At 41.7% G+C, this 121,896-nt stretch overlaps 4 protein-coding genes, 2 long non-coding RNA genes and 19 other non-coding genes across 25 annotated transcripts; 13 read left to right on the plus strand and 12 right to left on the minus strand.

Annotated features, from left to right (window-relative positions):
- Nucleotides 1-1,396: 1,396 nt before the first annotated feature.
- ankfy1 (ankyrin repeat and FYVE domain containing 1) lies at nt 1,397-20,271 on the minus strand. The gene is made up of 25 exons (XM_049593201.1): nt 20,223-20,271; nt 17,962-18,169; nt 16,505-16,623; nt 15,954-16,089; nt 15,699-15,822; nt 12,926-13,075; nt 12,659-12,824; nt 12,181-12,385; nt 12,032-12,100; nt 11,624-11,826; nt 11,435-11,532; nt 10,967-11,168; nt 10,748-10,846; nt 10,496-10,649; nt 9,785-9,953; nt 8,937-9,055; nt 8,568-8,724; nt 8,092-8,292; nt 7,790-7,966; nt 7,524-7,671; nt 5,759-5,849; nt 5,472-5,596; nt 5,218-5,364; nt 4,232-4,322; nt 1,397-4,135 (listed from the first exon to the last, which is right to left on the minus strand). The coding sequence occupies exons 1-25, from the start codon at nt 20,230-20,232 to the stop codon at nt 4,003-4,005; spliced, it is 3,501 nt and encodes a 1,166-aa protein (XP_049449158.1). The 5' UTR covers nt 20,233-20,271; the 3' UTR covers nt 1,397-4,002.
- Nucleotides 20,272-23,019: 2,748 nt separating this feature from the next.
- On the minus strand, nt 23,020-30,963 carry ube2g1a (ubiquitin-conjugating enzyme E2G 1a (UBC7 homolog, yeast)). The gene is made up of 6 exons (XM_049592599.1): nt 30,771-30,963; nt 28,361-28,463; nt 28,102-28,199; nt 26,885-27,063; nt 26,439-26,558; nt 23,020-24,371 (listed from the first exon to the last, which is right to left on the minus strand). Exons 1-5 carry the CDS (start codon nt 30,814-30,816, stop codon nt 26,472-26,474), a joined length of 513 nt encoding a protein of 170 aa, XP_049448556.1. The 5' UTR covers nt 30,817-30,963; the 3' UTR covers nt 23,020-24,371; nt 26,439-26,471.
- Nucleotides 30,964-31,621: 658 nt separating this feature from the next.
- Nucleotides 31,622-31,694, plus strand: trnav-aac (transfer RNA valine (anticodon AAC)). The gene has a single exon. It is a non-coding gene; the product is annotated as a tRNA-Val (tRNA).
- Nucleotides 31,695-32,062: 368 nt separating this feature from the next.
- On the plus strand, nt 32,063-32,135 carry trnav-cac (transfer RNA valine (anticodon CAC)). Its single transcript has one exon. It is a non-coding gene; the product is annotated as a tRNA-Val (tRNA).
- A 1,799-nt stretch (nt 32,136-33,934) lies between these two features.
- trnad-guc (transfer RNA aspartic acid (anticodon GUC)) lies at nt 33,935-34,006 on the plus strand. Its single transcript has one exon. It is a non-coding gene; the product is annotated as a tRNA-Asp (tRNA).
- Nucleotides 34,007-38,616: 4,610 nt separating this feature from the next.
- Nucleotides 38,617-38,688, plus strand: trnad-guc (transfer RNA aspartic acid (anticodon GUC)). Its single transcript has one exon. It is a non-coding gene; the product is annotated as a tRNA-Asp (tRNA).
- An 822-nt stretch (nt 38,689-39,510) lies between these two features.
- trnav-cac (transfer RNA valine (anticodon CAC)) lies at nt 39,511-39,583 on the plus strand. The gene has a single exon. It is a non-coding gene; the product is annotated as a tRNA-Val (tRNA).
- A 1,057-nt stretch (nt 39,584-40,640) lies between these two features.
- trnav-aac (transfer RNA valine (anticodon AAC)) lies at nt 40,641-40,713 on the plus strand. Its single transcript has one exon. It is a non-coding gene; the product is annotated as a tRNA-Val (tRNA).
- A 7,839-nt stretch (nt 40,714-48,552) lies between these two features.
- On the minus strand, nt 48,553-48,625 carry trnav-aac (transfer RNA valine (anticodon AAC)). Its single transcript has one exon. It is a non-coding gene; the product is annotated as a tRNA-Val (tRNA).
- A 1,301-nt stretch (nt 48,626-49,926) lies between these two features.
- Nucleotides 49,927-49,999, minus strand: trnav-cac (transfer RNA valine (anticodon CAC)). The gene has a single exon. It is a non-coding gene; the product is annotated as a tRNA-Val (tRNA).
- A 633-nt stretch (nt 50,000-50,632) lies between these two features.
- On the plus strand, nt 50,633-50,704 carry trnad-guc (transfer RNA aspartic acid (anticodon GUC)). Its single transcript has one exon. It is a non-coding gene; the product is annotated as a tRNA-Asp (tRNA).
- A 3,878-nt stretch (nt 50,705-54,582) lies between these two features.
- Nucleotides 54,583-54,655, minus strand: trnav-aac (transfer RNA valine (anticodon AAC)). Its single transcript has one exon. It is a non-coding gene; the product is annotated as a tRNA-Val (tRNA).
- Nucleotides 54,656-56,060: 1,405 nt separating this feature from the next.
- Nucleotides 56,061-56,133, minus strand: trnav-cac (transfer RNA valine (anticodon CAC)). Its single transcript has one exon. It is a non-coding gene; the product is annotated as a tRNA-Val (tRNA).
- Nucleotides 56,134-56,176: 43 nt separating this feature from the next.
- Nucleotides 56,177-58,126, minus strand: LOC125898477 (uncharacterized). Its single transcript, XR_007450632.1, has 3 exons — nt 57,989-58,126; nt 56,629-57,179; nt 56,177-56,530 (listed from the first exon to the last, which is right to left on the minus strand). It is a non-coding gene; the product is annotated as an uncharacterized LOC125898477 (long non-coding RNA).
- trnad-guc (transfer RNA aspartic acid (anticodon GUC)) lies at nt 57,615-57,686 on the minus strand. The gene has a single exon. It is a non-coding gene; the product is annotated as a tRNA-Asp (tRNA).
- Nucleotides 58,127-61,816: 3,690 nt separating the features above from the next.
- Nucleotides 61,817-66,569, minus strand: LOC125898612 (uncharacterized). The gene is made up of 8 exons (XM_049592458.1): nt 65,924-66,569; nt 65,702-65,773; nt 64,972-65,043; nt 64,798-64,887; nt 64,579-64,650; nt 64,415-64,474; nt 62,945-64,060; nt 61,817-62,668 (listed from the first exon to the last, which is right to left on the minus strand). The coding sequence occupies exons 1-7, from the start codon at nt 66,567-66,569 to the stop codon at nt 63,156-63,158; spliced, it is 1,917 nt and encodes a 638-aa protein (XP_049448415.1). The 3' UTR covers nt 61,817-62,668; nt 62,945-63,155.
- Nucleotides 66,570-75,841: 9,272 nt separating this feature from the next.
- trnav-cac (transfer RNA valine (anticodon CAC)) lies at nt 75,842-75,914 on the plus strand. Its single transcript has one exon. It is a non-coding gene; the product is annotated as a tRNA-Val (tRNA).
- A 13,702-nt stretch (nt 75,915-89,616) lies between these two features.
- Nucleotides 89,617-89,689, minus strand: trnav-aac (transfer RNA valine (anticodon AAC)). The gene has a single exon. It is a non-coding gene; the product is annotated as a tRNA-Val (tRNA).
- A 1,042-nt stretch (nt 89,690-90,731) lies between these two features.
- On the minus strand, nt 90,732-90,804 carry trnav-cac (transfer RNA valine (anticodon CAC)). The gene has a single exon. It is a non-coding gene; the product is annotated as a tRNA-Val (tRNA).
- Nucleotides 90,805-91,258: 454 nt separating this feature from the next.
- LOC125898478 (uncharacterized) lies at nt 91,259-93,132 on the plus strand. Its single transcript, XR_007450633.1, has 3 exons — nt 91,259-91,409; nt 92,434-92,646; nt 92,745-93,132. It is a non-coding gene; the product is annotated as an uncharacterized LOC125898478 (long non-coding RNA).
- Nucleotides 91,712-91,783, plus strand: trnad-guc (transfer RNA aspartic acid (anticodon GUC)). The gene has a single exon. It is a non-coding gene; the product is annotated as a tRNA-Asp (tRNA).
- A 450-nt stretch (nt 93,133-93,582) lies between the features above and the next one.
- On the plus strand, nt 93,583-93,655 carry trnav-aac (transfer RNA valine (anticodon AAC)). The gene has a single exon. It is a non-coding gene; the product is annotated as a tRNA-Val (tRNA).
- A 938-nt stretch (nt 93,656-94,593) lies between these two features.
- trnad-guc (transfer RNA aspartic acid (anticodon GUC)) lies at nt 94,594-94,665 on the minus strand. Its single transcript has one exon. It is a non-coding gene; the product is annotated as a tRNA-Asp (tRNA).
- Nucleotides 94,666-95,220: 555 nt separating this feature from the next.
- Nucleotides 95,221-95,292, plus strand: trnad-guc (transfer RNA aspartic acid (anticodon GUC)). The gene has a single exon. It is a non-coding gene; the product is annotated as a tRNA-Asp (tRNA).
- Nucleotides 95,293-96,169: 877 nt separating this feature from the next.
- LOC125898818 (forkhead box protein O1-A-like) lies at nt 96,170-120,680 on the plus strand. Its single transcript, XM_049592763.1, has 4 exons — nt 96,170-97,180; nt 113,561-113,752; nt 115,202-116,394; nt 116,488-120,680. Exons 1-3 carry the CDS (start codon nt 96,617-96,619, stop codon nt 116,369-116,371), a joined length of 1,926 nt encoding a protein of 641 aa, XP_049448720.1. The 5' UTR covers nt 96,170-96,616; the 3' UTR covers nt 116,372-116,394; nt 116,488-120,680.
- Nucleotides 120,681-121,896: the final 1,216 nt, after the last annotated feature.

Genomic DNA, 121,896 nt, shown 5'->3' on the forward strand with positions numbered 1-121,896 from the left:
TTAGTATCTCAAAATAAAGAGAAATGTCATTAAAATAACGATTTCGCTGGAAAAAAAAAAAGACTTGAAAATCTCAAAATATTTACCTAGTATTGCAAAATAATGACAAACTTTCTCAAAATAATGACATATCTAAAGATAATGATAATGATTTAAATACTCAAAATAATGACATAGTGTTGCAAAAAAAGAAAAATGTTTCACCTGGTGCATACAACTTTGTGATGGTAGGCCTAAGTCATAATATTGAGAAAGCTCCTCATTATTTTGAGTCATTTCAATGACTTACAGGATCTTTTTTTGCATTACATTGACAGAAATGTGCTTCCATACTTCTAACTTATTCACAATAAAGAGCAAGAATGAAGAAGAAGTCAATGCATTAGTTTTTGATGACCTTTATGTAAAGTTGTCCTCCCTTTCTCTAAAAGGATACACCAGGAAGAGACAGGCTAGATATCTGAGCATACAGATACAATATAATGTGCATAAAAGATTAAACAATGTGCATAAAAGATTAACAGAGGCAAGATTTAGGTTTGTCACAATGACAAGCACAAACTGCATTTAAGTACAAAACAGTTGTAGTGGTCAAAAATATCACACATTTATCTGTACAATTTAACAATACTTAAAGAGGCCCCACTACTTGGCCGTCCCTCTGCTCCACATTCTCCCCAATGATCGGAAATGTCGTGATCTTGATAAAGTGCACCTGTTAGGCTTAGAAATCAAGAAGCGTTAAATGTGATGGGGTCAAGACAACGACTTGACTTGAGGCAACATTGTGGGGATCAAGACTTCCAACGAGGACCTCATGGCAGATAATAAAAATGGAATGTAATCATTTGGTGACTGGTTTTGAAATATGATTTATGATTATGACGATGGCGTGTAAGGACTACAAATTAAATGACATGCATAGGCATAATAGGCATTTCTGTAACTGAGGAGGATTGTTGAGAGAATTTTGTTTTGTGGTCCACATTTATATTCCTCTTGTGATAAAATAGGCTGTCTCAGGTCACATTTTCCCAACCTGTTAAAAAGTTCCATTTAATTTGACTGATGCCTACACATGATAGACGATGTGCCAATCATAGAGACAAACTACAGACGCCCCAAACAGCCATGGATTCAGACATTTTATTTCCTTCATCTTCCCTTGGTAACAAATTAATATTGTTTTCTCAAGATTGCAAGTCATACATGTCATTATCTCAAAATACCAAATGTTTTCCTGAGACCGTTTCTCAACAAAGACAACACTTTGTGAACTCGAGATAAAGTAGCCTCATCTATTTAAAGCCTGTATCATTGCAGGAACCATTGCACTAAACAGTTCTGGGGACTACCAGAAAGGACTACCCACTAGGGAGCTCCCCTGAGAACAACAGTTTGCAATCGCACCGCCAATAGGAACTCTGACGTGACGTCGGCCAGTCTACCACTCAATAGCTATGATGAGTCAAAATCACACTGTATTTCCCACGTCACACTTATGCTCAGTAAAGCCTGGATTTGCCCATTTGTCGTGTTTGCTTCCATTTTTTCTTCTGGAGCTGTTGTTTACATGGCTAATGGCTGATCATTTTTTTAAAATCAGGAGTTGCCGGTGCTCCATTGGCTGTGTTTGACCAATCACCTTACACTTAACATCACTCATGATTCAGTTGTTTTGGGAGGGTACCTACTGTCTAGTAGGAGATAAAAAATGTCCCTAAAAATGTCATTAAAAGAATTATGATTGTTCCTAGTTATTGTGGTGCAGAGAAAACAAACGGGGCTTTTTAGAACTATTAAAAAGTTCCTTCTGTCCAAAAACAGCTGTTGTCAGATGAACAAGAGCGTATAAATCATCACATTACATTTCTTTTCAATTTTGGCCTAACACAGGCTGAACTTACTTTATGTCTTGCTGTTATAGATGAAATACACATTAGCGTGTGTCATCCATACACCAGGAATAGCGCTGGGCTTTGAAGCCAATTTTACACAGTGGCCATACAGTGAAGTTATAACTGAAGGGTTATGTCCGCCATGGGACTGAAAAAGACTTTCCTCACGGACTTACATATGGATTGAGATGTCTGTAAATGGGTGGATACATTTATCTGAGCTCAAACCCGTACTGATGACTCATTTCACCATCAGGATTTGATCAGTTTGGTCTGTTAACATTTTGAAAGTCTAGAAAAGCTGCACAATTAAATAATTTCATCCCCGTTTCAAGTCAGTGGAGGGCTAAATCGGAAGTTAGCTGCTCAGCCAGGGAAAGTCTCTCTTGCGCCTGCTCTTTGGGCCCAATGATGCAGAAGATCCGGGTAATTTTATACCTGGGAAGTCGAACTTTTAAGGCTTCATGCACCACCCTGTCTCCAAGGCTGTATCCAGTTCTCTTTATACATCTATGGCATCATCTAAGAATGTGTTAAGAAACTCTATGTTTCTTTATGTTTCAACAACGCTATGGTTAAAGTGTGGTTATGTTTAAGCACAAAAACCAATTGGTTAAGGGAAGGGATCATGTTTTGACTTAAAATTCCAGGTTTTAGTGGCACAATCACGCCTAGAAATACCACAGATGTTCGCAGATGTTTTGTTTGCACAAACATTGGTCCGCAGTTTGGCAGGTGTCTTGCCTAAGCGTCACATCGTCCACTGTCTCCTCCATCTTGTCTTAGAAAATCAGCTCATATTATCAGGACTGCTTCACTTTAGAAACTTTGATGGGACACATACAAAATGTACAACTGTAACATATCTGTGGTTTGTAGAAACATACAATGCCAAAATTTTATTCTAGTGCCAAGGCATGAAATAGCAGTGTTGGGTCAAACGTTTTAGGCTTCATACGCCACTTTTACAGAAATGAGCGAGGCCCTGAGCGAGGCCCCGTCTCCACAGCTGTATCCAGTTCTCTTTATACATCTATGGCATCATCCAAGAATACGTTAAGCAAGACTCAGCCTTATCGGTGGTCCAATCAAAGCATGTCAGCTTGGCATGTCAAGTTTGGTTGAGATATCGAAACACAATGGCCTTTTGAGTTTAATTTATGAAACACTGCTTTGATGTGATCGTCAATGAATTATGTCATTATCTCGTGACAAAAAAAGGTTCTTTAACTTGACAAAATAATCTTGTTATCTCGAGAAAACAAGATGTTATTTCAAGATAAGGACCTCAATGACTCGTGATCTTTGAGAAAACAAAATAATAAAATGTTTGAATCTTTGCCGTTTCGGCTTCTGTGGAAAACAACTCAGTTTCATGAGTAATTCCATCCTCGTCCAGTTTTGCCATTTTTCACCTCCGACAGTAAAGTAAAACAGTTTCAATGTAATAATACTGGATCTAACTAGATTAGATTGATCATTTGATGATGCTCATTTATTTGAAACAAAAGCTGCTTTTCCTTTAAATCCTCCTCGTCTGTCCCACTTTATCCGGTCAACACAGAATTTGGGTGACAGAAGAGTGAAAGATGAAAGATTACAGAGAACATGCTGATAGTTCAGTCCTTGTAAGTGATCTAGGGCAATTGTACACATTTACTCTGCTCTTGGCTGACAACATTGTGTAGCATTGAACTTTTGTCTTTGGGCAGGTCACATAGCATAAAGGCTGCTGATGGTGAAATATCGCAACAGAGAAGAGGAACAGAAAAAACTCTAATTGTGATTTGATTTAAATGTTCATCATTGGATTGAAACGTCCTGCTTGTGACAAATAATTACAAACATTTTGGAAAACTGATTAACAAAGAGCCCAGCCGTCATGGAGCTGGAGCGCTTCTGTCTTATATCCACTTAAAGATCAAAACAGAAACAAAAAGACAATGTTTCACTTTCTATTTGAAACGTCCCTCTAGAACATTATGTTTTTTTTCATAGACTGAAATAGTATAAAGGTGATGGTCCATAACTGTCCTGCTACTGATGTCCCTTCTCCTGGTGTGCCTGAATAACTGAGAGGGTGGAGGATATCCAGGCCGCTGCATTACGACACCCCACCCAGAGTTAGTACATCAAAGCAGATGTCACACACCCTCACCGGCTTGTTCAAGTCAAACTTGATGATGGGGATCTCCTTTATAGAGCACTTGTGGCACAACAGGCGCCCACAGTGGCGGCTGGAGTTGAGGAGGAGACACAGGATTAGTCACACAGTCTGACACAAGATGAGGACGACGTGAGAAATAACGGAGAGAATAATAAAAAAGACTAACCAGTGATGTTTCCGTGTTGTAACACCAAACTTGGCAACACATTCATAGCAGTTGGATCCATCACACCAAGGGGGCTCTTTGGACAGCATATCTAAACAAATGATAAAAAAAAAAAAACATCATGTGGGTCAAAATTAGTCACCAGGAACATCCCTACTCCAAACAGATCATGTCTCCATCTAGCAGCTGCATCTCAAGCAACCCATAAGTTTGAATGCGTGTGTCAAAGAGATAGAGAGGGAGAGCCGTTGACAATCAGAGCCACTGGTCTTGCATGCCGATGTAAACTCCCCCCATTTTTCCTCTGGGTATTATCAGTTTATTCGACTAGTAATTCTGGCGCTGACTAGTGAGGGTAGCAAGGTTTAATTGACTAGTCGACTAAGACCAGCAACTCCTGCGGTCTGTGAGATAAAATTACTTTTTCTTTTTAAGATTTTTTTTTGGCTTTTTTTTGCCTTTTATTAGACAGGACAGACTTAGGTGTGAAAGCGGTAGAGAGAGGTGCTGAGCAAGACACACAGGAGACACAAAGCAAAGGGTCACAGGCCAGAGTCAGACCCATGGCCACTGCAGCAAGGACAATGCCTTGGTACATGGGACACCCCCTCTAACCACTGAGCTACTGGGTGCCCTAAAATGACTTTTTCTGTCAAAAGGAGTCTGGTGGCTTTGAAAAGAGCAATTTAACAGTTTCACTTCCCCGTCCCCTTCTCTAAACTGGGGGCATGCCGACCACCATCTAGTGTAGGTAATACACCGACTATGAATGACAATGACTGTAAAGTACCTGATACAGCCCCACTTCAAAAACTCTTTACTATCCCTTTTAGTTATAATTATTGTCAGTGCTCTAACTAAGGTCATAGCTTTTTGCTAACGGCTGAGTGAACACTTCCATTTAAAAAACACAGAGATGAAGGCAGATGGACTCGACCTTTAATATATAGTGAATGCCTGATAGGTAACTACATGAGAGAACCTACCTAGAAGGCGGAAGAGCAACTGTTTGGTTGCAACTTGGTAGTTGAAAATGTTGATGCCCTGATTATTATTAATGCCCAGTCGAGCCCCGGCTCTCACGATGGCACGGCACAGGTTAGCATTTCCTTTCATGTAGGCCAGGAGCAGAACTGCAATAAGACACAGGTCACAGTCATTTTATTACAAGTGTACCACTAATACCAGCCTGCTGTTTGTATACTGTAATCAACAACATAAAATAAGCTGTCTACAGTACCTGTGTTCCCTTCATTATCTGGTTTGTCCAGAGGGTATTCAGGCATACACTCCAGGAACAACTCAAAAATGGCAGCGGCGTTCTCTTTCCCATAATGGCCTAGTACGTGCATTGGTGACTGACCCCTGAGCAGATATAATAACATGTAAAGGAGACATTACAGTCAGAACAGAAGGTCATCTGTTATATTAAAAAGCTTCTGACTTCCATGGCGCTAATGTTGCTGCTGTAGTGACTTAGAAGTTTGATCTTGTTGGTAACTGTTTTGGTAAACAAACTAAACGCACCTGAGATTGAAGGCCTCAGCGTCGATGTTGGACTCTGTGAGAAGGGTTCTGACATTGTTAAGGCGGCCCTGCATCACAGCCAGATGTAGAGCTGAGGAGACAACAAGAAGAACAGACAAAAGGACAAAATGTTATTGATAAGGATCGTGGTATGTTGGGGGGGTGGAATAATAATGAATAATTAACTACACAACAGAGAACGAGGTGTCTGGGAGGCAACCCAAGGACTGATAATGCCACTGTTTAGTTTCAAAACGATACAGAGACTGAAATATGAGCTGCTGTTGAATAGTCTTTGTAGCTTAGGAAGGTTCCTTACTGAGAGAAATGACCCAGAAGTCTCTCAGTGGCAGCCATGATAAGAGCTGTCCCTAATAGTGTTGTCACGATACCAAAATCTTTGTTTCAGTACCCATACCAATATGAATTTCAATACTTTTCGATACTTTTTGGTACTTTTCCTAAGGAAAAGTCCTTTTGGATACAAACCTTTAGAACAATAAATAGTAGGGGTGTAACAGTACCAAAAAATCATGGTTCGTTAAGTACCTCGGTATGGACATACAGCAACATTAGCGCCATGGAGGTCAGAAGCTTTTTAATATAACAGATGACCTTCTGTTCTGACTGTAATGTCTCCTTTACATGTTATACCTGCTCAGGGGTCAGTCACCAATGCACGTACTAGGCCATTATGGGAAAGAGAATGGTATACGGTATACCAGTACTAAAATAGTACCGCGGTACTAGAGTATTCCAAACGGTACTATACTGCATTTGGAAAATATCGGTACTTTGAAATTTATTCAATTCATTAATTTAGTTAATTTATTTTACTCATTTATGCACACAAACACCTTTCTTGTTCCTATTGGAGCACAGATTGCACAAGTGGTGTGTATGACAACACCTGTATCAACATTCGCAGCTGGCGCACGTGAAAAAAGGCAAGAGAAAGTCTGAATTGCAAAGGGAGGCAACACGAAACAACACAAACTTAGTGGAACATTTGAGTTACCAAACCGTGACGTCCATACCGAGGTACTTACTGAACCATGATTTTTTTGGTACCATTACACCCCTACTATTTATTGTTCTAAAGGTTTGTATCCAAAAGGACTTTTCCTTAGGAAAAGTACTGAAGAGTATCGAAAAGTATCGAAATTCATATTGGTATTGGTACCAAAACAAAGATTTTTGTATCGTGACAACACTACTTCACTATAACTCACAGCATTCACAGACAAACACTTGTCTTTATCTGGACACATATTCCCCACAAATACAACATGCTAACGTTATTAGCACAAGTCTATGGCATTCTACACTGTAAAAATTGGCCTGGCAGCTAGCAATATTTTCCTCTTCTCATATAAAACCAGGAAAAACAGCAACATTTAACAAAGATAACGGTACATAATTCGGCTCCATTACAACTCACAAGGTTCACTAACAAAACAACTGTCTTATACTAAACACGTTTTCCAAACAAATACAACATGCTAATGTTATTAGCACAAGCCTATGGCATTTTACATTGTATAAATTAGCTTAGCGACAAGCGGAGATTTCCTCTGCTCATATGAAGCCAGGATAAATCACACACAAGTCTTAAAATGCTATTTTTGTGGAGGTTTTATTGTCTTCACAATTTATTGTTTCTTATCTGCAAAATGAAAGTAAATAAAAGCTTTGTTTCCACTGAGGGAAACGATCCCAGATCTTCAGAAGAAACTGAAGCATAATAATAAAGAATGCAAGGTACCGTTATTGCCATTCTCATCCTCAGCAGCAAAGTCTACTCCGTTCTCCAACAACACAGAACAAATAGTGGCCAGGTCCTGCTGGGCAGCCAGATGTAGCGCTGTCTGCCTGTGTTTGGTCAGCTCATTTACTTTGGCTCCAGCAAGCAGCTGGAAGCAGAAACATGAACAGTAAAAACAACATCAACAACCGCATCAGTCTTTCAACAACACTTAAATTGGCTTAAAAAGTAAACGCAGAGGGCTGAGAGATTCTTTCTGTTTATACCAGGTTGCGAACAATGATCTCAGATCCAGCCTGGACAGCCAGGTGCAGAGGGGTGAGTTTGGCTGCATCCTGAACTCTGGAGTTGACATTAGCTTGGACACTGATGAGGAACAGGACACTTTCGATATCTGAATTCTGCACAGCCACGTGGAGAAAATTACGTCCTTTGTTGTCCACCTGGGGAGAGAGAGGGGGAGAAAGAGAGAAAGAGAGAGAGAGAGAGAGAGCGCAAGAGATTAATACTGTAACTGTATGTAATGTTTATAAAGTGAGACAAACTGGTGGCGTTATATCAGCACTACCTGCTCAGCAGCACCTGGCTCCCTTTTGAGGATAGCCTCTGCTGCCTTGTTGTTTTTGTGCGTCATGGCACAGGCGAAGGGGGTCATTCCTTGACGGTCCCGAATGTTAAGACGGATGTCTGGATGGGAAATGAGGAGCTGTATAATGACATTGTGCTGGCTGCTAATGGCAGCGTGGATGGGAGCCCTGCCCTCTGCATCCTAAGAGAAATGGACGGTCACGTGATTAGAAAAAGAGCATGTTCAAGATCTTTCTTATCATCATTATATACACAACAATTACATAGAAACGGTAGTTGGTGATGAAAATTTTGAACCTCAGGCTTCCTCCTACAGTCCTTGTGTATAAAAAGAAAATGAAAAGAAAATCTAGAAAAGTATCAGTATCATGTTTACAACTACAACTAAGTAATCTCTTATTAGCTGTATGCTGTAATGGCAGAAAGAAGTGGATCCACTGATGTGACAGGACTGACCTGTGCATTAACATTAGCTCCAAACTCTAGAAGGCACTGCACCACCTCCTCCAAACCCCAGCTGCTCGCCAGGTGGAGGGGTGTTTGTCCATCTCTGGCTTCTTCGTCTCCTTCCCCATTAGGGCCTGGCCGTCTGCTGCTATTTACGTCACAACCGCTATTTACACACAGGAGGCAGACAGTACGTTAATACAGGGGGCTACAGATATCACAATAACACTGAGCATAAAAAAACCCAACAGGTTTCTAGTTTCAGACAGATTCTATTTTTATCTGTATAATAAATACTGAGTCACAGTTTAGACAAACGTGTGTATTTACGGCTGGGATTAGGTTTCCCAAACACTGTTGGTGAGGAGATTTGCATACCTGCGGATAAGGAAGCAAGCAGAGACCTCATTATTCTCATCAACAGCTCTGTGCAGGAGGGTCTGCTGGCAGCCAGAGGGCCCTGTGCTCCAAGATGTCGCATCACAGCCATGGCGGACCTTAGAGGAACAAACATGACTCAAAACAGTCACAACTCAAGGAAAAAAAATTATTATAAAACATACGTACAGCCTTTAATAAGGCTTAAACACAGACAAAGTGCTACAGATGTGAATACCAGTGGTTTATAAAATATCAGTGGTTTATAGTCATTTCGTTTTTTCTCTTTTTGGAACCAATCAGTGTTCACTTCAGAGGTTTTGGATAAGGCTGATATGAATCTGTGCACGACGCTTAGAGTCTCCTATTATTGTCAGGAGGTGGCACTACTCACCAAATTATTATGAATCCGGACCTTTATCACAAACTGGAACTTGTTAGATTAGACGTTTAAATGAATAAATGTCCACCACCTCCCTAGTTGGCACCAGAAATATTAGTCAGTTACTGCCAATTACTGTTTTCTTCATGTACAAGGCTGCTTAACTGTCATGCAGCCGCCCACCACTAGTGGATGCTACAGAGCCATCAGACAGCAGTCCCCCTCCCCGTAGTAATGCTCAACTAGACTGCTTTCTTCTTTCCTTCATTTATAGTTTCCTTAAGAAGACTGAGGATGTTTGCTGCCAACAAGACAACCACATGCATCCACAGCTAAGGCTAATTAAGCTTTCATTTCATTGCTTTCAATTTCATTTTACCTTAAATACTGTTTTGTAACATTTAATACCCAGCAGTGAGGAACTAAGAGGGTACTATCATCTCTAAATTGGTTGCATTTATCTCACCAGTGTGGACGCGATATCTTCCAGGCCATTCTCCAGAGCCAGCCACAATGGAGGGTCCCCTTTATCATCCACCACAGACATATCAGCTCCTCTTGTGCAAATGGCATCCACCACCAGTGGCAGCTGGTTACTGATGGCCAGCTGTAGTGCTGTTTGTCCCTCCTGGGTCCTGATAGTGGAGAATATATATATATATATGTAGAGAGCCATAAGATACAAAAATACAATTTAAAGTCTCCACTCAAAATTCCTAACTAGATACTGAGGGATTTCTTAAATAATATTTTTTTATCTGCGTATTAGTTTATGATTAAATTTAAAGTGGACAAAATTGTGAATAACTGTGTAGCAGGACGTTTTAAGGCATGCCCCTAAATTTTCTGTTTGTGCTCCTAAAATTTTCAGTTAGGCGCTACAGTGCTCCTACTCATAAAAGTTATTCTGGAGCCGTGCAGGTAACAAGAGAGAAATTATCAATAATCACTGGGAAATGGGTAAACAGAGAAAATGTATTCCTCAGTAAATAGCAGTCCCATACCTTGGTGGCCGAGGGGTTAAGTCAGGTAGCATAAACAGCAAAGACCCGTGTTTGAATCTCGCCAGGCATCTTAATTACATGTCGTATCCCCCCACCTCCTGTGTCATCTTCATCTCTCTACATTTTGGAAAATTAATAGAAAAGGCATTACGTGCTCAAAACCTGGGCATTACCTAACATTGATGTCTGCCTGATGCTCGAGAAGGAAGAGGGCGCTCTTGCTGTCCTGTCTTTGGATGGCCATGTGCAGCAGGGTTTGTCCAGTGGACATAGTGTCATTGATAGAAGCCCCTGAGCCCAGCAGCTGTGCTGCTATGGTGTGCATGCCTGACAGAGACACATTGTACATGTTATACATCACATACACAGATCACCATGCAGTCTTGTAAGGAGGTTATGTATGGTGGTGTGATGCTGCTGTGTACCTGTCCAGAGGGCCAAGCCCAGCACTGTCTGGTCCATGGAGTCTTTGAGACTGAAGTCTGGAATGATCTGGAAGTTGTTGGTGGCATGAAGAGCATTGGCTGCAACAGAGCAATTAAAGATGAGATAAGTTCATGTATAGTGAGATCAAGCAGAAATCACTTAACACACCTGCCATGGTTGCATTTCAAGTACAGGCATCCAAGTGTCTAAATGCTGACCTTTCTGCTCGAGGATGACAGAGACCACATCTGGGTGGTTGTGAGCGATGGCCATGTGCAGGGGGGTCTGCATAGCAACACCAACGGTGTCATCAGGCAGAGCCTTCTGGGTCTGCAGGTTGGGGTTGGCCCCCTGCTGCAGCAGCTCTGCTGTCAGGCTCGCCAGGCCACAGCGACACGCTGTATGAAGTGGGCTCTCACCCTAAAACAAGGTCAAAGGATTGATAATTTCTTTATTTGTAACACAGAAGAAAAACATCTAGATCTCATGATTTAAGTTATCAGAGTGCATTTAACTTATTGAGCCCCCTACAAGACAGCGAGTCTCAATCGATTGCCCGGTCAAGTGATCGAGGATAGAGGACGGAGGAGTCGAGGAGGCATATTGGGATGAACCACCTATTTTTTTTTAACTGTTTAAAGTAACCTGCACACAAGGTTGTATTCATTAACAATGTTGCTACACACCCATTTGTTGACATGGTTGACCTTTGCTCCGTGAGTTGCGAGGAAAAGTGCTGCTGCCTCATTGCCGGCCCGAGCTGCTCTCTGCATGAGACAGTTTTCTGCAAGGAAAAAAATGGAGAAAGATGAAGATGAAAATGTTTTTAAGGGATTAAAAGCATTGTGGCAGCAAAACAGGTTATTAAACAGTACCTGTGGCTGTGTCTGGTGCATCAGGGTTGCTTCCTCTCTGGATAAGCTGGGCTGCAAAACTATTCTCATCAAATGAGGTGCCGTTCACAACTGGTGCGTCATCCTCAAATGGGTTTACTGAGGGGTCTGAAGACACGGTGATGTACTGCAGGGCCAGCCACAGAGCTGTGCTGCCCTCGTGGTCCTTGAGCTCCAGGTCAAGCCTAACAGGATGGACAGATTACACCAGGTTACACACAGGATTATCTCCAGAGTCGAATGATGACTGGGGTCACACGATCTTGTAAATATCGGTGCCTTCAAACCGGGTCGTGAGAATATTTTTGAGAATAGTTTTAAATTCAAGAACTGTCATGTACAATGATAAACAAACTCACTAATTCAATTTAAAGGCAGAATGTGACTCACTGTTTGCACTGTAGCAGCTGGTTGAACACTGGCTCATTCCCTGATGCCACAGCTTCATGCATCGGAGTCCTAAAAATGACACAAGACAAAGCGGTTACACTTTGTAGTCCAATAACACTCATTAAACCAGAGCCCGGTCGGCGACCTACCTGCCCTTGCTGTTCTGCATGTTGGGGTTGGCTCCGGTCTTCAGCAGAGCCTCTGCGATTCGTGCCATACCGCTCATAACCTCCGCAGAGTGTTTCTTGGGGCTGAAAGAACAGACCAGGTGAAGCGGGGTTTCCACTGCCCCCACTGTAGCTGCATTCACCTGGGCCGAGTGTCGAATTAGGAAGATGGAGGCAAACTCATCACCTGGAGGAAGTGGAAGGAAGAATTTATGCTTTCATGTATCAACTTCAAAATCTAGTGTTTACACTGTAACCAAATCTGTACAATCAGTCAATCAGACTTTATTTGCATCACACCTCTCATACAGGTTAGTGTAGCTTCACGGATGACTGACATGGGTACCACTGCAGGTATATTAACAACTCAGCAGCGAAGCCAAACGTTTATTTTGGACACCACCTCTACAATAAAGCTATAGGGGTGCCACAGAGTGGAGTAATAGTGTCTCCTACACACCTCTCTGGATGGCCTTATGCAGGAGGCTCCAGCCACTCTGGTCCACCATGTCCACATCGGCTTTGTTGTTAACCAGAGTGGTGGCGATGCTTTCCAATTTACGAGCGAGCGCCAGGTCTAGTGCCAGGTCACCATTATTGTCCAGTTCATTCAGCTTTGCAGGAAGCTGAAAACAAAGGATAAACAAAACAAAATGTTAGTTTACTGTTATTCTACCGTGCTGGTTACACTGTAACAAGCGACAGTCAATAAAGGGTTAACGCTGACCTGCGAGTCCATCTCGATGAGATAGAGAAAGACCACATCTTCTCGCTCCACTTTGATGGCTTTGTGGAGAGGGTACTCTGTTTTCGATTTGATCATCTTGTAAAGCAGCTGGGCACTCATGGTGCTGAAATCTTCTTTCCTCAGATCATCCTGATGAAACACAGCAACGTCAACAAGTGTCACCCAGAACGTCCGGAAATAAGACGAACACTGAGTGGGTGCTACGGGAAGTTTACCAAAGTGAGGTCACCATTCACTGAATAAGTAAAGGAAATGACTGTCTGATATACCACGCCACCTGATTGATGTTTTTCATATTTAGCTTATGGTTATGCACTGAATCCTTTTATTTATTTCTTTAATTAACTTTTATGTCTATATTTTATTTATTTTCTCAGCTAATTCAATTCAGTTCTTCACTTTTTTTTCTCTCACCTAAATTTTATTGCTTGGTAATTTGCCTAAATTTTATTGTTCTGTTCTATCTTTGTGCTGGATCCAAACACAAAAGCCTAGCTATGACGTTTTGGCTTATGCATCGTAACTGATAAGACCCAATCAGGACGCAAACATTAGTGGCTGCGTCACCATTTTTAAAAGTCCCTCCAGACTAAAACACAGCTCTGAAGTTTTCAAACTAAAACAAGGTCAGCAGCGTTTTCAAAAGTCTCCGTTTTTGGGGGTTCCAGAGCGCCAAAGTAGTGTGGACACTAGGTGTAAACACAGCAATAGTTCTGTTTTAAAACTAAACAAACTAATGTGAATGTAGCCTTTGTGCAGGGAGGGATACAATGTATGTTAATGTCTGTACGAGTCCAGGATGTTTGTACATGTGTGTTTGTTTATATCAATGCAAAACTCCTTAAATAATGCTTTTACAAAGAGGATAAAATCCTAAAAATAATGCCGACATGCTCTTAAGATGGAGAATTCTTTGCTTTGGTGAAGTCAGCAGTTATCAGAGTTTGAGACTGAGGTGTCAGAAGCTGATGACGCTTGACAGACATTTACTACATTTAAGTCATAAAGACAACCTTGAAAACTGCCGAGCTGTGGCCTCTTTGGATTTATTGTATCATAAATGATGGGACACTTCACACTGATGAGAGGACATAACATTAATCTGTAAAAAAAAGAGAGCGTGAGAGGATTAACCCGCAGTAACACAGCAGGTTAAAAGTGATTCAGAAGTGGCACACACAAACAAAGGCCCGACCTGAGCATTTATAGATTCACACTATGATGGGTTTCTTTTATCCATCCTGTGCTACAGAGTGGAACAAAGTGCCTCGTGCAATAATGGAGCCTTTAAGAAAATGGTCAAACAGAGGCTGCTCCAAAATCTGGTTTTAAAAATAATGTCCATATTTGTATTGTTGTTTTTTATTGGCATGTTTATCTGTGGAGGGGCTGTCATGTTAGGATGTGGTGCATAGTGGTCGTGTGTCTCTTGCTTTGATCGTTGAATAGCTGTCTCCATCTTGTTGTGCAGTAAAAGGACTGATCAAGAACCATGATGGAAACAAGTCCCGGACTTTGTCGTGTTACCTCTTACAAAATCTGGATTTCTTTTAAAGCTGTATTTGAACATTTGTCAAATAAAGTAAACCAAAGGCAGATTTTGATGCGTCAGGACTACGGATGTCAGTTTCTCTTTTTTCTTGAGATCTTGTCTTTGAGTCCAGCACTCCATTAACTCAGTGAGCTTCAGCGCCACATTTTAAAGTGCTATCCATTTAGAGGTGGTGAAGTTTAAATGTTTTGTGATATAAATGTCTTGCTTTTTATTTTATTTTCTGTTGGCTGTGATGACAGATAGCCAGCTGGCTGCATTGACATGGAACAGAAAAATAGTGTCCATTGACCAACCGTCAGTCTCCACTGGTTAGCTAAAGCCCAGTTTCCATCAAACACTATCGGTATGGTACCTTTGGAACCAAAAGTAACCCTTCAGACAGGGTACCTAGACCCTAGTGTTTCCACTGCAAACAGTACTCTTAAATGTGGGCGGGGTTGTTGTCACTCACTGCTCCGTCCAGCACTCACTGTATTTCCTCATCAGCAGTGACACAGAGGAAAGTTTGTACCTTGTTTATCGTCCACAGAACGATTTTCAGGACAAAATAAAACAGGCTGCAGTGAGAGTCTCTCTCCATGGGATATTTAAAAATAGCGGGTTTGTGCATTTAGTCCTTCTCAGGCAAGCTCAGGGGTTTAGTGCTGCTGGAGCCCACAGGAACGACGCTCCACAATGCTTTATTTTTTTCTCCGAGTGAGAACTTGGGTGTATGCCGTTCACATGATCCAGTCAAAAAAAGTATTACCAGTTCACGTCAAAACCAGCCACAACTCAGCCCTGAGCAGATTGACGGTCCTTTATTGACCAATCAGACTGCAGGGTCTCTAGCTCCACCTTTTAGTACCAGGTCTGTGTGCTAGGTACCCCAGCAGAAGGGTGACCAAAAATACGGACAGTACAGAACAGTTCCATTGGTACCATCCACAACTTTTCACAGTGGAAATGGAAAAAAAAGGCGTACTAAACTGAAGTGAACTGAACCGTACCGCTCAGTGGAAACGGGGCTTAACATTGACCTTAGCCACTCTGCACTATTTATTTCTTTATTTTATTTGTAATTTGTCTGTGTTGTTTCAATTTTGTTGTGTGAAGGACGTTGGGCTGCATGTTTGAATAAAAGGGGTTTTATAAAAAGCAAAGCTGATGTTATGTTGTCTAGTTGGACATGTACAAACACTGTGTGAAGGTCCTCACCCAGTGACTGGCTATGATCTCCCCACAGTAGTTCATCAGGGTGGTGGCATTCAGCTCCTCAGCTGTTTGGTAGAAACGAATGCAATTCCTCACATTTACCGAAGACATCACACCTTTTTCACACCTGTCCCAGCACACAAATGGATTTTCAGAGCCGTTAAGCCATGTACATCAATAAAATATTATGCAAAAACAGTGACTCTGCCACTGCCACTAACTACAGATGAAGAGTCAGTGTATCTGACTCATGCTGACCTCTCTCTGAGCAGCTGCAGCTGGAAGCGGTTTGCCAGCTTCATCAAGTCAATAAGAAAGGCATCATCTTCAGTGAGCTCCAACTCATCCGTGTACGCCCAGCGCAACATCGCCATGGCAACTTCAGGTTTGCAATCTGGAAACCCAGCATGTCACAAAGTCAGAAATTCACACACAGTGATCAATGGCTAACCTGCTGTAATTCTCACCGATGGAAAACTGACACTTCGCACTTTGTAATCATTTTGGACAAATAGAAAACTTTTAAGATCACGTAAAATTTTCCTTTATTTTAAAAAAGTGGAATGCCCTCTGCAAAAACATTATTTGCTCATATTTATATAAATTCTACTGAGCTCTACTGATTATCTGAAAACAGGCACAAGGGCCAGATGTCTATCCGATACTGGACTTTGACATTCTGTGTGATGATCCACTCCAAAATAAATATTCGGTTAATCTATAAACATGTTGACTGACAGTGTGAGGAGGTAACAGCTGGATTTTCATGATAATTCAAGATACTTCTTTAACAACGTGACGTCACTCACCAGACAGGTCCAGTTCAGAGGTGGAGGCCAGGTTGGCCAGACTCCAGACATCACTGCGAGCAGCCAACACAAACTTATGGGCACTGAGACTCTCTCCTGCTACTTTCACTTTCAGATCACTGCAAAACCAACACACCCATCTCTCAGAAAACAAGCACATATATCAGAAATAATCTAGAGCCCATATGCACAGGACCAGTATTACCTGGGGACTTGGAATAATTTGTAATAACTGCAGAGATCTGTGATCTTAGTCACATGTGAATCTGCCATGTCTATAATTTGTCTCGTAAAAATTCCACCACAGATCACCTGCCATATTTTGCCGATAATATTTGGGGTGCAGGTGATTCATCTTACTACACAGCATGGAGACCCATTTGCAGAGGATGCAAGCTCAATCAATCAGAAGAGTAAAATTTCAAACGATGACGGTAAGGAACAGTCTTCTATCTCTCAACAGTTATTATGTAGTAGCCTATTATCATCATATCCAAAGGATAACTTATGGTTGCCATAGTGTCGCCGGCACGAGATTTGTTCACCAGAAAATGACGTAACCACCCCTTTTGTGTTGAACTTGAAGTCTCCAAAATTTGTCGTGGCCTTTGGTCATGCATCTCTGAACTTTTGTAACAAGGCGCTGACTCCACGCGCTCCGCTTTTCAGCTTCACATGGAAGCTTTTTAGGGAAGATTGGCAGAGCAAGTTCGCCTGTAAAGACATCTCTACAACTCCTCACTAAGAGACCACAGGAAGAGTCAAATGGCCTTAAATTGTTGTGTGTGGGGAAGAACAAAAGAGATGTGATAAAAAATGAAAAAAAGTTCTCATGGAAAAACCCGGGGGAAACAAAGTGCTATAAAATCATTTCAACATGGAGTGACAGTAATTCTTACAGTACACAAATGCAATGTTTGAAGGTACATTGGTGTTTATTTCATTTGCCAGGCAGCCTTTTTACAGTACCGCTCTTCTGGTAACAATCGTTGATTTTGTCCTTATCCAAAGAATACTTTGTTTGTATGCCTTACATAGCGAAGCATACTGCGAACAACGTGTTGAGCATTAATGCCTCTATGCATGCTCATAGCTCTAGTGCCACCATCTACTGAGGCTCGCACCATGGTGTCTTGGGCAAGTATAACAAAGCTTTAATGACAGCTAATTTGAATAAAATACAGGCTCTGCTTATCCCGTGCAAATGCAGTTCCATATGAAAAGGGCTTAGGTCTTAAATAATGCTTAAAGTAAAACACAATCAAAGCACTTAAAAACACCATTTACACTCACAGGCTTTCATGGTGTTGTGTGACAGGCCCATCAACTTCAACAATGTAGCAGCAAAGGCATGTTGTATCATGCAACACACACCACAGCAGTAATACAACTACATAATAACAGTTGCAGCACTGCAAACAAAACTCATACCCATCCACTCCCACTGTGATCCTCACCTGTACTGTTCCTGCTGATAGAGGTCGGCCACGATGTCCAGCAGGCGGCTGATGAAGGAGTCTGCAGCTGCAGGGCTGGGGGAGCCCTGGCCAGAGGCCTGAGCAGCGAGCACGGCACAGCGCCGCTCTGTGTCGGCCAGCTTCTGCTGCATCTTCACATACTCCTGCCTGAGCAGGGCCAGGTGCTTCTGCAGCTTGGCCACCTCCTCTGTTCCACACCAAGGTAAGGGAAACAGACAGAGGATAAAAACGAGATGCAGGGATAGAAGCAGGTGGTAAGAAAGATGAATTCCTGAACACAGGTCACAACTGGACCATTTGAAGCACCTTAGAGGTGGTCCATAGTACAGTGGCTCCAATAAACAGTAGCGAGTGTTTGGGATCTTACAAAACTATCTGTTGTTCAAATATTATTCTTATGACAAAGGAGAAACATGTAATGAAGGTTGTGAACTGGATTTGCACCTACAAAATGTGACTTGAGCCACTTTTACTTTTCATAATACTGGCCTATTTCTTGTGACATTTTCCCACGTCACCTGTGTTGCACAGAAAAAGAACTTTCCCCTGTGTAAGGCAAAACAGGATGCAAATTTTGTAATCTTAAAAACGGACACTGGCAGATTCTACAGAGCGTATTTTTGTTTGGACAAACCTTTCCCTCTTCCTCTAAATGAAAAACGCTTTCTACAGGGTTACAAAACAATTTCATGTCTCAGCCTTGATTCCACAGAGTTTCACTGAGGCCCATTTCCTTCCTTTAAACCAGTTAAGTTTTACTGAGCACAGAATGCTGAGACGGCACGTTACTTTGTCCTCCCTCATAAACCGTTACTGGCACAGAGACGTGTCATGAGGAACAGGGGGGGGTGTTTCTGTAAAAACCACCTGATCAGCTCAACACAGGAAGGGCAGTATGGAGGAGCAACAGCTTATGGCCAACTGACCAGCGGCCTCTGAACAAACTCTTATTCTATACTAAAAATCCACCTTCGTTTGCAGGATTTAGCAGGCATCACTAATGCATTTGCGTAATGCATTAAGTAGATTTCCCTTAAGGAGGAACACACAGCAGGCATTCCCTTATGTTCAGGCCAAATATAGGTGGTGCCCTTGGCCATGGCCAATTATCTCAATATAATGTGCACATTGTTTTAGTACTTCTTTGATATTTTTATTGCAGATTTCTTCTTTTTTAAGTCTCTTGATATTTGCAATACTTACTTTACTTGTTTGCTCCATTTTCTCTTAATATGTTTGCTGTGTACCAAGACACCAAAGCAAATTCATTATATGTAAAACCTACCATATTGTATATTTTACTCCACTGCATTCAATTGATAACTTTGCAGATTCTAATTAATAACATACAATATAATCAACACATTTATCATGATGTAATGTTTTGGATTAAACCTTTACTGTTCGTGAGGAGGAGGGTTCACAAACGACCCAGCAGAATATAAAGTAATTAAGCTTCCAGCTGCAACATTAAAGTGATTAACACATGAATGCATCAATAATTACAATCCAATATTATTCTGAAATGAGCTACGCTGCATGCTGAGGACTTCTGCTTTTGGTACTTTGAGAATATATGTGATGCAAGCACTTTTGCACTTTTAATTAACTGAACAATTGAATGCAAACTTGTATTTAAAGTCTTTATACACTGACATTGCTGCTTCTTCTTCAGAAATCAGAGTACTTATTGCATCAGAGGTGACGACTCCCCTGTTCTGTGCAGTCTCCTGTGCCACATTTAAAACAACTGATATTGAATTATGTTCTTAAAAATGTGCCGCCTTGGATAAAACAGCCACAGTGAACAGAACCGTTACTGATATTATAACGTTAACGCGATAATATAGACTGTTTGAAACGAACCATGACGTTGACATTTGCCAGAACCGTAATACCTATATTACCTGTATATTCTGTGAGTTAACATGAGGGTGTTTTCTTTTGTAGCAAACCAACAGTCTGTCTAGAAACAATAATTCGTCTCCCATCAACATATCTGGTCCGGTTCGGCTAACTCGTAACGTTAGCTGTAAAATTCAGCTAGCAACATCAACGGTAGCTAACGACAGACAGGCTGAGTGTGACAAGACAAGTGTCGCAGTGCTTCGTATTTCCACTCGCAGACAGCTCACTGTTTATTAAACTGCCGAGACACCGGTTGATTTGGTCCGACAGTCCAACGAGCACACAGTGATAAAAAGGGAGTGGACCAAATAGTCAAAAAAACAATCTCATACCTTCCGCCATGTTGCTCAGCGTTAGCTCCGTGGCCCGATGCTCTCTATCGCGATATGACAGAGAGTGAGAGGCAGTGGCGCTGCGTTCAGGGTGCTTCTCAAAAACACGGCCATGGATAGTTTATCACATGATGCTTCTTACACAGAATATTATCTTTTAAAAATTGTAATTTTACATACATGGTTTGATTTCAGTGGTGGGGGAAGTACTCAGAGATTTTATATAACTAAAAGTAGCAATACCACAGAGTATACACCGATCAGACAAAACATTAAAACCACTGACAAGTGAAGTAACATTGATCATCTTGTTACAATGCAATGTTTGGGCATCCTTGGGACATGCTGGTACCTCATCTCGCAACCAACAGGACTCAAAAGATCTGCTGTGAAGGCCCTGGTGCCAGACACAACCGGGCATCCCCAGACTGAGGCCCCACCATGGATGGGCGGTATGTCTGGGGTATTGGCATGTCCCACAGATGCTTGGTCAAATTGGGAACTGGGGAATTAGGAGGCCAGGTCAATGCCTTGGGCTCTTTGTGAAGATCCTTGGGCCATTCGTGAGCAGTTTTTGCAGTGTGGCATGGGGCATTGTCCTGCTGGGGGGGCCACTGCCATCTGGGAGTAGCATCCACATATATGCCAGTACCCAAGGTTTCCCAGCAGAACACTGCATTGTAACAAGGTTATGATCAAAGTTATGAATTTCACCTGTCAGTGCTTTAAATGCTTTGGCTGATCAGTGTACATACTCTGTTAGAAGAATTTTTACTTATAGGGATAGTGGGGTTTTATAGGCTAGTTATCCATAGACAGTATATTACATACAGCAGAAGTCAGTCCGCATGCCCTAAGTTTTGGAGAAGAAAGCTGTAGTCTGACATGGAAGTGAGGCAATGTACTGCTGTGGAAGGGTCAGCATGTTTTGTCACTAACCCCTCCAAAGCAGTTCATTGCTGAGCTTCTGTGTCAGACTCCAGCCTGCTTTTCAAAACCTGGGGCATGCTGACCGACACCTACTGACTATCAATAAATACCCAATACAACCCCACTTAAAAAGTCCAAGCTATCACTGTACAGAGTATCGTTATCAAAATATACCTAAAGTAGCCAAACATCTAATAGAGTGGCGTAGGAATGAGTCCTAAAATGCTGAAATGACATAGCATTTTAGCGCTCCTCGTCTTGAAGTCAATGGGTTTTCTAAATGGGCTTTTGGTTAGATACCTGAAAGAAGATCTGTGGTTAACACAAGCTTAAGAGACTCACATTTTGTGCAATGACATAAAATACATCAATTAATACTCCATTTGTGAATTTTGAAGCCTTTAGATGACTTAAAAAGGTGGTTGCCATCAAGTGAATTGAATTTAGGCTTCAAAAATCATAAAAGTGGTGTTTATTTGTGACGATTATCTCACTGAACATAACACATTAAGTATCATAAACTTTTGTTTGCCACAGATCTGACTTTCTGCGATAACCCAGGGTAGTAAATCCCACTGGCTTTTTGACAAGGGAACCAGGGTGATGCTAACATCCATGTTAGTCTTTCAACACTCTATTTAAAAGCCATACTAATGTGTCCGGCATACGTCCACAGTTAAAGCACATAGTGGATTCAAGTCCCTGTATCCATAATGCTACAATAATAAATGTAGTAGACCGTGAATGAAAACAAAAAAGAAAATATGGTATTCAGTTTGTGATCATTCAAACTCTAAAACTTTCCTTCAGTAGTTGACAGTGATGTGCTTGCGGAGACTGGACACCAATTACACACCTATAGGCATCTGTGAACTCCACTAAAAATGTATTTTGTACAAAGTTAATCTGCTGTAACGTTACAGTAGCTCTGATAATCTAAATATTTGGCTCCATGATTTGTATGGAAACCCATTTCGACTAATGTCATTAAAAACACACACGCAAAATGATGTCAAGTACAAGAGATCTTTTCTTTAAGTTAGATGCACCATTGACTCGGTGAGCTTTAGCACCACATTTCAAAGCACTGTTTGTTTAGAAAGGGTGACATTTTAGTGTTTTGTAGTTTAAATGTCTTGCTTTTTAAATTTTTGTTGCTTTTGTTGACAGACAGCTAGCTGTGTTAACATACTGTGGCCACCCTCGTCTCCTCCCAGGTCTCCACAGGGAGCAAGCAGCTTCATTTTTAGCTACAAACCCCCTTCAGCACTGTTACCAATGTTAGCACCTTTAGCTGCACTGACGCTGCTGACGGCACTAACAGAGCTATAAGTAGTTACAAATGCTGAAGGGGGTTTCCTGCTCAAAACCCAGGCAATGTGCTCTTAATTGCTGCGTGAGGGGATTGGAGAGTGGGTACAGTTTTTATGGTGACTCTGTTGGGTTGGGACAGCATTACAAGTAGTAACTGCTGAATGAATGGCGACGCTAGCTTATGTTAGCTCCTACCAGGCCCGGGTGGTGCCCAGTGCAGTAAATTGAAAAGTAGCAAAATGAACCAACATGTGTAACCAGTCAAAAATATTCCTGGCAGTTAACTGATCAACTGTTGATATCCCTACTTGCAAAAATTAATGACTTAAACATGAGAAACACAATATTTTGACCTGGGCTTATCATCACAAAGTTGTTTGCATGAGCTAAAAAACCAGACTTGTGCAAATGTAGACAATGTTTCTCATTATTTTGGGATACTAAGTCATTACTTTGAGAAAGTTTCTTATGACTGTTGATCTTTTTTTTCTATGTTTGTCATCATTTGTTTGAAATACTGAAAAATAAACCAGGTAAAAAAATGATTAGGCAATCTATAAATTAATATTTTTCCAATGAAAACACTTTGTGTAAAGGTTTCTGTTGTGTGTCATGAGCAATATGTAATTAATGCTGTGTCCAAAAAAAACGCACCTGAATTAAATACACAATTAATTATTGAAAAAAAGTCATATTTTAGAAGAACTCACTACAGGTGACAGGTTTCATAACATGAAAAATATACATCAGTATTTTGTCTTTGTACATTAGGCAAAACTGCAATAGTTCAGTGAGCAGAATAATCGTGAGATTGTGGATCGGGGGGGGGGGAGCGACAAAACAAAAGGGGCACACATACTGTACACACAAACACTCAAACATTTGCAAACAAAACCTCAGAAACATTCAGCAAAAAAAAAAAAAAACCAACAAAAAAAAAAAATTACAACAAAGCATGCATAACAATTCCTACCGAGGACAACACAGACGAGGAAAAGAGAGGCTGCTAAAAGAACAGAATACTGGAGAAGACGACCTCAAATTGTATCAGGATATCAAAAATTAACACTTCATACTAGGGGGAGTTATTGCTACACCAAATTGTTACCATTATACAGATTCCCTGTGTACTGGCTTTTAAATAAAGTCATACGTAAGTGGTACACAATTTCTCCATCTTTTTTTTCCCAACATTTTTTAACACTTGTTCAATGCAGGGTGAAGTGGCCAAGCATTTTATTAGGAGGCACTTTTGAAAAAAGATAAAGAAAATTTAGCATGCAAGAAAATGAAGTGAACTGAGAAGGATGGTAAGACTCTCGATGGATAAAGAAAAACCAAATCATTCGGGTACATGATGTTGTGTATTCTAATATGTCGGCGTTCCCTTCACCAGTCACGTCACTCATCTCCTGCTTGAATCAATCGAGCTCTCCGCAGGTGTATTTGTCCAACAGTGTCACAATTCTCTTTCTATTTAAGACTCAAACACTCTAAAGAGAACTAATGCATGCTGGAGCTGAGAGAGGGAAAATGAACAAAAATAAAACTATCTGGGCCAGAGCTATTCATTTGGTCTAAGTGTTTTGATGGATGGAGAGGGAGCTTATATATTATCCGGTTTAGTCTGTGCTATATACATGTCTTTACAATATCTTCCTGAATGTTGAAGCAGTTCATAGACTTGAAAAATGTTTTATCATCTTCTGGGTTGTTGTTTTTTTTTGTTGTTTTTTTTGAGTTGGCACTTGCTTGGCGGTTTTCTGTCAGCCTTGGTAGTCACTGTTATGTTCTATTGCAGCCTATAGTAGCCAGTCTGTTCCTGCCAAAATTAAGGAGGACGAGCCTGGCGACAGGGTGGAAGAGTGCAGGAAACAGTGCCATGTTGATTTTTCAATTGGAGACCTGTGGGGAGAGAAGCACACAAGAAACAACAAAAAAGAGATGTGTTAGGAAGCAGCGAGTTCTAAAGTCAACATGAGAAACAAATATTGAATGATAAAAAAATCAGTGGTATGTTACGCCAAGTAGATGTGTGTGCTAGTCAAAGTTAGGATGTTAAGTCTATAGGCAGCTCATTGATAGTTGTAGTGTAGACAGCTTGACACTTGTTGAGTTGCACAATGAGTCAGATGAAAAGGTGTAAGACGATTATTTCAACTGATACAAACCATTTCATCGAAACGGACAAAATGGCTTAAATGTCAATTAATAAATATGTGTATAAATAAATGAATTTAGGGATACATAAATTAATACAGAAATAAATAAAAGTATAAATAAATAAGGAAATAAATAAATGTCTGAATGAACATAGAAATTAATAAATAAATGTAAACAAAATTTATAAAATAAATACATAAATAAAAATATAAATATACAAATGTAAAAATAAAAAAAATAAATAGGTATGGGGATAAATAAATAATGTATAAATAAAAAATAAAATAGAAATAAATGCATGACTGATTGAAATCTAATAATAAAAGACATAAATGCATATTTTAATTTATTTCTACAATTTCGTACAACATTTATTTTTATCTGTATTTATTTCAGCATTTATTTGCACCTTTTTTTTTTTTTTACCATATTTATTTCTGAATTTTTCATACATTTAATCCTGTATTTATTTATTTATTTATTTATTTATTTATATCAGTCATTTTTCATCCTCCCTACTTATGCTCCAATCAAGTGAATTATCACCTAACTTACTCTTGCTAATTAGGGCCGTAACGGTACATGTATTTGTGTCGAACCGTTTGGTACGCGACTTTCGGTTCGGCACGACCCTGTATCGAATTATTGGGTGCAGGATATTATTTTATTTTATTTTAATTCCGTTTTTGCGAGCCAAACCATTTAAAATATCTAGTTCCCCGACGGGCATAATTGAGTGACGGACCGAGTCCAACCGTAAATCTCCGCTTTCACTTTGTGCAGCGCATTCTTGCATTTTGACAACATGGCAAGTGAGCCTGACGAACCTGAAGACCCACCCGCAAACCTTAAGTCCTCCATTTGGGAACACTTTGGTTTCAGGGTAAAATACGAAGATGGAAATAAACAAGTTGACAAGACAAAAGCAGTGTGCTGACACTGCAGAACAGTGGTCGGGTATGCACTTGGAAACACGTCTAACATGCTAATGCATCCAGTTTGAACGTTAACCGGCACGACTAGAAAGAGCCATCTGGTGCAAACTACGATATCGTCGTCGTTTTAAAAGAAAGAGCATTTCCCTGACCAAAGAAATAACCAACGCCATTGGAGCTGAGTAAAACTGTTTAAGCTGCACTTTAGATATAAGCATGTTTTGTTTACTGCACTTTAACAAAGTGGGAAAGCTAAGTAAGTTCCTAGTAAAACTGAATCTGAGCAGGCTTTAAAGCTGACCAGCTGCACGATACTTTTTATTTTAATTGAGTAAAACTGTTTAAGCTGAAATTTATATTTATATTTTTCATTCAAAAAATGTGTTAAAAAAACAGCAGGATTTTATTTTTCACTTTTATATTTCTATTTTCATTCAAACAATGTGAAAAAGCAGGATTTTATATATATATTTGTTTCATTCAAAAATTGTGTAAAAAGAGTTAACTGCTGTGGTGGTATGTTTTAATAAGGTTACCAATAAGTAAAAGATATTTAATAGTTATCTATTTTTTTCATTACTGTACTGGAGAAAAAAAACAAAAAAACGAACCGTGACTTGTGTACCGAGGTGCGTACCAAACCGTGATTTTTGTGTACCGTTACACCCCTATTACTAATGAAAGAAAAAAAATCAAACATCAAAGATTAGTATGTTATGCAGTTTTAGTTGAAATGTTCCAGTTAGTTCAAACCTGTACCTAATAAACTGGCAACTCAGTACAGATTACATTTTGTTACATGCAGGTATTTGTGAACAACTGAAATTAGTTGTGATTCAAAGATATTAAAAGGGTTAAAGTGAAGGATACTTGCCCTGAAAACATGAAGCTAGATCCTTGCTAAATATCACTCAAACGCAGTCTCTTGGCTTTTTCGTACACAACGTGCAACTTTCCTCTTAAATGCGCCGTGTCTGTCCTCCCTCCACTCTTTCTGCAGAGAGGAAATAAGATAAAGACAATTAATTTTCATATCTTTGTAATATACTGCATGTCTCTCTTTTCAGTTGGTCATATTATCTATACGTGTACAAAATTATAATTAATAATAAATTCATGTATTGGTCATAGATTTTGTCAGACATGTACTTTTTAATGCTGTCTAAAACATTAACCAGGTAATTCTTGCATTTCATAGACTGTTGTGGTCTGAGATGACCACTAGATATCTTGTTTAGAAAATAAAAGCACATTCATTTTATTCAGATACCATTTTTAATCTACTTTAAAAAAAAAAAAAAAAAAAAAAAGTAAACTTACTGCAGCATCCACATTGGCTGGTGAGTCACCATTTGGGTCTGCCAGCATAGAGATAACACTAATCATGATGGTTTCCACTGTGTGGATAGGCAGCCAACGCTCCTCTGGTTTCTCATAGCCATACTTGTCCTCTCCGGGCTCGTGCAAAATAGAAATACATACGTCTCCATTCTTGTCAACTGAAAGAAAAAACAAAAACATGTAGAATACAATTTATGAGGCAGAAAATGCTTTCACTATTCTTACAACCTTCAATGCTTCAATCCTGATTTAATTTGATGTTTTTTCTTTTTAATTTGAATTCGACATGTGAATTAACTTTAAAAAACTATATTAAAAATGTTTGAATGCATTTAACATGTTATGAGGAATAGTGATTAAATATATCAAATCCTATGTTCCTCAGTGTTTTTCCAAAGTGACCATGGTGCATTTCAGTTTATTTTTTGGACATCAATTGCAATTGTACTTAAAAATTAAAACCTTATTTATTAGCCTGTTATAACTGCACAGTGGACTCTTATTTATGGAGGACGGTCAATGCCAAAATAAAAACAAATTAATGACTCAATAAATAAATTAATTAACAAGCCATTATATTAGCCAAAACAATTTTAAAAATAATAGAAGCCTTTAATTAATTGATAAAATGTGAGATAAGTTTGGTATTAGATTGAATTTGCCTCTTTATTTATCTTTGTAATAATTTACCTATTTATTTACTTTTCTATTTATTTTTCCTTTTTATTTATTTTTTAAAATTATTTTTTTCCATTTTAATTTATTTTTTAAATGTATTTATTTATTCACTTACTGTTTCTATACTGTTTTCCGTTTGCATTGTCCCCTTACTTATTTCTGCATCACTTTTTATACCTTTCTTGTTTATTTCCCTTTTTTAAGTTTGTAAGCTTCCGTCCTCTGTTCTCACTGAGCGTGTTGTGAAAAAGTATTCCTCTGAATGATAATTTAAAAAAGGCAGTTTAAGACTATGAACTACTGCAGTCACTGCAGGATTGAGCTTTATGTTGAACTTATATTTAATGAATTTCTGTAAACATTCTTTGATATTTCCACACACCACAAAAAGGAAACTCCTCAACATTTCAAATATGGGACTCTAGGATATGCTTACATCTTTGAGAGAGAAACTCCTCCTAAAACGTCTTACTACAATAAAACAAATATTATACACAGTGTGCTGCACCTGTACTTACCATTAGGGTGCCAAATATCTGTGATAAATTTCATTTTAGGTGGCCTGAGTGGGTAGTCTTTGGGAAATGTCAGATGAGCTTTAAACACACCACCTTCACTGTGAATAAAACAGATCAAAGAGAACAAAAATAAATACAGCAGCTGAATTTTGTTTCAGAACATCTAAAGCAATAAATGCAAGGAGAGTTTTTTTTTAGACACAACATAAGAACACACCTCTCCGAATACATCTCATGTGTTAGACAGTGATAGACTTACTACAGTGTGTCTGGAGGGCCAATGATGAGGACTTCCCATCTGTAGAGATCATTATCCTCAATCAGGCCTGCTGAGAATCCTTCCACTGGGTTTTTGTTCATCTCTAAATATAAATACAGGAATACCAAAAAACAAAGTCAAATCACCATTGACACATATCATCATACCAAAAGTATGTTTACTAGACTGATGTTTTATTCTTAAGACTGCTGAGCACACACAATCCATGCCTTCAGGAGGCCTTGCTTGGGGGTTGAATCAGCGCCATGCTGCCAAACACACACACCATCATGTTTGATATGGACGTGGAAGTACCCCAATATGCCAATTGTTACATGAGCACACATTTCTCTGTGCCAGGCAGCAAGTGATTCTGCTCCTTTGCTCTTTTTTAATCACATGTCTGCTTGTGTGTATCTGCTCGTCTCTTTGTTAGACACAAACTGACAAATCTGTGGAATAAGTAAGCATAGGACTCATACTGTTTAATCTGTCAGAAACAGATCATGTATATTATATATATATCCTTTATACTGTTCATAATAGATTATCAGACCTATCCAGATTTGCTCGTGGCTCGTCCAAGCCCCAAAACTATCGCTGCAGATCACAAGCTGCCATGGCGCCACCTAGTGTGAACAGCCTAGTTGGTTAACATGGGCACTTAAAGGAAGGTGGCCGCGTGCTTTACGGCGCTTCTGTGTCCAGTGTGAATCATGTGCAATAGTTAAAAGGCATCCCATACTCACTCTCTGATTCACACATTCATTTTCAAAATATTTACTTCACTTTGCAACTCCTACCTTAACACATAAATTCATTCTAGGGAATAATAAGGGAATTCATTCTAGGCAAACTAATTGGTACTCTACATTTTTGCATGCTCATTTACTGCCAAGTTCCAGAAACAAGTGAAGTCTCACACTATGAATTTGATATCTTACAACAAGTATGTCAAAGCCTGGCCTGGGGGCCAACTGAGATTTAAATGGCCTTTGGCTTGTCCTTCGAAATATACTATACAATTAACACAATAGTGGTCGATCAAGCATGATTGCTTTGCATTTTTATCATTCACCACACAATGGCCAGACAGTCATACAGTTTGTAGACTTGCAGTAGGAACTACACAGGTGGAACTAATGTGCTTTTATAGACAGCTGGCAATAAAGCAAACATATGGTTACCTAACGGCACATATTTCGTGCTAGGTAGCGGACATTCCCAAAGCAAAGAATACTTGAGTACTTGTTCACATCAAGATTTAACAGTTGCACTTGTGTCATTTGTATTGTTTGTATTTGTTTTCAATAACCCATATGATGTGAGAAAGAGCTGACCCCCAGGTCTTTTCACATTATATAATCTGGCCCCTATTCAAAATAGTCTGGACACCCCTGTCTCATAAGTACCAGTGCGTTGGTTACAGACTTAACTTCAATGCCTTTTTAAACTTTAGATTTAATTATGATATATATGTCTGCAACAAAGAACATACATTTGTCCATTGAACAGCCCCAGCTATAAAAAACAGGATGTTTCAACTTAAGATATCTGACATAAAGTTATTCACCTAATGTCACCCAACTCCCACTCGAAAATATTCAGGTTCAGGTCAATAATCCATCACTATGAGGAGATAATCTGGAAACCTACAAATGATCTCAAAAATGTCCCTGAAATGATTTTTTTTTAAAAATTAAAACATATTGACCATAATCTGACTCAACTACTTTTGGAATAATGTTTACATAAAAATAGCCAAAATAAATAAATAAATAAATAAATAAATAACTCAGGACTGCCTCTTTCAAAACAGCTAATGCGAGATTAACATTAGCTTGTTAGCTTTTTGCGGTGACGCTAACAACAGTGACAGCAGCTAACTTTAGCATACAGATCTAACGTTAGCGAGTTGGCCGTTAACAATTCGATATTAACGTTAGTTAGCAAGGGAATCTGGGTCAACTAGAGGAACGTTACGTGGATTTATGCATGGATACAGCAACTAATATCATGTTGATGGCATAACTAGTCAACAAAATGTCAAAAAATGCAAAACACCGCTTGTTATGTCGGTGGTAATACATGTAAACACATCGAGTCAGCTAGAGGCTAACGTTAGCCCAACTGCTGTTAGCTTGCCCGACGCTAGAAAGTCGGTTGGGACTTCTGACAGCGGCTTTGAACTGAAATCATTATGCGACACTCAACACGCTGAAGGCGTTTCGATCATCTTAATCCACTGTTATAACCTCAACGCTGTTCCTTTACCATGGGACAGAAACGTTAGTGTGGAAGGTTCAAGAAAACTGTTAGCGCAACCACAATCGTTTGAATCACAGCTATCGGTAACGTTATCGTTACTGAAGGCAGGCAGCGTCTGGTAACACCAAGGTGGTTTAATTACCTGCAAGCTGTCTCCTGAGTAACAGCGCTGACTGAGGCTCTGTCATAGTTTAGCCAATGCAATGCAGCTAAGTTCAATGGTAATATTTTGAGGTAACGGCGTTAATTTAACGTTCACCGAGCAGTACTTCGTCTCCTTCTATTTTCCGTTTAGCATTCTCGTCATTCTTCTTCGTCGTCGCCTTCTCCTGCTACTGCCGATTCTTCTTCGTTGGAGTTTTAACGGCGGTTGTCATCCAGCGTATTCGCTGCAACACCGCCACCTTCTGCTTCGGCGGCGATCAGGTCCTGAGCATTAATCCTGTATCTCTACAGAAAAACTGCACTGTTTACAGTAAGAGTCACTTAAATTATATTTATTCCAGTGCGACTATCACATTCATAGCAGTACAAATTTTACGTACTTTTATTTTAATTACAATAATTACACTCATACCAGTGTAATAATTACATTTATTCTAGTGCAATAATTAAATTTATTTCAGGACAATAGTTACATTCATACTATAATCACATGTGTACTCGTGCAAAAAATATTCATACTGCTGTAATAATCATATTTATTCTAATGCAATAATGAATTTATTTTAGTACAATAGTAACATCCAATATTCACGTGTACTTGTGCAATTATTGCACAATTGTTGCATTGATTCTAATGCAATAACTCTTTTTATTCTAGTGCAATAATTACATGAAGAAACGACATTATGGGCACAGACCACAAACAGCTGCATTGAAAACCAGCATGATAGGTCCATTAATGATTAATTATTCTGAATTAATCACTACATGTGGCTCTAGCCATGAATGAATCTTCCTGTATGTCCTTGAAAGCAGCATTCATACAGAGTTTCCGTAGTGTAGTGGTTATCACGTTCGCCTAACACGCGAAAGGTCCCCGGTTCGAAACCGGGCGGAAACATATTTAGCTTTTTGCAAAGAATTACTGAATTGAACAAACCACCGTCTACATCCTCTCCATACGTACCTCCACCTCGTTTCCGCGTTTACGCAGAAGGTCCGTCACGTTAAACCAAAAAACCAGGGAGTGGAAGTGGGTTTTAAAACTTCAACAGCGAGCTTCCATTGATGCTGACTTGCTGACCATCGGCAGTGCAAAGTTCCGTAAGACTACCTTTTGCAAAAGCCAACTGCTAAAACTGAGACAGAAATGAGATGTTCACATGCAGATATTAACCTGAGAGAGGCTGTATTATATAAAGAAAAAACATACTCCTTACGACAAAAAATCAGTTTTCATATTGTCCGTGAACGCCCCGGTGATATATCGTTTCCGTAGTGTAGTGGTTATCACGTTCGCCTCACACGCGAAAGGTCCCCGGTTCGAAACCGGGCGGAAACAATGTTTTCGGGATCATTTCTGCGTACAAGTATGAATACACCATCCAAAAAGCTTCTCCACTAACTGATTGGTACAGAGTTACAGGCTTTAAACCTTATGTGGGTGTGAACCGTTACATATGGTCGTCACGTATCATTTGCTAGTTTCACGAGTCGTTGAGGTCACGAAAGACAAAAACAAGTATGTAACAAAACAACTGATCAGACCAGCAGGCTCTGTGTTCACTGTGAAGTGTTTGGTCAGTGGATCACAAGACTGACATTGTTGGTGGGTGATCAGCTTACTGGCTCACCTCTGTTAATTATGTTATTAACAATTAACCCACTCACGACTCTTTCAAACCATCTGGTAGTTTCTATTTCCGGCATCACGTGACATTCATTGTAGCCTTCCTCGTTAGTATAGTGTCCTTCTCCGCCTGATGTAGACGGAAGACCTGAGTCTTGACCTGTTGTGCCTTATTTATTTATTTATTTTGTTTCAAGATAACAACATAACATTCCTCAAAGATGAGAGGTGAAACGTCCACCCAGAAACAAATGCTTGCCTATGAGGAACAAATAGCTGTTGCGGTTCCATACAAGCCAAAATGGCTCTTAAAATAGGAAAGACTGCTGATCCCAGTTTGCTGTTTGTACAGAGTGCTGGCATCAAGGCTTTTCTGACCTGGTCCTCGTTAGTATAGTAATAACAAAACTTTGACTCCTTAAAATGTCAGGTTTCTCTATTTTACAGAACAACAAGGCTGACAAGGAGGATTTGACTACAGAGTTGGCCTCCATATTCAGCAGATATCCACTACGTTCCTGGACTTAATCAAATTGTTTAGGACCAGCACTGATGTAATGTTTGGAGGTGGACGTAAGGACATTCTGTCCAAATAAGGATCTAGGTAACAATTCAAAAACAACTGATCATATTAGAGCTGGTGTTCACTGTGCTAAAATTAGTGTTTGGTCAGTGGAGTCTGGTGGCTTTGACAAGCTCCCAGTGACAGCTTACTGGCTCTGAACCATAGTTGGGAACAGACTTAGTTATTAACAATTAACCCACCCTATTGTTAGCTAGGAGCTAGCTGGTAGTTTCTATTTCCGGCATCACGTGACATTCATTGTAGCCTTCCTCGTTAGTATAGTGGACAGTATCTCCGCCTGTCACGCGGAAGACGACTGATATATCTGGGATTGTCTTATTTATTTATTTGCATTGCTCAGTTACTCAATGAAAAACAGAATATCACATCTGCAGATAAAGATTTAAGATGTCGGAAAACCGTCCACCCACATACAAATGCTTGACATTCCATGAAGACTCTTGTCTCCTTGCCTCCAGGCATGGAAAACTCTATCCTGGGACTCCCTGCATACATGAGTAAAGGAAGCAGATGGGTGATGACATAGTTGAGCAAAAGCACATTAACCATTGTGAATTGGCTGGCAGCATTCTGAAAAACATCACACAGAAAAACTTTGACTCCTTAAACATGTCAGGTTTCCACATACAAAAACAACATATTCTGACAAGGAGGATTTGACTACAGAGTTGGCCTCCATATTCAGCAGATATCCACTACAGCAATTACTTAATCAAATTGTTTATCACTATGTTTCGTACATCATCTGTCAAAAACTGTATAATACCGCTAAATATAACCAGCATCATATTAGCACTGGTGGCATCTGGCAACAAGTCAGTAAACCTGAATGGGTCATCTACAGTCGGACCGTAAATGTTTAGGAAGGTTAAAGGAAATTAATTAATAGTCCCAGAGACCATAATGTACCTGCCATTAGAATCCTTCCTCGTTAGTATAGTGGACAGTATCTCCGCCTGTCACGCGGAAGACCGGGGTTCGATTCCCCGACGGGGAGTTGTCTTATTTATTTATTTATTGGCTGTAGTTTTTCAAGAAAAACAGACATAACATTCCTCAAAAGAAGCAAAACGTCCACCCACATACAAATGCTTGATAGAGGTAAGACCCCTCTCCCTCCAGGCATGGAAAACTCTGTCTGATCTCGAAGGTATAAAGGAATGGTTGAAGCAGATGGGTGTATGTACAGAGGTCGCTGGCAAACTCAAGGCTTTTCTGACCTGGTTCAGAATTCTAATAGAGTTTTTAATAACAAAACTTTGACTCCTTAAAATGTCAGGTTTCCAGCTGGTCTCTGGCACGGACCAGTGGTCCCTGACCAGGAGGATTTGACTACAGAGTTGGCCTCCACCAGCTGCACTGATATCCTGTGGTCTGTGGACTTTATCAAATTTTTCCCTTTCCAGTCATTTAGGCAGCACTGTTAGCTGGATAAATGTCAAACATTCTGTCCAAATAAGGATTTTGTCTATAAAATTACAAATCATCAAATTATCATGATTAAGCTGGTGGCATCTGGCAACAAGTCAAAGATCCTTTTGTGGTCAGGACCAGCTGGTCTCTGGCACGGACCAGTGGTTTACCACTAGTTAAAGGCTAAAGTTACTTCCTGACCAGCTGCACTGTGACCATTGTACCTTGTTTGGCCAAGTTAGAATTTGTGGAGTGTTTGTTTGTATTTATTTGAATACAATATTTTTCTTGTGTTAGCAGAATAGCCTAAATGTGAGAAGCCATAATCGTTAGTCTATCAATGTTATTGATCACTATTATTAGAAATCATAATAACAATGCATTGCTAGTTAATATCATTAGTCGTTGTTGCAGGAATATCACATCTGCAGATAAAGATTTAAGATGTCGGAAAACCTTGTCCCTCTTAACAACATGACCTAGCTCCTTGACATTCCATGAAACTCTTGTGACATCCTTGCCTCCTACTGTTACTCTATCCTGGGACCCCTGCATACATGAGTAAAGGAAAAGATGACATAGTTGAGCAAAAGCACATTAACCATTGTGAATTGGCTGGCAGCATTTGAAAAACATCACACAGAAAAACAAGTAAATATGGTCTATGTCTGAGCCACATACCAGGCCCATTCCAGCCATCTGTGTAAGCCTACTGTTATTATGTTTTCATTGTTATTCGTAGCATCCTACATTCATCTTTTAAAGGGATCTGAGCCATCTTGTGTGTCTTACTATTATAGTTAACTGAAATCTCATTCCCCAATATCATTATGTCAAAAAACTGTATAATACCGCTAAATATAACCAGCATCAGCACCTTAGGCTGTGAGAACATGGCAGCAGTCTGAATGGGTCTTTGTAATGACAGCTGTATGTAAACAATGTACACAGAGAGGTCCCAGTGCTATCCAGCTGCTTTGAAGAAATAGTTGCCCCATCTCGGTGCGACCATGGGTTGAGTAAAGAGTGTTAATGTGTGGATTTACTCCTCTTCGCGTGGATTATTCCTTCCCAGGGAATGCGCTGCCTCTTCGGGGTCCGTGAAGATCGCGGGCACCACGCCATCCCGGGGATAAACATAGAGCTTGGCTGGGTACCGTAGGGTGTGTTTCACTCCTCCGTCACGCAGAGCCTGCATCACATCTCGGAAGGCACCCAGCAGGGGTTGTAGCCGATTCCGTGGTCTGTCCAGGGACCATGGTCTCTGGCACGGACCAGTGGTCACCACCACTAGGGGCGCTAGAGACACTGGTCGCGACCAGCTCATCAGTGGTCAGGACCAGCTGGTCTCTGGCACGGACCAGTGGTCCCTACCACTAGGGGCGCTAAAGTTACTGGTCCTGACCAGCTGCACTGTGGTCCCTGTGGTCTGTGAAGTGACTTTAGTATTTTCTCCCCTTTCCAGTCATTTAGGCAGCACTGTTAGCTGGATAAATGTCAAAGATCATAATATTTTGTCTATAAAATACACTTTATCAGAATTATTATGATTAATATTGTTATTATTATTGTTATGAAGATCCCTGTGGTCAGGACCAGCTGGTCTCTGGCACGGACCAGTGGTCCCTACCACTAGGGGCGCTAAAGTTACTGGTCCTGACCAGCTGCACTGTGATCTGTTCTGTTGTTTGGACAAGTTGAGTGATTTGTGGAGTGTTTGTTTGTATTTATTTTAATACAACTTTTCCCTTTTCTCACTGTGTTAGCAGAATAGCCTAAATGTGAGAAGCCATAATCGTTAGTCTATCCAATGTTATTGATCACTATTATTAGAAATCATAATAACAATGATTAAAATAATATCATTAGTCGTTGTTGTATGAGTAATACTATCGATTATGCAGGTCCGTATCTTCCATCATCAGTCGACCAGGACTACTTAGCCTAACTCCTTTTTGAAGTTTTCAATTAGTTTTTTGATCATGCCATGGCTGCATGACCACTGCCTTTAAACCAATGAAATTAAGGAAACGGTTGGTGATTCAGTTCCTGGCCAATCAAAAGCAATTTCCAATTTTGATGACAGGTGTGAATATGGTCTATATTCACTTGGATTCCTTGGATTCCCAGGCCCATTCCAGCCATCTGTGTAAGTAATCTTTGACTGTTATTATGTTTTCATTGTTATTCGTGGAGATATGCTTACATAATCGGAATCTTTTTAGATCTGAGCCATCTTGTGTGTCTTTGATTATAGCCTAACTGAAATCTCATTGAATATAAGCCCCAAATGTATAAAAACAACAACAACAACAATAATAATAAGAAGAAGAAGAACAAGAAGAACAAGAAGAAAAGAAAAGAGAAGAAGAACGAATAGCTTACAAAGCCACCAGAGGAGCAATTAGCCAGTTAGAAAATAGCAGAAAAGAGAGAGAGAGAGAATAATGGTTTCTTTAAAGCACTAACGCTGTCATTGGATTACAGCCTCCTCAAAAACATTGATTCTGTCATTGATGTCATGGTGCCGGAGCACCGGCGAAGGATTAATTCTTTCTCCTGAAAGCGGTGGGTACGCGCCAGGATGGTGCGCGGTCTCGCGCCGGCGGCCGGCTTCGGCTGAAGGGAGCGGTGTGCCCGGTCAACCTTAACTGGATACGGGAAGTGTTCAACACCAAGCAGTTTGTGGATTAGTCTGGAAACGAATTCAGTGGGCTTACCCTCTTCATCACCCTCTTGTATTCCCACGATTTTGATATTATGTCTCCGAGAGCGGGCCTCCAGGTCTTGCACTTCAGGGTGAAGCTGAGTGTTATGCTTCGCCAGCTCAGAGCATTTAGCCTCAAGCGTTAGCATGCGTGTGTCAAGGTCGTTAGCGGCCTGCTCCTGGCTAGCCACACGGGCTTGTAGCTCGACCTGCGAGCGCATGAAACTTAGTCTCAAAAGCATCAAAACGTTTATGAATGCAACGCAGGACTGATTCAGACATCTCTTTACACAATGCCTTGCACATATCATAAGTCTTGTCTGGAGGTGCGTCCGGCTGGATGGGAGAGTCGTCAGCTGACCCGCTGTTAGCATTACCATTAGCTCTCGTTCCGGTAGCTTGTCCATCCGCGATTTTGGATCTGCTTTCTCAGCTCGTTATAGCTCTTAGGGAAGCATATATATTCACTCTCACAGTTTATGAGCAGAAAAGATGCGCTATTAAAATGATTTTGCAAATCGCAGAGAGGAGCACTGGCTAAACACGTCTACATCTTGTTCCCCCCTCCCCTCCCCACCATGTTGAACAGAGGCTCTGTGGATGTCTGTGTATGCGGATCGAGAAGCAGGTGGAATGAAAATACATTCTTCCTATTATTGCAGCCTATTGCTGCACAAACCTTGGGCATTTTTTATTTATTACTAGCGGTAAATAACTGTTTGTAAGCTAACTGATTTTACCGCCTGTTTATCAAGATCACAAGATCTGGCGAGAACTTGTTTTCTGAGACGGACAGGGCTCAAACAAAGTTAACTTTCTCTTGATCTGTGCGGACGAAAAATGCAGCTTTAGTGTCAGAATATTGGGAAGATGTGTGGCTTGTGGAAAACGAACCCAATATTTACTTTAGTGACTACAGGGCGAAAGAATTGACCATAACTTGTGATCACGTTCATTTTCCTCATTGACGACAATACATTCAGAACTGCCGCAAGTCTCCTACGGGGGCGTGGCGCTGACGTCACTGAATCAGGAAGTGAGCTGAGTTGGGTATCTCGCCAAAGACAGTGGATAAACCTGGCTAACAACAGTGCCTCAAGAAACAAGGTCAACAAAGACATGACCATCAAGTTCGACTTGTGTCACTGCGTGTGGTGGTTTGAACAGTGGGCTGCTATATTTCAGGTATGTCTCACATTTCACCAGTGAATTTCACGTGCCACTTTTTTAAGGAATCAAACGTTAGTGGGGTTCAACATTTCAAGTACTTAATTCGTGCTTCTCAGTTGTTTATGAGCTGTTTAATGACTTAATTTGCTTCAGTAGTGTTGTTTTATGTTCTCTCTCTCCCAGTGACAGCTTACCGGCTCTGAACCGTAGCTGGGAACATGTTCACTTGTAAACGACTAGCTCGCCTCATTGTTAGCTAGCAACTAGTAGCTAGCAAGTAGTTTCTGCTTCCGGCATCACGTGATCTTCTGTATCTCTCCTCGTTAGTATAGTGGACAGTATCTCCGCCTGTCACGCGGAAGACCGGGGTTCGATTCCCCGACGGGGAGTAGTTTTAGAGGTTATCTTCACAATGCTTCTATTTCACACATGGTTGTCCTGAAAAAACAACAACATATATATCTCGTCCCCAGACAGACAAACATTTAATAAAACATACACACGTTTTCTAAAGTTTCGTGATTCAATTTGGCTAACCAGTCTGTGGTGATGATGTGTACTGTTACATCACCAACTCGTTTGAGCTTGTGATGCAGTGATCCATTATTTTCACCTCTTAGAAGCTTAAAAGTAAAAATCATCATCATATTATAGTTCATTGTGTATTTGCTTTTCCTCTTGCTTACAACTGACTGAAATAATCACGCCTAAAATAACAAGAATTTGAAACATGAAAATGAAATGAAACATTTACACTGAACAACAATTTACACGAAATGATTTGTTTGTGCTTCCATTTTCACGGTAGACTCTGAGATCCTCCTGCAGTCACACAAGAGGTGCTCCTGAGCCCCAGTGTACAAGACCTTGAAGGCAGCAAAGCAGTCCCTAAAGCATTAAAGGGGAACATTGTGGTCAATATTTGTGAGCATGAGTTGCTCTCTTTAAGTTTTTTTTTAACAGTTTTAACATCTGATCAACTATGTGCGTCATATGACTACGACCTGGCACCTTTTCCTGATATTTGCAGAATAATGTTGGTAGAAATGTAGATTAAATAGGCTGTGTTGCCATCACTATGAGGAACAAATATGGATTGCGGTTCCACACAGTTTCTTGCATTTTTTGGGCCAAAAATGGCTCTTATGATAGTAAACGTTACTTCCCAATTTACTGTTACTGTTTGTCCCTGAACGCAGCATGAATACAGAGTTTCCGTAGTGTAGTGGTTATCACGTTCGCCTCACACGCGAAAGGTCCCCGGTTCGAAACCGGGCGGAAACAGTGGCTTATTTTCATCACTCATACGTCACAACACATCACATCACCAACCAACTTTATTAAACATAAAGGCGTTTTCTGACGTTTCGTCATTCAAGTTGACTAACTGCCCAATAGTGGTGATTTTGAGAACTGTTACTTCTGATGCGTCTCTAAATGCTGCCTTCATGGGTAGTTTATGTGCGCTGCTGGTGTTTGGCACCATGCTGCAGCGCTGCAGAACCTTGTGAAGACTTGTGATCTCTCTGTCTTTCACAGTCTTCTCCACTGTGAGCTGGCTCAGTGACTCCTCCTGGGGGGAGGCACAGGTGGAGGGTTGAAACTAAGTGGCAGGGGTCAAGGTCACAACAGGCACAGTGGCTGTTTGGTTGCTTGTGGTTAAACTCTGCCAAACGCAAAGATCATATGATGCAGGAATCAGAAATCGATAGACTAGCGGTATCTCCGGTATGTTCAGTGTGTTGCATGTTAAATTCTTTCACTTAAATGATATATTATCAGTGTTATTCACTTCAGTTGCCAGTGTTTTTGACGTTAACGCTGACCACTGTATGTACACGTGTAAAGTTAACAGTACTTTTTTCAAGACTAGTGCACTGTCCTTTGAGTGGTTTTGGTTTGTGTGTGACCTGTAAACAAGTCTGTACTTTTTGCAATAAATTCGATTTAGTGGCTCCAGTGTAAAGTAATTGGCAGCTTGCAAAACTCTGCTTTCAACACACTGCTACTAACTAACAAACTAATTTTGTATTTTGAACGTTATACAATGCTTTCCAGTTTTATGGCCTGTTGTGACCTGTTGACCATTGGGAAAGAGCTTGTTCAGTGTGTGCTCAGTGTTATACATAAGTGTTTGAAATGTGCCTTAATTTTGATAATGAAAAGTTCGTCGGTAGAAAAACATTTCTGCACAGCTGTTTGAGCTGTTAAGCGACGCTTTTCAGTTTTATGGCCTGTTGTTTAGGCTGATCACTGTATGTACATGTGTAATGGTTCCCGTGGTGGTCAAGGTTGCCGACCCCAGTTTACTGTTTGTCCCTGAACGCCACATTGCCACGGAGTTTCCGTAGTGTAGTGGTTATCACGTTCGCCTAACACGCGAAAGGTCCCCGGTTCGAAACCGGGCGGAAACAAGTATTAGTTTATGTTATTCACATGTTACAAAGAGGATATCACTGGAATAAGCTTCGTAAAACATTAATGCGTTTTGTGATTGAAGTTGGCTAACCGTCGGTTGGTGGTGGTGTAGAGAAATCAAAGACGGTGGATAAACCCAAGACGGTCCACTGCGAGTCAGTTTCCTGTATCAGTGTCACGTGGGGTTTGCGACCACCACGCCCCTTTAGGAGACCAACAGCAGGTCCTGAGTCCATTGACTTTAATGGGAGAAATGAACGTGATTACAGATTATGGCCGATTCTTTCGCCCCATACTCACGGAAGCAAATATTGGACCCATTTATCACAAGCCACATATCTTCAGAACATTCCGACACCAAAATGGCAAATTTCAGACGGACAAATCAGGAGAAAATTTACTTTGTTCAAGACCTGTCTCTGTCTCAGCAACACACTCTCGCGAGATCTGGCAACAGATGTCTCCTCTCTGGTGTTGAAATCAGTGCAGTTTCACTCTTAACTGCAGAGCTGGTGACGTTTTCCAAAACTAACTGACACTTGAAACTGAAATAAAAGGTGTTTATTTTCTTATCAATACTATTAATGTCATTATTATTGAACTGTTGTTGGAGGAGAAAACGGATATTATCAGACTGATCCTACGATCTTGTACTGGGTTGATATACAGTAAGGTACAGTAGCAGATAAAAATAGCGGCAAAATAAAAAATAAGGCGCAAATATTAATGTTGTACTGTAGTCTTGTGTTGTTTTGGCAGGAACAAGCAGTAGTCAGTAGACAAGAATAAGGAGAACTGTTAAAAAATGCCTAAACTCTGTGCAGCAATAGGCTGCAATAACAGGGACAATCTATCAGTCTTTTCTTTTCCAAAGGATGCAGACAGGTAGGTATAAAATAGTTATTAATATTAGTTGGTGTCGTTTTGCATTTGCACTGCCCTTCTAGCTAGTTTATGCTAGTTACCAGTGAAATACGGTGTATTGTGACTATTTCTTTGTTTGCCTTAAAAAATATTCATTTTACTCAAACAGGTACTTGTAAGTAGTAAAACCAGAGAAACTGATCGTTTTGCAGTGGTCTCTTATCTTTTTTCCACAGCTGTATTTTCCAGACCTGGCCAAAATGACAGCAGATGTTACACAATGAACATGTAAAACACACAACAGTAGAAAATACAGTATCTGGATCAGAAGCCGGAGCACCCATCTCGCATAAAATTAAATAACTCTGAAATGATTTTAAGGAAAAAAGTGGTCAAGCTCGATGGGCAGAAACAGCTCAGATTCTGGAGACATTAAGAAAAGACGCAGGACTCTGATCTTCAGTTATAGGCATTGCTGGATATTTGGAGTGGTCAAGAAGGGGGTAGCTTATGGGGTGTATTAAGCATTTTGTCAATAAATGTGCACTTATTTCAGTTTCAAATATGTAAAGCATTTACAGTCTTTAATAATGAAAAATACACATGCATACAGGTGATGAGCAAAGTAAGACCAGAGACATTTGGAAAGACTAAAACTTCTCATTACTATATCATCTTATCTAACTACTCAGGAGAAAGAGATGGCTTGTCAACATAAGGAGAGCAGACCTGTCCATCCACCTCTCCCAAGATGCCCTCAGAAAAGGGGGTTATGGAGTGTGTGAAGCCCACTTTGACCCTAGCATGATTGTCCAAATGGTACAGCCGTACAATACAGCCTTTTAATTTACTAATTTAATAACACAAGAGATCCTAATGAGAATATATTTTGCAGCAATCGAGAAAACGTCTGACGGACAATGCTACACCCACACAAATTAACTGCCCTAATCCTCCTCCAAAAACTGGTGGTAGACGTGTGCTAGACAGAATTGAAAACATTGGTAGGTATTGCCCCTCCCTATAGTTGAACAGCACAAAACAGGTGACAGTTAAACACTTGCATACCAATACTTATCCGCTCATATATGGATACTTTAAATGGAATGATGAGACCAGTTGAATTTCATCTTTTTCTGTAAGCCACCTGTAAAGCTACACTTATGGCCAAGCCGGATTCAAACCCGGCCAGCTGCAGTAAGGACTCCGCTTCAGTGGATGTGCTCTACCAGGTGAGCTATCAGGGCGGCCCGAATTTCATTTTTTGTCAACAGAGCCTCTGAAAGGACCAAAACCTACAATGCATTTCTTCTACTCCAATTATTCTTCCTGCTCCCTGTCCTCTCTTACCCTTAGGAGCTCTCAAGTCCAGGAAAAATGTTCAACTCAACAATAAATGCTGATCAAAGTATCTCTGTGACTTGTTTTAATCCTTTTTTGACAATGGAGTTCTATGACTTCTGGATATGAGCTATAATCTAGTGATGGCTAGATGGGCCATGCATGTAAGAAGGAGAAATACATTGTAGATTTTGGTCTTTTCATAAAATATCTCATTTCCTATTAAGTTGCACATCATCATATAAATGGATTGCAGAGCCCTTCAGCCAATAACATCTTTCAGGGACCTGAGGACCAAAGTGGTCAGATCAATATTGGCAGCACCTGTAACAAAAAACAAACAGAAAAAACAAATTAATTATACCAATGACAACTTAATAAATGTACCACTGCATACTACAATAGAATGCTACAATGCTAAAGGCATGTCATTTTTAAGGAGAGGACATAACAGCGAATGCAAGCAGAGCTGAAGAGGAAGAACATTACAAAGTAGTAGTTGAGGTAAGGTGGTTGTAATAACTAAGTCCATTTGCAATTGCTGCTGATGATAGTTACAAATAAATACGACAATTTATATATCACTAGAATTAAGACTAACCTGTAAGGTGGATTTTAATGAACATTTCTTGACAACAGGGACAGCTTGAAGAACAACTGAAAAAGGAAAGGGAGATAAGATTGCAGCTTGAGATGCAACTCAAGAGAGAGCGAGAGGGGAGGAGAAAGTTGAGTTTACAGCTTTGCAGGGGAAAGGCGAGCAGAAAGAAACTACTACTTTGTGTGTGTATTGGTTGTTTTGGGTGTTAAGTTGCCTCCTTTTAAAAACAAAACATTTATTTATTCTCTCAAGGCTGACAGTGCAAAAGGCAAAACAAAAACTATCCGATGCCATGAAAGACCTCCCACCTGAAACTGCAGAGTTTGTTAAGCACCAATTACAAACTTGCAAACAGAAACAGAGGGGAAGAAAATTCCCCCCCTGCCTTAAACAGCTGGGTGTTCAAAATATATCACCACAGCCCCAATGCATACAGGACACTGAGGAGGCATTTCATTCTTCCGTCCCCGTCAACCCTGAAGAAATTCATAAACAACAATGTGGGCCATTTCCATGTAAGAGTAGTTTCAGAATCTCATGGATCATGACATAATTATAGACCTAGAGTGATGTGTCAGCAGTTCATAATATAGTTAAGTAACATATTGTAATATCAGACATTCTGCATTCTGTTGTGTTATTACAAATATATGACAATTTGTCCACACTGCAATGACCTCCTTTCAGATGTTTTTAATATTTCAATCTATTCCACTAACAGGCTACTGCTCCTTTGTTTAACAGCCAGGTTTTCTTAATCCTATCCTTGACCAGATGGCACAGCTAGCAAAAACAATGAAGCCTCAGAGCTAGCTGTGTCTTTAGTGTTTGACGAGATGGCAATAAAAAAACACCTGGACTACAATCCAGTACTGGACAGGGTAGATGGGCTCACAGCGAAAGGTGAAGTGGCTAACCAGGCAATGGTGTTAATGGCTCGAGGAGTAGCCTCAAAGTGGAAGCAAGTGACTTAATGTTCATTAGTTTCATTCTATACTGCTTAAAGCAACTGAACACTACAGATACAGAATACAGTTTAGTTCTCTTAAAGGGGTCATATCTGCATCCACTTCCATCTGTTCACTGCAGGCGATAGGATACTTCCTGGCGAAAACCACTTTACCTGCGGAGGAGACAGCAAAAATACTGTCAGAGGCTGTGAAGCGCCTGCACGATTGGTTTCATAGTAAGTCTGAATAAAATCCAATTAGAGGAGTACAACATATTGTGTGAACACTTCACTTAAATGTAATGGAGGTTGTATTAACATGTACACTATGTGTCTCTTACAACAGGTCATTTCTGTGGTCTGTGACCAATCCTCCTCCAATATTAAAACATTAAAGCTGTTAGGAGCCAGCCTGAACATCGCTGACAGCACAGATGTGGCACATTGTATATCAGTGGATAGGAAGACAATTCCAATAATATTTGATGTGCCTCATCTGGTCAAGTCTGTGCGTAACAACTTTAAAAAACATGGTCTGAAGGTTAGTTTCATTATCAAATAAAATATGGCTAACATGTTTGTCCCAGCCCATTTCACATCCCATAATGAATTCTTGGCACTGTAATCATGCTAAAGATAATTATAAGTGAAGTATTGCAAAAAGATGATTTCTCTGTCTATCTGTGTGTTACCAAATCAATGGGCTGTCAACTGTGCACACAGGGGCTTGTGGCTCCGTGTGCACAAGTTGCTGTACAACAATGTTGTGTACAACAATGTAAACCACATGAACAGCATCAAACCACATGTATCACATCATTCATTTGTCTTGTGTTACAGATGGGAGTGAAACAAGCGCAATGGAAACACTTTGAGACGTTTTACGACATTGACAGCCAGAACTCTGTCCGTATGGCTCCAAAAATCACCAAGAAGCATGTGTCATTGCCCCCTTTCACTAACATGAGAGTTAGACTTGCGACTCAAGTCTTCAGCCACACTGTGGCAGCTGGTAGGCAACTAGTTTTTATTTTATTCTAAAAGGTCTGATGGAACTTTTAAAATGTATGAAAATTTATTGAATCAACATGAACAAAATCTTTATGATGCATGTATGTTAAATAAATATCAGAATCAAATCATAATTCAATCTGATTGTTGTTAGATCAAATTGTCATACCTGTGAATTCTTACGTTTTAAATGATATCTCTTCACCCTTTTTACAATATGTAATGTAATAATCGTACAATCATGTAGGCATGAAGACGATGATTGACTTAAAAAGGCTACCAAATGAGGCACATGCTACAGCGGAATTCTTCGAGGACATGAACAGGCTGTTCGACATACTGAATTCAAGGTATTCATTATGACTCAATTTTAAATGCCTACTGATCATCACAGATTTCTTAAAATTTTTTGGCAATTATTAGAGTCAGAGTTAGTGAAACTCTGATTATCAAGATTGACTAGCAAACACTTACTTCTCAGAAGCTACTCCGATGCCAATCCATGGCGCCGGCCCCTAGGACCAAGAAGTGCTCAACAGATGAATGTCCTCATGAACAGCCTTCATTGGATCTCATCTTGGACATTCAGGTTGGCTACAAAACATTTCATATGGTGTGGTCAGAAAAAGACGATGGACACTTGACATTTTATCTCATTCACATAAGGTTAATTCATTGTGTGTTATGAGTGAGTGAAAGCATGCAAGTCAGAATGTTTCCATGCAGCTTTCCTCAGCAGAATGCAGAAGACATTGACACATCATTGACTTCTCTGTAATATGTTACTACAGACCTGGATTCACTCCCCCTTGCCAGTGGGGCTTCATCCTCACCATCCGCAGTGTGATCCTGATTGTCCAGCAGCTGGGGAAAGAATTGGGAGAGCTGAAATTCCTGTGTACAGCCAAGCTGAATCAGGATTGCCTTGAGGTATAAATAAATAAATAAATACATACATACATACATACATACATACATACATCAATAAATAGTAGAAATACACAGAAGTAACATTATGTCCTCTAAACAATCTTATGTTATCCCCCCCAAAGAATCTGTTCTCTGTGATCCGTGGAAAGGGCGGACACCGGTTCAACCCAACAAGCAGGGAGTTTGCCTCAGCCCTCAAAGGTGCCTCCATTGCAAAACTTACAAACACCATGGGGAGCAACTGCCTGTCTGATAATGGCACCATTTTGCTCAGTGCCATACAAAGCAATACACCTCCGACATGTGACCTCCAACTTCACTTGAATCCCCCAACATCGTCTACCTCACAGGTGTGAATCAACAAAAGTCACTTGTATATGGCTTCCTGTCACCTGCCCACTGACACCTAAAATCAACAAAACTGTATTTATATTTACAAAACCGTGTTTTCTCAGTATCATTAACACTAGGAACATGTATATTCTGGCAAATTCCAGTTACACATACAGTACATAATATAAATTCCTTATTGACACCTGCACCATGTATATGTATGTACATTCTAATAATCTAGTTTTTATTGTTGCACTACACTGTTTACACCTGGGTACACTGCTGCCGTGCCACTGTGATATATTAGCCAAATCTCCATGTCCTTCTTGGTTAAATAAAAGTTTAAAAAAATCCCTTAGCCGTTTTTGCTGTATATGATAATGTATGAAGTCAATACATTAAAAAATTATAAATTGGTCTAACTCATTCTTATATGTTACATTAAGTGTGTTACAGAGTGTGAAGAACTCACAGAGGAGATGATGGAGGTGATGCCTGAGGAGACTGTGGAGTCAGACTGCATCCAAGATGAAGTCTTGACATATATATCTGGCTGGTTGATCAGAGAAATTAAGGTGGACCCACTACTCTCCTCCTGCTGCAGATGTGAGGAACTGCTGGTCCACGTCAACCACACCGACCACAGCTATGCTGCAACCCTTGGCGACTCAAATATTTTCCTAAAGAGGAAAAGATACACACATGACGCTAGCATAATTGAACCATCCAAAGTCTTACAAGACACAATCATGAAGATAGAGGCCAAGTTAACAGAGTCCCTGAAAGTGCACTGGACAGAAGGCAATCTCCGCAAGGCTCTGAGGCAGGAGGTGGAAAACACAAATGCTTACTCTGTTCTCACCGAAGCACACCCAGAGCATGCATTCGCTCTGCAAGAAAAAATAATGGAAAAATACATCATGTGCAGGATAGGAGCAGGGTTAAGGCAGGGCAACCAAAAAATTCAAGAGGAACAGATGAGAGCCAGAAGAAAATTGAAATGCTTCACAAGCTAAATGTGAAGTGTGATACATTAATTAATGTATCAATTATTTTATGGATTCATTGATTGTATCAATATTTTCCATTCTTTCTAAAGCTACTACACTATTTACATCATGTATTCCTGATCTTGTGACCTACACTGACTACATAAAACAGAGCTTTACTGCATGATTGTCAACCATAACATACTTAGCTGTTTGTTTCCATGTAGCAGCAATGTTAAAACAACAAGTCTACGTTCTATTCATTTCTGCCATACTCCTTGCACAATTTTGTTGATTGAAAACAAAAAGAACAAAATGATAAGAAATTTAATTGTTCTAATATAGATATGTGGATCTTAGAAATATAGTGTGGACAGACTCCCATTTTATTCCCATTAGTGTGGACGTGTTCCAGGTTGTGCATCAGATATTTTGTTTGTTTGTTTGTCGTTTGCTTTTCCATGCAATAAAACAACGTTACTAAAAGCTACACCGAATGTGTGCTTCCGGTTTTTTCCAATACATTGTTCGGACTTGCGTTATTTTTGTCTTACACGTTATCTTGTTCAAAACCAAACGTTAACATCTAACAGGGCCATCTTGTTATATATACAGTATCTTTGATCTCGCTTCATCTGTGTCAACTACCTCTGAAGGCCGCGTTTAGAGACGCCTGGGAAATTACATTTCTCTACACCACCACCAACCGACGGTTAGCCAACTTCAATTACGAAACGCCAGAAAGAGCGTTAATGTTTCAGGAAATTTATTTTGGTGATTTCATGTTTGTAATGTGTGAATAACGAAAATCATTCATTGTTTCCGCCCGGTTTCGAACCGGGGACCTTTCGCGTGTTAGGCGAACGTGATAACCACTACACTACGGAAACTGCGTGACAATGGTGCGTTCAGGGACAGACAGTAGACTGGGCTCAGCAACTTTTACTGTCAGGGGAGCCATTTTTGGCCAAAAAATGTAAAAAAAAAAATTAAATAAATAAAAAAAAAGATGGAATCGCAAGACGTTTGTTCCTTATAGTGACGACAACACAGCCTGTTTAATCTACTTTAACCAACATTCTTAATAGATCTAAATGAGAATTCATTAGTATGTTTTACAACAAAGTAGCTCCTCTGAAATGAGCTGTTGATAATTATTTGGTACTTAAATTTTGTAGCATTAGTGGTGAAAACATACAAATCATTCAATAGGTAATTATCCAATGCTTGCCAAAAGCTACCTAGAAAAAATAGTAACAAAAAAAAAAAAAAAAGATCAAACTGACAATATACATGTGATATTCAATTATAACAAAATATAATACAAAGAAAATAATATAATCATACAAATAGTTACACTTGTTTCACTCCATGCAGTAGTTTATCAGGGAGTGTGTGTTTTTCATATCTCTTTGAGGAGTTTTTCCTTATCCGCTGCGAGTGTCCACAGGACAGAGGGATGTCATATGCTGTAAAGCCCTGTGAGGCAAATTGTGATTTGTGGTATTGGGCTTATAAATAAAATTGATTGATTGATTGATTTGTCAAGTCCCCCCAGGAGGAGTCACTGAGCCAGGCCACAGTGGAGAAGATTGTGAAAGACATTCTGGAGAAACAGCAACATCAGCAGGAGCAGCAGGAGCAGCAGCTGGATAACATTCATACAGTTCAGTAAATTTAAAAATACTAATGCAAAAGAGTCTGATTGATTGTCTACCTGCAGATTAAAATCACCTAAAATAATAACTCCGTTGTGGTTAGTGTGGATGATTGACAGCATTTCTGAAAAGTCTGAGATGAAAGAGGAGCATCGTTTGGGAGGCCTGTAAACACACAGTATAGGAGGACTGTTAAAAACAAAGGAGTGAGATTGAAAAGAAGTGCATTCATCAAATGTAATCTGTGGTTGATGAGGTTGATGAAGTATCTCCTCATTACATTTTAGAGATCACAACTCTTCACGAGGTTCAGCAATTCTGCAGCATGGTGCCAACCGCCAGCAGCACACGTAAACTCCCCATGACGGCCGCATTTAGAGACGCATCGGAAATTACAGTTCTTCCACATCATCACCATTGGACGGTTGGCCAAGTTGAATCACGAACAAACGTCAGAAAAACCCTTTACGTTTTATGAGGACTAGGTTGGTGATTTGATGTGTTGTGACATATGAGTAATGAAAATCATTTATTGTTTCCGCCCGGTTTCGAACCGGGGACCTTTCGCGTGTGAGGCGAACGTGATAACCACTACACTACGGAAACTCATATTGCTGCATTCAGGGACAAACAGGAAAATGGGATCAGCAACATTTATGATCATAAGAGCCAAATGTTAAAAAACTCTATTGAACCGCAATACATGTGTGTTCCTCATAGTAACGACAACACAGCCCATTTAATCTACATTTCTATCTACATTATTTTGCTGAAGCAGGGAACTGCTGTGCTGCCTTCAAGGTCCTGCACCCTGGGGCTCAGGAGCACCTCTTGTGGGACTGCAGGAGGATCTCAGAGACTACCGTGGTAGAGGCGACGTCAAGTTCGACTTGTGTCACTGCGTGTGGTGGTTTGAACAGTGGGCTGCTATATTTCAGGTAGGTCTCACATTTCACCAGTGAATTTCACGTGCCACTTTTTTAAGGAATATCATCAAACATGAGTGGGGTTCAACATTTCAAGTACCTCATTAGTGCTTCTCAGTTGTTTTGAGCTGTTTTAATAAGTTAATTTGCTTTAGTAGTGTTATTTTATGTTCTCTCTCTCCCAGTGACAGCTTACCGGCTCTGAACTGTAGCTGGGAACATGTTCACTTGTTAACAATTAGCTCGCCTCATTGTTAGCAAGAAAATAGCTTGTAGTTTCTGCTTCCGGCATCACGTGATTTTTCTTCATCTCTCCTCGTTAGTATAGTGGACAGTATCTCCGCCTGTCACGCGGAAGACCGGGGTTCGATTCCCCGACGGGGAGATCTTTACGTTTTCTTCACTATAGATGTTAATCACGCATGATTTTACTGAAAAAGCAATTCCAGTGCTGTCTTTATGTTAGCTTTACCACCCTTACACATCTTCTTTCACCTGCATGGGTGTACATAAATAAGGGGTGACTGTGCAAACAAGTTAGTAAGTAAGTAAAATTTATTTGTATAGCACTTCTCACCGAGGACTCACAAAGTGCTTCACAGGATTAAAATACAAACAAGAATACATACATACAAACATACAGGTCACATGCAGAGACAAAAATGAAACAGTTGGGTGCAAGTTTGTGCTGGAAAAACACCACAAATCAACAGGGACATGTTTCATTTCATTTATTTTGGACACACGGTAGTGCCAAATTCAAAAACACACAGAATCCTCTTGCTGGGGACAGAGGGAGCATTTTGACCTTTGGCATCTTTGATAAACTTTTCATTATAAAATTCAGGTACATTTCAAACACTTACGTATTACACTGAGTGAACACTGAACACACACTTTCACAATGGTCAACAGCGGTCTCATTTATAAAACAATGCTTAGGATCCATACTAAAAATGTGCGTATGGACAAAAGCCAAAAGTGGCTACAATCAGGCCCTCACCTCACCATCAGCATCATCAATTTCCTGTCTCCAAATTGAATTAAATAAATAAATGCGGAAATAAATAATTAAATACATGAATAAAAGAATAAATAAATATATTTACATTTATTTATTTATTTCCACATTTATTCATTTATGTATTTATTTATTCACTTATTTTTTTATTTCAACATTTCTGCATTTATTTATTTATATCTACATTTATTTTTTCATTTATTTCTGTATTTCCACATTTATTTATTTATACATTTCTGTGTCTGTATGGTAATAAGGTGGGCGGTCCTAACATCAGTCTAAAGCCTGACTGGCTATTTGGGCTAACCAGACAGAAGTAAACGATCCCTCAGATAGCATTGAGAAGAAGAAGCTACTAGCTAGTTCATGGAGTTCATGCAGTGGCATCGAGCGGGAGACCATTGGCAGACCTGCTGCGGGATGTTGCTGAACAGCTTGAAAACACTAAGTTTCTACTACTTTTATTTGGAGGGTCGATGGAGCAGATATTTAGCTGAATGAAAAACTGATGTATCATCTACTGTATTAGTTCGGGATACCCCAATCACGTCTTTTTTGCGCTAATATGACGGAGTGAAGTTGGTTTCATATTCAACATTCGCTCGTTTTTACGATGTCTTGTATCAAAAACTTTGGTGATTTTCTCTCCTGCTAATCCCACCAAGCAGCACATCAGAGAGCACTGTAAATGTATCCACATCCTGAGAGGCTGCCTGAGCGACCCTGAGGTGATGGAGGAATCCTCTACAGGTATGGTGGCACCTTACAGCTCAATTACACCAAGGGCGCAGGAGCTGCTGTACCATTTGGATTCCCGTGAAAGCTACCTCTCAGCAGGAGGGCTTCCACTGTCAAACAAGAAGTATGTCTTGGACTTAATCATTGTTTCGGCAAAGCTTCTGCATCACAGTATTTGTCAGCAGACGCAGATCTAAATCTTCTGACTAGGGGAACATGACTGTGTCCTCTGGATACCTAACCCCAGGAGCGTGTAGCTGCTCCCGGCATCGGATGCTGCCCAGATCTTTATCCCATACTTCCCTGGCTTCTGTGGGATATACTGCTTGAATCCACAGCGCCCTCTAAAGGGGACCAGGCGCTCATCTACCGTGACATCAGCTCCTGGGTTGTATAGGAGCCGAAGGCTATACACCCAGTTTTCCCACACATCTCTAATGGCGGCAAGTTTGTCGTTTCTATGGCGAGCTTCTCTAGTGCCCCGATCATCAAAGCGAATCACTCTGCATGTCCTGTAAAATGTCTTCAGTGGCAATGTAGCACGGAAGATTGCTCTCCCAAAGTGAGCACTCCACAGACTAGCAGCAGCTTCTTTGCATGATCTGAAGACGCCACCAAGTATCAGCACACCGAGGAAAGCCTGCAGATCTGTTCTGCCCATCTCACTCCAGCTTCTCCCATACACACGTCTCCCCTCCCTATTTGTCTCCTCCAGCACAATCTTTTCAATGTGCTCTGTCACAAACAGCTCAAAAACAGACTTTATGTCAGTAACACGTGAGATAGCATACCATGTTGGACCAGGGGGGCATCTCTCTCTCTCTATGCTCCGAGCATATGACGTCTGTCAGTTGGAGGGGTGGAAGTCCACACCATTTTTCCGTCTTTCGACGGAAAAAGAAAAAGATTCGTCTCAGCAGGTCTCTCCTCCTCAGTGCCTATTTCTTCCTCTTCATCTGTTGACATGTAATCCTCCCCACGCTCTGTAATGTCTTCCTCCTCTGAGACAAGCTGACATCCTCTGCTGTCACTGCATCACTGTGACATCTTCTCAGTCTGTCAGTAAACACAGAACATGGACTTCAAGTCAGCAACAACTTCACTGAAATATAGTAGAATCACCTCATTTCATGTTTGCCTTGGATCGTATTAAACCTAACAAACTAACAGTTTGCCACTGAATGTCAATTAATATGTAAATTAACAATTTTGAGCAACTCTTCATTGCTGAAGTTGTTGAAAAGCAAAAGGTCTTCAGTTCCAGCTTCTTGAATGTGAGGACTTGTTGTTTCTCTGATTTTATATCATTTTAAGTTATATATTTGTCTTTTAGATGTTTGGTGTGACTACACAAGTCATTTGAAGATGTGACTTTGGACAAGCATGATGGATATTTTCCATAGTTTTTATATTATTATCTAGATTATTTTCTCGACTAACAACACTTTCTTTGATACCTTACTTTTGTGTTATACATTTTCTTTTGCTACAAAACCTGTTTTTAATCTCAGGTTGAAGAAGTCAATAAAGTACGTATTCATTAAGTTTTCGGAGACCGCAACTCTTAACGAGGTTCTGCATCGCTGCAACATGGCGCCAACGATCAGTGGAGTTCTGCATAGATATATATATACGTGTATATGTATATACAGTACAGGCCAAAAGTTTGGACACACCTTCTCATTCAATGCGTTTTCTTTATTTTCATGACTATTTACATTGTAGATTCTCACTGAAGGCATCAAAACTATGAATGAACACATGTGGAGTTATGTACTTAACAAAAAAAGGTGAAATAACTGAAAACATGTTTTATATTCTAGTTTCTTCAAAATAGCCACCCTTTGCTCTGATTACTGCTTTGCACACTCTTGGCATTCTCTCCATGAGCTTGAGTGAGTTGGACGATCATTTATTTTTCAACAGGACAATGACCCCAAACACACCTCCAGGCTGTGTAAGGGCTATTTGACCAAGAAGGAGAGTGATGGAGTGCTGCGGCAGATGACCTGGCCTCCACAGTCACCGGACCTGAACCCAATGGAGATGGTTTGGGGTGAGCTGGACCGCAGAGTGAAGGCAAAGGGGCCAACAAGTGCTAAACACCTCTGGGAACTCCTTCAAGACTGTTGGAAAACCATTTCAGGTGACTACCTCTTGAAGCTCATGGAGAGAATGCCAAGAGTGTGCAAAGCAGTAATCAGAGCAAAGGGTGGCTATTTTGAAGAAACTAGAATATAAAACATGTTTTCAGTTATTTCACCTTTTTTTGTTAAGTACATAACTCCACATGTGTTCATTCATAGTTTTGATGCCTTCAGTGAGAATCTACAATGTAAATAGTCATGAAAATAAAGAAAACGCATTGAATGAGAAGGTGTGTCCAAACTTTTGGCCTGTACTGTATATCCATGGGAGTTCTGTCAACTACCTCTGAAGGCCGCGTTAAGTGACTATTCCAGTGATGTCCTCTTTGTAACGTGTGAATAATGAAAACTAATACTTGTTTCCGCCCGGTTTCGAACCGGGGACCTTTCGCGTGTTAGGCGAACGTGATAACCACTACACTACGGAAACGCTGTGACAATGTGGCATTCAGGGACAAACAGTAAACTGGGGTCAGCAACCTTGACTGCCACGGGAACCATTTCTGGCCAAAAAATGTTGGAAAAACTGTATGGAACCGCAAGACATATCTGTATGTGATATTCAATTATAACAAAATATAATACAAAGAAAATAATATAAAAATACAAATAGGTTACACTTGTTTCACTGCATGCGGTGGTTTATCAGGGAGTGTGTGTAACACACCTGCTTTTTTTCATATATCTATTTGTCAAATCCACAGGGAGCCACTGGAGAAGGGCTAAAGAGCCTACCCCTGATCTAAACAGAGCTCAGACATAAAGCGAAATGTGTCACCTTCATGAACATTCTTTACACTGTTCTTTTATAAACATGGATCTTAATCTTGAAAAAAGTGCTGTTATCTTTACACATGTACATACAGTGATCAGCCTAAACAACAGGCCATAAAACTGAAAAGCGTCGCTTAACAGCTCAAACAGCTGTGCAGAAATGTTTTTCTACAGACGAACTTTTCATTATCAAAATTAAGGCACATTTCAAACACTTATGTATAACACTGAGCAAACACTGAGCAAGCTCTTTCCCAATGGTCAACAGGTCACAACAGGCCATAAAACTGGAAAGCATTGTATAACGTTCAAAATACAAAATTAGTTTGTTAGTTAGTAGCAGTGTGTTGAAAGCAGAGTTTTGCAAGCTGCCAATTACTTTACACTGGAGCCACTAAATCGAATTTATTGCAAAAAGTACAGACTTGTTTACAGGTCACACACAAACCAAAACCACTCAAAGGACAGTGCACTAGTCTTGAAAAAAGTACTGTTAACTTTACACATGTACATACAGTGGTCAGCGTAAACATCAAAAACACTGGCAACTGAAATGAGTAACACTGATAATATATCATTTAAGTGAAAGAATTTAACATGCAACACACTGAACATACCAGAGATACCGCTAGTCTATCGATTTCTGATTCCTGCATCATATGATCTTTGCGTTTGGCAGAGTTTAACCACAAGCAACCAAACAGCCACTGTGCCTGTTGTGACCTTGACCCCTGCCACTTAGTTTCAACCCTCCACCTGTGCCTCCCCCCAGGTGGAGTCACTGAGCCAGCCCACAGTGGAGAAGATTGTGAAAGACAGAGAGATCACAAGTCTTCACAAGGTTCTGCAGCGCTGCAGCATGGTGCCAAACACCAGCAGCGCACATAAACTACCCATGAAGGCAGCATTTAGAGACGCATCAGAAGTAACAGTTCTCAAAATCACCACTATTGGGCAGTTAGTCAACTTGAATGACGAAACGTCAGAAAACGCCTTTATGTTTAATAAAGTTGGTTGGTGATGTGATGTGTTGTGACGTATGAGTGACGAAAATAAGCCACTGTTTCCGCCCGGTTTCGAACCGGGGACCTTTCGCGTGTGAGGCGAACGTGATAACCACTACACTACGGAAACTCCGTATTCATGCTGCATTCAGGGACAAACAGTAAATTGGGGAAGCAACGTTTACTATCATAAGAGCCATTTTTGGCCCAAAAAATGCAAGAAACTGTGTGGAACCGCAATCCATATTTGTTCCTCATAGTGATGGCAACACAGCCTATTTAATCTACATTTCTACCAACATTATTCTGCAAATATCAGGAAAAGGTGCCAGGTCGTAGTCATATGACGCACATAGTTGATCAGATGTTAAAACTGTTAAAAAAAACTTAAAGAGAGCAACTCATGCTCACAAATATTGACCACAATGTTCCCCTTTAATGCTTTAGGGACTGCTTTGCTGCCTTCAAGGTCTTGTACACTGGGGCTCAGGAGCACCTCTTGTGTGACTGCAGGAGGATCTCAGAGTCTACCATGAAAATGGAAGCACAAACAAATCATTGCGTTTAAATTGTTGTTCAGTGTAAATGTTTCATTTCATTTTCATGTTTCAAATTCTGACCCTACCATCTGAAAGTTGCAGCAGAAATCCAGACTCATCAGACCAGGCGACGTTTTTCCAATCTTCTATTGTCCAGTTTTGGTGAGCCTGTGTGAACTGTAGCCTCAGTTTCCTGTTGTTAGCTGACAGGAGTGGCACCTGGTGTGGTCTTCTGCTGCTGTAGCCCATCTGCTTCAAGGTTGGACGTGTTGTTGGTTCAGAGATGGTCTTCTGCAGACCTTGGTTGTAACAAGTGGTTATTTGAGTTACTGTTGTCTTTCTATCATCTTGAACCAGTCTGGCCATTCTCCTCTGACCTCTGGCATCAACACTGGATATCTTCTCTTTGTCAGACCATCCTCTGTAAACCCTAGAGATGGTTGTTGTGGTGACAATCCCAGTAGATCAGCAGATTCTGAAATATTCTGACCAACCTGTTTGGTACCAACAACCATGCCCCGTTCAAAGTCACTTAAATCACCTTTCTTCCCCATTCTGATGCTCGGTTTGACCTTAAGCAGCTCGTCTTCACCTTGTCTACATGCCTAAATACATTGGGTTGCTGCCACAGGATTGGCTAATTACCTATTTGCGTTAATGGGCAGTTGAACAGGTGTACCTAATAAAGTGGTCGGTGAGTGTAGACACATACAGAAAACACTACCATACAGCCATAAAATGCTTGTTATTTTAGGCGTAATTATTTCAGTCAGTTGTAAGCAAGAGGAAAAGCAAATACACAATGAACTATAATATGATGATGATTTTTACTTTTAAGCTTCTAAGAGGTGAAAATAATGGATCACTGCACCACAAGCTCAAACGAGTTGGTGATGTAACAGTACACATCATCACCACAGACTGGTTAGCCAAATTGGATCACGAAACTTTAGAAAACGTGTGTATGTTTTATTAAGTGTTTGTCTGTCTGGGGACGAGATATATATGTTGTTGTTTTTTCAGAACAACCATGTGTGAAATAGAAGCATTGTGAAGATAACCTCTAAAACTACTCCCCGTCGGGGAATCGAACCCCGGTCTTCCGCGTGACAGGCGGAGATACTGTCCACTATACTAACGAGGAAAGATACAGAAGATCACGTGATGCCGGAAGCAGAAACTACTTGCTAGCTACTAGTTGCTAGCTAACAATGAGGCGAGCTAGTCGTTAACAAGTGAACATGTTCCCAGCTACGGTTCAGAGCCGGGAAGCTGTCACTGGGAGAGAGAGAACATAAAACAACACTACTGAAGCAAATTAAGTCATTAAACAGCTCATAAACAACTGAGAAGCACGAATTAAGTACTTGAAATGTTGAACCCCACTAACGTTTGATTCCTTAAAAAAGTGGCACGTGAAATTCACTGGTGAAATGTGAGACATACCTGAAATATAGCAGCCCACTGTTCAAACCACCACACGCAGTGACACAAGTCGAACTTGATGGTCATGTCTTTGTTGACCTTGTTTCTTGAGGCACTGTTGTTAGCCAGGTTTCCAGAGGTCGCCTCTGCCACGGTCGTCTCTGACAGGGTACAGGACCTTGAAGGCAGCACAGCAGTCCCTAAAACATGAAAGGTGAACACCACCTACATTAAAAATTCCAATGTTATTTCCATGGTGTAGGGAAGTTTGATCAGTATTTATGAGCTTGAAGGCAGCACAGCAGTCCCCTTCCTGAAATTTACAGAAATTCAGCAGAATAATGTAGATAGAAATGTAGATTAAATAGGCTGTGTTGTCGTCACTATGAGGAACACACATGTATTGCAGTTTTTCAACATTTGGCTCTGATGATAGTAATCGTTGCTGATCCCATTTTCCTGTTTGTCCCTGAATGCAATAATATGAGTTTCCGTAGTGTAGTGGTTATCACGTTCGCCTCACAAGGTCCGTGGGCCAGCCGCGGATAGGTGTAGAGGACTTTTCAGCGGCCAGAAGCCCTTCACAGAGAGATGCGGTTCGAATCCCACTGCACCCAAACAAAACTCCCCATATTTGGCTTAAAATATTTTGCTACATTGTGTCTGCATAACACAAAACAACTGCATTTAACCTCTTAAAATGTTTAAAGTGAAAATTACGAACAGATTTTGAGCAAATTATAGGGATTTTCTTATTAACATTATTATTGATATTATTGTTTGTATGCAGTGTGTATTGAGACACATTTTTATAGTTTAAAAACATGCTGAATACAAACATAATCCAAGCATGCTTTAAACAGCGTATAGTTTCATACCTTTACATCCACCTACCTCATGTACATAAAGCAACATATTACATTAGTTATTCTTTTTTATTCAGCAGCCTTTGCTGTCTGCTCTGATACACTGCTGTCCAGGGGGAGGAGAGAGGACTGACTGCTTGGACACACGTTTTTATCTGTATGTCTATTCTGTGTACAGACATTGACACCTATAAAAAAATGAGTCAAATTCCTAATATGTGCACGTACATGTATGTGGCCAGTAAAACCCATGCCGACACAATTATTTTTTAAGATTATGATAACAGGACCTTATGATTTAAAGGGTTAGACAATAATGCTATTTCATCATGCTGCTATTGGTAAAACGTGAACTGAACTAATAAATAGCAGTAACAATAGTGATACTAATACTAACACAAAGTGCTTCACATCAAGGCACAGAATCAAGAAACACCCTTTGAATAATTATGCAAATAAGATGCTAAATCATGCTACAGTTTTACTTCTATTAAGGTAAAATAGTAAATTTATATTACAAATATTTGTACAGCTGAGCACATGAATATAAATATATATTTTCTATCACTTACTACCTCTAATAAGACAGTCAGAGTGATGCTTTCAAGATATTTTATTAACAATAAACACATAATAATAAAAAATACTTATTGAAAACTTAAGATATAAAGATATAAAACACATTAACAGTGAAAGAAATATACAACATATATATATATACTGTACAAAGTTTCTCCAAAAACCTATTTACAAAATTAGTGCTGGAACACTTATCAGTCAATATTCACTTGTTATAATAATAACAATAATAGTAATGATGATGATGATAAGAATAATAATATAATGATGATAATAATAACAATAATAATATAATAGTAATGATAATAATATAATGATAATATAATAATAATAATAATAATAATAATAATGGCGATGATAATAATAATAATTATATTATAATAGTAATAATAATAATATAATGATGGTGATGATAATAATAATAATTATAATAATAATAATAATAATGATGATAATAACAATAATAATAACAATAATAATAATAATAATAGGGAAAACCCTATTGTATGTGCGTGTGAGGGTATTTTTGGAGTTTACAGTGTAAAGTGACTATGGGTTCACAGTCACTTCCTCTTCTCTGCGACCCATCTGTCCCTTTCAGCCGTGAAGAAGGCAGACTGTTGGAAGTCCCTCCAGCTCATCTTCCTCACCATGCCCTGCTCCTTGTACAGGGAAAACACTCTGGAGGGGCAGTAGATGTATTTCCCCGGCACCCCGGGGAAGCTGGTGGGGATATGAGGGCTGTCAGGGCCCTGCTTTAGAGGCCGGTGGCAGAACCTGCACAGACGACCTTTTGGCAGCTGCACCTCACTCTTCCTCTTTGCCCTCTCCTCTGCCACCTTCCTCCACTCAGCCGACCTCTGTTTGGCCGCCTCCAGCTCCCGCTCAAAGAAAGGAGATGCAGCAAAGTCGTGTTAAACACCTTAGTGGAGCAGTAGAAGTACTTTACTGTTTTCGACTGGTAAAAAAAATGAATAGAAGAGCCGTCGCCGAGATACCGGGACTTTGGCTGACCGCAGGCTAGACAGTTCCTGGTCCTCTTCTCCTTCTGCTGCTCCTGCTGCTCCTGCTGTTGTTGCTGTTTCCCTAGAATGTCTTCAACAATCTTCTCCACTGTGGCTCGGCTCACTGACTCCTCCTGGGGGGGAGCCACAGGTGGAGGGTTGAACGTGGCAGGGGGCAAAGTCACAACAGGCACACTGACTGTTTCGCTGCCTGTGGCCAAACTCTGCCACAACTGTTGTGTCTCAAATACCTTCTCTGGGCTGGTATTGAGGGAGGAGCTTGTGTTTTTTAATTTTGCCAGGTGTTTAACATATCTGGAGATATGTTGGCATGTGGTGGGATGGAGAAGGCTGTTGGGGTCGTTGCATGCTTGCTGAACCATGGCAGCATAGTCTGCATCCACCCGTTTTAGGATGTCCTTGGCCCCATGGTGCTTGTACAGGAGACCGTCGATGGCGGATCTCATAGCCCCTGTCCACCGGCTGTGGTCCAGGACCTGAATGAGACCTCCCGTCTTTATTGGTCCAGTGCGGGCGGCCCGGGGAGAGGAGGCTATGGGCAATGGCGCTACCCCTGGCAGGTCTAAACAATAAAGCATATGTTTATTATCCTGTTTTTTGTCTAGCTTTGAATGACTAAGATTATGATAATACAGTCACATTGTAACATGGTTAGGCACAGTCCTGTCGTCTAAAGTTACAATTACAAGCAAATTTTACTGGGAAAAAAAGCAACATGGATAAAAAATGTGTATGCGGCATTTGTGAGAAGTTGTTTGAAATAACAAACAGTTCAATTTGTGACAATCAAATTTTTTCCATAGTTTTTAAATTCTGCATACACTCGGTCAATAATAGTTGTTAATGTACAATATATTAATATCACTGTCATGAAATAAATTCCAACCACAGTGTCCAAGTCTTTTTTAACAGTGAGGCCTGTGTGAGGGATGGTAAGTGGGTAATTTAAATGACCTGTATACATCAAATGACCTGTATACATCAAAGTCTGAGTCTCTGGTTTACCTGTGGCAGAAGCTGGTATCAGTGGCTGCTGGGACTTGGAAACTTCTGCAGAGCACTGTTGAGAAGACAGGACTGGCACTGGTCCAACTCCATCATCACTGGGCTCCTGAAATATAGAATCAAGTATAGTGATTTCTTCAATCTGTCTGTATAGTGATTTCTTCAATCTGTCTGAGTGATTAACCTGGATTACCTGAGAGTCTGTGCTCACTGCAGCAGCAGAGAAGTGATCCTCCATCTCCACGACTTCAGCAGCTTCAGTGTTGACTTGTGTCCTGTGTTTGTCCCAGTCTAAAACAACCGGATGACAGCCTGGCTCTAGATACTGCAGCCCAAATCTCTCCCCTGTGTCCCTGTTTAATGCCTGCAGAGCTGCATATTTGGCCACCCTGTCACTCTGACAGAGGCTGTGTTTAGCTGTGTAATCAACAGGGGGTCAAACACAGCTGGCAGCTCGACACCAGGCTGCTTCAGGTCCACCAGCCGCTGAAAGTTCCACCTCACCACTCCAGTCAATGCCTGGGCCTGGAAGAGCTCACAGGAAACCCGGTTTCCTGTCACCCACTGGGCTTGGTGAGAGTGGAAGCCCTCCTGCTGAGATGTGCCTCTCACGGGAATCCAAATAGGTACAGCAGCTCCTGCGCCTTGGTGTTATTGAGCTGCAAGGTGCCACCATACCTGTATAGGATTCCCTCCTTGACCTCAGGGTCGCTCAGGCAGCCTCTCAGGATGTGGATGCGCTGAATCCTCCACACCCTCAACATGGAGGCCTTGAAGAGGGGCACATCGTTGCTGTCCTTTGCCAGGTAGAAATGATGTAAAACATCTTCTACCCTCTGCAGCAGTTCTCTGGGCTGTGGCACCTTCATTCTACAGTGCTCTCTGATGTGCTGCTTGGTGGGGTTAGCAGGAGAGATTTTGCAGAACTTGTACGCCTCCTGAGGTCACCCTGGTCCACCACAACGAACGCTGCAGAGAGGAACTGGCAAAAGGAACTATAAAGGGAATGGTGTTCTGACACACACTCTCTGGTAAACCGGCGCATGCAGTGAAACAAGTCTAACTTGATGGTGATGTCTTGGTTAAACTTGAGTCTTGAGGCACTGTTGTTTGCCAGGTTTCCAGAGGTCGCTTGTGCCACGATGGCCTCTGAGGTCCTCCAGCAGTCCCATGAAATGTGATCCTGAGCCCCAGGTTGCAGGACCTTAAAGGCAGCACAGCAGTCCCTAAAACATTGAAAAGACAAAAATACCTGTATCTTACAATTTGTTCTGTACAAAATGGGTCTTATTCACAATATAAAACAATTTACTGCAAGTTTTCCATCTCTTTTATTTTTGGTATGTATTTGGCCTAACAAAACGTCAATTACTATATAAGCTGTGCAAAAAAAAAAACAAAAGAAAAAAACAACAACACAAAAACAGCATTTAAAAAATATGTAATGTACAACAAGTTAAAATACTAAAATAATGTTTTCAATTGAAACTTATTCTTTATACCTGTCAACCCACTGGAAGTTTGCCTTCTGCACTCCTGCTGCAGTGTAGCGTTGTGACAGACCCTCATACATGGTATAAAGGGACCTATCACACTCAGACTGCAGCATCACCCAGCTCAGGATCATCCAGTTCTCGTTCATAATAGCATAGGAAGATATGGTGCCAGACGACAGCACAACCTTCCTAGCTACTTTGCGGGTGTGATCTGCCCTCAGTGCCTGTCCAAAGGTACCTTGAAGCAGCAGAGTGAGGAGCTGCTCCTGGCGCTGATACTCTCGGACCAGGCAATCGACAAGGTAGTGAGATGAAACAGACACTCCGCACCAGCCATCTGCATCTGAGTATCCACCAAATGGCGCAGGAGTATCTGCCTGTCTGAGGAGCCCAGTGATGGTTCTCTGGCGTAGACTCCTGCTTCACCGTCCCTGACGTTCTGCACACTCAGCAGGTAGGCCAGGTGAGCTCTCTCATATTTAAGATGAAGTGCCTCCGTCAGCTGCTTGGACATGTCCTCTGGTGATCTGCCGCTGCGTCTCATCTCGTCCATCACAGACTTGCAGATGGCCTTTTTGTGTGTCAGGAAAGCTGGCACAATGTTGCTGAAGCGCTCTGGTAGCTTCTCCAGCCACTGCGGCTTGTCAGCATGCCAGTACTTTTTACAAGCCTTGCAGGTGAGCCGCGAGGCTAAAATATAATACTGTCCGCTGGTGCCAATGACGACTCTGGGCCTTCCGACGCCAGAGGAAGCTACCTGAGGGTTGGGACAGCCATAAAGACAGGGCAAGATGTAATTGTTTCTAACCCTCTCCATGATTGTGTGCTCTGGCTTCCAGATGAAAAATGGATGAAGCTGAAAGTACTTTGGTGAGGGCAGCTCAGAGATTGAGTCGATGAGCTCAGGCTGAGGTGGATAACGCCACAGGGACAGCATGTTCATCAGGTGACGTACTGGGCGTGACCCCGGCCAGAGCCCCAACGCCTCCATCTCAGTCTTCATCCAGATCTTCTGCTGCTGGGAGCAGTTCCACTGTGCAACATCTTGATCATGGCCTGGGACAGAGGCTGCAGGCTGGTGTGGGGCATCTAATGGGACAGGAGGTGCTGGACATGGCGAAGCTGTTAAAACACAACAAAAAACTACAGTATATACACAATAAGAAAAAGGAAGAGACCTCTGTACCAGTGACTGCTATGGTTAAAACAATGCATCAATAAAGGAAAAAATGATCCGCACACTGATAGAGCTCCCATTAATCCATGATTTATTTTGTGTCAAGTGACGTTTCAAACAAACGCAGGCTCTTCCTCAGACTTGTACCCATTACAAGTCTGAGGAGGAAGAGCCTGCGTTATTTTTTCCTTTTTGATGCATGTTAGAAGTTTATGATCCAGCACCCTTTCAATATTTCTTTGGGATGTGCGTGTTATTATCTTTTTCTATGATTAAAACAGTGTCACAAAAATAAATACCTTCATCAAGGACAGTGTCTATTTGTGCTTCCACAGGGGCAATATTCTGTAATGATGAATCTGGGATGGTGAGATACAAACAGGACAGGCATGTGAGACATACAGATTACTTATGAAAATTAAGATATTCTGTCTCACAGCATGTAAGAAAATAAAACATTTACCTTCAGGAGGACATGGAGCTGCTGTTATCCCAGGCCCAGAAGATGAACTGTGGGAGACTGGCTTTTCATGTGCTTTTAAAAAAGTTGCAACAAAAATTGTATAAAACCTTAACAGACACCGGATGTCGTATTTACTTCACATTATTTAACACATTTGATTTGTCAGAATGAAACTGATCAATATCTGAGATACACTGGTAGTATAAGAGGATGACATACTTTGTCTAAACACTTTGGGCGTCTGCTCTTCTAGTTGTGGAGCAATGGCAAGCAGCTGAGGAGGGACTGGCAGTGGGGTCTTCACTGTAGCTGTAGGATTAAAAGAAAAAAAAACAAGAAAGTTCACACGACATTCAAGATAATTTAAAGTGTGAAGTAAAGAACTAAAATAACCTTTCACAGGGGGGTCACTAGGCTCAGCAGGTCTGGAAACAGTAGCTGTAGCTGTTGGCTTTGTCCTGTGAGCTGTAAAAACAATTCAATGTCATTTTCCTCACACAGTCAAGTTTGTTTAAGCTTAACAATGTGTCTTTACCTGTTGTTTCTGTAGTAACTGCTGGTACAGACTAAAAACATCCAGTTTTACTAAATTGTGAATTGCCATTATTTTAAATAGAAAAAACAAAAGCTTTAAAGTGTTTGCAAACAGGTAAAGCACAGAAACAACATTAATAAACTATAGTACACACATCACCTGTCAGTCAAAGATGTGGCATGTTAACCTGTATCTGAGCTACATTTTTAACATGCCACATCCTTATATGACAGACCTATCCTATGACAGACTGAAAAAAGCATGCAAAAAAAAAAACAAAGCACTTACCATCATCGCTGACATGTTAATTCCTTATGTTAGTAGGAGAGTAAAAGAACACAAGCATCAGAACAGGCCGGAACATGGCCAAAACAACAAACTAGTTGACAGAACAGTAATGGCAGGTGAATTCTGGTTCAAACAGAATCCTCCCTCCACACTGATAGAGTAAAACCTGTTGATAGAGATACAGCTGGGGCACTGGAGACTTCTGCTGGTGGCTCTGAAAGCACAGGTGATACAAAACTTTAATCATGTACAGTAACATTTTAAAGAAACTCTGTTAATTAATACAATAGATCCACTTACTGAATTCAATGTCAAATTCAGATGGAGGCAGGTTTAACATCGCTCTCTCCAGCTCCTCATCCTCCTCCATCACTAGGCGACAAATAACAGTAATATTTATTGTGTTAGGTACATTTAATGTTCACATTAAATCAGTATTTGCATATTTTTGTAAACTGACCAAGAGATCTAGATGTGTGTGTGAAGCAGCCGATGTAGAGGAGACTTCTGCAGGCGGTGGACAGGACTCAGCCCTCTGCTGCTGGAGGAGGTACTGCTGCAGGTTGTACATCTTGCTGTTTTTAACACACTTTACTCCGACAATAAAGGCAGCGTAACCGTCCTCCCTGCTCTCCCAGATCTGCCTCCAGGTGTGCTTGGCCCTGGCTCCAAAGCCAACTACATTGTCCCCCTCTGATGAGACTGGTGGCACAGGCTTCCTGGAGAGAAGGTACTCCCTCAGGTCCTCAATTTCCTGGAAGCTCCTGGCATAGTCCAGGAATGACAGCAGGCTGTCCTTGCTGTTCCCTTGGGGGTTGAAGGTCCCAGCTCTCTCCTCCTCTTCTACCTTATTGATGAGGTAGATGGTGTAGCCGACATCATTTTCAAGGAGCCACCTGTATGGTTTCCCCTTGTATTTTCCAAACTGCAGCATGTACTCCCCCATCACCTCCTGTCGGTCCGACACATCACCCCCCCGCTGAAGGACCGCAGTGAGAGCATTAGACCTCACAAGGTCATGTCTCTGAGGGGGAGACTTGTCCTGAAGAGAAGGATTTTTTTTAATTCTCATGGCCTCATCTGAGGGGTCCTGCCGCAGATGGCCAGATGGACCCTTCCTGAAGGACACTGTCATCCTTCCTGGGAAGAAGCTGAAGGACTTCTTCATTATCTCCTGTGCACAGCACAAACAATGCATATTATATGGTAATAATTAAACATGTAATCCTGCACAGCAGAGTTATTCATGTTTACATTAATCAATCAGCATTTTTAATGTCTAGGTAACAATGTTTGATATTACACAGATGGATGGTAGATAAAGAAGATAGAAGGAGATATACTTTATTAATCCCTAAGGGTAAATTCTATTTTTTCACTCTATTTTCATATACACACAGGCCCAAAATACACACACATGCACAAATTGTGGATGAATAGACATACATGCAGGCAGGCAGACTGACAGACATATAGATAGATAACATGAAAGAAATGAGATGACAAAATGTCTGTTTCACTAAAATCATTCATTCATTCATTCATTCATTCTAACATGTAGACTCTTTACCCACTCAAAATGTACACTAAACCTGCCCAAAATATGACTGTGGCAAAATATTCACAATAACTGCTCATGAACTTACAAAACGATGGGACAAAAGACCTCAGTTTTAAAGTCACGTTACAAAACATGATGAATGAGTCACATAAAACAAGATTTCATGTCAGTCTCAGCAAGAGAGGGACTGAAAAAGGGATTGACAGCTCTTTCACATGTGCAAAGTACTAAAATTAGCCATTGTTAACACTGACATATAACTTTACATACAGCACATAACCTTAATGTAACGTACCGAACCTCAGCTAACGTTACTGTAATACAGTTAACGTTAGCAAACAACAGACCGAGACAGAACAACAAAACTTGAGCATACTCTTTGCAATATTATACAGTTTGGCCAAATACTCATCTGAGAATCGTTAATTTTGTACTTAAAACTTACGTTTGACGAGTATGACTCTTTGTTTACTGTGATAAAAAACACCGCGAAATGGAAAAAGCCCACTGCTCTCTGTTTACTGCTGCTGTTGTTCTGTCTGTCACTCACAGAGATAACGTCTCCTTACTGTAAAGAAAGGGGGGAAACAGCGCCACCAAAATCCCACTTGTGGTCAAAATATATATTGCAGTGTTAGGGTAAGAACTACCGTTGAGAATGAATGGAAAAGTTAAGGGAGTTAGTGTCTACTATACTCGCCGCCCGCGCGAAAGGTCCCCGGTTCGAAACCGGGCGGAAACAATGAATGATTTTTGTTATTCACACGTTACAAACATGAAATCACCAAAATAAGCTTCCTAAAACATTAACGCTCTTTCTGGCGTTTCGTAATTGAAGTTGGCTAATCGTTGGTTGGTGGTGGTGTAGAGAAATGTCATTTCCAAGCCGTCACTAAACGCGGCCTTCAGAGGTAGTTGACAGAACTCCACTCATCGTCGGCGCCATGTTGCAGCGCTGCAGAACCTCATTGAGAGTTGTGGTCTCCGAAAACTTAACGAATACGAGTGCACGAGGAGTTGCTGCGACGGTGGCGCGGAGATTTAAAATTGTGTTTGATAAAGAATCTCAGAAGATAATCGACAGAATTAACTTCGGTCGGTCGGGGAGGCTTTACTCGTGTTGCAGGAAATCTGGACCGAGACTCCATGGCTGGGCACAGCTGGTCCGGGAATGGGTCGGGCTCTGAGATAGGGCAAGACTGGAACAATGATGAGATGGAGCTGGAAGGAGATAAGGGACAGAAGAGGGGAGATCCGAACCAGCAAGAAAGTTTGAGAGGAGGAAACACTCACAAGAGGCAGAGAAGTGAGGTAGGTGTGAGTTTGGATGAAAGTGTGAAAGGGAGAGGTTTAGCCCAGAGGGAGGGCAATAAGCTGGTGGTGATCTTACGCTTTGGGGAGGCTGAGCAGAAAAAGATGAAAGCTATTAATCCACTGATGCTAACAAAAGACCTAGGCAGACAGCTGGGGGAGATCAAATTTGCTAAAGTGCTACCTGATGGGAATCTCCTGGTGTCATGCTCAGATGAGGGACAAGTAGAAAAAGCTAAGGGTATGAAAGAGGTAGTGACGCTAAAGGTGGTTCAGTCTGGGAGGGTGGGGGAGCGCAGGACAGGTGGTTGTAAGGGAGTGATAGCAGGGGTGCCCTTATGTTTGAAAATGGAGGCACTGCAGGAGAATCTGGTGGGGGGAAAGATCCTGAGGGTGGAGAGGTTGCAGAGGACGAGAGAGGGGGTGAAAACGGACAGTGAGGCGGTTTTGCTTGAATTTGAGGGGCAGGTGCTGCCTGGTAGAGTGCTGCTGGGTTTTGTAAACTATCCAGTCAGGGCTTATGTGCCAAGTCCGCTGAGATGTTACAACTGCCAGCGGTTTGGCCATAAGGCCCAGAACTGTAAGGAGGAGAGGAGGTGTGCCAGATGTGGAGGGGGCCATGGCTATGGGGAGTGTGGAAATGGGGTGCTGCCCAAGTGTTGTAACTGTGGGGGAGATCATAATGTGGCGTTTGGGGGTTGTGAGGTTTTAAGGAGGGAGTCACAAGTCCAAAAGGTGAGGGCTGAGGGAGGACTCTCATCTTGAATGGACCTTGAATATATTGTAGTGGAGATATGGGATAAAGGAGTGGAGATGGTGGTGATTAACTACTATAATCCTTGTAAGAGGCTGGAGTTAGAGCGATTGTTAGAGGTTAAGGGACAGGATAGAAGTCGGGGGGTTGGGTGCGCTGACTTTAATGCTCACAGCACTCGGTGGGGGGGATTTCAGACAGATGTGAATGGAGCAAGGATAGAAGAACTAATGGACGAGAGAGAATTAGTGTGCCTTAATGATGGTTGGGGAACTAGGTTAAAATGGGCGACTGGTAATGAGTCTGTGTTGGACCTGACATTGGTTTCTGCCCCGCTCGCTGGGGTGAGTCAGTGGGAGGTTTGGTCTGAGTCTACTGTAGGTAGTGATCACTATCACTATTAGGTGAGGCGGACTGGAGTTTATTTAAGATGACTAGTGAAGAGATTTTAGGTAAGATTGACTTATTGGTGGATGTTGATGAGGTAAATAAGGGGTTCTCATCGGGGGTTATAGAGGCAGCAGAGAGAACGATACCTCAGAGTAGGGGTGGGAGGGAGGAAGCTGGTCCCAAGGTGGTCTGAGGAGTGTCAGCAGGCGGTGAGGGAAAGGAATAGGGCATTTAGATTAGTTAAGAAGACACTTTCCCAACAGCACCTGTTCCAGTATAAAAGAGCCCAGGCACTTCTGAGGAAGATAGTGAGGAGGGCAAAGAGAGCAGCCTGGAGGGGGGTATTGTAGTGGAATAGGGCGGACAACGCCAGTGGGAGAAGTGTGGGGGATGATAAAGAAGATGGGGGGAGACAGGAGAGAATGGGGATACCCAGTGTTGGTGTGTGGTGAAGAGACAGCAATATCAGATGGGGAGAAGGCAGAACTTATGGCCAGATCTTTCTCTAAGGTGCATGATCTGAAGAATCTGTCTGAAGAAGGAATAAGGAGGAGGGAAGCTACCTTGAGTTTCCATCCAGGTGTGGTAGGTAGGAAGGAGAGGGGAGGATATTCTTGATGAACCTTTACATTAGCAGAGATGGTAAGAGTTATAAATAAGTCCAAGCTCACTTCTCCTGGAAAAGATAGGGTGTGTTATAAAATGCTGCAAAACCTGGGGGATGAGGCTTTGGGGGCGTTGTTGTATATCTACAACAGAGTGTGGGAGGAGGGGAAACTGCCGCAGGGGTGGAAAGAAGCAGTGGTGGTGCCGGTCCGGAAACCAGGAAAGGACCCTACATTACCATCTAGCTACAGACCAATAGCTTTGACTTCTAATATTTGCAAAGTGATGGAGAGGATGGTGACAGACAGGTTATATTATGTGCTGGAGAGGAGAGGTGTAATGGTGGGATATCAGTGTGGTTTTAGGAGAGGAAGAAACACCATGGATGCTGTGATTAGACTAGAGGATGAGGTAAGGAGAGCCCAGGCTAACAAGGAGTCAGTGATAGCTGTATTTTTTGATACAGAGAAGGCTTATGGCATGATGTGGAGAGAAGGTCTGCTGATAAAATTGCACAAGTTGGGAATAGATGGGAGAATGTTTAATTGGATTAGAGATTTTTTAACTGACAGAAAGATTCAGGTTCGGATTGGCTCTGTTTTGTCCAGTCAGTTCCAGATCAGTAACGGACTCCTCAGGAGTGTCATCAGTCCTCTTCTCTTTACTGTCATGATTAATGACATGTTTGCTGGGGTACAGGGGGACATAGGGAGGTCCCTATTTGCTGACGATGGGGCTCTCTGGAAAAGGGGGAGATGTGTGGAAAATGGGGTAAGGAAGGTGCAGGAAGCAATAGATGAAGTGGAGCAGTGGGGTTGAAATGGGGCTGCAGGTTCTCAGTGGAGAAGACGAGACTGTGTTCTTCACGAGGAAGAAGGTGGAGGATGGTCTCAAGCTCAGGTTATATGGGCAAGAGCTGGAGAGGGTTGAGTCTTTTAAGTATTTGGGGTGGTATTTGATGCTCGCCTGACGGGAAAGCCATGTTAAGAGGATAGGAGAAAGGGAAAAAGGTGTTGAATGTGACGAGGTGCTTAACAGGTAGGAGTTGGGGGCTAGTTGTGAGGCTTTGAGGGCATGGACTATTGCTGTTTGGTGTATGGGTGTGCCCAGACACACCTCAGGAAGCTGGATGTGCTTCAGGCCCAGGCTTTAAGGATCTGCAGTGGGGCATTTAAGTCTTTGTCAGTATCTGCTCTGCAAGTGGCCATGAATGAAATGCCACTGGAAATAAGAAGGGGACAGCTGATGGCTAATTATTACTGGTCTAGTTTGCAGGGACATGGAGACTCTGAATGAAATGCCACTGGAAATAAGAAGGGGACAGCTGATGGCTAATTATTACTGGTCTAGTTTGCAGGGACATGGAGACTCTCACCCTACTGTGGGGGTGCTAAGGGACTGCTGGGAGAATGGAAAGAGTAGAAAGAAGAACTTTGGCCGAGTCGGTAAGGATGTGGCAGGAGAGTTTGGAGTAGGGGGGTTACGGTTATGCCCATCGGTGGTGTACCCAGTCGTGGCTCCCTGGATGTTGAAGTGGCCTGTAGTAGATTGGCGGCTGTTGGAGGAGAAAAAGACTGGAAGAGGGGTGGATTTGGTAGGGGTCTTTAAGAGTCTCACTCAGGTATCTTATAGGGATTTTACTCTGATATTTACAGATGGATCGAAGGACATGGAGACCGGGGTGACAGGGTTTGGAGTAGTTGTTCCAGAGAAGGGGGTGGCACTTAACAGGAGGACTACGAACAGACTGAGTGTGTACACTGTGGAGATGGTAGCTGTGCTGATGGCGCTCAGATGGGCTGAGCATGCTCGGGTGGAGAGGGTGTTAATATGCTGTGACTCGGCTTCAGTGTTAACTAGCTTAAGGTCCTTCCATTCTGGAAGCAGGCAGGGCTTGCTATATGAAATTTTGATGTGTGTGACTCGGTGTGTGAGTCAGGGTAGTATTGTGAGATTTCTGTGGGTTCCTGCACATGTAGGAGTGGGGGGCAATGAAGAGGCAGATGCGTTAGCTAAGAGGGCTCTAAAGAAGGAGAGAGTAGATATGCATATTAAGATTAGTAAAGCAGAGGCAAAGGAGATAATTTGGGAAACGGCAAATCAGCTGTGGCAGGCTAGATGGGATAAGGAAGAGAAGGGTCGGCACTTCTACCAAGTGCAGCGTAGTGTTAAAGGTTAAAGTGTTAAAGTGGCAGCAGGAGGGATGAAATAGTATGGATGAGGCTAAGGTTGGGACACTGTGCGCTGAATAAAACACTGAAGATGATAGGGAGGCACCAGTCAGGGTTATGTGAGGGGTGTGGGGAGGAGGAAGAATCAGTGGAACATGTATTGCTGTGGTGTAGGGCAGATGAAGAACATAGGAGGAAGATGAGGGACAAGATGAGCATGTTTGGGTTCCTGGGATTTGAGCCAAAGGATATACTCAGTGAGGGCAGTGGGGCTAAATTGAAGATGGTGGTGGAGTTTCTGAAGAGCATAGGGGTGTATGACAGAATATAAGGATAAGGGATGTAGGAAATATGTAACTATTATTATTATTATTATTTATTTATTTAATTATATTATTATTTAACTAATTTAGTTTTTTTTTAATTTTATTTATTTGTATTTTTATTTATTTATTTATTTTGTTAGTTAATTAAACAATTTATTTCTATTTATTTACTTAGGGCAAGGAAATGAGCAAGTAGGGTTATTGGAGCATGACCCACACCCGGGTCAGAAGGTGGTGGTAATGCCCGTTGTAAAGGTGGCCAACCGCCGTTAAACTCCACGAAGAAGAAGAAGAAGAACTTAACGAATACGTACTTTATTGACTTCTTCAACCACCGAGGCGACTGGTTATCCTTCCGGTCTTTGGTAAGTGCTCATATTTAGCCTCTCTGTGCTTAAATACTTCTGTCCACTGCCGGCTGTGGTAAGCTAACGTTCCTCTGAGAGGAGGCTAATGTTAGCATTAACGTGTGTGTTTTTGCAGCCTCGTAAACAGGTCAGGATGCTCTCTGTTAGCTAACTTCACTGACTATTATTAAGCTGTTTCACGCACTACCCTGTAAAGTACCATATTAACTGGTGTATTTTACTGCCACAAGCTGCAGTTGATACCACTATGTTAAGACTGACATCTAGTGATGAAGGATGTGTACTGTTTCATCACCAACTTTTTTGAGCTTGTGATGCAGTGATCCATTATTTTCCCCTCTAGGAAGCTTAAAAGTAAAAATCATCACATTATGTGTATCGTGTATTTGTTTTTCCTCTTGCTTACAACTGACTGAAATAATCAGGCCTAAAATAACAAGCATTTTATGGCTGTATGGTAGTGTTTCTGCCACTTTATAAGGTACACCTGTTCACCTGCCCATTAATGCAAATAGGTAATCAGCCAATCCCGTGAAAGCAACACAATGCATTTAGGCATGTAGACATGGTGAAGACGAGCTGCTGAAGGTCAAACCGAGCATCAGAATGGGGAAGAAAGGTGATTTAAGTGACTTTGAACGGGGCATGGTTGTTGGTACCAAACAGGTTGGTCAGAGTATTTCAGAAACTACTGATCTACTGGGATTGTCACCACAACCATCTCTAGGGTTTACAGAGGATGGTCTGACAAAGAGAAGATATCCAGTGTTGATGCCAGAGGTCAGAGGAGAATGGCCAGACTGGTTCAAGATGATAGAAAGGCAACAGTAACTCAAATAACCACTTGTTACAACCAAGGTCTGCAGAAGACCATCTCTAAACCAACAACACGTCCAACCTTGAAGCAGATGGGCTACAGCAGCAGAAGACCACACCAGCTGCCACTCCTGTCAGCTAACAACAGGAAACTGAGGCTACAGCTCACACAGGCTCACCAAAACTGGACTTGCCTGGTCTGATGAGTCTGGATTTCTGCTGCAACTTTCAGATGGTAGGGTCAGAATTTGAGACATGAAAATGAAATGAATCTGTTAGATTAAAAACAGGTTTTGTAGCAAAAGAAAATGTGTAACACAAAAGTAAGGTATCAAAGAAAGATAATATCAGAAAAACTATGGAAAATATCCATCATGCTTGTCCAAAGTCACATCTTCAAATGACTTGTGTAGGCACACCAAACATCTAAAAGACAAATATATAACTTAAAATTATATAAAATCAGAGAAACAACAAGTCCTCACATTCAAGAAGCTGGAACTGGAGACCTGTTGCTTATAAGCAACTTCAGCAATGAAGAGTTGCTCAAAATTGTTAATTTTATTACATATTAATTGACATTCAGTGGCAAACTGTTAGTTTGTTAGGTTCAATACGATCCAAGGCAAATATGAAATGAGGTGATTCTACTATATTTCAGTGAAGTTGTTGCTGACTTAAAGTCCATGTTCTGTGTTTACTGACAGACTGAGAAGATGTCACAGTGATGCAGTGACAGCAGAGGATGTCAGCTTGTCTGAAGGACGAAAGAAGTTTCTGGATTTCCTCTGGAGGGACTGGGAGTGGTATCCACCATGGGGTTAGGTATCCAGAGGACGCAGTCATGTTCCCTGAGTCAGAAGATTTAGATCTGCGTCTGCTGACAAACACTGTGATGCAGAAGCTTTGCTGAAACAATGATTAAGTCCAAGACATATTTCTTGTTCGACATCATCAGTGCTCATTATCATTATAATGACAAATAATAATATGGTCAGTCAGGCTTCAGACTGATGTTAGGACCGCCCACCTTATTACCATACAGACACAGAAATGTATGAATAAATAAATGAGGAAATGTGGAAATACAGAAATAAATGAATAAATAAATGTAGATATAAATAAATAAATAAAAAATGTAGAAATGTAGAAATACATCAATAAATACGGATATAAATGTGGAAATGCAGAAATAAAAAATAAGTGAATAAATAAATACATACATACATACATACATACATAAATAAATACATGTAAAAATGTGGAAATAAAAAAATGTAAATATTTTTATTCTTTTATTCATGTATTATTTATTTCCACATTTATTTATTTAATTCCATACCATATTATGCTTACTTTCTGTCTGGGGACAAGATATATGTGTGGTTGGTTTTTCAGTACAACCATGTGTGAATTGCAAGCATCGTGAAGAAAACGTAAAGAACTCCCCGTCGGGGAATCAAACCCCAGTCTTCTACATGACAGGCGGAGGTACTGTCCACTATACTAACGAGGAGAGATATGGAATGTTATGTGAGAAACTACTGGCTAGCTACTCGCTAACAATGAGGTGAGCTAATTGTTAACGAGTGAACATGTTCCCAGCTACAGTTCAGAGCCGGTAAGCTGTCACTGGGAGAGAGGGAACATAAAACAACACTACTAAAGCAAATTAACTTATTAAAACAGCTCATAAACAACTGAGAAGCACGAATTAAGTACTTGAAACGTTGAACCCCACTCATGTTTGATGATATTCCTTAAAAAAAGTGGCACGTGAAATTCACTGGTGAAATGTGAGACCTACCTGAAATATAGCAGCCCACTGTTCAAACCACCACACGCAGTGACACCAGTCTAACTTGAGGTCGCCTCTACCACGGTAGTCTCTGAGATCCTCCTGCAGTCCCACAAGAGGTGCTCCTGAGCCCCAGGGTGCAGGACCTTGAAGGCAGCACAGCAGTCCCCTGCTTCAGCAAAATAATGTAGATAGAAATGTAGATTAAATGGGCTGTGTTGTCGTTACTATGAGGAACACACGTATTGAGGTTCAATAGAGTTTTTCAACATTTGGCTCTTATGACAGTAAATGTTGCTGATCCCATTTTCCTGTTTGTCCCGGAATGCAGCAATATGGGTTTCCGTAGTGTAGTGGTTATCACGTTCGCCTCACACGCGAAAGGTCCCCGGTTCGAAACCGGGCGGAAACAATAAATGATTTTCATTATTCACATGTAACAAACATGAAATCACCAAAAAAGCTTCATAAAACATGTCACTAAACGCGGCCTTCAGAGGTAGTTGACAGAACTCCACTGATCGTTGGCGCCATGTTGCAGGGCTGCAGAACCTCATTAAGAGTTGTGGTCTCCGAAAACTTAACAAATATGTACTTTATCGACTTCTTCAACCACCGGGGCGACTGGTTATTCTATAGATATTTTTATGGGCGTGTTACACCAAAACCTGTTTCCCCCTGGCAATATTTTTGCAAGCGCACCGTTGCTGTGGCACCCCCCAGAACGACTGTGATGTGTTGAAAGAAGTACAAGCAGCCGGGGCGGTTTTTTCTCCAATCTCAAAGTGAGAGTCGGCCCAGCCAGACCTTTCTTTTCTTGAGAAAGGTCTGGTGAGCGAGACTAGTGCCAAACAGGTTGGTCAGAGTATTTCAGAAACTGCTGATCTACTGGGATTGTCACCACAACAACCATCTCTAGGGTTTACAGAGGATGGTCTGACAAAGAGAAGATATCCAGTGTTGATGCCAGAGGTCAGAGGAGAATGGCCAGACTGGTTCAAGATGATAGAAAGGCAACAGTAACTCAAATAACCACTTGTTACAACCAAGGTCTGCAGAAGACCATCTCTGAACCAACAACACGTCCAACCTTGAAGCAGATGGGCTACAGCAGCAAAAGACCACACCAGGTGCCACTCCTGTCAGCTAACAACAGGAAACTGATGCTACAGTTCACACAGGCTCACCAAAACTGGACAATAGAAGATTGGAAAAACGTCGCCTGGTCTGATGAGTCTGGATTTCTGCTGCAACTTTCAGATGGTAGGGTCAGCATTTGAAAAATGAAAATGAAATGAAACATTTACACTGAACAACAATTTAAACGCAATGATTTGTTTGTGCTTCCATTTTCCACAGGTTGAAACTAAAGACTTATTTCACTCAAATTTTAGATGCAAATTTGTTCAAATCTGTTTTAGTGAGCACTTCTCCTTTTCCAAGATAATCCATCCACCTGACAGGTGTGGCATATCAAGATGCTGATTAAACAGCATCATTACTACACAGGTGTGCCTCAGGCTAGTCACTATAACAGGCCACTATAAAACTGCAAAAACTAAAGTGTTGCATTTAAAAGAAATTGTATCAGTGTATTAGTTCAGGCGTTTTGCATCATGTTAGATTAAAAACAGGTTTTGTAGCAAAAGAAAATGTATAACACAAAAGTAAGGTATCAAAGAAAGTGTTGTTAGTCGAGAAAATAATCTAGATAATAATATAAAAACTATGGAAAATATCCATCATGCTTGTCCAAAGTCACATCTTCAAATGACTTGTGTAGTCACACCAAACATCTAAAAGACAAATATATAACTTAAAATGATATAAAATCAGAGAAACAACAAGTCCTCACATTCAAGAAGCTGGAACTGAAGACCTTTTGCTTTTCAACAACTTCAGCAATGAAGAGTTGCTCAAAATTGTTAATTTTATTACATATTAATTGACATTCAGTGGCAAACTGTTTAGTTTGTTAGGTTCAATACAATCCAAGGCAAATATGAAATGAGATGATTCTACTATATTTCAGTGAAGTTGTTGCTGACTTGAAGTCCATGTTCTGTGTTTACTGACAGACTGAGAAGATGTCACAGTGATGCAGTGACAGCAGAGGATGTCAGCTTGTCTGAAGGACGAAAGAAGTTTCTGGATTTCCTCTGGAGGGACTGGGAGTGGTATCCACCATGGGGTTAGGTATCCAGAGGACGCAGTCATGTTCCCTGACTGTGCATTCACACCAAAAGCGTCATGAGCGTCATAAGCGGCCGGCAGCCATTCATTTTCAATGTACGCTTGCTACGAAGGGCGTCAGGGGCGTCGGCTGCAGCGAGCGACCGCGAGCAGCGCGATGCCAGCGACCAGAGCATCAAGCTGAAGTTGAGAGAAGCTGAACTTTATGCAAATGAGCAGCGCCGCCGCCGAAGCAGCAGCCAATTGCAGACCGGGATTCAAGTCGAAGGAGGGAGAAATTGAAACAGAGAAGAGAAGAGAGAAGAAGAAGAGAGAAAACAGAGAAGAAGAAAGAGGAAAATGGAGGAAAAACTTGCAGCTTTCCCAGTCATATATGATGTGTCTTTATTCATATACAGAGACATCCAAAAAAAGAATGATGCGTGGAAACAGGTGTCTGATATTGTTGGCATATCTGGTAAGTAAAGGCACATATATAACTGTAGATCCATGTAAACAAATGCAAACCACAAGCTAGGTGAACAGGTAACTTAGGCTAACTACAAAGGATATAATGATTATGAGTAACTATTTATTACAATATTTAATAAATAATGTAATTTACTATTTGTTTTTCCAATAAATCAGCTTGACACAATGTCTGGTTGGTGCTTGTGCATTATGTATATTCATATGTTGTTCAATGTTTGGCGGTGACAGATTGTCAAAACAGATTTCTCTATTCGAAAATAAAGGCTATCTATCTAAAAATACACAGAGAGAGAGGTGCTGATTTTTCTGTCTGTTATGTATAGTTGAGGATTGTAGGAAAAGATGGAAGAGCTTGAGGGACACATACAGAAGGGAGAGAAAGAAGGAAAAGGACAGGCACAGGAGTGGAAGTGAGGCTTCAGGCCAACGCCCATGGCGCTACACCCAAGTGATGAGCTTTCTCAATCCTTTCATGGAGGAAAGGGCCACGAGCAGCAATATGCCTGCTGCCAGCCAGAGCAGTCAGGAGCAGGGAGAGTTTTCTGCAGCCAGCCAGGTCACAGAGCCCAGTCAGATGGAGGAGGAGATAACCCTTTATCTGGAGCCTGTACCCCTGACCCAGAAACACCCACACCCACGCCCACACCCATAACCATACCCACTCCCACACCGACACCCACACCATCTACCTCCAGAGAGAGGTTCAGGCCACAGAAGAGGGCACATGAGAGTACCCTCTCCCCATTTGAGAGGCAGCTGATGGGTGTCATGGAGAAGGCTGTGAGCCAGGCAGCACCGGCAGCACCCCCTGACCCAGACAAACTATTCTTCGAGGGTCTTCTCCCTGACCTCAAGGCCCTGTCAGCTCAAAGGAAGGCAGATGTGAAATTTCAAATTCACAGACTGATTTTTGAGGCAACCTGCCAACAGGCAGAAGAACAAGAGGGCTAATTTGGGATTTTGGACACATTTTTTTTGTTAGGGAAATTGTTCTTTGTTTTTGTTAATATTATATGAATCAAATTTCCTCCTGTTGTCCTCCTGTGTCAAATTGGTTTGACTGGTTACAAAGCATGCAGCATAAAATTATCACCCAATACTGTGTTTCACATTGTTCATCAACTCTAACTCATTATCACCAATTTTACACTTATTTTGGGACTGTATGGTCAGTAGACCAAATTTACATAAAATGACACCATTTGTTTTGTTCAAACATTTTGATGATTTAATTGTGCTAAAAAGCACAATATTGTAACCTAGTGTCACTCTTTGTCCTATAGCACCACCTACAGTCCTGTAGCAACATCCAGTGTTTTAAAAAGCCAGTTATTTTTTGAGTTTAGTTTGCCTCCCATTTCTACCATATCCTGTTCCTTCCATATATTGTCTTAATTATTCTGTTTACAATGACTTTTATATTCAATATGACGTTTAAAATACCATTGAGCCATTTCAACACAAATGTTTTGTGATTTCAATAAATACTTAAAAAAAAAAAAAATTTCATTTTATGATGTTTTTTGTTTTATTTTTTAACAATGAATATGATCGATTAGCTTTTAACAGTATGCATGCTTCAGATGCCTTCTGGACCAAAAGGTAAATAGATTTGTTCAGGTGATGTTATTAGATTGACGAGATTAATTCAATTAATTCAAGAGAGGGTTAAAAATGTGACTACATATAAAATTTAGTTACTACAATCAACAGAGGGCCAATATTTGGAATAAAAAATAATTACACTTGGAATAAGACTTCAGTAATAATAATGATAAACTGTGTATTGTGTGAACAATATTATTTCTGAACCAGACAATGAAGAACAAAAAATGACCAACAGAAAAGGGAAATATGCCTTTAGTTTAATGTGGTTGGTTCTTAAAAGAACCTTTTTGTGGATGATGAAATGACAATCATTCCCTGGGCTGCCAAGGTACTGCACCCTCAGCTGAAAAGTAGGCAGCGTAGATCTCTCTCACACGGATGGCCTCCCGTGCAGCATTGTTGCTCCCCACTCTTCTCAAGCCCTGCAGCACTGACACCTCCTCCTCTGACACAGGCACTGGTTCCCTCCTGGTGGTGGTGTTCCTCCTGAGGAAATTGTGCAGGACACAGGTAGCCTTCACACATGCCTCCACATTTTCAGGGCTCAGACCAATCACCCGCCGGTACATGCGCCACTGAGAGGATAGAATACCAAAGGTATTCTCCACAATCAGCCTCGCTCGGGACAGCCTGTAGTTGAAGACCCTGTTCCTTGGAGGGAGGTTGGCTCCTGGAAAAGGCCTCATGAGGTCCCTGCGGAGGGGAAAGGCTTCATCTGCCACAAACACGTAGGGTTGTGGCCCCAAGTGTTGAGCTCCTGGAAGGATGGCATCTTCTGGGATCTGGAGAGTCCCACTGGTGAGTGCCTGGCCAAAGGTGGAGTTGGCCAGGGTCCCTCCATCGCTGGTCCTCCCAAAACCACCAACATCCACCACACGGAAGCAGTATCGAGCATCCACAACTGCCAAGAGGACAATAGAGAATGTCCCCTTGTAGTTATAGAAGAGTGAGCCAGTGTTCTTTGGAGCCTGGATGACGACATGCTTTCCATCGATGGATCCCAGACAGTTAGGGAAGTTCCAGCAGTCATAGAAGTCGGCTGAAATGGCTCTCCAATCTTCTGTGCTTGGGACAGGCATGTATTCTTCCACCAGGGAGTCCCATATTGCCCTGGTCACTTCTGCCACAATCCTGCACACTGTGGACACCCCCACACGGTAGCTGCATGCTATACTGCGGAAAGAATCCCCAGTTGCAAGGTATCTGTTGAAAAAGAAATTTTGGGGTTATAGATCATATTCAATAGCCTATATATTGATTACATTCATCATCAAGGCATTAGTGTGTGTGTGTGTGTGTGTGTGTGTGCATGCGTGTGTGTGAGGGGGGGTGGGGGGGTGTGGGGGCGGGGGGGCTGGGAGAGGGAGAGAAGCTTACCGCAGACAGACAGCCAGGCATTCACTGGGACCAATGGCTTGCCGGTAGTTGGTGTCCATCCGGTAGATCCACGGACCAACCTTGGTGAGCAGATCATCAAATTGACTCTTGTCCAGTCGGAAATAGCACTGGAACCAGACATCGTCAAAACGAAGCTCCTGTACCAGCCGGTGAAATTCACCGTTGAGTTCCCGGGTTTGCAACACGCTGTGGACCCAGATGGACCGACGGCGCCGGGCTCTCCGTTTTCTCAGCAAATAGACTGCAGCAATACAAAGGAGGCTTCCCCAAGTACGATCCATGGTGAAAGAGGAAAGTGGAAGATGTGTATGCTATATTTATAGACTTTGTTTTCCCTCCAAATAAGCTCCCGCTTATTTACCACCAATTACATTTCTCAATGGTCCTACGTGTCAACAGGAGGGTAAACGTACACAAATAAAAAACTTATAAAGGCTATATGACTGTTTTTATTGTGTGTTTATTAATTAGTACTTGAACTGTGAAATTAAAGTCATGAATAATACAGAGTATAGACATCAGTGATAGTAGATTTATTCATCCATATTTGCACAGCTGGTCAGACATCTGCAGCGCCCGCCCCGCCCCTTTGGCCGCTGCCAGCAGCTACCAGCGCCTACTACGCTGGCAGTGCAGAGCGATTCCAGCGACCAGAGCACCCGCTGGCGATTTTGAATCTTTTGGTGTGAATGCACAGTGAGTCAGAAGATTTAGAGCTGCATCTGCTGACAAACACTGTGATGCAGAAGCTTTGCCGAAACAATGATTAAGTCCAAGACGTATTTCTTGTTCGACATCATCAGCGCTCATTATCATTATAATGACAAATATTAATCATAATAATAATAATATGGGAAATCAATATAATAATGATTATGACACTACTACTACAAATAATAATAATAATAATCATGGCCCAAAATTATGTGAAAATATGTTTCAATTCAACCTGTGGAAGTAGAGGAAGAAGTATCAGAGGAGGAAGACATTACAGAGCATGGGGAGGATTACATGTCAACAGATGAAGAGGAAGAAATAGGCACTGAGGAGGAGAGACCTGCTGAGACGAATCTTTTTCTTTTTCCGTCGAAAGATGGAAAAGTGGTGTGGACTTCCACCCCTCCAACTGACAGACGTCATATGCTCGGAGCACAGAGAGAGAGAGATGCCCCCCTGGTCCAACACGGTATGCTATCTCACGTGTTACTGACATAAAGTCTGCTTTTGAGCTGTTTGTGACAGAGCACATTGAAAAGATTGTGCTGGAGGAGACAAATAGGGAGGGGAGACGTGTGTATGGGAGAAGCTGGAGTGAGATGGGCAGAACAGATCTGCAGGCTTTCCTCGGTGTGCTGATACTTGGTGGCGTCTTCAGATCATGCAAAGAAGCTGCTGCTAGTCTGTCGAGCGCTCACTTTGGGAGAGCAATCTTCCGTGCTACATTGCCACTGAAGACATTTTACAGGACATGCAGAGTGATTCGCTTTGATGATCAGGGCACTAGAGAAGCTCGCCATAGAAACGACAAACTTGCCGCCATTAGAGATGTGTGGGAAAACTGGGTGTATCGCCTTCAGCTCCTATACAACCCAGGAGCTGATGTCACGGTAGATGAGCGCCTGGTCCCCTTTAGAGGGCGCTGTGGATTCAAGCAGGATGTCCCACAGAAGCCAGGGAAGTATGGGATAAAGATCTGGGCAGCATCCGATGCCGGGAGCAGCTACACGCTCCTGGGGTTAGGTATCCAGAGGACACAGTCATGTTCCCCTAGTCAGAAGATTTAGATCTGCGTCTGCTGACAAACACTGTGATGCAGAAGCTTTGCCGAAACAATGATTAAGTCCAAGACATATTTCTTGTTCAACATCATCAGCGCTCATCATCATTGTAATGACAGAAAAAATAATAATATGGAAAATCAATATAATCATGAGCTGGTGACAGAACCTGCACAGGTGACCTGTTGGCAGCTGCACCTCAGACTTCCTCTCTGCCATCTCTTCTGCCACCTTCCTCCACTCAGCTGATCTCTGTTTGGTGGTCTCCAACTCCCACTCAAAGAACAGAGATGCAGTAAGGTCCTGGAAGGACATGCGAGGGTCTGTGAGGCCCTCAGCTGCGTAGGTCTGAAACACCTTTGTGGAGCAGTAGAAGTATTTCACAGTTTTTGACTGGTAAAATAATGAACTGAAGAGCTGTCACAGAGATATTGCTGGTTGAACACTATACTAACGAGGAGAGATGAAGAAAAATCACGTGATGCCGGAAGCAGAAACTACAAGCTATTTTCTAGCTAACAACGAAGCGAGCTAATTGTTAATAAGTGAACATGTTCCCAAGCTACAGTTCAGAGCCGGTAAGCTGTCACTGGGAGAGAGGGAACATAAAACAACACTACTAAAGCAAATTAACTTATTAAAACAGCTCATAAACAACTGAGAAGCACTAATAAGGTACTTGAAACGTTGAACCCCACTAACGTTTGATGATATTCCTCAAAAAAAAAAGTGTCACGTGAGAACTTGAGAGAGAAATATTCTGACCAACCTGTTTGGTACCAACAACCATGCCCCGTTCAAAGTCACTTAAATCACATTTCTTCCCCATTCTGACGCACGGTTTGACCTTAAGCAGCTCATCTTCACCATGTCTACATGCCTAAATGCATTGTGTTGCTTTCACGGGATTGGCTGATTACCTATTTGCATTAATGGGCAGGTGAACAGGTGTACCTTATAAAGTGGCAGAAACACTACCATACTGCCATAAAATGCTTGTTATTTTAGGCCTGATTATTTCAGTCAGTTGTAAGCAAGAGGAAAAGCAAATACACGATACACATAATGTGATGATTTTTACTTTTAAGCTTCCTAGAGGGGAAAATAATGGATCACTGCATCACAAGCTCAAAAAAGTTGGTGATGAAACAGTACACATCCTTCATCACTAGATGTCAGTCTTAACATAGTGGTATCAACTGCAGCTTGTGGCAGTAAAATACACCAGTTAATATGGTACTTTACAGGGTAGTGCGTGAAACAGCTTAATAATAGTCAGTGAAGTTAGCTAACAGAGAGCATCCTGACCTGTTTACGAGGCTGCAAAAACACACACGTTAATGCTAACATTAGCCTTCTCTCAGAGGAACGTTAGTTTACCACAGCCGGCAGTGGACAGAAGTATTTAAGCACAGAGAGGCTAAATATGAGCACTTACCAAAGACCGGAAGGATAACCGGTCGCCCCGGTGGTTGAAGAAGTCAATAAAGTACGTATTCGTTAAGTTCTTCTTCTTCTTCTTCGTGGAGTTTAACGGCGGTTGGCCACCTTTACAACGGGCATTACCACCACCTTCTGACCCGGGTGTGGGTCATGCTCCAATAACCCTACTTGCTCATTTCCTTGCCCTGAGTAAATAAATAGAAATAAATTGTTTAATTAACTAACAAAAATAAATAAATAAATAAAAATACAAATAAATAAAATAAAAAAAACCTAAATTAATTAATTAAATAATAATATAATTAAATAAATAATAATAATAATAATAATAGTTACATATTTCCTACATCCCTTATCCTTATATTCTGTCATACACCCCTATGCTCTTCAGAAACTCCACCACCATCTTCAATTTAGCCCCACTGCCCTCACTGAGTATATCCTTTAGCTCAAATCCCAGGATCCCCACACTTCTCATCTTGTCCCTCATCTTCCTCCTATGTTCTTCATCTGCCCTACACCACAGCAATACATGTTCCACTGATTCTTCCTCCTCCCCACACCCCTCACATAACCCTGACTGGTGCCTCCCTGTCATCTTCAGTGTTTTATTCAGCGCACAGTGTCCCAACCTTAGCCTCATCCATACTATTTCATCCCTCCTGCTGCCACTCCTGACCCCCTGCCCTTTAACACTACGCTGCACTTGGTAGAAGTGCCGACCCTTCTCTTCCTTATCCCATCTAGCCTGCCACAGCTGATTTGCCGTTTCCCAAATTATCTCCTTTGCCTCTGCTTTACTAATCTTATTATGCATATCTGCTCTCTCCTTCTTTAGAGCCCTCTTAGCTAACGCATCTGCCTCTTCATTGCCCCCCACTCCTACATGTGCAGGAACCCACAGAAATCTCACAATACTACCCTGACTCACACACCGAGTCACACACATCAAAATTTCATATAGCAAGCCCTGCCTGCTTCCAGAATGGAAGGACCTTAAGCTAGTTAACACTGAAGCCGAGTCGCAGCATATTAACACCCTCTCCACCCGAGCATGCTCAGCCCATCTGAGCGCCATCAGCACAGCTATCATCTCCACAGTGTACACACTCAGTCTGTTCGTAGTCCTCCTGTTAAGTGCCACCCCCTTCTCTGGAACAACTACTCCAAACCCTGTCACCCCGGTCTCCATGTCCTTCGATCCATCTGTAAATATCAGAGTAAAATCCCTATAAGATACCTGAGTGAGACTCTTAAAGACCCCTACCAAATCCACCCCTCTTCCAGTCTTTTTCTCCTCCAACAGCCACCAATCTACTACAGGCCACTTCAACATCCAGGGAGCCACGACTGGGTACACCACCGATGGGCATAACCGTAACCCCCCTACTCCAAACTCTCCTGCCACATCCTTACCGACTCGGCCAAAGTTCTTCTTTCTACTCTTTCCATTCTCCCAGCAGTCCCTTAGCACCCCCACAGTAGGGTGAGAGTCTCCATGTCCCTGCAAACTAGACCAGTAATAATTAGCCATCAGCTGTCCCCTTCTTATTTCCAGTGGCATTTCATTCATGGCCACTTGCAGAGCAGATACTGACAAAGACTTAAATGCCCCACTGCAGATCCTTAAAGCCTGGGCCTGAAGCACATCCAGCTTCCTGAGGTGTGTCTGGGCCGCCGACCCATACACCAAACAGCAATAGTCCAGCACCGACCTCACCAGTGACACATACACTGCCCTCAAAGCCTCACAACTAGCCCCCCAACTCCTACCTGTTAAGCACCTCGTCACATTCAACACCTTTTTTCCCCTTTCTCCTATCCTCTTAACATGGCTTTCCCACGTCAGACGAGCATCAAATACCACCCCCAAATACTTAAAAGACTCAACCCTCTCCAGCTCTTGCCCATATAACCTGAGCTTGAGACCATCCTCCACCTTCTTCCTCGTGAAGAACACAGTCTGCGTCTTCTCCACTGAGAACCTGCAGCCCCATTTCAACCCCCACTGCTCCACTTCATCCATTGCTTCCTGCACCTTCCTTACCCCATTTTCCAAACATCTCCCCCTTTTCCAGAGAGCCCCATCGTCAGCAAATAGGGACCTCCCTATGTCCCCCTGTACCCCAGCAAAAATGTCATTAATCATGACAGTAAAGAGAAGAGGACTGATGACACTCCCCTGAGGAGTCCCGTTACTGATCTGGAACTGACTGGACAAAACAGAGCCAATCCGAACCTGAATCTTTCTGTCAGTTAAAAAATCTCTAATCCAATTAAACATTCTCCCATCTATTCCCAACTTGTGCAATTTTATCAGCAGACCTTCTCTCCACATCATGTCATAAGCCTTCTCTGTATCAAAAAATACAGCTATCACTGACTCCTTGTTAGCCTGGGCTCTCCTTACCTCATCCTCTAGTTTAATCACAGCATCCATGGTGTTTCTTCCTCTCCTAAAACCACACTGATATCCCACCATTACACCTCTCCTCTCCAGCACATAATATAACCTGTCTGTCACCATCCTCTCCATCACTTTGCAAATATTAGAAGTCAAAGCTATTGGTCTGTAGCTAGATGGTAATGTAGGGTCCTTTCCTGGTTTCCGGACCGGCACCACCACTGCTTCTTTCCACCCCTGAGGCAGTTTCCTCCTCCCACACTCTGTTGTAGATATACAACAACGCCCCCAAAGCCTCATCCCCCAGGTTTTGCAGCATTTTATAACACACCCTATCTTTTCCAGGAGAAGTGAGCTTGGACTTATTTATAACTCTTACCATCTCTGCTAATGTAAAAGGTTCATCAAGAATATCCCCTCCCCTCTCCTTCCTACCTACCACACCTGGATGGAAACTCAAGGTAGCTTCCCTCCTCCTTATTCCTTCTTCAGACAGATTCTTCAGATCATGCACCTTAGAGAAAGATCTGGCCATAAGTTCTGCCTTCTCCCCATCTGATATTGCTGTCTCTTCACCACACACCAACACTGGGTATCCCCATTCTCTCCTGTCTCCCCCCATCTTCTTTATCATCCCCCACACTTCTCCCACTGGCGTTGTCCGCCCTATTCCACTACAATACCCCCTCCAGGCTGCTCTCTTTGCCCTCCTCACTATCTTCCTCAGAAGTGCCTGGGCTCTTTTATACTGGAACAGGTGCTGTTGGGAAAGTGTCTTCTTAACTAATCTAAATGCCCTATTCCTTTCCCTCACCGCCTGCTGACACTCCTCAGACCACCTTGGGACCAGCTTCCTCTCCCTCCCACCCCTACTCTGAGGTATCGTTCTCTCTGCTGCCTCTATAACCCCCGATGAGAACCCCTTATTTACCTCATCAACATCCACCAATAAGTCAATCTTACCTAAAATCTCTTCACTAGTCATCTTAAATAAACTCCAGTCCGCCTTACCTAACACCCACCGAATGTTACCACCCCCTGCACCCCCCTTCCCCCCCCCACCTGACCACCTAGCGTGCACAATACGGGATAGTGATCACTACCTACAGTAGACTCAGACCAAACCTCCCACTGATTCACCCCAGCGAGCGGGGCAGAAACCAATGTCAGGTCCAACACAGACTCATTACCAGTCGCCCATTTTAACCTAGTTCCCCAACCATCATTAAGGCACACTAATTCTCTCTCGTCCATTAGTTCTTCTATCCTTGCTCCATTCACATCTGTCTGAAATCCCCCCCACCGAGTGCTGTGAGCATTAAAGTCAGCGCACCAAACCACCCTACTTCTATCCTGTCCCTTAACCTCTAACAATCGCTCTAACTCCAGCCTCTTACAAGGATTATAGTAGTTAATCACCACCATCTCCACTCCTTTATCCCATATCTCCACTACAATATATTCAAGGTCCATTCAAGATGAGAGTCCTCCCTCAGCCCTCACCTTTTGGACTTGTGACTCCCTCCTTAAAACCTCACAACCCCCAAATGCCACATTATGATCTCCCCCACAGTTACAACACTTGGGCGGCACCTCATTTTCACACTCCCCATATCCATGCCCCCCCCCCCCCCCCACATCTGGCACACCTCCTCTCCTCCTTACAGTTCTGGGCTGTATGGCCAAACTGCTGGCAGTTGTAACATCTCAGCGGCCTTGGTACATAAGCTCTGACTGGATAGTTTACAAAGCCCAGCAGCACTCTACCAGGCAGCACCTGCCCCTCAAATCAAATTCAAGCAAAATCACCTCACTGTCCGTTTTCACCCCCTCTCTCATCCTCTGCAACCTCTCCACCCTCAGGATCTTTCCCCCCACCAGATTCTCCTGCAGCTCCTCCATTTTCAAACATAAGGGCACCCCTGCTATCACTCCCTTACAACCACCTGTCCTGCGCTCCCCCACCCTCCCAGACTGAACCACCTTTAGCGTCACTACCTCTTTCATACCCTTAGCTTTTTCTACTTGTCCCTCATCTGAGCATGACACCAGGAGATTCCCATCAGGTAGCACTTTAGCAAATTTGATCTCCCCCAGCTGTCTGCCTAGGTCTTTTGTTAGCATCAGTGGATTAATAGCTTTCATCTTTTTCTGCTCAGCCTCCCCAAAGCGTAAGATCACCACCAGCTTATTGCCCTCCCTCTGGGCTAAACCTCTCCCTTTCACACTTTCATCCAAACTCACACCTACCTCACTTCTCTGCCTCTTGTGAGTGTTTCCTCCTCTCAAACTTTCTTGCTGGTTCGGATCTCCCCTCTTCTGTCCCTTATCTCCTTTCAGCTCCATCTCATCATTGTTCCAGTCTTGCCCTATCTCAGAGCCTGACCCATTCCCGGACCAGCTGTGCTCAGCCATGGAGTCTCGGTCCAGATTTCCTGCAACACGAGTAAAGCCTCCCCGACCGACCGAAGTTAATTCTGTCGATTATCTTCTGAGATTCTTTATCAAACACAATTTTAAATCTCCGCGCCACCGTCGCAGCAACTCCTCGTGCACTCGTATTCGTTAAGTTTTCGGAGACCACAACTCTCAATGAGGTTCTGCAGCGCTGCAACATGGCGCCAACGATCAGTGGAGTTCTGTCAACTACCTCTGAAGGCCGCGTTTAGTGACGGCTTGGAAATTACATTTCTCTACACCACCACCAACCAACGATTAGCCAACTTCAATTACGAAACGCCAGAAAGAGCGTTAATGTTTTAGGAAGCTTATTTTGGTGATTTCATGTTTGTAACGTGTGAATAACAAAAATCATTCATTGTTTCCGCCCGGTTTCGAACCGGGGACCTTTCGCGTGTTAGGCGAACGTGATAACCACTACACTACGGAAACTGCGTGACAATGGTGCGTTCAGGGACAGACAGTAGACTGGGCAACTTTTCTTATCACGCGAGCCATTTTTGGCCAAAAAATGTATTTAAAAAAAAAAAAAAAAGATGGAATCGCAAAACATATTTGTTCCTCACAGTGACGACAACACACCCTGTTTAATCTACTTTAACCTACAAACATTCTTAATAGATCTAAATGAGAATTCATTAGTATGTTTTACTACTTTGTTGTAAAACATACTAATGAATTCTCATTTAGATCCTCCTCTGAAATGAGCTGTTGATGATTATTTGGTACTTAAACTTTGTAGCATTAGTGGTGAAAACATACAAATCATTCACTAGGTAATTATCCAATGCTTACCAAAAGCTACCTGGGAAAAAATAGTAAAAAAAACTGACAATATACAATATACATGTGATATTCAATTATAGGAGGAGTCACTGAGCCAGGCCACAGTGGAGAAGATTGTGAAAGACATTCTGGAGAAACAGCAACATCAGCAGGAGCAGCAGCTGGATAACATTCATACAGTTCAGTAAATTTAAAACTACTAATGCAAAAGAGTCTGGTTGATTGTCTACTTGCAGATTAAAATCAGTGTGGATGATTGACAGCATTTCTGAAAAGTCTGAGATGAAAGAGGAGCATCGTTTGGGAGGCCTGTAAACACACAGTATAGGAGGACTGTTAAAAACAAAGGAGTGAGATTGAAAAGAAGTGCATTCATCAAATGTAATCTGTGGTTGATGAGGTTGATGAAGTATCTCCTCATTACATTTTAGAGATCACAACTCTTCACGAGGTTCAGCAATTCTGCAGCATGGTGCCAACCGCCAGCAGCACACGTAAACTCCCCATGACGGCCGCATTTAGAGACGCATCGGAAATTACAGTTCTCCACATTATCACCATTGGACGGTTGGCCAAGTTGAATCACGAAACGTCAGAAAACACCTTTACGTTTTATGAGGATTAGGTTGGTGATGTGATATGTGTCGTAATAGCCGTATGTGACGTATGAGTGACGAAAAGGGTCCACTGTTTCCGCCCGGTTTCGAACCGGGGACCTTTCGCGTGTGAGGCGAACGTGATAACCACTACACTACGGAAACTCATATTATTGCATTCAGGGACAAACAGGAAAATGGGACCAGCAACGATTACTATCATCAGAGCCAAATGTTGAAAAACTGCAATACATGTGTGTTCCTCATAGTGACGACAACACAGCCTATTTAATCTACATTTCTATCTACATTATTTTGCTGAAGTTCTGTAAATTTCAGGAAAAGGCGCCAGGTCATAGACACACAGTTGATCAGACGTCAAAACTATTTGTATATATATATATATATATATATATATATATATATATATATATATATATATATATTCTGAAAGAGAGCAGCTTATGCTCATAAATACTGATCAAACTTCCCTACACCATGGAAATAACATTGGAATTTTTAATGTAGGTGGTGTTCACCTTTAATGTTTTAGGGACTGCTGTGCTGCCTTCAAGGTCCTGTACCCTGGGACTCAGGAGCACCTCCTGTGTGACTGCAGGAGGATCTCAGAGACGACCGTGGCAGAGGCGACCTCTGGAAACCTGGCTAACAACAGTGCCTCAAGAAACAAGGTCAACAAAGACATGACCATCAAGTTCGACTTGTGTCACTGCGTGTGGTGGTTTGAACAGTGGGCTGCTATATTTCAGGTATGTCTCACATTTCACCAGTGAATTTCACGTGCCACTTTTTTAAGGAATCAAACGTTAGTGGGGTTCAACATTTCAAGTACTTAATTCGTGCTTCTCAGTTGTTTACGAGCTGTTTAATGACTTAATTTGCTTCAGTAGTGTTGTTTTATGTTCTCTCTCTCCCAGTGACAGCTTACCGGCTCTGAACCGTAGCTGGGAACATGTTCACTTGTTAACGACTAGCTCGCCTCATTGTTAGCTAGCAACTAGTAGCTAGCAAGTAGTTTCTGCTTCCGGCATCACGTGATCTTCTGTATCTTTCCTCGTTAGTATAGTGGACAGTATCTCCGCCTGTCACGCGGAAGACCGGGGTTCGATTCCCCGACGGGGAGTAGTTTTAGAGGTTATCTTCACAATGCTTCTATTTCACACATGGTTGTCCTGAAAAAACAACAACATATATATCTCGTCCCCAGACAGACAAACACTTAATAAAACATACACACGTTTTCTAAAGTTTCGTGATCCAATTTGGCTAACCAGTCTGTGGTGATGATGTGTACTGTTACATCACCAACTCGTTTGAGCTTGTGATGCAGTGATCCATTATTTTCACCTCTTAGAAGCTTAAAAGTAAAAATCATCATCATATTATAGTTCATTGTGTATTTGCTTTTCCTCTTGCTTACAACTGACTGAAATAATCACGCCTAAAATAACAAGCATTTTATGGCTGGTTTTTGTGCTACTCACCGGCCACTTTATTAGGTATACCTGTTCTGCCATTAGGGGGAAGAAAGGTGATTTAAGTGACTTTGAACGGGGCATGGTTGTTGGTACCAAACAGGTTGGTCAGAATATTTCAGAATCTGCTGATCTACTGGGATTGTCACCACAACAACCATCTCTAGGGTTTACAGAGGATGGTCTGACAAAGAGAAGATATCCAGTGTTGATGCCAGAGGTCAGAGGAGAATGGCCAGACTGGTTCAAGATGATAGAAAGACAACAGTAACTCAAATAACCACTTGTTACAACCAAGGTCTGCAGAAGACCATCTCTGAACCAACAACACGTCCAACCTTGAAGCAGATGGGCTACAGCAGCAGAAGACCACACCAGCTGCCACTCCTGTCAGCTAACAACAGGAAACTGAGGCTACAGTTCACACAGGCTCACCAAAACTGGACAATAGAAGATTGGAAAAACGTCGCCTGGTCTGATGAGTCTGGATTTCTGCTGCAACTTTCAGATGGTAGGGTCAGAATTTGAAACATGAAAATGAAATGAAACATTTACACTGAACAACAATTTAAACGCAATGATTTGTTTGTGCTTCCATTTTCACGGTAGACTCTGAGATCCTCCTGCAGTCACACAAGAGGTGCTCCTGAGCCCCAGTGTACAAGACCTTGAAGGCAGCAAAGCAGTCCCTAAAGCATTAAAGGGGAACATTGTGGTCAATATTTGTGAGCATGAATTGCTCTCTTTAAGTTTTTTTTAACAGTTTTAACATCTGATCAACTATGTGCGTCATATGACTACGACCTGGCACCTTTTCCTGATATTTGCAGAATAATGTTGGTAGAAATGTAGATTAAATAGGCTGTGTTGCCATCACTATGAGGAACAGATATGGATTGCGGTTCCACACAGTTTCTTGCATTTTTTGGGCCAAAAATGGCTCTTATGATAGTAAACGTTGCTTCCCCAATTTACTGTTTGTCCCTGAATGCAGCATGAATACGGAGTTTCCGTAGTGTTCGTGGCTCCAGTGTAAAGTAATTGGCAGCTTGCAAAACTCTGCTTTCAACACACTGCTACTAACTAACAAACTACATTTTGTATTTTGAACGTTATACAATGCTTTCCAGTTTTATGGCCTGTTGTGACCTGTTGACCATTGGGAAAGAGCTTGTTCAGTGTTTGCTCAGTGTTATACATAAGTGTTTGAAATGTGCCTGAATTTTGATAATGAAAAGTTCGTCGGTAGAAAAACATTTCTGCACAGCTGTGCAGAAATGTTGCACAGCTGTGCAACATTTCTGTTAAGGCTGTTAAGCGACGCTTTTCAGTTTTATGGCCTGTTGTTTAGGCTGATCACTGTATGTACATGTGTAATGGTTCCCGTGGCGGTCAAGGTTGCCGGCCCCAGTTTACTGTTTGTCCCTGAACGCCTCATCGCCACGGAGTTTCCGTAGTGTAGTGGTTATCACGTTCGCCTAACACGCGAAAGGTCCCCGGTTCGAAACCGGGCGGAAACAAGTATTAGTTTACGTTATTCACACGTTACAAAGAGGATATCGCTGGAATAAGCTTCGTAAAACATTAACGCGTTTTCTGGCGTTTCGTGATTGAAGTTGGCTAACCGTCGGTTGGTGGTGGTGTAGAGAAATCAAAGACGGTGGATAAACCAAGACGGTCCACTGCGAGTCAGTTTCCTGTATCAGTGTCACTTGGGGTTCGCGACCACCACGCCCCTTTAGGAGACTAACAGCAGGTCCTGACTCCATTGACTTCAGTGGGAGAAATGAACGTGATTACAGATTATGGCCGATTCTTTCGCCCCATAGTCACGGAAGCAGATATTGGACCCATTTATCGCAAGCCACATATCTTTAGAACATTTCGACACCAAAATGGCAAATTTCAGACGGACAAATCAGGAGTAAATTTACTTTGTTCAAGACCTGTCTCTGTCTCAACAACACACTCGCGCGAGATCTGGCAACAGATAGCTCCTCTCTGGTGCTGAAATCAGTGCAGTTTCACCAAAGATACTGGATTAAAAAAATATTTTTCTTCCATCAGATGTCTTAGTTACAACATGATTGAGCTAACTGGAGTAGTTTCATGTCGTATCCTACAACGGGAGGCTTTTAACAGATGACGTCCTGATGTTAGCTTAGCTGCTAGTGTTAGCTGTCCCTGTCAGCTGCAGCCACTGCTAGACATCGTCATTTCCCAGAACTGAATAAATACCACACATAGCAACACAAAACTGCTTTGCTAGCTCAAGCATGTTGTAACTAAGATATCCGCTGGAAAAAAATATTTTTTTCACGGACCGTTTAATGAGTTATTACCTGTTGAGGTAGTGAACGACTTGAGTTGTAAAGTTTAAAAACAAATATGTGGTTGATGGTTCAGTATGACCATGTGTGAGTTTACAACCATAGTGAAGATAACTTAAGCATAAGAACTCCCCGTCGGGGAATCGAACCCCGGTCTTCCGCGTGACAGGCGGAGATACTGTCCACTATACTAACGAGGAAGCCGCGAAAAGCCACGTGATGCCGGGAAGAGACATCGATAGGTTTCCTTTGCTATGATACATACGTTCTGGTCGCTAGCTAACATTAGCAACAAACTTGAGAACCTGTCGATGCTAAATGTTGCCGGCTAACTCTTGTTTTCCCCTTCAAGGACGGTAGCTTTGTGGGTAACTTGTGAGGGTGTGACGTGTACATCAGTGTGTGTGTGTGTGTGTGTGTGTGTGTGTGTGTGTGTGTGTGTGTGTGTATGTATGGAGGGAATACAGACTGGTGACAGTCAAAAGAATTAAGTGTCTAAATAAGCTTAGGGCTGCGGTTAAACCTCATTAGGAGGCCATGTTTGTTGTAGTGAACGGCATCTGAACGCCTCGCCGTCCTTTCCTCCACAGAGTGGTCCGGACCGCTAGAAGCTAGCTACCAGCTAGCAACTAGCTAACAACGAGCCATGGTAATCTCATGTTAATGAGCTAGCTGAATTTCAATGTTAGATGACCCTCGTTATACTACCAGCGTATCGATTACTTATACTAGAGTCACGTGATGAATAGTATCATTCCTCGTTAGTATAGTGGACAGTATCTCCGCCTGTCACGCGGAAGACCGGGGTTCGATTCCCCGACGGGGAGTTCTTTTGGTTTTCTTCACTATGGCCATAATTCACACTTTGCTGTGCTAAAATACTGACGAAAATTTTGTATTGAGCGAATCTCTTTGTGTTGCCGTGACCAGCGTTATTTATATGATAGGTTTACAACCCTTAAACATCTTGATACATAGTTAAGGGTGTACATTTGTGTAACTCCGTACACAAACACCTGTAGCAGAGAAAAATAAGAGAGAAGGAAAGACAGAAAAAGAGAAAGAAAATTAAAGAAAGACAGCAAAAAAGCAGGCAAAGGAAAAAAGCAAGAAAGAGGACTCAAGAAAGCAAGCAAGCAAGCAAGAAAGACAGACAAAGAAAGAAAATATGAATGAAAGAAAGAAATAACAGACTCCAAAAAAGGCAAAGGAGACAGAAAGCAAGAAGGAAAGAAGGCACAGAAAAAGAAATAAGGAAGATAGCAAGAAAGTCAGAAAAAGAGAGGATAGATAGATAGATAGATAGATAGATAGATAGATAGATAGATAGATAGATAGATAGGGGAAAAAAACAAGAAAGAAATAATATTAACAATAAAAACAATAGGACTCCAGCAGTGAGTGTCGCTGTTTGAACCCCTTATAATCATTAGTCTGCTGGTCAGGTGGACACTGCCTCTCTTACAGCACTAGAGGGAGACAGCATGTTCATCTGTCTTCATGGTGCATTTAGGGGCCGTCAAAATGGGTTGGAATTACCAGAGAAGCAAATGGCCCAAGAACTTGACAGAGCTGAACAAGTCTTAGGCCTATAGTGTCAGAAAAGCAGCAATAATAATTTACTTTTATTGTATGATTGTAAATCTGGTGTCAATAATTAGAAGGCCTGCTGTATCTTCATTCGTCACTTAACTAATCCAAATTTGATTTTTTGCCTTGATAGCTGTCATGTTTGATGTTTGCCTTATTAATTGCCCACTTCAAACTATTAAGAAATACATTGCACAAGATGTATCTCAAGCAGGGTCCAATTCGGTGTGATTTCCAATCTCAAAGTACTTGAATGCACCGTCAAGTTGTGTAACCCAGAAGACGGAGCCTGTGAGTGAGTCTTGAATGCAGCATGAGACTCTGGCAGAGCGGCAGACTTGAGAGTTGCAAACAGTCGGTGCAGGATGGTGTGAACTTCAGTGAGGACCTTGAACTCAACATTTCTCTGACTTTGCTGTTATAAATCTCGTTTATCTTACCTGGCTTAGAACTAACATCTGGTGCGTGAAGGCAGCATTTGTTTTACCTGCTGAGTTTTTTTATTATCATTAATTTTTATGTGAGTGTCGGTGTGACAGTGAGAGCCGGTTTGACTCAGACATGGCTGAGGTACCGCCACCACAGGCACAGCCGGTCGAAATAGACCCGGAATTTGAGCCTCTCTCCCGCCCGCGCTCCTGCACCTGGCCGCTGCAACGACCGGAGATCATCGACCCGGCCAGCTCCAACACATCCTCCCCGGCCCCGTCGGTGCAGCAGGAGCCGGGAGGCAACACCGAGTTCATCAGCAACCTCGGCTTGTTGGAGGAGGACTACGAGGAGTACGCAGAGCAGAAACCGCCTGTGCCCTGCAATGATTATCAGCCCCACCATCATCACCATCACCGTCTTCAGCAGCTCCCGGGTCCCCAGCTGCTGCCTCAGCAACAGGTGCCTCCTCCTCCTCCTCCGGGTGTCGCACCCTTGTGCAGCTCCGCGCAGAGGAAGAGCAGCTCGTCCCGTCGTAACGCCTGGGGGAACATGTCGTACGCTGACCTGATTACCAAGGCCATAGACAGCTCACCTGAGAAGAGGCTGACACTGTCACAGATTTATGACTGGATGGTGAAGAGTGTGCCTTACTTCAAGGATAAAGGGGACAGTAACAGCTCCGCGGGCTGGAAGGTGAGTGTGTGCACGTCAGCATCCAGCTGTGTAGGATGAACCTGAGGTGTAACTATTAACTCCTTTAACGCCATAACAAAAGTAGGAAAAGTGTCATTGATTGCAGTTTGCAGCACATCTGCACAGCACTGTCCTGAACACACAAACTGATCTTCAACAGCGTCTGCACTGATGCACATTTTAGACCTTTTATTATGATGTGCAAAGAGTGCAAAGTCCTATAAATGCTGGAGTTTTGTGCCCTTTTTTCAGTAGTTTTTTTTTCCATTAGTAGCATGCAGAATAATTTCCTCTGTAGTCCTGCTTAAAAACAGAAATAGATGTTCATATCACCAACTCTCATCTCCATCATATTCTACTGAATAGGGGTGTATTATAGGGAATATAGGGACAGCACATTTTCTCATGTTACAGTAGGACAATGACAGGCGTGAGTATTAAAGTTAGTTTTTCTACAAGGGGTGACTGAAAAGTTTTGACCCTCAAGGGAACAAGACATGGCTCTGCTTTGCAGTGCTTTTATTTTTCAACATAATCCCCTTCAAGGGCAACACACTTACTCCAGTAGTGCTGAAGTGCCAACTCTTCACTCCCTGCAACGCTTGAATTCTTGTTCCCAGACTGAGGCATATAAAGGGGTATTGTCATGTAAAGTATTGAGCATATCTTGATGGTGATAGTCCTTTGAGATGAAGATATTTGATCACTCCAATTTCTCCATTTTCACCAAATCACTGACCACTATTTATCTCAAGAACATGCAAAAATAAAATGAGTTCCACACATGAACATGCTTACTGATAATAAGGAAAGGTGGTAGATTATAAAAAATATCATCCTCTGGGTAAGGCTCAAAACTTTTCAGTCACCCCTTATGTATCAGTAGCACCTGTGTTTTCTAACTACCAGCAGCAAAAGATGTGACATCACTCACTGTGATGTGCTCAGTCCAACATGACTGAGCGGTTTAACCTACAAAGAGAGAGTTCACCAGCACTTGTCTGACCTCTGCAGATACCATTTTCCCATTGTGGTTTGAAGCTCTTTGCTTTTATTTTGTAGCCAGTATTGAGTGCACATGACGTGGTGGTGATGGTCATTCAGAGTTATGTATTTAAATTACAAAATAAGTGTAATAGTAAACAGTTCCTGAGGAAGAAAGTGTGCAATTAGAATACAGTTACTTAAAATATTGGTGATTACAAAGGCCTTGCTGCCATTTTCCCATGTTGGTTTAAAGCTCTGTGCTTTTTTTGACAGCAGTTTACAAAGCAAAACATAAAATATGATAATGTAATTTCTCCTGCTTTTGAATTATTTTTTTTTTTTTTTTTATTATTATTATTATTATTTTTTTTTTTTACAATTTATGAACTTTGTAGAACAATTTTGGAGAGATCAAGTGTACATATAAGCGCCATATGTCTTGAGGAGGGATTTAGGAGACCAAAAAAAAAATAGAATAGCAGTCAGTGGGGTTTGCTTGACTAAAAATCATAGGTTTTTGTACAATACCTCCACAAAATCAAGTTGTAAGGGTCTTACAGGTTTCACCCAAACTTTGTACTTTTATTTTTAGACCAATATTGAGTGCATGTGATGTGGTGGTGATGGTCATTCAGAGTTACCTAATCAAATTACAAAATAAATGTAATTGTAATCAGTTATTAAGGAAAAATGTGTTATTAAATTACAATTACTCCCCAAAATATTGGTGGTAACAAAGGGCTTACATATATACTTTTTCAGCAAAAAACTTATTTGCAGATTAAAACATTCACTTTTAGTTTGCATCTTTTTGCCATGCAGGATTTTGTCATATTTCTGGACAGTGCGGGTCAGCAAAGTCATTGCGACAAATTTGAGTACAACATTTACGCACTTGTGTTTATCGAGGACTTTTTAACTTTATTGCACAGCGTAAAACATTTGTTAAAAAAGTAATCAACTGTAAGTTACATAGCTCTGATGCAGTAATTAAAATAGTTACTTGTTACAATTCTAACAGGGTATCTAATTATCTGTAATCTACTACATTTCAAAAATAGCCTTTCCAACATTGTTAATATGAAAACGAAATCTTTTCTCCCCATTGTGCACAAAGGTTATAAAATGTTCTTTGAACATGCTTTCACAAATGCTGAACGTTTACTTTTGAATTTGGCTGCTGAACTTTGGCATCTTAGTAACCTTTGAAGTTTTGGGGTGGTTTCCTTTGTGAGCGGCAGCACACGCCTCTCTGCTGCATCAGTGAGGAAACGTACAGTTCTGAGGCAGCAGAGGACCTGACTGTAAACATCCCATACATGAGCCTGAGACTATCTCTCAATGCTGGGGCTTCAGCCCTATTACACTAATGTCAACTAGGTGTTTGAGAACAGGGTTTGACTGAGCGATGGTTGAAATCTGGTTTCACTGAGGGGAATAATGTGCAGGAACACTGTGTGGATCAACACAGATTTCAGATATAACCTCTCTTAAGCAAACCTTTGTTAGTGGGAACAATCCATCCAGTATTATTACCAAACACACTGACTCATGGTCAATACAGCATTTCCACAGTCATGGAAATCCCAGTACAGTCCCGAAATTTGACAAAGTGCAGCTTTCTGGCCTGGAAATATATTGGAAATATTTAGCACAGGAGAAAAGCGGTAGCCTAATGCCTGTACAAACATGCTAATCCGAGTCTTAACATTGTCTCACCGGGTGAGGAACCATGATGGATAAAAATTAACTGAGGACAAAAGCAGACAGTGGAAAGTGGACGCTAATTAAAACCCGTACACTCTTAACAAGATCTGAATTCATATTTCAGCTCCGCAGCCCTTCCTGTAACCCCTGCATTCCTGTGAGATGTAATTTTGAAGTTATGTCAGGAAATGCCTCTGCGGACCTCAATCAAATATAGTTTCCATTGTTTTAACACCCCCTTGTGAAAAGCTTTATCACAGCTCCTATTATGACTTATGGCTCTGCTAAACCTCCCTTTCCTCCTTTTCTTAGTCTTTCTGCAGTTCTTCAACTACACTTTATGTACAGTAGGAACACAGGCTGGTGGGAATGATGGCAGTCAGGTTTTTGCAACTGTTTGGAGCTCCCTCCGACAATAACAGGAGGCGACGCAAACAGCTCAATCAGTGTTGGGGAGTGTGTCGGAGGGGAAGGGGCTCGGGAGAAGGGAATGCTGGGAACAACGTCAAACATCCTCCATTCCTGAGCTGTGTGCTCATATCTTTGTGTCCCTGTCTTCTAGAGTTTCCTCAGCGGATGCTACAGCCTGGAGAAAGGGATCGCTGCTCTTTATCCTATCACTTCCTTCTCTGCCCTCTCAGGCCTTCTGTGGAAGGTGTTTGTTCAGTTAGAGTTTGCATAAGAAGCTGGATTTTTTAATACTTACTATTACTTTTTAATTTTATTGATTATAGTCTGCAGTTTTTGATAAATGTCTATGGACAAACCAACACATTCTCACTCCGACCTTGTCACATATCGACGTTCATGGTCATAGACTTTGCACGTCCACATACGACGTGAAAGGTACCCTGTGTGCATTGGTTGTTGACGTTCTGGGACACCGTGTCAAGGTCTTACATGCATTGCCTTCTTTTAAAATACACTTCTGTTTTTGCAGGAAATTTAATGTTTACATACAGTGTCTTTCAAAATAAACACCGCAAATAGAAGTTTTTTTTCCTTCAACAAACACACATGGTTGGGTTTGGGGAAAAAAAGAACAGGGTTTGACTTTAGACTTAGCGCGAACACCGCTCTTTCAGATGAAAGTCGTGTTTGTTGGACCCATCCACCCACCCTAATCGGACTTTCACCGTCTTAACATTCGTCCTTGTCCCACCTCGTTTCTCTGCTGGGCACCATTAAACTATAACAGCAACCAACTGCGTATCATGCCAATGTTAAGGGACGCCTTTTTCGTTGGTTTCTGAGGCTGCAAGTCACTGCCCAAGCGCCGGATTTCGCCGACTTCGGAGTGAGACTGGGCTTAACTAACCATAGGAACAGTCATCTAACTAGAAGTTCAACCAGCCAACAGCCCAGTGTCTTTGACTTGTCATACTGTATTTCTCTAATCTAATTCACCCTGTTGCTCCAGCCTGTTCTTATTCCAAACGAGTGGAAAGATTTATAATTGGCCTTGTTTGCAGTTTGACGTGTCCTGTCATCAGTTTTACAGATATGTCTTTTTCAGTGGTGGTCTATGGCAGTGGTTCTCAAATGGTGTGCCATTTCATACCAGTCCAGATGTGTTGAGGGATTTTTTTGATAACCGCATATCATTATTGCAATTTTCAACTGGTGCTATACAAAAAGTTATAAGTTAATTTTTAATTGACTGTATCAGTATGTTGTGGACACCCATTTACCAATAAAGAGGCAAACTCTAGCTAAAAAATGTAATTTAATTTAAAAAACCTTCACAGGGAGCCTATTTGTCGCCATCGGCACATGGAAATTATTAGTGTGTGACATATCAAAAGCCCTGATTGGCAGCCAGTGTGAGGGGTGATAACATTTAAAAGGAGAAAGCCGTGAGTGGGACAATGGATCGCTTTATTGTACGGAGCAAATTACAACAAAGCACCACTGAACGACCTACCATCGAAAGAAAAATCAGTCAGTAGACAGTATCACGAAAGCTACCGGTCTTATTTTTATTGTCTTATGTGGTGATAAGAGTGATAACACTAGCTACAGTAGCTATTGTGCACAGATATAAATACAGTGCCTTGACATTTTGGCTTGCCCTTTGGTGTGCTTCGGGCACAAAAAGTTTGAAAAACACTGGTCTATGGGGAAAATACTTTTTGGACCGCTGGGGATTTTTTCACTGCAGTACCACGAGTGACCACTGGGCAAAATTGTTGCAAGGCTTGCCGGTGTTCCTGGAGGCCTGGCTATGCTGCATGCATCTGCCCTTGGTTGCTTTGTAATGTCAGCTGATAAAGTAATGCAAACGGCAAGCGAGTCAGTATCATGGTCCAAATAAAATATAGGCTCACTGTGTATAGTAACATTATTATAAATATGACTGTGATTTGTTTTCCAGTCGTCTATCAATATGATGCCGGTCAATCATAGTCAGTCTCTTGTTAGTCAGCGTTGTGGTAGCTACGGAGGATGCTGACTGCAGTTCACTTCACAGCGTCAGAGAGAAATGTTACTAAGGATGTTCTGAAAGTTACATATAGACCCTTTAAAGTAAGCATTTTACCCACAGTCCTAACTCAGTGTCAGAGAGAAAAGTTTTCATTATGTGCCATTCAGCGAAGCAGCAAGTACCCCAAGAACAATAGCACCAGCCTGTTTATCTTTAATATTAAATCAACAAATCTCCACTTCAACCTCTGCATTCCTAAATGTTGGCATGCTTCACTGGGCCTTGGAACCACCAGCTAACAGTTATTTTTACACTTTCCTGTTAAAAAAACACGGCAGTCCCCCCACAATGAACTATGATGCATTTCCTGCAGAGTGGATGGAAAACAGTGCCATGTGTTAACATCCCCGCCCTGCAAAACACGAGGGTCAGGGCTGGAAAAAGAGGAGGAACCGCCAGGAGAGACTGTACATGGATCATGTTTGTGCGGCTACTTCTATGTGAAGTCATTTTATTCCATTTCAATGTCCCCCGCCACGTTCTAAAAGAGATCATCAGCCCGCTTGTCATTTTATTTTGTGTCATATCCTGGGCCATGTATTGACTTTAGAATCCACATGCATGAGCGTCCCTGATTGAAATGACAGATAGAGATAAGCCAGAGACCTCATGGTGGGCAGAGGGCGTTGAGTTTGAACCTCAGTGATTATACAGCTCCACCTAGAAAACTGAAGGTGGGTGGAGGGCAGGACGAGGGCGACGCTGCTGCAGCTAGAGCTTCCTGCCTCCCTCATGTCATGGTGATTTTTTTTGTTTTGTTTTGTTTTCCCTCTAAAAATTGTGGTGATCATGATGCCTTTACCACAAGAGAGGCCCCTGCCAACTGGGAGGACTGGTTCCCCTGGGATACTGGTGGGTCTGAGAGGCAGTGTGCCGCATGTAAGGTACTTTACCATCTTACTGGTACTGCCACTGTTTTTCTCAGTGAACTGTGAACTTAAATAGTCGAACAGGAAGTAGCACCCCATACTTTAACTGGCGGAGAGGTTCAGAGGTGTTCATTTCAAAACATGTAAATTGCAAGATAGCCTTTTGAAGGTTATGGTTAAACGCTATTGGTTCATAGAGCTACACAGACATAAGGCAGTTTGGGTGTTCATGCATCAGTGTTTTAAAGATAAATATACAATTTTGGTGGCAGCCTGTAGCGTGCACATTTGCTGTCTGTTGTAAAGTCATTTATCTCACTACATCATTTAGCACAGGTGTCAAAAAGGCTTCTACTGCAGCCCATTGATTGCGCTGTCCGGTGTCTGATGTTGTGTGGAAACTAGTGACAGACAACACTGGCAGTATTTATTCAGGTTGAGCACAGTTGCTGGATGGAAAAGCTTACGCTACCTCCATTTAAACAACATCACCCAGATCAAGTGACAGCTGATAAAAGGGCCCGCTAGTGGAAGTGCGGGTTGAGTGTAAGGTACATGTGTGATTGTAGGCGGTGGTAGCATGGATTAGCTTTTGTCCAACAATGGCTTCAGTTAACCTACACAGCTGAAGTGTCTCAAGTAGTTTGACAGTATAGGATATACAAGTATTAGTTAGAAAATAAAGACAGCTCAGGTAAATAAGCTGATGTCGCTGGCTGTGGGGCTCCAGGGATGGCAGTTCTGTCGCTCACTCAGTCTACCACTTGTGTCCAGACTGAAATCTCTCACCAGCTACAACTGGATGGATTGCCATTAAATTTGGCACAAACATTCATATCCCCCCCTCATGATAATAACCCAGGTAATCGTTTAAAGAGACAATTCATCCCAAAATCAAAAACATATTTTCCCCTCTTACCTGTGGTGCTATTTATCAGTCTAGATTGTTGTGGTGTGAGCTGCTGAGTGTTGGAGATGTCTGCCTTCTCTTAAATATAATGGAACTAGATGGCACTTGGCGTGTGGTGCTGAAAGTGCCAAAAAAACACATTTAAAAAACTCAATAACAATGTCTCTTTACAGAAATCATGACCCAGTTACTCAAGATAATCCACAGACCTTGTAATCAGTTTCATGTAGGAACTGTTTTCTTTCTACCGAACTACACCAACCAGCCATATCAGTGCACAGAAGGGAGAGTGCATCTACTCATGGACGATACGCTTGTGCTCGTGACAGCACAAAATAAATATTAATGGTGTCCTCCTCAGCTGAGATGTAACGTTAGCATGCTCAGTGGTGCTAGGTGAGATAGCAGTAGACAAACTGTGGTGGTGTCGGCAGAGAGAAAGTAGTTCCCACATGATGATTATCTTGAGTAACCGGGTCATGATTTCTGGAAAAAGACATTTTTGGCACTTTGAGCACCACATGCTGAGTTCCATCTCGTTCCATTATATTCGAGCAAAGGCAGACATCTCCAACACTCTGCAACTCGCACCAAAACAATCTAGATTGGTAAATAGCACTACAGGTAAGAGGCAAAATATGGGTTTTTGATTCGAGGATTAACTGTCCCTTTACTTCTTACGTGGTGCCATCATATAGCATTGTCATTGCAACCTTTTCAGCCTCACAGAGCAGCTAGCATGGCTGTAAAATATTCAAAACTGTGTATATATTCAGAGTAGAGATTAAATTCTAGAAGTTTAGCTTCATTTTTGTTCAACAAAAGGTAAATATTTAAATGACCCACCCCAAAGAGGTGTTGTATAGTCGGTGTATATGCTCACTTTGGGGACACAGGCCTGAAAAGAGCCAGCTACTAAAAGACACAAGAAAAGAAAAGACAAACTGAATGACTGCCAGCTATTTGTCTTGGGATCACAAGGTTAAAAAGGGAGGCCTGCCCTTAACTTAAGAGGCCCACTGAAAGCTCCAAGTAACCCCATGAAGAAAGGGAGGCTTGGGGCAGGGGCTTTCACAGAGGAGCGACCGTGGCTTGAGGGAAGGAGGGGAGCAGTCAGCTGACTGGCTCGCTGTGGGCTGAGGCCTGTGTACAGTCTGCTGTCTACACATGTGTGAGTCTGAGGAATCCGTGGCATGTGGGTTTCTGCATTGTCCTCCAGTCCTGCACAGGATAATAATCCCCCTCTATATTATGTTCACAAAAAGAACCTGGCCTCAAACCCATTATGCAAAATATAAAGGACATGGGTGCCGAGGGAGGCGACGAAATATGTTGTGAAGAAAGAAAAACTGGATCAAACGTAATTGAGATTAGTGTCCAATCCGGTAAAAAAAACACTTGGTCTTTTTACCCTGTAAAGTGTCCAAAGAATGTGTGTCACTCTCAAGTTAGGCTGCTTAGAACGATTAGAGATCAAGTTTCTAATCAGCTTAATATTTCCGAGTATCTGGTATGATTTAAGTATGATTGTGGTTTTTTTTAATCAATAGCACATCACGTGATGATCTATCATTCTCATTTGCCCCCTGCTTGTTTATCTAAAGCTGGACTCCTAACACAAAGCTCCTCATTCCTTTTCACAGTCTCACTTTGAAGCTGTTGCACAAGTAGGTCACTCAGTTTGATGCTCAGTGTTAATGAAGTAGCCTGCATTGTGCCTGGAGCCATGAACAGGCTACACAGTCTCCACACCGAGTTAGAGGACCCCTCTTCTTCTTCTTCTTCTTCTTCTTCTTCTTCTTCTGCAGCCACGCTCAGCTTTTTTACCGCCCTGTAACAGAAGACGCGAGTCCCACGCCTGTTTTCAACTTCCTGGGTCAGAGGAGAAAGGGGGGAGGGGTACACAGGAAGACACTGTCAGGAAGTGGCTTGTGTTTTTACTGTAATCTCTGCAAGTGCTGTGCTCGCTTATTCTCTTATTTACACCACATATCACGGCAGTTATTAAAGATAACAGCTCAGGTTAATTGTATTTTTGCACTCACCAAAAGCCACCATACAGAGTAAGATAAGGATGCAGTGTGTTATTATTGGGTCAGACTCTTCTCAGATTTGCCTTTTCCATTCATAAATAGAATAGCTGATTAATTATTTTTTACAAATAAGATTTTTCCCCTTTTATTCAGCAGCTGCAGAATGAAATACCTCATGTGCCGTCTTGCATTTTAATATGAGAGGAATAAGAATTAAGGCTACAGGGCTATAATATTATCAGTATTATCTTTCAGCATAATTAAATCTTGATAAGATTAGTTTTTTGTTTTATAATTTTCAAAATGTAATGACTCTGACCAATATTAGATAATTGAAGGAGACCTGTTCACTCTAAAAAATAATCCACTGGAGCGTTAAGGTGACCATTTGCATGCATCTTTTTAAGCAGTTTTATCTCTGGTCTTATAGAGTAAATTCTGTGAGAATTTCAGGATCTGACAAACTCAATTATTTTAGTACAACCAACATGATTTGCTTTGACCTCAAAAAACTTAATTAAGTTGAATTAACTTGGTGCAAAGACCAGGCCCCTAGGAACGCCATTCAGGGCTGCTTACAATTTCCAGTGGCCACTATTCCAGTATTGCAGTGAAAACATCCAAAAGCCGAAAAGCATATTTTCCTCTTAGACCACCATTATAAGAGAGACGTCTGAAAATCTGTTGACAGGGTCCCTCAAACTGTAAACCAGGTGAATTATGTCTTTTTTTTTTTCTTAGAGATTTTTCTTTATCCATGTAGGTTTTATATCTGTAAATCTTTTCTCAAGCTGAGAAAAGCGATTTAAAAATCTGTGACAGTTGATGAGTCAAACAGAAACCCGCAGGTGAAAAACTACTGCACATATTCAGTGGGCTGCATACTGCAGATGTAAACCCAATTTTTATTGGATTGAATAGGCACCATCTTGGGGTCTGGTTTCATTTTACAGGCCTAATAACATTCATGGCAGAGATGCTGAGGGCACAGATGTGGAAGACCTGAAATCGCAGACCAATCAGAGCAGACTGGGCTTTTTTTGGGAGGTGGGCTTAAAGAGACAGATTCTATAACAGAGCGGACGGTGAATACGGGTATATATCCAAGCAGATGGTATGAGAAAACCAGTGTTTCATGAACATTAAAGCATGTAAACATGTCCTTGTCGAAACTCAAAGTACAACCGAAAATGAGCGTAACAGGTCCCCTTTAAGTTTTTGTTTTGCATGTGTGAAGAGAAATTAGTTTCATTATTGTACTCATGATATTACAAATACAATGTATCTGAACATATATATGGTTTCCCATATTTTGATATATATCACTATGAAAAATAATCATATTGTGGTACTACTTTCAGAAATGTCACCCACATATATGAAGCTACCTGTCCATTGACATTGTGACCTACACAATCAACTTGTTAGCAGATGTCTGAGGGATTCAGCCAACAAACTGGTCAGGAAGTGTACCAATCTGATACAGTTCAGTGTGCAATATGAGCTAACATTAGCCATCATAAGCTAGTGGTCATACCTGACTATGAAAGGACATAGCACAAAACCTCTGCATGGACAGAAGGGTGTGTTTTATTGCTTAACATTTCAAATTTTCACTTGAAAGGGTAAAAAAAAAATGTGATTTTAAAAGTACAGTGCCACTGTCATATTGTTGTGATAGCTGTAGCTGCTTGATCCCACCACATGTAAATTTAAAGTGGTTCTGTTTTTCCCTCCAGTCTCTCCTCACTTGCTAAACATCAGGCCTCATCACTGATATAAAATGGAGTTACTGATTTGAGAAGCAGCTGGTCTCCAGCAGTAGGTCTCCGGGGGGAATCCTCTGTCCTGTCTGTGGTCGTGTCTGCCGCTGTATGTAAAACATTTGGACCAGTTGAGGCCACTTTCACTGTGGCTGCACCTGCCCCTGCAACTGGGCCTTGTTTGTTTACTTACCCTGCGACCGTTACTGCAAGCCTCATGCTTCGCTACACAAGAAACAGCAGCTGTGTCAATTGGATTGTTTTGAAGTCCAGTAGGAGGAGTCGCTCTTTGCTGCAGCAGTTTGTCTCAGTGGTATTGATCACATGTGATTTAAGGATCATTGGGTGCATTTGAAAAGTTGTAAGATGGATGGCGCAGGGTTCTCCATGACCTAACGAAGGTCTTTTGAGTGCTGCCGTGTATCTGAGGAGGCAGACTCAGTCTGTAGAGGGACAACTGCTTTCTGCTGCGCAGCATTTACAGCATGTTGTTTGAGATGTTGCATTTCTGAGGGTTAACTGAAAATAGATTTTGTCGGAAGAAGAAAGACCTTTCCCAGGTCAGACATCCCTGCACCAGCTGAGCTAGAACCAGAGTGATGTTAAAACTCACATATTCTTCAGTCCTTCATAGAGCTTTGTTTACGCTAATATGTTTTTTCTTAGCACAAAAATACATTAAATGCTAATAGCAAGAATTTGCCAAGACAATGCAAGATATTTTGTCCTCAAGTCAAGAACAGCATTATATGAGATATACTGTATGAAATGCATTTTTACTCTCAAACAAGCTTGTGTGTTTGATCACTGCTGTAATTACTCAGCAGGTCTCCTCTCTCAGACATTTACGTCACTTACAGACCTCTATAATCTGTGCCTGGGAACTTCCCTGGTCGTCTAGAAAGGTCAATGAAAAGCATATAGATTTCTTAACGCCCCACTTTCACATGAACTGCCATGCAGCTACAGGTGCACATATTTTACTACTTCAAAGTTGTTTAAGAAACAAGGGCGGTAACAATATGTTTTATAAAGAAGTTTAGCAACAATGAAACATATAGGCCACCTTGGGTCAGGCTTTCAGACACATAATGTGTGAAAGGGGCACCTCCTGAGTTAGTGAGGCAGGGGATGTCTTTTGTTCTCTTTGGGTTGAGGTGAGGTCTGTCTCAGACTAGGATTATCCCCGGCGGAGAAGAGAATTCCCCTTCTCAGGGCCCAGTCATGCAGTCCGTGATCTATTGTGGGCACTAATCAGAAGCTGCAGACATTTGCATATCACTAGTTATCTCAGCCGCGTGCAAGCAAGGCATGCCGTTCGGGTAGTGGAATAAAAGTTGGTTCACAGGCTGAGTCTGTGCAGCACACTGCTCAGATCTCAGGTCCTCCGCTAATGACTCATTTCCTGTATTTGGTTACAGATTAAGATCGTGCAAAGACAGAAGAATAAGAAGGGAGAAAAGGTCATGAATTAAATGAATGCAATTCAGATTGAGCATTGCATTTTGGAGACCATTTAGTCCAAGTCAAGTCTGTCCATTCTGCATGTGCAGGATGTCCTCCAACACAGGAAGCCTTATTTAAAAGTCAGTGGAAGAGAAGGGAGGAGTCCGGGTTCGGTGGTGGGGTGAGGGGTGGGGGGGTTGTCTGTTATGGTGAGTCAGAAAGCAGGCAGTCCAACCCAGCAGCACGTCACATCTGATGCTTCTCCTCTCTGTGTTCTCGCTCCATCCAACCTGTTTGCATGTCTCTGTCAGCGCTGGCTGAGGAGCTCATGTTCAGTGAACTCATTGACCCCAGCTCCGCCGGCAAAAACATCTCACTCTGTCGCCCTCCCCGTCCTCACTTCGAACTCTGTAACCTCCCCCCCTGCTTTCTTTTTCAGTAAAAATTTCTCATTCATGCACAGCCCGCTGCCTCCACTCTTAGGATCAGGCTTCACAAGGCCACTGTTGATGTATATAGCTTGAGGTAGAACTTGCTGTGGTTCAGCACCATCGTACCAGGACAGTCACCGAGCTTGTTCTACTTCTGCAATTATCTGAAGTGTCATCCTGGTCTAACACCGGCAGCTACACAAAATGCTTGTAAATGTATTTATTTTATCACTTTATGGGGCCATCCTCTGTATGAAATAAATTATAATAATATGCTAGAATAAGTCACATTCTGACTGTTATTATGCACTGAATGCCCTCAGCTCAAGACCAGCATTTTATGCCTAAGGAGACCAGGCTGCACAGTACATCTCTGTCCTGTGTGACCGTCTCTCTGTTCCCCGACCATCGTTGTTTTTCTTCCTGAGAGAATTACCGCAGTAGGCGCCTCTGCGTCCTTTTTAGAGCTCACAACATAGCATTAGAGAAAATGGACTGAATGAGGCTTGAGGTACATACATGTTAGCACAAGGACAAATGTGACCACATACAAAAAAAGTTGGTGAAACCTAAAGTTATACAGCATGTTTTATTTAGGAGAGTTTTTTTCTTTAAATCTGCTTTTTCAGTGAAAGAAAAAACATTGGTGCTGGTGGAAGGGTGGGATACGGCTGTGAAAGTCAAACATGGTGTAAATAACACATATGATTACAGTGAGGAGGAATCAGGATGACCAACCTAATAAACTCAAATATAGGACTTTTAAAAGCAAGCATTCAAAACACATAAATTTAAAAGTAAAAATACTCAAATGAGATACACATGCATTTTACCATCATATCAAAAGAAAGAGACTTAGGGTGCTTTCACACCTGCCCTGTTTGGTTCGGTTCAATCAAACTCAAGTTAGTTTGCTCCATAAGTACTGTTCATTTGGGCAGGTGTGAACACAGCAGTCGCACTCAGGTGCGCACCAAAACAACCAGACCGAGACCTTCTTGAAGAGGTGGTCTCCGGTTTGTTTGTGGTGAGAAGGTGTTCCAACCTCGATCCGAACCAACTGCAGTCACATGACACATTGTTTGGATTAAACATGAGCATGTTACAGTCCTGGAGGATTATTAATGTGCACCTCCTCCTGTACTGCCTTAATATGCACATTCAGCACATCCAATGCATCAAAACATTGTTTTCTAGTTGGAGCTGTGCCTCGTTTTCAAACTGTATGGTTTGACTAAAATGAACAATGACAGCAATATAGTCCACGATGAGCAGCGCTAAAACCAACCTGCGTAGTTGTCCCTCCATTGTGACATTAGAAAGTGTTGCATTTATCTAGCAAGTGTACTCTTCTTCAACGTTTTGTTTACTTCCTGGATTTTTCCCACATGGAAATTCTGACCAATCAAGAGCAGCTTGAGGCAACTGTAGGCAATTATGCAACTTTATAACAAAATTAGTCCCTGATTCGGACCAAGGCAAGGGAACTCTAGGTCTGAAAGCAACATAGGTCTTAAGAAAGGTTGCAGCGATATCCCAGTTTTAAGGTATAGCCTGATATGAAACGACAGTTACCATACCATTTCCTTTGCTTATCTACAATATTGAAAAAAAAGATTCTGTATTCAGGACACTGGGCGAGATGCAGGGTACACCCTGGACAGGTCACCAGACTATCACAGCACTGACACGTAGAGACAGACAACCATTCACACTCACATTTACACCTACAAACAATTTAGAGTCACCAGTCAATCTGCATGTCTTTAGACTGTGGAAGGAATACCTAGAGAAAACCCACTCTGACACGGGGAGAACATGCAAACTCTGCAACCCACAGGATCCCCCACCCTGGGTTCAAACCAGAGGCAGCAATGCTAACCACTGCAACACCATGCCACCCTAGAAGTCTCATACCGGTACAACCCTAGTCTTAATTTAAGCACAGAAACCACAATTTAACGTTCTCAACCAGAACAACCAGTGGGTTCCCCGGGTCAGGGTCACTCACTGGGCCCAGTTTTAATATAATAGAGTATTGAATATCTGGCAAATATACATGATAGAAGTGTTCTCAAGGAGCAAAAGCAAAACCAGTGCCTATTAGATTAATATGAGTAAGATAAGTAAAAGACTAAGTCTCTGCACTTATGTCCCAAGTCATGTCGGAAGTCCTAAACTTTGAGTTTTTAGTCTTAAACTAGTCATAATGTGCATTTCACCAAATGTAATACAGTTTTAACAACAGAATAATAATAATACATTACATTTAGAAAAATCATCAATGCTTTTTTATTGACCACAGTGTGGTTTTTTCCGACTGGCACTCAGTAACGTAGTTCTTCATGGTTTTCTCCTGCAATTTGATTGGATGCTGTTGGATTGGTTCAAACAAAATGGATCATTTGGGAAATTAAGCGTCAACTTGCTGGGTATGAAAAGTGTTAATGTTAGTTGAGTCAGAAAATTAAGGGAAATTAGTTTACATGTGACACACTTTTAAATTACACGCTTAATCTTTGGGCTTGGGGCAGGGGGGGTGTAATGTGTTTTCAAGTCCAAGTAAAGTCACGAGTCATTGGTGTTAAAGTCCAAGCCAAGTTGAGTTTTTTTATTTTTTATAGTTGAGTCATAAAATGTATGACTTGAGGCTGATTCAAGTCCACACCTCTACTGAAGAGTCAGAATGTACCAAAATGCTAACTTTAAATAACTTTGCTCAGCTGACAGTGCCCCTAGTGCCTGTATATACACTGTTTGTATTTGTATTGCATCTGGTCTGTTTGATGCCATCTTTCATTTTGTTTGTCGTCATATTCAGTAACAGACTCTCTACTCTGTCTCTGGCTGTACTGACATCTGTCTTGCAAGGGTATCAAATATTTATTTAGGGTCAAATAAATGACACCACATGTCCCATCCGTCCCTCGCTAATTCATGCCAAAGTAACTAATGTCTTCTGCTGGAGTGCATGAAGAGGGAGTGGAAAAGGCTCAGTAGACATAATATTGTTGAAGGAGGATATGGACGTGTGTATACTTCCTGTTCATCTGCTGGCTCTGACATCACACTCAACTACCAGATTCCTCTCCATTCAGTACCAAAAATGACAAATATTTCCTCTGCACCAGTACACCTCATTTAATTGCCACTGAAAGCATTCATTCATTCATTCATCTTCTAACCGCTTCATCCTCTTGAGGGTCGCGGGGGGGGCTGGAGCCTATCCCAGCTGACATCGGGCGAGAGGCAGGGTACACCCTGGACAGGTCGCCAGACTATCGCAGGGCTGACACATAGAGACAAACAACCAATTAACCTAGTCCCCAATCTGCATGTCTTTGGACTGTGGGAGGAAGCCGGAGTGCCCGGAGAGAACCCACGCTGACACAGGGAGAACATGCAAACTCCGCACAGAAGGGCTCCCAGGCCCGGGATCGAACCGGCAACCCGCTTGCTGTGAGACGAGAGTGCTAACCACCACACCACCGTGCTGCCCCCACTGAAAGCAACCAAGATTAACTCACAGTTGCTTCTCTTTGCACCAGAGGATCAGTATTTAATGTTTAAACACTTTATAGCTGCACTTGAAAATTTCCAAATAAAAGTATTGACCGACTTTTTGCCCACTATCATAAAAAATCAGCTCTGGAAAGTGTGATTTTGATGCCTCTAGCTGCACTGTAGGCTCCACATAACAGCAACTCCACAGATAACTTACAAATGATTCACTTTTTTTTACCACCCAGAACTCCATCCGACACAACCTGTCCCTGCACAGCCGCTTTGTGCGCATACAAAACGAGGGAACGGGAAAAAGCTCCTGGTGGATGCTGAACCCGGAGGGTGGAAAGAGCGGAAAGTCACCTCGCCGCAGAGCCGCCTCCATGGACAACAACAGTAAGTTCGCCAAGAGCAGAGGAAGGGCCACAAAGAAAAAGGTACGGTCACACCTTTTATTTACACTATACTCACATGGAATAGTTTGACATTTTAGAAGATACAGTTATTTGCTCTCTTGCTGAGAGTTAGATGAGAAGATCGACACCACTCTCATATTTGTCTGTCAATGAAGCCACAGACAGCAGTTAATTAATTTTGGAACATTCAGCAGCTACAATGCAGTGAACTGATGATTTTACAGTACAACATCCATCAGCCATCAGTGACTGGAGGGACGTTATACGAAAATGGCCTGTAATCATATATTAGGACATTTTTAATTACTTTGTAGTGTCTCTTTGTGTAGATGGCTCCACTACGAGGAAGCAAAAGCAAAGCAAAACACAACTGCAAATGGGACTTAACATGCTTGACTGTCCACAGACTGGGCTAACCATCCGATCACCAGGCGCTGTACGCTATGGTTACTGCCACCATACAGCTAAAGGCCTTTGCACACTGAGTCCCTTTTTTTTGTCCTAAATTGTCACACATCTAAAAAATAAATATGACCATGTTGTGTCAATCATGTTCTCACAAGTCCGAAACATTTGTCAGTCATTAAAATTTTCGGAACAGGTTCGATTTTCTGCGTCTTTCGCATCTGACCAAGCAGCTGCGGTTCCAAATGAAAGACAGGGAGGGAGTGATGACAGTCAGATAGGTAACTTTAGTGGAGAGAGGCAAAAGAGATATTGTGTCGTTTAATTTTGTCACGTATGGCAAATTTTCTAATTTCAAATGCATTGGAATCAGTGCACAAGGATTCTGTGCGTAACAGTGTGCAAAGGCCTTAACTGTTACTCACCTGTTATCCTGTTGCGGATAACACCAAGCACCTCGCTAGCAATAGTGAAGCCTTCTTTCATGTTAGTTATAGCAACTAGGTATACAGCATCACCATCGTCATCATCATCATCACCATCATCTGTATTGATGTTCAACATTAACATATTTTGCTGACAGTGAGGGTAATTCCACGTTGGCGCAGATTTCCAAACAGGCGTTATTTGGACAAACTGATCACATATTGAGAATCTAAATAGTTACTGTCTCGCCTGAAAAACTGTTTAAACTTAATAACAGCTTTTTTTGAAGCTTAAAGACAACTTTTTGGCAAGTAAACAATGATAAAGCAATCACAAAATCACACAGTGCTGAAGTGACCAAGTTCAGGCAAAGAATAAGGTGACTAAAGGTGACTGGTTATCATGCTATATCATGCTATATTCAATCTGAACAAAAACCAAAGTGTAAAAACAATTTGTAGTTTTACCATCATTTATGTTCAGGAATCTTAGCAAAATAGGTCGTAGCTTCAGATATGGGAGTGGTAACAGCATATTCTCAAAAATGTTGAACTATCCCTATTTTTTGGATCTAAGTTAATAATACACTGGTAATTTTATGGCAGCTTGTGTGAGTTTCTGATCTTTTTCTATGCTTAGATGGCTCTGCAGGAAGGGGTTGAAGGAGGAGCAGGCAGCCCTGGTTCCCAGTACTCTAACTGGCTGGGAAGCCCAAACTCCCACAGTAACGAGGACTTTGAAGCCTGGAGCTCCTTTAGGACGCGCACCAGCTCTGACGCCAGCACCCTTAGTGGCTGCCATTCACCTTTCCCCTCTGAGCAGGATGACCTGGGGGAGTCTGATGGCCACATGATGTACCCCGGAGCGGCGGGAACCAAGATAACCTCCACCCTGCCCAGTCTGTCTGAGGTAGCTGGATCAATGGGCCAGCATGGCTCAGAGAACGTCATGGAGAGTCTGCTGGATAACCTGAACCTGCTGTCTCCCAAACCCCCCCAGCTGGGCTCTGACTCCTCACATTCATCAAATGCTGCCATGCTTCAGAGTGGCCCCTACAGCTCCACTGGCTTGACCCCGCACCAACAGAAGGACTACCGTAAGTGCATGTACAGCCAGGTGAGGATGAACTCCCTGTCCCCTGCCCTCATGCAGACACTTCCAGAGACTAAGCCGGGCTTTGGGGCTTATGAGAACCAGTATATCTGCCCGGCTGGCCTCCTCAAAGAGCTGTTGACCTCAGACGCAGAGGCCAGTAGGGACACACAGGTGTCTCAGGTGGGGAGGGGGGGTTGCCTAATGCCCACTTACAGCCGGCAGAGTCACATGGGGGGTCATAATGGGGTAAAAATGATGAATCCTCCTCAGAGTCACACAGTTCCTCATGTAAATCCACAAGCTATTCATAGCCAGGGTCCCTCAACCTCACAAGACTTGAATAGCTGTAACATGATCCCCCTGACTAGTCTGACTAGTCTTTCAGGGGCCCCTCCTCGAATGACCAGCCTGAGGACATGCATGCAGCTGCCCCGTGGACACCCAGCACACACTAACGCTGTTTCGGCAAGCTACGGCAGCAACAATGGCTACAGGGAACTGAACTCTGTTCACCCGCATAGTCACCACCAGGAGCGGCTGCCCAGCGATCTGGACAACGTGTCCATCGAGAGGTTTGAATGCGACATGGAGACTGTCCTCCATGACACCCTCATGGATGGCGGGGCGCTGGACTTTAACTTTGACCCAGCAGCTGGGCCTCATGGGTTTCCTCAGAGGGTGAAGACAACCACACATAGCTGGGTGTCAGGCTAGGACGCATGGTGGATCACAAACAGGTGAGACTGGCTGTATTCAATGCATGTATGCAAACTTTAACATATAAAATGTCCCGTTTCCATGCCCTAAATGTTTTCAATTCTCCCTCACAGGTTTTTCTTAGCATCACGCCACTGCTCACCTTCATTCAGAGGCTGGAAAATGTAAATCCACAGAAGCCACCTGAGCATCTGACCCAGTTATTTTCATAAATGCGCACGTCTCAAGTGTCAGCTCCATGTGTAGCAATACATATTACTTTATATTCAATAGAGTAAACAAAGTAAGTTCAGACCCGGACACTGAAATAAGACACAACAGCCAAAATTTCATTCTTAACAGCAGTGAACATACTTGTAAAGATAGCTCTGCAGAGAGAATATGAATAAGACAAGCCCATAGTCATAGATTTCAGGGTGGACTCAGGAGACACGTTCCCTTCAGCATTTAGAACATGTGCATTTGTCCCCTTCCCCACCAAATAAACACATGACAGCAGCAGAGGACTTTTATTTTGACAAAATGTAAATGAAAGACATTTTCACATTAAAGTAAACATTAATCAAAAGGCTGAAAATTAAGTGTTTGACACTCTAAATATCCTGGTGAAGACCCCCATCCCCTTGTGTCATATGTCTGTCCCCCAGAGAACAAGCCATCATTAACACACTAGCCTTGTTTACAATGGCCTTTCAAAAACTGGAATTATGTGTTTATTTTTGCTGATTCGTGTTCATATAAAGATACAGCTAAGTATGCAGAAGTCATAACACAGTATCAGAGTGCCTGTCAAAAAAAAAAAAAAAGCTTTGAGAAATTTCTAAAAATGTATGAGTTGTGGCCAGTCTGACGTCGAGCCAACACTGCATAATCACCTTTTGTTTGAAAGCAGTAAACAGGCACAGCTGAGCATAGCTGTGGGACTTCAAATTGCAGTGGGGACACAACAACTCAGTTATAAGTTAAGGTTTGACCACAAACTGCTCTGTAGATCAGTGGTTCCCAACTGGTGGGTCGTGGGTCCATTCTGAATGGACCACAAGTGACTTGTAAACGAGTCAACTTTGTACGAAAACACCTTATTTTAAAGTACGGTGACTTTCCAGCACAGAGCTTTTATTTTGAAGCGCTGTTTCCTGCTGCAGAGTGAGTGACTAACGGACAGCTACTTGACAGAGACAGCAAACTAGCTTGACGACATGGCCATACACAAGTATAAAGCTGAATATATTAAAACGTTTGGACCTTGAACTAATGACTAAGGTGAAATCTGGACCCCGTGGTTGGACCAGTTGGGAACCACTGCTGTAGATAACGAAAGAAGTTTTAAAACCAGTTATATCCTTGCTACCATCCAGTGAAAGGGGCCAGTTTGGGGGCCAGCATGGCAGTTAGATAGCAGTATGGATAAATATTTCCATTTTTGAGTTAACTCATTGAGGGCTATTTGGTCAAGTTTAATGTGAAAATGGCAGGACTTGATAGTACATTAGAGTGGACCAAAAACCTGCTAAATCTGATGTTCTAAATGGTCTGATCAGTACCAAGAATTTTAATTTTTAAGGGTTTCATTTTAACATCCAGCCCTTAAAGGAAAATAATTACAAACGTGTTAAGCTAGTGAGCTCTTTCGGCTTAAATGCTAGATAAACCTGCGTATCATCTGCATAGTGATACACATTAACTGTATTAAAACAGTGACTTATAATGACACAGGGGAAATGTATGGTGAGAACAGCATATGTCCTGAAATATACCTTTGGACAACACATAGCAGATAATAAAAAACTAACACCAAAAATATTCTCCTTGGTGTTCACACAGATTTAATGTATATAGACAGATGTCGTGGTACAGTGTTGTCAAACATCAGCCATATTTCCTCACCAACAGATGTCATTAGAGGCGGTGAGACAAGCTGCATCTCTGACTAAAATGAATTAATCATTCATATACTGTATGAAGGTATTTATTTATGTTTTTTATTGTAATTGTTGGATTCTTGCTTTGTACTTTGGATGCTTGTAAAAAATATATGAGTGCCTATGCTGTGTACAACATATGCTGTATTTTAGTTACATTATATTGTTATGCTGTTTTTTTCATTACATCAAACTAATATTGAAGGAAATTAAAGATACATTAGAGACATTTCCTTCTGAAAACAGTTCACTGAATGTCCATATCTGTCTCAGTTTATGTAGAGAAGTGCACTGTGTGAATGCTCCCTGTTACGTTGATGGTGCTTTAATGCAATACTTAAGAGTTGTTTAAAAAGTGTAGGTGTTTTGAAACACCTATCAACAAAAATGCTCAACATTGTATTTTGCCTTTTTGGATTCAATGTTGTTGTCAGGGGAAAACTTTCTAAATTAAGTCAAGGACTACTTGAACCTTTGTGAGTTTAGGAAATTCAACAGTGCTCGAAGTTATGAAAGACATTTCAAAATTGCAGTGAAAGTGAAAGCATAGATGATGTTCTGAAATTCTATAATGTATATATATTTTAGAGAATTTGGAGATTTTCACAAGACTTAAAGGGATAGTTCAGATTTTTTTAAGTGGGGTTGTATGAGGTACTTAATCATAGTCTGTGTATTACATACAGTAGATGTCTGTTGGTATGCCCCCAGTTTGGAGACGCCTCAGGAGTGACAACACAGAAACTAAGCAATGATGGAGGCAGCAGCAAAACGTATATCTGTCACCTGAGATAGTGTTCCAACTAATAAAATCTATAACAGTTTAAGTTTATGCTATATTAATGATATTTCTAACTGCTTTTCCTCACCATCAGAGAGTTCCCAAACTATACTCTAGCCACCAGACTCCATTGACAAAAACAGTAATTTTAGCTTGCTAAACACAGGAGCTGCTGATCTACCGCTCCCTTGATCAGATAGTTAATTTGTGTTTGCGTGTGACTTTGGTGAATCCAAACTAACCCTTGTAAACACCACAGTCAACAATAATACAAACAAAATAACTGATCAAGGCAGCGGTAGACCAGCAGATCCTGTGTTTAGCAGTGGTAAATTACAGTTTTTTTCAATGGAGTCTGGCTTTGAAGAGAGTGATATAACGGCTTTATTTCTCTTCCTCTGTCCAATGATGAGGTTAAGCAGCGAAAATATTCTTAATATAGCACACACATAAACTGATACAGGTGTTTTTAGGTAGCTAAAGCATGTTTGGTTGCTGACTCCTCCACTGCAGTACATTGCTGAGCTTCCATTTTGGACTGCTTCTCCAAACTGTGGGCGTGCCGACTGACATCTACTGTATGAAACACACTTAGTATACATAAGCATCTCATACAACCCCACTTTAAAGATCTGAACTATCCCTTTAAGATATGTGATACAGTGGGAGAGGCAGCAGGTGGAGGAGCTGATGACAAAACTGACTGGAAATAGACGATGGTCTCCAAAGTTTAGCCGACACAGCACAGGATTTTCTTTGCTATTTACCTCCCAGCAGCTACAGTTTTTATGCACCAAAGAGTCGTCTACTCTACCAAACACATTTCAAAGAAAGTGTGCCAATTCACTGTGCCTACATGGTCTCACAGACTTATAATGATGTACATATTATTTTCTAGTAGTACATATTTTGTATATGATGGGTTTAAATTAATTGTTAGGATTATACTGAAGTATTATACTGTTTGTATGATGGTGTTAGACATGGTTGTTTACATAACTCAGTCCAAATCATATCAATAAATATATGAACACTCATACCTCAAAATGTTTTACCTCTGAAGGGTTGAAGGGATTTTTCCTGCCATTTTCCTCAGTGAGTAATGTAATGAAATTGTCTTCTTTTTTGACATAGTTTTGTACCTTTTGTTTGTTTGTTTTCTTTTTGTGTATTTGATTAATGCTGTTTGGACCTGTTCAGAGTGACGCACTGTCTGCCTTTGTATTTTTAATGTTTTCTTGTGCTTGAGGATTATAGCCATTAGTCTCTAGTAAATATTTGTGACAGCACAGTAAATGATTTTAAATTAAATGTGTATTTGTGTGAAATTCTACATTTTGAAAGATTAAAAAATATGAATTCGTCTGTTTAGACCAAACTCAAGGACCGGAGTTCAGTAAACAGAATCGAATTATACCTTGTAATAAAGCAACTACTTCTGTAATTATGAAAGCAAAAATTAATGTGTGATGGGAGCATTTTAATAATGGGTTAAACTCTTTAAGCTTAAAGAAGCGCTTTAGTCTGTTAACTTTCATTTAAATAAAAGACAGTATAATGCAGTTTTTATATGTATAATCTTTGACATTAAACAAATGACGAAACCCACTGTGCAAAGTTTGGATTTGTGTGACTTTATCTGAGTATCCTCACACAGTATTCTCAGGATTCCTTTGAATTTCTGGAACATTTTAGGACACTTATTCCTTTCTTTCCTCAGCTTTGTAACTGTGGTCAGCATTGGCTCTTCCTATAGGTGACACAGGCGGCCACCTAAATGCACATAAGGTAAAAATTATCTAATGCTAACAGTTAGTAAGTAGTTGGGGTACCACACCTAGACCTAGCAATGCAGTTCACCTTTATGTGTTCATCAGTAAGTGACCATCACAGTCTGGTGGAGTATGGTGGAGTGGAGAGCATTAGGGGACGCATCAAGACGCATTGGCCGCCATGATGCGTGCTTGCGTCTCAAAATGTGTTGTCCATTTTTTTGATACGCGACACAGTGACGCGTGTAATACCATGCGTTGCCAGCGGGGGTGATAATGCAAATGATGTACTTGAAATTAACCACTTTTTGTTATTCACAGAAGAAGCAGGTATGAAATATGGCAGGCGCGAGGAAAAAGTTTGCGAACTCATACGGACACACCCCCAGTTATATGACAGTTCTGGTGCCCTGCACTCTAATAAAATAACAGTACTAGCTAGCTACAGCAGTACTAGCTAGCCGGAATGTACCGGTGACTCTGCTACCCCCATTGCGCTTGCTCACGTTGCATGTGTCGACTATGAAACAGCCCTTAGAGTAAGAGAAAATGAAAAGGTCAAGGCCTTCTGGGGACGCAGTATGAAAAAAGATTAAATTTGCATATTTCTACCTCAAATGAGGGGGTTCATACATCTCAGGGTCTTGTTCACGAGTGAGGGTAGAATGGAGTGGTAGATGGACTGGCGGTTTGGTGCGATGCGGGCGCTACGCCAGACCACCGTGGTGAAGAGGGAGCTGAGCCAGAAGGCAAAGCTTTCGATTTACTGGTCCATCTACGTCATGAGCTCTGGGTAGTGACCGAAAGAATGAGGTCGCGGATACAAGCAGTGGAAATGAGTTTCCTTCGTGGGGTGGCTGGACTCAGCCTTAGAGATAGGGTGACGAGCTCGAACATCTGGAGGGAGCTCGAAGTAGAGCCGTTGCTCCTTTGCGTCGAAAGGGGTCAGTCGAGGTGGTTCGGGAATCTGACCAGGACGCCTCCTGGGCGCCTCCCGCTAGAGGTGTTCCGAGCACGTCCCACTGATAGGAGGCCCGGGGCAGACCC

Source organism: Epinephelus fuscoguttatus, linkage group LG12, assembly GCF_011397635.1.
Source record: "Epinephelus fuscoguttatus linkage group LG12, E.fuscoguttatus.final_Chr_v1".
In the NCBI taxonomy this organism is placed as follows: Eukaryota; Metazoa; Chordata; class Actinopteri; order Perciformes; family Serranidae; genus Epinephelus; species Epinephelus fuscoguttatus.

Coding starts and splice junctions, on each gene's coding strand:
- ankfy1 (XM_049593201.1), bottom strand. Junction 7,672..7,789: donor AGATCATTGTTCGCAACCTG/GTATAAACAGAA, acceptor TTCTGCTTCCAG/CTGCTTGCTGGAGCCAAAGT. Junction 4,136..4,231: donor ACAACACGGAAACATCACTG/GTTAGTCTTTTT, acceptor CCTCAACTCCAG/CCGCCACTGTGGGCGCCTGT.
- ube2g1a (XM_049592599.1), bottom strand. CDS start 30,816: ATGACAGAGCCTCAGTCAGCGCTGTTACTCAGGAGACAGCTTGCAG. Junction 28,464..30,770: donor ACTCAGGAGACAGCTTGCAG/GTAATTAAACCA, acceptor ATTTATATTTAG/AGATGAACAAAAACCCAGTG. Junction 28,200..28,360: donor GGCCCTCCAGACACACTGTA/GTAAGTCTATCA, acceptor TTTTATTCACAG/TGAAGGTGGTGTGTTTAAAG.
- LOC125898612 (XM_049592458.1), bottom strand. CDS start 66,569: ATGAAGAAGTCCTTCAGCTTCTTCCCAGGAAGGATGACAGTGTCCTTC. Junction 65,774..65,923: donor GCAGCAGAGGGCTGAGTCCT/GTCCACCGCCTG, acceptor TTTGTCGCCTAG/TGATGGAGGAGGATGAGGAG. Junction 64,475..64,578: donor AGCTCCATGTCCTCCTGAAG/GTAAATGTTTTA, acceptor TCACCATCCCAG/ATTCATCATTACAGAATATT.
- LOC125898818 (XM_049592763.1), top strand. CDS start 96,617: ATGGCTGAGGTACCGCCACCACAGGCACAGCCGGTCGAAATAGACCCG. Junction 97,181..113,560: donor ACAGCTCCGCGGGCTGGAAG/GTGAGTGTGTGC, acceptor TTTACCACCCAG/AACTCCATCCGACACAACCT. Junction 113,753..115,201: donor GAAGGGCCACAAAGAAAAAG/GTACGGTCACAC, acceptor TTCTATGCTTAG/ATGGCTCTGCAGGAAGGGGT.